The 132724-nt window shown below is 38.0% G+C and overlaps 1 protein-coding gene and 1 non-coding gene across 2 annotated transcripts; both read left to right on the top strand.

The window, feature by feature from the left end:
- The first annotated feature begins 12725 nt into the window (after positions 1-12725).
- Positions 12726-12853, top strand: LOC144454688 (U6atac minor spliceosomal RNA). Its single transcript, XR_013483198.1, has one exon. It is a non-coding gene; the product is annotated as a U6atac minor spliceosomal RNA (small nuclear RNA).
- A 17809-nt stretch (positions 12854-30662) lies between these two features.
- CFAP221 (cilia and flagella associated protein 221) lies at positions 30663-129839 on the top strand. Its single transcript, XM_020963130.2, is given in 25 exon segments — positions 30663-30788; positions 35361-35469; positions 35472-35543; positions 40760-40860; positions 49499-49585; positions 49769-49864; positions 52105-52205; positions 61094-61197; positions 71233-71392; positions 80454-80574; positions 80661-80772; positions 80962-81070; positions 82955-83042; positions 86420-86509; positions 90314-90412; positions 93342-93438; positions 94961-95094; positions 95827-95913; positions 96550-96657; positions 98427-98561; positions 106851-107009; positions 113883-113974; positions 120315-120407; positions 126542-126634; positions 129730-129839. Coding segments are annotated over 24 exon segments (2499 nt in total). The 5' UTR covers positions 30663-30788; positions 35361-35405; the 3' UTR covers positions 129827-129839.
- The last annotated feature ends 2885 nt before the right edge of the window (positions 129840-132724 follow it).

Below are 132724 nucleotides of genomic sequence, written 5' to 3'. Positions count from 1 at the left end.
GACTCTACAACTGAGCAGCCACTTCCAGCTATGTCTGTGTCTGTTCCTCCTCTTGTTATTTTTAGGCAAATCACCTCATTGTCTGTACCTCAGTTTCCTTATGTGTCCCTCACAGGGATAACTACTCCCTACCTACATCTCAGGGTAAAGAGAGAAAAAGGAAAAGAACAGAGAGGAGAGGAAAAAAGAGGAGAAAGAAGAGAGAGGAGAAGAGACAGGAATTCATTGAAACATGGAATGTCAGAGCAGGAAAGGATCACAGAAATTGGTTTATTCAACTCCTTCAATAAGGAAACTGATGCTGAATGACTTGCTCAAGTCTTCTAACTTCAAGTACCTGAAGAGATGGGGCGGGGATGGTGGTGGAGGTAGTATTGAAGGGGAAAAAGAGGAATAAGACCGGGATAAAGACCTTGGAAAGAGGAGAGAAACAAAGGAAAGGAAAAGTGGGAGAAGAAAAAGGGAAAGAAGACAGAAGAAAGAGGAAGATCTGAAGGAAGGGAGCAGAACCTAGCAGATTCAGTGAGGAATAAAAATGTGTCTGTGAAGCATACTTTAGGGGATAAATTGTCCAGACAGGAAATGAAAACCTAGGATATAGAGTCATATTTCCCAAGCCTAATCTGTACTGCAAACCCATGGTACAGCTTTCTTTTTCAAAGCAAACCAAAGAAAAATTACTTCAATAACCTCATTTCATTCATTCTCACAGTCTTAGGAAGTCCTGGGACACACAGGGAACCAACAAACATTGTATAGTTAATCAAACCAGAAATCAGAGCCCTGGATTATTCTGTCAACTATGAACAGTGTTGACTCTCTGGGCCTTTGTTTCTTCATTTAATTCAATTTAACAAGGATAGATTAAGTACCTACTGGGTGCATAGGACTTTGCCAATTGTTAAGGAAGATACAAAATCTAGATGAGACACCATTCCTGGCACAATCTAGTAAATGGGGGGGGGGTGAAGCTGAGCCGAACTGAATTGAATTAGCATGGAGTGTACAGGGTGGGGTTTGTAACTGGGAGTGAGTTGAGCATAAACCTTTCAGCCAAATGCTAAACAGATTTAAATTAACTTTATCTTCAGGTGCCAAATAAATCAAACAAAGGACTGTTAGCTTTATTAGCAAGAAGCTAATGTATTATTGATGAGCCATAAATAATGGAAAGAATGTGACTTTCTATTCTACAAAGGTATAAAGTGTGACGAGTTAATGAGCTCTTTATGGCCCGGGGGAGATTTGCCCCTCCAAAAATCCAGACTAGCATTCTCCAGGAAGCACAATTTTCCCCTTAAGTCTCTTGTTTTCCCTCTCATGTTTGCCTGAATTTTTTCAATATTCATGAGAAATAATTTTCCTAAAATCAAGTTTGTCATACAGCCAAAAGAGAAGAGCAAACAAAATGTCTAGGGTTTTAAGAGAAAAGGCAGGTTGCTAGTGAGATAAAGTGCATATAGTACTTTGCCAATTTAAAGCACTATATGAATGAAAATTACCTTCACGAGCTTGAAGCAAAAGTCAATCCCTTCATGCTTTATACCGGATTTCCCTCATGTTTCTGATCTAAATGACAATATACTCGTTCCTAATGCCAAAATATTTCCACATATTAGGAATGTTCTCCTACTTCTCTGTGAACGTTCTATATAGGGCAGCTAGGTGGTACAATGGATAGAGCACTGGACTAGGAAGACCTGTGTTCAAATCTGACCTCAGACACTAGCTGTGTGACCCTGGGCAAGTCACTTAACCTGTATTTGCCTCAGTTTCCTCAACTGTAAAATGAGCTGGAGAAGGAAATGGCAAACCACTCCAGCATCTTTGCCAAGAAAACCCCAGATGGGGTCATGAAGGGTTGGGCATTACTAAAAAGACAGCACAGCAACAAAACTGTATCGGGCACTGTGCTAAATGTCAGGGATACAAAGAATGCACAAGACACCCTGCTCATTGTCTAATGGTGATGGGCTGGTCACTGTATGAGCTTTTTTTGTTTAACTCCTTATCTTTGTTTCAAGGGAGAGTTCACCTGGAGAAGGGGAGGTATATTCAGAAATGAGTGATATAGTAAAAAAGACATCAGTTAACTTATTATTTTAAGAATGTAAATTTGTGGGGCAGTTAGGTGGTGCAGTGGATAGAGCACTGGCCCTGGATTCAGGAGGACCTGAGTTCAAATTCGACCTCAGACACATAACACTTACTAGCTGTGTGACCCTGGGTAAGTCACAATTCCATTGCCTAGCCAAAAAAAAAAAGAATGTAAATTCCTTGAGGGCAGGGTATGTATGTCTTTCATATCTGTGTCCACCATACCTAGCAAAGTGCTGTTGTACATAATAGGGGATTAATAAATTATTGTTGAATGAAGTAAATTAAGGAATACATGTTTGAAACATACAATCATAGAACCAAAGAATATCGGAATTGGAAGGGCCTCAGAGACCATCTTGTTCAATGTTCGCTAATTTCCAGCCCATCTATATTTCTACTAATCCACAAACTTTTTCTACCAAAGTTCTTAGTTCTTACAACCCACAAACTAAAAACTTAAAAATCTGACTCTTTTTCTTCTTCATCATTTGTCCTACTCTTCTTACCCCTGGATTCTTTTTTTCCTTCCTCCAGGTCCCAGCTCTCCAAGCCTTAAAGAGCTTTTGCTCCACTGGAATTGTAGAGGGAAGAGAAAATGTAGATATTTTACCAGTATGCAGTATATAGTTTCATTGGGAAACACTGACCCAGGACAACTCTCTATATGATGCATGAATCTTTTCTATAACATATCCAGCAAATCGTTATTTTCCTCTGCTTGGGGATATCCACTAGAATCTTATGACTGGAGGAGAGAGTGAGGCTGATGACTTTACACAGTCTTGCCTCACTTAAATCCAATTCATGAGCATGTCAAGATATCATCCTCATGATGTCATTGGTCCTCTTCCAGAATGAAGGATGAACAACAATAACAACTTTCCTCTGCTTGAATACCTCCAGTGAAAGGGAATTCATTACCTCCACAGGTAGCCCATTCCATTTTAGGACTCTAATGAACTCTAACTCCATTTTAGCTCTAATGTTTAAGCAGTTCTTTCTCATATTAAGCTAAAATCTGTAATTAATTCTATAACTTCTAAAAAAAATTCTACAATCCCTTTCAGTATCTCATTCCATTACAAACTAACAACCCGACTACAGGCATATCAAATATTAATCATAATTATTGAGAGGACTGTTATTCTTTAAGAATAATTTCAACTTTGTCTTTCTGAGAGTGCCTCCATTCCATTACAAGGCAGACTTTAAGGATACTGGTCTAGATTTCTCCAGAGGAGGTGTGAAATTAGGACAAATTACACTGTGTGACCCTCCCTAAACCAATTTTTGCTGGTAAAATAAAATAAGAATAAGATTAAAATCAATGGCAATTCTAAAGGGAAACAGTAGTCACCCAATCAACAAGCATTTATCCACAATCTAATATGTGCCAGGTACTCTGTTACTGGGTATACAGATATAACAAATGTAGCAATCCCTGTCCTCAAGAAGACAATATTCTAGGGGCAGCTACATGGCACAGTGGATAGAGCACCAGCTCTGGAGTTAGGAGGACCTGAGTTCATATCCAGCCTCAGACACATGATACTCACTAGCTGTGTGACCCTGGGCAATTCACTTAACCCCAATTGCCTTGGAAAAAAAAAACAAAAAAGAAGATGGCATTCTAATAGAAGGATAATAAGGATTACCTATATACAAATATAAGTGTATATAGAATAAATATAAAGAGAACAAATAAATACAAGGAACTTTGAGGGGGGCACTTATTTTTGAGGAGATCAGAAAAGTTTCAGTAGAAGATGATGCTTTAGCTGTGTCTAAAAATAAGAGGGATTCTGTTAAGTGGAGATGAGGAGGGAGGGAAATCCTGGTATGGAGACAGCCAATGTAAATGAGCACAGACAGGAAGGAGTGTCCTATAAGGAACAGCAATCTAGCCAATTTGGCTGGATCAGAGTGTGTACAATGAGGCTGGAAATGAAGGTTGGGGGGAAGTTATGAAGGGCTTTAAAAGCAAGGAGGCCATTGAAGTTGATCTGTATAAGGGCAATGACATGGTTAGATTTGTGATTAAGAAGAATCACTGTGGCCACAGTGAGTAAAATGGTCTGAAACATTCTTGCTGCATAATATTACGTTCACCTGTCTCTGGAGGTTCAGCTAGCTTTGCATAGGTTGAACTTCAAGGAAAGGCTCTGAAACCTTGAGGGCCAGAGACAAAAGTTTTATCCTTTTCTGGGAGACCAAGGCAACACCCAGTTGTACCTTTCAAACACTTTGGTTTACCTATTTGTTGACAGAATTCAGCTCGCCCTGGTACAATATCTTAGGGCAATGCAGGTGAGCTAGCTCACTGAACTCTTGGTGGTAGGCCAAAAAATAAAAAACCCTCAACGGTAATGTAGAAGAGACAGGTGCTATGAGAAGAATTTTTCCCATGTTCTAATGTAATGTTGAATGTTAGAAGCACCCCAGAAGTAGAATATGGGTAATAATCATTGAGTATGTGGTAGATATAGTTTACCTATTGTTGCCTGTGGTAGATATGTACAAAAATCAATACTAAAGCCTATTCTGCTTAGAGTCAATACCACGCTTCTTTTTTCATTTAATTGCCCCTAATTGGTTTTGTTTGTTTATTTGTTTTAGACTAGATATAGAAATAGAAGACATGTTCCCTGCCTTCAAGGAGTTTACAGTCTGTTTGAGAAGATGACAAGTTTCTCATAAATATCAGATAACAAATATGTGCCAGACAAGTGGATTAGATAGTACCATAGGAGCTTGGAAGAAAGATTATTAGGTGAAAGAGATTATTACTAATCAATAATATTTAGTTTGAATTAGTTTAGTGGATCAGTTAGTGACTTGGAATGGGACATAGGTCTTGCCTTGAAATGATGTTTGTGTCTCTGAATTGTCCACTTACATAATTCATACTTTCTGTTTATGGTCACCTCAACTGATGAGAGGCCCTCAAACCGTGGATCTAGCTCACTTTGATTAGATTTCCTTTCCCTGTCCCTCCCTGACATATTCTATAAGATGATTAGGGTATGGGATAGTCCAGTGGAAAAAGTACTGCCAATGGATAAGAGGATTGGAGTTCAAGTCCAGCCTCTGACACTTAATACTTGAATGATCTTGGCCAAAACATTGATAGCCTCCCTGGGTCTTAGTTTTCCCAACTGTGAAGTGAGAGGGTTTGAATAAATGACCTTTGAAGTAGTTTCTAGTTCTAAATCTATAATAAAAATATAAATAGCTAGCATTTACATGGCATTTTATTAATATTCCTTACAATAACTCTGTGAGATAGGTGCTATTATTATCCCTATTTTACAGATGATGAAAATTGAGGCAGAGTTTAAGTGACTTGATCACCTGGAATTTGAACTCAAAGCTTCTCGACTCCAGGTTCAATGCTCTATCCATTGGACAATCCATCTGCCTATAAGCTTCCTATTTTTTTTTTGCCTTTTTTTTCTTTTTGGTGAGGCAATTGGGGTTAAGTGACTTGCCCAGGGTCACACAGCTAGTAAGTATCAAGTGTCTGAGGCTGGATTTGAACTCAGGTGCTCCTGACTCCAAGGCCAGAGCTCTATCCACTTGTACCACCTAGCTAATCCTAAACTTCCTATTTCAAATCATGTTTCCGACTAGTGAGTGTTTAGATTGAGATTTTTGGGTTCTTCTTGCAAAGGTGAGAACTGCAAAGCTGATTCTATATACTCTATTTTACTTCGTGGCAAGTTAAATAAAGTCTGTATTGTGTACATGTGGGGATGGGGAGGAGTGTCAAGAATTGTGTCAAGAGAGCTGGAGGGTATTGCCCTCCTTATAATCAAAACCAAACCCATGATCTTCAGTTTCCTTATCTCTAAAATGAAGAGATTGAAACAGATGGACCATTAAGATATTTTCCAGTTCTAACTGGACCAATTACTCAATTAATTAATTAATTAATGATCCTTTCCACTTAATAATTATACTCAATTCAACAAGCATTTGTTAAACATCTCCTAGGTCCCAGGAACTTTTTTAGCCTCAAGAAATACAAAGACAAAAAAATGAAAACTGTTCCTGCCTTCAACTGGAGTATTTTGCACACAGATTAGAAAATAGAAAAATTTGTATGAAGTAAACAGTAATTTGGGGTGAGGAGAAGTGATAACAGCTAGGAAAATAAGGAAAGGCTAGGTGTAGGTGGCATTTAAGCTGATCCTTTAAGGGAGCTAGAGATTCCAAGATTCTTAAATGAAGAGGGAAAACATTCCAAGCATGGGGATCACAAAGGTTTGGAGTTAAGAAATGGACAGAAGACTTTTAAGGGAGTGTAATGTGAAATAAGTCTGAAAGATATTTTGGAGTTGTGTCTTCCACACCAGACTCATCCTTCTTGGCTTCTCTGTTTCTGCTCCTGTTGATTATACCTCTGTAATATCTCCTTTCTGTCACAATCTTTTTATTTCCAATGTCATTATCCTTACTTTAGACTCTTATTCCCTCTTCTCTGGCCTGTTCCAATAGCTTCCTAACTGATTTCCCTGTCCCTAGTCTCTCTATCTTACACACAGATGTCTGATTAATTTTCCTAATGGTCGGCTTAAATTGTATTACTCCATTACTTAAGAACCCTTAGGGCCCCCTCTGTTGTTTATTGAACAAAGGCCAAACTTCTTACCTAGTCTGACACTCAAAGATCATAGGATCATAGATCTAGAATGGGGAGGGACCTCAGAGGCATCTGGGCCAACCCCTTCATTTTACAGATGAGGAAACTGAGACCCATGGAGATTAAGTGACTTGCCTAAAATTACAGAGGTAGTAGCAAAGGTGAGATTTCAACCTAGGTCATCTGATTTCAGGTCTTTCCGCTAAACACACTAATCCTTGGTCCAACAAATTTGTCCTTACACCATGTTACTAGCCTTCCTCTCCAACCTTATGTCTTAGTCCAACTGAACTAGATGTTCATTCCTCAGACATGTCTTTTGCTTTACCTACCTTTATATACTGTTCCTTATGCCTACAATGCCACCACCCTATCTCCACTTATCAAAATCATACCCATCCCTCAAACTAAATAGCACCTCCTCCATGAAGCCTTCCATGATTCCCTTCCTTTAAGAAGTAATCTCTCCCTCCTCTTTCCTCTAGAGTATTTTATAGTCCTATTATAGTTATCTCTTATTTTAAGTTATGATTATTTATGTATTCCTGCTCTCCTTCTAAATGTTAAGGATTTAGGGGTAGGGATTTTTTTTATTTATTTCTTTTTGGTGAGGCAATTTGGTAGGGATGCTATTTTTGAGCAAGTGTGCAGCACTGTCAATCATCTCCTAGGTCAGAGGACTAATCTGAGCATACCTTGAGAGTATTTGGACACCTCCCTTGAGGTAGGTGTAGTTTTCCAATGGATCCCACAGGCATCTCAAGCTCAACATGTCCAAAAGACAAGTCATCATCTTTCCCTCCAAAGCTGCTCCTTCCAAAACTTCCTATTTATGCCAAGAGCATCTCAGTCCTACTGGTCTCTCAGGTTCAAAACTTCAGAATCATCCTCTTCCCACTTGGTTGCTAAATCTTACCTATTCTATCTCCTTATCGCTTATGTCTCTTCCCTTTCTCTAGTCCCATAATGGCTACAATCACTGCCTCATTGATCGCTCAGTTTCTTCTCTCTTCTTTACAATCCACTTACAATCCTTTACAATCCACAAGGAAGCCACAGGGATTTTCCTAAAGCACAAGCCAGACTGTCAGTCCTCTACTTAGTAAATTCTGTGGTTCCTCATCACCTTTAGATCAAATACAAACTCCTGTTTAGTATTTAAAGCCTTTCACAAGCTGGCTTGAACCTACCTTTCCAATCTTGTTTATTCATTACTTCCCATGCACACACACTTCAGTTTAGCCAGACTGGCCTTCTGGATGTTTCTCACAGGTGATGTCACATATCCATATCTGTACCTTCACACAGTCTTCCCCCCATACCTGGAATGCACTCCCTCCTCCCCTCCACCCCATCTCCAGTTCAGGAGTAATTTCTTTTGCAAGCAATGTATTCCCCTCCTTTCACAATGATGTGACTTTCTAAAGCCCTGTGCACCAAATGGCTACCTCCAAGGGAAATGAAAATGTCTACTTGGGTTTGCTCCCAGACTAGGGGGTTTTATTAGCTCATTTGAAAAAAAAACAAAAAAAAAAAAACTGATTTTGTATTCATTGCTAGCTTGTAGCAGTTCAATAGTGGTCTCTCCCTTGACCCTGATAGCTCTGCCTCACAAGGCCTAGCCATATCTGGACAAAATTTTCTTTTCTCTTAAGTAGGGAATTCTCTCCCTCTCATTCTCTCTATCTCTGTCTCTCCCTCCCTCTCTGTCTCTCCTTCCATCCCCCTCTCCTCTTTCTGTTCTCTCTCTCCTTTTCTCTCTCTCTCTCTCTCTCTCTCTCTCTCTCTCTCTCTCTCTCTCTCTCTCTCTCTCCCTCTCTCTCTCTCTCTCCCTCTCTCTCTCTCTCTCTCTCATTTAGATTCATGAGCCACTGGGTTTTTTTGTTAGCCAACATTTTATTATGACTCAAAAGCTTAGAAACCAAAGTGTGCATTTAGAACAAAGACCAGAGTTTCCAGAGGGAACCAGGAAATTTAAAGTGAGCAAATAGTCCACAGGGACATTCTACTTCTTCCCTGGAGAGAGGGAGGAAGCTAGGAAGGAATGTGTCACTAATCTATCTTCTGGACTAATCTCAGCTGTTCATGATAGTTAGACCAAAGCCATCTGCTGTCCGTGACTCTGTACTTAGGTCTCTTGCTTGAAAATGGTCTTTTCCTTCCTACCTGTTCTGCTTCCTGGTTCTTCTACCCAAAATCATTTTTCCAAAGATGAGGGAGGCTAAGTTTTGTAGTTTTGATAATACAAATCCAGTAATTCAGTCCTTTTCCCCAAAGTCTCTCATTCACCTTTGGATGTGGCTAAAGGCAGGTTACATTCCTATCTTCCCTAGAACCTAACAGAATGTTTTCTCCTTAGCAGACTTTTCATCAATGTTTGTTTAACTAAAATGAATATAACCAATTATAAATTAGTTTCAGTTAACCAATTCCTTTTTAAAGTGCTAATGCCCCACTCCTTGAAATATTAAGCCTCATTCATACCTTAGCGTGAATTTCTTTACTTTGAGAATCAAGCTTTCAAAGAATGCACATTTTGACTAGGACTAGGAAGAAGGAAAAAATTTAGAGTGGAAAACCACACTTAAATGAAGTGGGATACTTTGAAAAATCAGATAACAAAAAGGACAGTGAATATTTTAGGAATAAGCAAGAGAGTGCTATAGATATCAAGGCTGCAAAGACAAATTTTGCTGACTAAAATTTTGCCTAGAGTTCTGGTGGCAGCTGGTTTGTTATACCTAAGTTAAGATAACTAGACTAGCATGGAAAGCTTTAATATGTGAAAGTCAGTTTTCCCTAATTGAGGCCTATCATCCATTTGCTAGGAGAAAGAGGGGAAGAAAGAAAGAGTGAAAAGAGGAGGAAGAAGAGTAGAAGCTATGCTCATGACACTCCTTTACCAGTACAAAGACACAGAGATGAGAGGCAGAGTGAAAGTTAGACAGTGTAGCTGTCATGGGGTTCATGGAGAGGAGTAAAGTATAAGAAGTTTGGAAAGGTAGGAGAGGTGTAGGTTACAATGAGCTTAAATGCCAACCAGAGGAGTCTATACTTGATGCTGGAGGTAATTGGGAGCCACCAGTATTTATTGAGTAGAGAGGTTGATATGATCAGACTTATGCATTGGAAAAATCACTTTGGCATTTGGAATGGAGGATTCATTGGAGTAGGGAGAGACTTGAGGCAAGAAGCTCTATTAGAAGCATCTAGGAGAGAGGTAATCAGGTCCTCAAATGGGGTAGTGGCTATATGAATGCAGAGAAGTGGACAAATATAAGAGATCTCATGAAGGTAGAAACAATAAGATTTAGCACAGATTGGATGTACAGGATAGATAAGAGTGAGGAATTGAGGATGACACTGAGGTTGTTGGTGTGAATGACTGGGAGGTTGGTGGTAGCCTTGAGGAAGAGAGGTAGAAAAAGAGGTAGGAAGATATTAAAAAAGCACCAAATTTTATTTCAAAATTTTGTCTATTAAACAATTAATCAACAAGCATTTATTAAGTACCAACAAGCAGTTATTAAGTAAGCAATAACCATTTACTAAGTGCTCGTCTCCCCTCCCCAAACACTATGCTAGATGTTGGGAATATGAAGACAAAAATGAGTCAGTCTCTGCTTTCGTTATAGGAAGACCTTCTATAGAGGGAGAGTACTTGCACACATAAGTATACATAAAATAAGCATATACAACATGTACACAAAATAAATACAATGTAATTTTGTAGGGGAGGCATTAGCAGCTGGGAAATTCAGGAGAGGTCTTGAGTAGAAGATGGTTTTGGAGCTGAGCTTTGAAGGAAACCAAGGTTTCTGGGGGGTGGAGGGGAGGAGGGAGTGCATTCCAGGTATGGGGGGAAGACTGTGTGAAGGTACAGATATGGAGATGTGACGTCACCTGTGAGAAACATCCAGAAGGCCAGTCTGGCTAAACTGAAGTGTGTGTGCATGGGAAGTAATGAATAAACAAGGTTGGAAAGGTAGGTTCAAGCCAGCTTGTGAAAGGCTTTAAATACTAAACAGGAGTTTGTATTTGATCTAAAGGTAATGGGGAACCACAGAATTTACTAAGTAGAGGACTGACAGTCTGGCTTGTGCTTTAGGAAAATCCCTGTGGCTTCCTTGTGGATTGTAAAGGATTGTAAGTGGATTGTAAAGAAGAGAGAAGAAACTGAGCGATCAATGAGGCAGTGATTGTAGCCATTATGGGACTAGAGAAAGGGAAGAGACATAAGCGATAAGGAGATAGAATAGGTAAGATTTAGCAACCAAGTGGGAAGAGGATGATTCTGAAGTTTTGAACCTGAGAGACCAGTAGGACTGAGATGCTCTTGGCATAAATAGGAAGTTTTGGAAGGAGCAGCTTTGGAGGGAAAGATGATGACTTGTCTTTTGGACATGTTGAGCTTGAGATGCCTGTGGGATCCATTGGAAAATGTCTAATAGACAGGACTAAAGCTCAGGAAAGAGATAAGGATTGAAAAAGTAGAGTTGGGAGTCATCTGAATAGAGATGATCATAGGAGTAGATGAGTGGCTTACCTGCAGTGGCTTAGAGTGGTACTAAGACTTTTGGGACACCCTGTATATGGAGAAGAGAGCCCAGGACAGAGCATTGGAGTACATCCAGATTCACAAATGGTGTTCCAGCTAAGGTGACTAAGAAAGAGTGGTGTAAGCAAGCCTTTGCCCATCTCCCTTCCACTTGAGTCTAGGTCAGCTGTAATTTACCCCAAATACTAACCTTATTCTGCTCAAAATTCTACCAGTCAGATTCATTTGGCTTAACAAGCAAACATCCCCAGTAGAGTTAAAGGTTTGGGAGTAGGGGGGTGGGGGGTGGGGAGGAAGGTAGTAATTAGTCATTCGTAACAATAGACCTTTTATAGTCCTTTAATGTTGCGAAGCATTTTACACACATTACCTCATTTGATCCTCATCATAATTCTGTGAGGTGAATGCTATTAATATCTCCCTTTCATAGAAAGGGAAACTCAAAGAAGTTTAATCATTTGCCTAAGATCACACAGCTACTCAGTGTCTCATGCCAGATTCAAGCCTGGACTGCCTGATGCCGAGTTCCACACTGTCATGCTGATTCTCATTTATCAGGGAAGTCATTTGATGTAGCACCCCATTATCCCTCTCCCAATATGGTCAGTTTTCAACAGCCAAGACAGAGGAAACAATTAGCTCAAAGTAAAGGCATTTACTGAAATGATTTTGAAAGAAAGATAACAAAACATCTTCCCAGTTGGGGTGCACCTTCTCCCAAATATACACAACCTCAGTGGGAATAGATGCTATAGTCCTTTGCTCACCAACAAGGTCTGCCCAAGCAGGGGCAAAAGATAAGAAATGCATAGCTCTAGAGCTGCTCCTTGTACCCTAAGAGGTTAAGAGACATGGGTTGGCAAGGATTACTGATTCAAGAGTCCTAAGCAAATTTCATCCACTCTCTTGCTCCAGGCCCCTCATCTGTAAAGTGAAAAGATCAAATTGTAGTAGATATGCAGTCTCTAAGGTCCTTTGCAACTCTTGATCCTGTGAATCCCCGTGATTTCGTTACTTCAGTGAAAATCAGAGCAATTTCCTGTTCTACCCAATTGTTCTCTTTTTTTCTTCTGACTGACCCCAGAAAGGAGTGATTAGGTAAAAGTAATGCTAATTACAATCATTTAAGTCAACTGTACGATGTATTTTTGTATTGTAAAGCCTATGTTTTATTTTTTATTATTTTATTATATTATTATTTATTTATAGGCTTGAGATTTGGAAGGGACCTTATCGACCATCAAGATCCAAGGTTCTTAACCTTTTGGGGGTGTGGGAGAAAGGGGGAATCATGGACCCTGCTGGCAGTCTGGTAAAGCCTACAAAACCCTTCTCAGAACAATGTTCTTAAATGAATAATATAAAATTTGTTAGGACTACAAAGGAAACCAACCATACTGAGATTCATTAACAAGATATTTCTTGGTGTTATATGAAAGGAGAGAAGGTTAGCACTCCCCTTGATAAGTATGGAAAAAGTCCTAGTGGCCTTCACAACGTATATACGGTTAAGGCATTGCCACCTACACTGTGGCATCTAACCATGTTTTCTTTTTTAAACAAAAGATTAAAAAAATTGTTTTCACATGCAACTGGGAAATAAGATATACAGGAAACAGGGTATAGATATCTATTCTGCCTTACAGGAAAATTGAAGGGGAAGAGGATAAAAAAGCGGGGGAGAGATAGAAGGGAGGGAAGATTAGGGGTATTCAGAATGCATGCCATTTTGGGTGGAGGGAGGGGTGAGATGGGGAGAAATTTTGGAACTCAAAATCTTGTGGAAGTGAATGTTGAAATCTAAAAATAAATTTTAAAAAAAGTTAAGCAACATTTTAAAAAAGATATTTTAAATTGTAATATAGCAATACATATGCTTCTTTATATCCATCAAATCAAGTGGTATCAAATGAAAACAGAAATGGGATCAATAAGATAATACTTGTAAAGCACTTAGCATAGTGCCTGGCATATAATAAGGTGTATAGTCTATAGCTATTATTCTTAGATGCTGAATTTCAATTAAAGGTTGGTGAAAATAAAGATGTAGTCTTTTTCTATTGAAATTCACAAACCTCCTTGAAGTCTAAGAATCCCAATCTAGCCCAACATCCTCATTTTACAAATGAAGAAACAGAAACTTGCCCAAGGTCACGTTGCTACTAAATCTCTGAGCCAGAATTCCCACTACAGTTTTCTACTTCACTTTCCACTACCCGAGGCTGGCTCCTTATGCATATTATTATGTATGCACATTATGTGTGCCATTATATATTAACTATTTACTAGATGAACTATTTTAAATTTTATTACAATAATTACTCAGTCCTCTGTGTATGGAAGTCCCCCAGGGCTCTGATTCTGGGCCCACTTCTTTTCCTTCTCTGCATTTTCTTAGTGATCTCTTCAGAGGAAGGATAGAATAAGCATTTATTAAGCACCTACTATGTGCCTGGAACTGCAGTGCTAAGTGCTTTAAAAGTAGTATCAATTTGGATCTTCAGAACAGTCTGGGGTGTTAGTCCTATTATTATCCCCATTGTATAGTTAAGGAAACTGAGGCAAGCAGAGGTTAAGTGACTTGCCCAAGGTCACACAGCTAGTTAGTATCTGAGGCTGAATTTGAAATTGGATCTTCCCTGACTCCAGGACCAGTACTCTATCCACTGGGCCCCCTGCCTTGGGATCAACTATCATCTCTATATAGATGATTTCCAGTCATCCAGGTTTAAGACTTGTAGTCAACCTTGCCCTCTCCTTCTCTCACCCACAATATCCAATTAGTTTCAATGCCTTGTTTATTCTACTTCCGAAGTATCTCTTACATCTACTTCTCTCCATTTACCCTGACACTACCTTGGTTTAGGCCATCACCATTTCTTTCCTAGGGAAACTAAGTGGTGCAGTGGATAAGGTTCTGGGCCTAGAATCAGGAAGACTCATCTTCCTTAGCTCAAAGTTGGCCTCAGACACTTACCAACTGTGAGACTCTGGGCAAGTCACTTAACCCTATTTGCCTCCGTTTCCTCATCTATAAAATGAGCTGGAGAAGGAAATGGCAAACCACTCCAGTATCTTTGTCAAGAAAACCCCAAGTGAGGTCATTAAGAGTTGGACACAATTGAAAAACAATTTCTTGTTTGGACTATTACAATAGCCTCCTAATTGGTCTCCCTGCCTCCCCTCCCCAGACCAGTCCCAACACAGTTGGCATGGTTAGTCCTAAAGCCCAAGTCTGACTATGCTACTCCCTGGTTCAAAAATCTTCAGTTTCTCTCTCTTGCCTCTAGAATAAAGTATGAATTCCTATGACTTTTAAAAGCCCTTTACAATCTAGTTCAAGCTTACCTCGACAGGGTTACTGCACATGACTCTTCTCCATTCCTTCTATTTCAGTGACACTGACCTGGCTGTTCCTCTTACACAACGGACCATCTCCTATTTCTGGGCCTTTGTGCAAGTTGTCCCCAGGGCCAGGAATGTATTACCATCTCACCTCTGCCTTTTGAAACTCCCAACTTCCTTGAAGACTCAGCTCAGATTCTCCCTTGCGTGTGAAAACTACAGTCTGATTTGTTCATTGCTAGAGACATTCCACACAGGATCCCTACTATTCCCACCCCACTACCTGCCATGGAAATCACTTTGTATATATGGCCAGTTCTCATTTCAGGCAAGTAGACTGTTCGGCAGACCTCTATTCAAGCAATTTTTTGCATGAATTTGGGGAAGGGAAAGGAGAGGGAAAAAGGCAGAAACAGGGCCAACTGGGTGGGGAAGGAGGGAACATACATGTGGAAGCCACACATGGGTGTAGATGGGAAAGGACAAATAACACAAGAAGCCTGAGACAGACACACCCTACTAATGGAATTACAGAGGGAAGACAGACTGACCCAGAGGGGCCTGGGCTGGACATGAGGGCAGGTGGGCAGATGTGGGTCAAAAGCCTCTTCTCCCAGGGCTGGAGGTCTCAAGCCAAGCCCTGTATCAACACAGTTCTGCTTTTTCTTGGAGATGTTTTTAGTTTATTTTTTTGGTGGGGCGTGGGGGGTTGGACCTCAGTGCTGAGCTGAGCGGCAGAGCAGAGAGAGAGAGAGCACAGTACTGTAAAGTTAACATAGGTCTTTTTTTTCAAATATGGATTTCTTTCAGAATTAAGATAAAGTCTAATTTGCATAATGTAAATTTACTTTAAGCAAGAACTGTCTGTATTTTGTATTTATTTATTCATATTCATGCTGTTTTTCCCAATAGAATGAGGACAGAGACTATTCAATTTCTTTAAAAAATTCATATCTCTATGGCCTAACATAGTGCCTAGTACAGAGTAGAAGCTTAATAAGTATTTGTTGAATGACTCTATATTCAGTCCTCAGAGTATATTATGCAGAATTGTTATCCACTCACAAGTCAAACAAATTACAGAAAATATGGGACTCATAACTAGAAAGTTTTGAAAATGGTGTTCCATTCTTCAGGGGAGTGTTGTGAGCTGCTGGAAGCCAGAGGCAGGAGACTGGTTGTTTTGAGTGAATGAGATTGAAAGAGGGAAGAGGGGCAGCACCCACAGAAAAGGCAGGGTAGAGGGAAACAAATGAATATTTTCCAAAGGCTAGGCTTGCCTTCAGTTAGTAAGGTTCTGGTTAAAGAAGGATTTACTCAATTCCCCTTTATAAGTAAAATTAAGCTGAATACCAGAAGTTTTCATCTTGGATTTCTCAAACTTGACCCCTGAGAGTTTAGACAAAGATCTTTCTTCTAAATAAAACTTTCTGCCAAATAACTCTGCCAGCCAACAGTGGTGAGGGAGGGAAGATATTTTTTTTTCATTGAAACTGTTTTCCTCCTCTATTTATCCAAAAGTGTGTTGACTTGCAGCTTGACTTTCAAACAACAGCAATAGGTCAGTGGTGCACAGCTTAGTAGTAAGAAGAAATCTGCTCCTTAGGTGGAGAAAGATGTTTACTTCCTCTTCAGAAGCCACCTTATTCCTAGCTGCCCTCACAGTAATAACTTTTTAGGAATCCCAAATCCTAACCCTGCATCTGAGATACTGTTATTGATCTCTGCCTACAATGGCATGCAGGGGAAAGAGAACAGAATCTGGAGGCAGAAGACTTAGGTTTAAATTCCAGGTCTACCACTTATATGTGTAAGTATGGCAAGTCACAATATTTCTGGACCTCAGTTTCCTCATTTATAAATTCTTCACATAACTTTCAAAGTTGCCCTGATTTCCTATGATCGATCTCTCTCTCTCTCTCTCTCTCTCTCTCTCTCTCTCTCTCTCTCTCTCTCTCTCTCTCTCTCACTCTCACTCTTTCCTTCCCTCTGTTAGAGTTAGAAGGGCTTAAGTTTCCACAGGTAGAATAATGCAGAGATTTAAAGAACAACAGCTCCAAGAAGCAGTACACTGCAGGTGGGCTCAGGCTTAGCCAATAAAAAGTAAGCTGATGGTTCCATAAAGACCCCCAAATCAAGATAAGGGTCGAGCCAGCTCAGACCAGTTAGGGTCAACCTGAGGACACCTGAAAAATGTTACTGCACCTGCTTAATGAACTTCATTACTATTATCTGACACCCCCCGCATAAAATGAGAGCCTCATTAACAAGTCATGGGACGTATGACCAAGGGAGAGGGAACATACTTGAGCACATCAAGGGGAAACATGTAAGGAAAGGTGTAACCTGGGAAGGGATGGGCCAATCCAGGCCTGGAAGGTTTCGCACCGAATTCAACTGCATAAAAGCAGTTGCCCTTGCACTCAGGGCACTCCTGAAGAGGGGTGGAGCCCGCTTCTGGCCAGAAATGTCTAAATCCTCTGGACTTTCTCTGTAATAAATTTTCTTGATACTAAAGTTTTGGTGTCAAGCCTATTTCTAACACCTCCCTCTCTTCCTCCTTCCACCACCTCCCTCCCACTGCCTTCACTTCTCTATAATGTTAATTGACTAGTCTATGGTCATACAGCCATTATGTACAATATGGATCAGAAACTGGACTTTATCCTAGGTTTCAAGATGTGTTCTCTAAATACTATATATACCACGACATAATACAGTGTCTTGTCTTATACATAGCAAATGGTTTAATTAAAGTTTGTTGAATTGGATTCAATAACTGTTCCATCAATCACAATTGTACCAACTTAGGCAAGTCATATAAACTCTCTGGGCCTCAGTTTCCTTGTGAAAATAAGAGTGAAAAAAAACCCTATCAACTTTTATAGGACTGTGGTAAAGCAAGTCTTCCATAAACCTTAAAATTCATAGAAATGTGGATCATGATTATTAACTCATCTGTTTAATATATGTTAGTGAGAGTATTTAAATAGAGGATTTGGGATATTATCCAAAGGAATCCTAACCATGAGGATTTCAGGAATGGTGGGGGACAGTAAGAGAGAGGTTTCTCAAATCACACTATGCAGAAAGCTGTGATGTCTGCCATATGCATAGGGCTAGCCCTGGTTGGAGAGGGAAGAAGAATGAAAAGATGAGGTTGGTTGGTTGTCATCCTTTGTTCTTGAAGAGGACCAAAATGGCATCACTATGCTAGAGTCAAGTTACAGTGTGTCCAACTTGGCTGATCAGTCCAACGCTAGCTCCAAAGGCTCTACCGCATGTCAGGCACAAATAGCCCATATGAACATTTGGGGCAGATTCTCTAAATCTGTGCATCTCACGTTTCTTTTGAGCTTCTTCAATTCTGCTTTGCTCATAGAACACAGCACCTTCTTTGATGAGGGCACGCCATGCTGGGCGGTCCTGTGCCAGTATCTTTCCTAGTTCCCCTTAAAGCTAGTACCTTTCTTTCTCTTAGATTAACTCCATTTTATCCTGTACAGTATCTCCCATGTCACATAATCAATTCCAAAGCTCTTAAAAGAGACCTTAACAATGTCCTTGTATTACTTCTTCTGGATAAGCATATGAATGCTTGCCCTATGTGAGTTCTCCATAAAATAAGAGAGAGAACGTAGAATTCTTTTGTAGCCTGTTTTATCTCTCACTGTCATTGTATGTGGCAGTCATTCTCAATTCTTCATCTCTTTTTTGTGGTTCACAGCACAGCATTATTCTGTGCTGTGAAAAACCTTGGCACAGTTGTGGGAAACTCATATTTTGCATGCAATCACAAGTGTAAATCCTACACAATGCAGGTACACAAAGGGCAAACTTGAAGCATACCCTTGGAGAACCACTGGCATTTAGACTATTAAGTGTAATTAGAGAAGACTTGTTTGCTACAACTCAGCTGAAGGAAAAAAGATTTCCTCCCACTAGTCTCTTTAGAGCTCCAAAAGTATTGCTGCTCACCAGGGGTGTAGCAATTTACATTTCTATGGGGCTTTAGGGTTTGTGAACAAATGATATCAAATGAGATAATATAAATTACTAAAAGTGCTTCAGCACTTTGTCACTCTTAGGAGTTCAAAAGAGAATCCACTCCAAATGTTCACTGGACTATTTATTTGTGTCCCACCTGTGGTAGAGCATTCCAAGCTGAGCTCCTATTAGTCTGATCAGCCACAGTCATGTCATGTGATGTCATTTTGGTCAAGGAGAAAAACGAACCAACCAGCCACCTTAAGAGTCCTATACAAATGTCATCGTTGTAGTTGTTATATTACTTTCCTAAGTACTACCATGCCCCTAGTCAGGCTTCCAACCTAGGTGTCGTCCTAGACTCCTCACTCTCTTTCACACTTCATATACAATCAGTTGCCGATTGCTATGAATTCTGCTTTCTTATGTTTCCCCTTCTCTCCTGACTCTGCCATTACCCTGGTATAGGTTCTCATCACCTCATGGCTAGAATATTGCAATAACCTGCTGGTGGGTCTGCCTGCCTCAAGGCTTTCCCCACTCCAGTCCATCCTCCACTCAGATGTCAAAGTGATCTTCCTTTTTGTTTTTTGGCAACGGGGTTAAGTGACTTGCCCAGGGTCACACAGCTAGCAAGTGTTATGTGTCTGAGGTCACATTTGAACACAGGTCCTCCTGAATCCAGGGCCAGTGCTTTATCCACTGCACCACCTCTCTGCCCCCAAAGTGATCTTCCTAAAGCACAGATCTGACTATTGCACCTCTTTTCAATATACTCCAGCGGCTCCTGATTATTTCCAAGATCAAATTTTAAAAATCTGTTGGGCTTTTAAAGCCCATCACAACCTGTTCATCCACCTTTGCAGTTCTTTTATGCCTCACTCCATCCAAATACACTATGATTCAGTCTTTATTCTTCCTTAGACCAGACACTCCATCTCCTGACTCACAGCATTTTCGCTGACCGCATCTCGTGCCTAGAATTCTTTCCTCATTTCCATACCCTGAATTCTGTCATGTTTTTCAAATCTCAGCTAAAATCCCACCTTCTTCAAGAAGCCCTTCCTGGTTCCCCTTAAAGCTAGTACCTTTCTTTCTCTTAGATTAACTCCATTTTATCCTGTACATTTCTTTTTTGCATGCAGTTGTTTGTATATTATCTTCTCCATTAACCCGTGCTGTCCTTGAGATCAGGGACTATTTTTGCCTTTCTTTGTGTCCCTAGTACTCAGCACAATTCCTAGCACATAATAGGTACTTAATAAATGATTGTTGACTTGCCTTGGCTTACTTAATAGAGAATAATTGCCAAATGGTTATTGTCAACCTCCTAGAGTTTGGTCTAAGAAAGATAACCAAATTAGGTTGTGACCATCCATGTTTTATTTCTCTCAAAGCAGAATGTAACTGGAGTGTTGGAACAGAGCTCTTTTGGGGTTGAGGTGCACAATTTATATGCCCTTCAAAGAGCAGGTGTTCCCAAGAGGTGGCAATGAACTCTGATTGGTTAACACACTGGGAGGTGGGCTATATCAAAATAAGGGTCTTGGGGTACTTGACTTAGGTCACCTAAATCTTGGTCAAAGAGACATCGATTTCATATCACCTTTCTTGATAACAGGGAGAATTAATATTTTCCCAGACGTGCCACAGCAAACACAATGAACAAGAATACACCCATTAGCCCAAATTTAGAGTTTCTTTTACTGTCTGATTAGATCTTGGCCTGATAGAGAATAATAGGGCTTAACAGGCAATTATCCTTGCTGAAGACATACACGATTATATTTACACTTAAGAGTAAATGGTTGATATAAAATCCTTTGTTGAGAGAGTAAGCATAAAGGGAGGGTGCCAGGCAATAACACAAGTGAATGCAGAGGCCTGTTAGGCACTGGAGAGGGGTAGTAAGAGAAAGTTTAGAAAAGATGGGGCTTACTGTGCAGTGAGAAATATGACACACGAAACAATTACAGCATAAAATAATGAGCTCATGGGAACTGTAAGCAAGGGTCTAAGGTAGAAAAGAACTGAAGGGGTGTGAGGTGCAAGGATAGAAAGGTCTGAGAGCATTCAAATAAAGCTTTGTAAAAGAATTAATCATTGAGCTGGGCTTGAAAAGATAGGCCCACATTCTGTGGGTGGCTGGGAGAAGTAAGATTTCAGGAAGGGGAAACAGCATGAAGGTAAGGCATAGAGACAGAGATAGGAAAGTAAAGGGTATGTTTATGGGACATCAAGTAGTCTGGTTTACAGAGCATGTGGAGAAAAGAACTGTAATATTAGCATATCATAAAATGGGAAAAATACAATGGCACCAGACAACAGAGGACCTTAAATGCTAGATTGAGAACTTTGAACTTTACTCCATGAAGATTTTGTTGTTGAGTCTTATCTGACTCTTTATGACCCCATTTGGGGTTTTCTTGGCAGAGATATTGGAGTGGTTTGCCATTCTTTCTCCAGCTCATTTTACAGATAGGAAACTGAGGCAAACAGGGTTAAGTGACTTGCCCGGGGTCACATAACTGGTAAGTATCTGAGGCCAGATTTGAACTCAGGAAGATGAGCCTGACTCTAGGCCCAGCACCTTATCCACTGCATCACCTAGCTGCCCCCTCCATCAAGGATAGGGAGACATTTAAGAGTTTTGAGCAGAAATTTGAAAAATATTATCAGATTTATCTATTTAAAAAGATTTTGTATGAACTGTGTGAAAAATGATTTTGTAATCTTGTAATCAGTATCTTGGAGACTCAGAGCTTCCCCCCAGATCCCTCCTTCCAAAGTTCAGTTTCTTCTTTAGAAGGACATCACTGATAATGAGATTGCATGGAGTCTTATTCTGGTCAAACCCCAACCCAAGCCCTAATTGATTTAATCAAAGGTATGGAAGCTCCATTGTGTTCTGCTCAGGCTTGGATGGAGACAGATTCTTCTGCCTAGGTAGCCCAAGGCTGATAGTAGTCTGGTATGGTTGAGGGGTGGTCTCATAGAAGAGAGATTTCCTCTGCCCAGAGATAAAATAATGATGGGGTAATATCAGCCCCTGTTGAAAAGGCATATAAACTGGACACCCCAACTTCCAAATTGAGCCCAGTCCTAGATTGGCTTCCTTAGGGGAGTTTGGCCTTTCCTTGTAGCTTATAGCTTATAGCATACATGCGAACTGCCAGCTTGAGAGAAAATAAACGTGCAATCTAATTTCATTAGTCTTTTTTAGATCAAACTCTGCCAGGCTGACAATTGTAAAGAGCCTCTGCTAAGGTATTAGTGGGTAATGGCTTGTGGAGTTAACCCACCAACAGTTATTTGTCTAGCTCTGCAGTTTTCGGCTATCTTCCATGTATCTGAAAGAGTCCTAGAGGAGGTATCTGATGGCGTAAGTGACTTGGGGAACTGCAGTTAAAGTATCAAACTATGATTTTCACTTTGCTGGCCTCCAGGAGACCAGTGATGATCACTACTGGCTATGAACAGTGAGATAAAGGAACATGGTGGAATAAATTCTCCTTTCTCATGTGACTTCAAGATAGGGAACTACTGAAAATGATTCTTTACAAGCAAATGGAATACCATTGTGAAGACTTCTTAGTGTAATTAAGATTTGGGACAAGACTATCCTGGATCTGGTAGTGGGTCCAGGAGGTGGGATAGGGTTAGGTATAGATTTCTGTAAGATCATCTTTTTTTTTTCCTTTTCCTGGTGCCAGATATTTGTGGTTGGAATTTGTCTAGTTGTTAAAGCTCTGGCCTTTGACTTTACCCAGATGTGTTTTCTTTTTTGGCTCTCATTTGTCTACCAGTCCAGGGAAACCCAAAATTCTTCAAGTCCCCTTATCTCCCTTTGACAGGATTTTACTTAGATGTCTTCCTGTTCCCAACACTGTCTGTTCAATCCCTAAAACCTTCCAAAACAATTGTAAATTATCTTCCTAACTACACATTTCTTTTAATTGCTTCTTTGACATTATCTCAACAAACTAAGAAATATAGAGATGCATACTATATCCTTTGTCCTATGTTAGAGTCTGGCTTGTGAGATTGTGAGTCGAGTTAATGGACAGCTGTGAAGGAGGGGGAACTGAGTCTTCAGGGTTATATAAGCTGATTTCTACCTCTGTGGGCCGTCTCCCGTCATCAGAGCTTACTGATGGACTGATGGAGGGACACCCAAATCTCGAGACTTGAAATAATAATAATTATAGCTATAATAAATTAACTTTCTGTTTCTCCTTGTACACCTCTGTGTTTTGTTTTATTTTTAATTTGAGTGGCATCCCACACACAAGGATATGTCCTTGGATATGTCTTTGGATGTGTCATTTTTTGCAAGAACAGAGGCATCACCCAGAAGAAGATGGGGCTAGGGGAAAGGGTTTAAAAATTCAGTTTTATCAAGAGCTGCTGTACTCAGCTTCTTCCAGAGCTTAGTATTATATCTTTCTTTGGCTTACACGCCAGTTGAATGAATACTATTGGGCTATGTGAAGGAAGAAAAAGAGATTGGTATACAAGTTGGGAGAAGGAAGAAATAATAGGTCAGGCTTATAAATCACTGTTAGAAAGTTTCTGTACCCTTAGATAAGGAAAACACTAGGAGGTAACCACACACATTTTGGAAGACTTTGGGAGGCTTTCTGTCTGTGTATGCACACTGGAGGCCAGCTGGCTTAGGAAGCTTTGTGTGCTACTTGGTGGTTTGTATAAGTACCTACTTACTGTAAGCCACTCCCTAGGGCTAGCAAGAAACTTTCCTATGGGCCCCACTTGTCCCTATGCATTGGCAAAAGTGTTTCATTCACAAATATTGGTTTTTTGGTTATTTATTAACAAGATTTGTTTTGTTTTGTTTGGAAGAGGCAATTGTGGTATACAGAACGGAATAATAATGCTCTTGGAGTCATGAAGATCTGGTTTTAAATCCTATCTCTGACACTTATTAGCTGTGACTTGAACTTATGTGACTCAGAGTAAGTCCCTTGTTTCTCTCTCTCTCTCTCTCTCTCTCTCTCTCTCTCTCTCTCTCTCTCTCTCTCTCTCTCTCTCTCTTTCTCTCTGTTCCTCTCCCCTTCTCCCTCTTCAGTTCTGAATTCTCTTCCCTTCTCTTTCCCCCCAAGGAAAGAAAAACAAAGCCCATTGAAAATAGCATAGTCATATAAAGTAATTCCTATGTAACCTCAATCCTAAAGCCTATGGGCATGGGACTCTTTTTCCATTTGCAGAGATCAATGTCCATGCTTCTGTGAGGGATCGAGTTGATGAGGAAGGAGAGCTCTTCAGGGTCTTAAGTCCTTTTTCAGATAGTCTTTGAGTTCTCTTCAAGCTTAGAGTCCCTTTGGACACTTCTGGTTTATAGCTTTGAGAGGGAAGTTCAAGAAGCTAATCCCTCTTCAAGCTGCCTAAGGAAAAGACTCTAGGAACACATGAGACAAGCCTGCAGTCTCCACTATGTCCCTGTCTTTAAATTGCTACACTAGGGACCGAAGGAACTACCCTTTGGAACATCCAGGACATACCTTCTTGGTTGAACTGAGTTACCTCAATCCCAATGGATTCACTCTCTATAAGAGAGTCTGTTATATATTTTCCTACTTATACCTTCTCTGATTTCCGCTTTGATACTGATCTGGGTAAATTTTTGGATTTTCTTGGTTAAGAAAATGTTCATTGTGGAAATGATATTTGGGTGAAAAAAAGGAATCAGACCTTTGATATAGAGCTTGGAGCTCTCCTTTCCCCAATAATAAAACAGCAATCAAAAGTTAGCTTGAACCTGATTACATCCCCTGGACTAACAATCTTTAAGGGAGCAGATAGACATAATTCTAGCCTGCTACCCTCGCCTCTGAAGAGATCAGAGCCCTGACCTCTGGCCCCAGCTTTCTTCTTCTCCTCCTAGCAAGGATTAAAGTCTCCTAGGAGTGAGGGTAGAAAGGCTAGAAACATTTATTCTGCCTCTCTTTGAACCACACAGTGATACCCTATGGTATATATAAGGAACCAAGACTCACTACACATAGGGCTCACCATACCTGTATTAGACATCCCCCTCCCCCCCCAAAAAAAAAGGAGAAGAAAATATGTTTTAATCTTCAGTCTCAGTCCATCGCCTCTGTCTGGAGGTGGACAGCATGATTCATCAGGAGTCCTTCGGAACTGTGGTGGGTCATTGTGTTGATTAAGTTGACTAAGTCTTTCACTGTTGATTATCTTTACAATATTGCTGCTGTTGTATACATTGGTTTCCTGGTTCTGCTCATTTCACTCTGTTTCAGTTCATAAAGTCTTCCCAGGTTCTTCTGAAACCATCCTCTTCATCACTTCTTATAGCACAATAGTATTCCCTCACCTTTATATGACATGACTTGTTCAGCCATTCCCCAATTGATGGGGGTCCCCTCAGTTTCTAATTCTTTCTTACAAAAGAGATGCCATAAATATTTTTGCACTTATGCATCCTTTCCCTCTTTCTTTGATATTTTTGGGTTATAGACCTAGTAGCAGAATTGCTGGGTCAAAGGGTATGTACAGTTAAATAACATTTTGGGCATAGTTCCAGGTTTCTTGCTGATCCTGATGGGTCTGTAGTACTACATTCCTCAAATTTCAGGGGTTATACTGTTTATTAGACAGAAACAGAAGCTTTGCTTTCTACATGATTTAATGTGAACCCTGGATAGTCTTACTTTTCAAAGGCTGTTCGTAGTATAATAATAGTAATAATTCATATTTCTATAGTAACTCACAGTTTACAAGACTCTTTCCCTAAAACAACCTTGGAGAGCAGATAGCACTAAGGGCCAAGGAATCTGAGAGGTATAGTGAAATGGGAAGATAGAGAAGACACAGTATTAGGACTTGCCCTTAGGAAACTTACAATTTAGACAAAGAGTCAAAACTTTAACAGGTAAATGAGCTAAATGAGAAAGCAATAAAATTATTTAAGCAAATTTAAATATTGTACCAACCTATCAGCTCATTGTCATTAGGAGTAAGAAATATAGAATCAAGGGGTTAGTCAAGGAAAGCTTTCTTGAATGAGTTGAGTCATGCTTGCTCTTTAAGACCATAGATTGGCAGAGCTGAATGAAAAGGATGTTCTAGGACAGAAGTATCTCATACGACATTTAAGAGCATTAGATTGGCATTGGGAGTCAGAAAACATGATGTTTTCATAGTTTACAAAGAGTTTTACATGAATTATGGAAAGAGCACTGGAGTGGGACTGAAAACTGGGGTTTCAATTCTGACTTGCCATTTATTAGTGGAAAGTAGGCTAGGCTTGGAGTAAGATACCTAAGTTCAAATAGTGGCTCTGATCCATAGTGGTTGTATGACCAAGGACAGCTTACTTGATATCTCTTATGCTCCTTTTTCTCACTGATAAAAATAAGGGTAATAATACCTGATACAACTACTTCAAAGGCTTATTGTGAGGATCAAATGGGAAAATGTATGTAAATTATTTTGTAAGACTTAAAACAATATATAAACATGAGCTATTTCTCAAGCTATATAGTTTAGTAAAAATATTATATCATGTGATATAATAATACAAAGTTTTTGAAGGACTTTATATACTTTTTTTTTTGGCTAGGCAATGGGGTTAAGTGACTTGTCCAGAGTCACACAGCTAGTTAAGTGTCGAGTGTCTGAGGTCACATTTGAACTCAGGTCATCCTGAATCCAGGGCCACTGTGCCACCTAGCTGCCCCAACTTTATATACTTTTAGGAAAGATATTTGAAATGGGAATTAGTCATCTAAGTTCTAGTCCCTGTTCTGCCATTGACTGTGTGACTAAGGCAAAGCACCAGACTATGAAGGCCTTCGATTTCTGTTCTGTTAAACAAAGAGATTCCATAGATAATTTCTAACATCCTTTCCAAACTCTCAGCATTCATCTGTCTCCCAGAGTCTCATACAGTGAATTGCACATTGTTAAACTGAATGACTTAATTGAGACACATAACTCTATGAAGTAGGTAGTGAAAATGTTACTATTGTTATTATTATTATTATGGATTTAAAAAGTGAGACTCAGGTTGTCCTTTGCCTAAATCACAGAAGCAAGTAAATGCCAGAGTCAAGACTTGAAACCTGATCTTCTGACTCCAAATACAATATTGATCCCTTTTACTGTACCTACCACAAAAGGGGAGAACTACAATTTGAGAACTTCTCCTAATACAAAAAATAGCTCACAAGTATATGGTGCTTTAAGTTTTAGTTTTTCTTTCTTTTTTCCCCATTATTCTGAATTTGAAAAACACCAAAAGAATGAGACTTTCTATATGCAAGGAATAGATAAAGATTATGAAATCATGAATCTCCATTAAGTTCATTGGCCATGTCTGAAAATATATTTCTTATTCTAGACCTCTAGTATACTACCTCTTTTTTTTTTAAGGAAATAGGGGTTAAGTGACTTGCCCAGGGTCACATAGTTAAGAAGTGTCTGAGGTCACATTTGAACTCAGGTCCTCCTGACTACAGGGCTGGTGCTCTATCCACAGCAATTGGGAATTATTTCTAGAATTTAAAATAGCAAACTCGTTTTAATTTAGTCAAATAACTGCTTACATCTTTAAAAGACAGCCTAATAACCAAGCCAGTTAGTTGGTTTCAACTGTAATTTTCAAAATATATGATTATTTCACTGAATTCAACCTCTGTGTGTGTGTGTGTGTGTGTGTGTGTGTGTGTGTGTGTTTCCTCAACTGATTTGTGAGCATAGATAGTTAAGACTGTACTTTGATTCACTTTTGATTGGGACCAATTCTATTCTTTGATAATTTAAAACTTAGGAGGAAATACTAGCTAATATCATGAGATACAGCAGATGAAACTGCTGTAATGGTACACACTTGAAAAGCAGTCATTAGAATGCTTCTCAGTGTGTCAGCTGTGTGAAAATTTCTCATTAGTTTTTCCCAGTTTAGCTAAACTCAGATATTAATTAGGCTTTGCCTGTACAAAAAAAGGTTGAGCAAACCAGTGTGAGATATGGATAACCATTATGCAGAAGGCACTGTGTTGTGTGGGATCCAAAATCCAATCTGCAAGAAAATCCACTGAGGCAGAGCTCCAAGCCAATAGCACTTTATTAAAAGGTCCATTGCCCCCTTAAGTGAAGTGGACCTCGCATCTTCCTTACAATATAAGATGCCTCCTTTCCCCAGGCCCTTACTTTTATAGGGTTTGATACTCAAACATGCAAATGAGGCATGGCAAAATATAGAATCTCATTGCTTGGTAATCTTGACTTTGACTCTCCAGTAGGGCCAAAAATGATACAGCAGCATGTGTGGTCACAAGATGGGCAAGGCAAGGGTTATCTCTTGTGTCTAAGTGGTCATGAAATGGACAAGGCAATGGTCATCTCCCGTAAGAAGGTGTTCATGTTGGACAAGAGAAGGTGGTTCAGAGGTACAAAAACAATTTGGGGGACTTTCCACACTACACCACAGTCTCCCACCCATGCTAGGCTTAGACATGGGGTTTGAAGAAAACGGACAGAGATATCTTTGTCAGCATTGTTGTGGTTGTGCAAGTGAGTAATTTTTAAACTGGTAAACAAGTGGTGAATGTTGTATTAAAGTTTGAGGCCTACCATAAAGGCCTATTATAAGAACTGATCTTATCTAAATATCCCCTACTTATGTAAAATATCAAACTGATTAGTCCCAATCAGAATAGAGTAGGGGTCCAAATGAATCATTTCTCACATTTGGGGAGACTGCTATTTGGATGACTTTCTACTGTCATTACTTCAAGAATCAAAGTTTCTCCTTCCAAGTCTGTGCTTCTGGAATAATAGTCATTTTCCTTTATTCTCTTATGGTATTTTCAAAACGTACAAAAAGTTGTTTAATGTGCAAAAACTAATTTACTGCCATGTAAGGATATCTTAAAATACAAAGATTACGAATATAGTTAGTAAAAATATTGGTTCTATTAGAAATCATGTCTTAATAGCAGATGATGTTTCAGTTTCCAGTTTGGTCTCACTTTCATCCTCAGGTCTGATGAATCTCTTTCCTACAGTTCTAGTCACTGGGGGAGCAAGGTCTTTTTGTTTGGAAGCCTCAGTTTCTCATTGAAACTATATTAGCACCACAGCCCCATGGCTATAGAAAAGACAGAGCTGGAATCAGTTAGGCTGCATTTTGACACCATGGGAAGGGGGAAGGGAAGGCATGTAGCAAGGTAATTAAAGGAGAATAAAGAGTATTGCTTGTTACCAATTGACTGTAAATCTCCAGGGCACAAAAATAATATTGCTACATCTTTGGGGATTCCTGGAAGAATTCTCCAATGTGGATGTGTTCTTGTATGTCATTCTAAGAATTCTAACCCCATGGGAAAGCCAGGGGACCTTTGAATAGTATATGAATTTTCCCTTCTACTGGCCATGTGTGCAATGCTTATAACTTTCCTATTCAAGGCAATCTCTACTATTAGACCAGGCCAATATCGTCAGGATTTAGTATAGTATCTGGAGCTTATTGGTTAATTGATTTGTCTCAGGGCTCCATCTAAATAACATTCAAAATAGCTTCCCAAAAAGCTGCTGCAAGACCCTTCTTTATTACTTTCCACAGAAGGTCTCTAACCTTGATTCTTACTTGGGATAGGATGAGTGATTTTCTTTTACCTCTTCTCTCTACCATCCACATCTCCCTAGAATTTTCTAACCATGGGGATAAACAAGTACAATCGTACAATTTTTAAGAATAAATTTTCAAGGGCAGACTAGGGGAAAGGGTATTCAGAATGCACGTTGTCTTGGGGTTGGGAGAGGGATGAGATAGGGAGAAAATTTGAAACTCAAAGTCTTGGGGAAGTGAACGTTGAAAACTAAAAATAAATAAATCAATGAATCTTAAAAAAAGTGAAACTTTGAAAACAAAAAAAAAGTTTTTATTGATAACTTTTGTTTTTTAATCACTATCTCCCCAAAGTCCTTCCCCCAGCACCACCCTGAGAGTCATCCCATATAACACAGTATTAAGATTTTTTTAAAAAGTGGAAAAATCAGCACAATTGATTGACTTATCAGTTATGCTGATATATGCAATCATCAGAAAAAGTCTGAAAATATGTGCAATGTGTAATCATCTTGGACTTCCAACCTCCGCAAAGGGAAGGATTGAGCACTCTCAATCTATTCTCATGTCTTTGCTTTCGAATCATGCTTTTTCTTATTAATTTTGACTTTGATTTTTGTGGTTGCTCTTTACGTTTCCATCGTGATAGCCATTAGTCATTGTGTGTATTGTTTTCTTGGCTCTGCATACTTCACTCTGTATCATTTCATGTTAGATTTCCCATGGTTCTCTGCATTCATCACAGTCATCATTTCTTACAACACAATGATATTCCATAGGCATACGAATTTGTCTTGAAACTTCAAAAATCCTCAGAGGGAGTGCAATCAGCCACTGTTTTGCAAAGCTCCGGTATCCCTCGGGTGAGTGTGCAGGGTGGCTCAGCTATTAAAAAAAACAAAAGCAAAAACAAAAAACTAACCTGAATTTAGCCTATATTCGTTTGTCTTTCTGTATCTCTTGCTTTGTATTTGTAGAGGGACTCTTCTAGGGATGTGAAGTTTCTTTTTATTCTAGGGAAGAAAGGAGCAAGCCGGCCCCACTTTTTTTTTTTCCTGGAAAGGTCCGAGATTTCCAGTACTAGACCTTGTCTTCGCTCTTAACTTGCGGCTGGGCCCCTTCCCTTCTAGTAGCGGGATAATGGCAGGGTCCATCTTATTCTTGTCCTCTAACGGGTCATTTTCCCCAATCCTCCCACTTAACAGAAGGTTCCTCTCCATCTGGCCTTGGTGCGTCCTCTGAAACCAACACAAAAACATGACTTATTACAAAATCTCCATTTTTTCTTACGCCATGTCCCCCATCGCCACCCTATTTTCTTCCAACGCTCCTCCGCCACCCCCCACGTTTGGGAGTCACTTGGTTCGGTCCTTTCACCTGTAGTCACGGTAGAGCGTCCCGTTGTCATAGCAGCAGCGGTGGCGTGGCAGGGGCTGGAGAGTCCCGCTGGCCGGGCCACTCTAGGCTCCCGGCCGGGGGCGGCGCGGGGGAGGCGGGGCACGGCCCTGCGGGCCCCGGGGACGAGCCCCCTCTCGGGAGTTGAGGTGAGCGGGCACGGGGGCGAGACAGGGTGGAAGAGATCCAGGGGGAAATGGGGAGGGAGTAGATTGCATGGGACTATCCCGGACCGAGTATGGCGTTCCTGGGAGGCCTGCCTTCTAGCCCCAGCCTTTTTCCCCCCCCAACTATGTAGGGTAGGTTATTTCCTAAGTTATTTCCTCTCTCTCAGCTCTCTTTTGCTCCTCTGTAGAGTGAAGGGAGATTGGGCTCTTTCTGCAGCCTTAAAGTTCTGTAAGTTTTTGATGGAGTGGATGAAGGGATGAATATATAGACCTGTGATTTCCTTACTGTAGGAAACTCCTGATGAGGGACCCTGCCGATGCCTGTCTGCATCTTCTCTGCAAATTTATAGTCATGGAAAGATGGCCGAGGAGGTTTAAGGGGCTTGTCCAGCGTCCCACAATCAAATATGTCAAAGACAGGACTTGAACCCAAGTCTTCCAGCCTCCCACCCACTAAGCGACATTGCTTCTCACTAATAATAATAACTAGCATTTCTATATTAAGATTTGTATAGCATTTCACACATATCCCATTTGATCCTCGCAACAACTCTATGAGATGAGTGCTGTTATTGTTCCCATTTTTACATGTGAGGAAAGGGCAGGCTCGAAGAGGTTGTGACTTGCCCAAGATGATGAGAAGGAGTGGGGAGGAGATGAAATGCTGTTGTTGTTGCTGCTGCTGCTGTTGGGGAGAGATTGAGAATGAAGGAGTTTGGAAATTTGGAAAGGAAGTTTGAGAGAGATAGGGTGATGCTTGTGGGGGGGGGCAGTTAAGAAGAAATAAGATGAAGGAATGAGAGTACCTGTAGAAAGACCTCTTGTCAACCTTAGTGTCCTCATCTGCAAGATGAGTATTACTATCACAGATATTGAAGAAACCCAAGAGATCATCTTGTTTAACTTCCTTATTTAACTGGCTCCAAGGAACCAAGGACTTGTCCAAGATCATACTAGGTAGTAAATGGCAGTGCTGGAATTTGAATGTAGGTACTCTTGATTACAATTCCATCATTCTTTCCATTGCAAGCCAGCAGATTGCCTTTCCCTTTTACATCTGATATTCTTTAGGTGTATGAAGGAGGATTGAAGGGTCCTTTGGTGACTGGAGGAAACCTTATTTGAAGGGGATGAGGTGAAGGTGGCTTAGCTAAAAAAGATTTATTGAGTACCTACAATATTCACTATATTAGATACTTGGGTGGGTGTAGAGGGTGGGGATACAAAAACATATACTATACAGTTTCTATGCTCTTTACAATCTAAATGAGGCTGTAAGATCAGTATGTACATTGCCTGGAACATAGTAGGTGTTTAATAAATGCTTGCTGATGGACTGTTAAGTACAAAAACACCAATAAAAGGCAGTACCAGATTAAACCTCAACTCATTGGTAGAGTTTATAAGTTTTATAGGTCAGAGGAAAAACAAGTATTTATAGCATGCTTACTTTGTGCCAGGTACCAGGGATACAAATTTAAAAAAATAATAATTCCTGGAGTTTACATTCTACATTCCACTGGCTGTAATACAACATGTTCATAAATATGCAGGATATGTTGGGATTTTTTAACCAGAATGATGGGGATGAATGGCAATAAAAACTGTGTTTTGGGGCATGGGTGGTACTTCTTGAGTTAGGATTTTCAAATAAACAAACAAAAAAAAAGGCCTTGAAGGTAATGGCACTTTTACTGAGCTTTGAAGGGAGCTAAGAGTTCAAAGAGGCAGAAGTGAGAAGAGAGGACATTGTCCGTTGTGGAGACGGCTGGTACAGATCACAGAGACTAGAGAGTAAATGATTCATTGAATTGAGATGGCAATTAGACATAATTGGAAACCAGACTGGATATTGGGTTAGAAGTCAGGGCTAGACATAAAGATTTGATTGTGACCTGCAAAAAATTGATAATTGTCACAGTGAGAATCAATAAACTCTCTGAATGACAGATTACGTTAGAGAGAACAAAGACTGTGAGGATTGAACCATAGGGAACAGTTGATCTTAGGAAGTAGAAGAAAGAGGAGGAGCTAGCAAAAGGAGAAAGAACATTCAGAAATGAGAAGAGAACCAAGATGGTGTGGTGTCACAGAAGTCAAAAAAAGAATTTCTCAGAGATGGTCAAGGAGAAGACACTGAAAAATCAAGATTATGGAGCAAAGGGGGAGATGAAAAGAAAGAGTACAGGTGGCACTTCTCAGTAGGGTCTTGAGTTAATATTTTCAAGTCCTGAGGCTTCAATAATGTCTTCAAATTTCTAAGGAATTAGCATCTCAATAACTATCTCATACAGAAAGAACAAAAGGAAAAGAATTTCAGCAGGATGAATTTGCAAATTCATAGACTAATAGAGTTCAAAGAGCTCTCTGAGATCATTCGGTTCAGTCACTTCATTTTACAGATGAGATGAAGTGACTCACCAAAATGACACAATTAATTAGTGGCAAAACTGGTACTAGAACTCAGGTCTCCTAATTCTCTTCCCAGAGACTTTTTTTCATGACACAACTCTGCTGTGCTGTTTCCCCCTTTACCTGGAATACTTTCCTCTAGGTTTTTGATCTACAAAATTTCTATTCATCCTTTGAGGTTCATCTTAAGCTCCAGTTTCCCCAAAAACATCTCCCTGGAGCTCTGGAGCCCACAGGAATAGTTTTTTCTAACTTATTATTTATTGTCTATATCCATCATTTTATGATTATCCATACAGTTTAGTGTTTTTAATTATCATTTCATGTAAGGTATTGTTTTACCAACTTGACTATGGAATCTGAGAGCAGAGACTGTATTTTCTTCTGTTTTTCCCATCGTGTTAGCACAAGACTAGTACCTAGGAAGTATCGATAAATATACTTAGATAATTTAGGCATGGAAGAGTCTATTGAATAATTGAATGAAAGAATGGAAGGAAGTAAGGAAGGAAACAAGCATTTATTAAGTACATATTTATTAAGTATGGGGTATATGGGGTGTTCAGGGAGGACTAGCCCCTCTGGTGTGAGGGCTTGCTGAGCTCTTTTCAGAGCTGTTTATCCACCTTTGGTGTCTACCTTCACTCTATTCTCACCTGTGGCTCCAAGAAGCTATAGTATGTGCAGTGGCCACACCCTGGTAAAATTGTCTTGGCAGATGGGCTAAACCAGTTTGAGGGTAACCAACAGGCCTCCAAACTGTTAGTGAGTTAGGGGGATGTCTACCCCAAGCAATAGACTTTCCCCATCAGAAAGGGGTGGATGAAAATAATTTGTTCCAGTGGTCATGAAGCAGATGCTGTGGAGTGCCTAGAGCTTGGTTAGGCATTGAAGACACCAAGATCATCCATTGCATCCTGGGCCACTGCCAGTCTTCTTGACTTTTGTGCTGACGCTGGACATCAATGACTTTGGAAGAGAGAGTGAGGCCAATGACTTTATGCAACTCTGCCTCACTTAAATTCAATTCACTCCAAGTCAAGACATCGCCCCATGATGTCATTGGTCCTCTTCACAAATGAGGGACAAACACCTAGAACAAGTACTTACTTATGTTCCAGGCATTGTGATACAAATACAAACAAAAAAGATACATGCTGCCCTCAAGGAGCTTACATTTTAATGATGAATGGGAGATGCTTTATGAGATCTGAGGAAGCCAAGTGAATGTCCCTCCAGGTTTAATTTACATACTTGAAGAACTAATTAATAATGAAGAGGTAGCACAGTGAAATAAGAGAGCTGTGAAATATTTTCCAGATATCTTTAAAAATAGAAGATATCTTCAGCTCTCTGAGATGGTTTAGTTTTGCCTAATAGTAAGGACCTTGATGACCTTTCAAGGTGACATACTATTATATGTCTTCCCTTGCTATTGAAGCTGGGATTTTCATAAAAGAGAAGTCTAAGATAATATAAGTAAATTAAATCCATAGGAATCTAAAATCTGTGTGTGTGTGTGTGTGTGTGTGTGTGTGTGTGTGTGTGTGTGTGCCTCTAGTTTAATTTCTCCCTATTCAGGAAGGACGTTGGCTTATTTCAGAAGCAAATTTTAATTTAATTTGCTTTTTTTTCCATTTCTACTCACTGTCACTTAAAATTCCCATAAGAAATGAAATGTTCTGTATGTTAAAAGCAAGAAAGAGAAAGGGAAGAATTAAATAAGTTTCCTACAGAGACCTTCCTGCCCCCTCCCCAACATCATAAAGTTTGGCAAACCTAAGTTTGCCCGTTTGCAAATTCTAATCATTGTTCCTGGTCCTCCTCTCTGTAGCCAAACAGAACAGTTTAATTCCTTTTCCGAGTGGCATTTATCCAAATATTTAAAAATGGCTATTTGGTTACTCCTAAATGTTATCTTTTCCAAGCTAAACACCCCCATTCCTACAGCTGATTCTCATATAATATGGACTTAAGGCCTTTTTGCCATTCTCAAGCCTTCTTCTGGATACTCTTTCACTTATCAATATCCTTCTTAAATTGTGAATCACAAAACTGGACACAATTCTTTAGTTAATAATTGGGAGCTAAAATGCCTACATTTTCTCTTTCTTCTGTGTGTTTCCCATGTGTTCTCTTCAGGTGAACTACTGACCATTTATTTGAGACTGCATTTTTCATGATAAAATGGAAGTGGTAAAATCAACGGATATAGAATCTAACAAAGATAAAAGGACACATTCCGACATATCTCTGTTCTTTTGGACAGCCTAGTAGAAGAGCCAACAAAAAGAAAGGAAGTGCCTAATCACCTACTGGAATCAAGTAAGTGATCAGGATATAGATCTTGTTTAACACCAAAATTTTTTCCAGATGAGAAAGCAAGCCACAGATCTGTTAAGTACACTAATTTTTAAAATCTAGTTACAACTTTATGCTAACTTAATTATTTATGTTTATACCATTTTATAGATAGATAAAATCATAGTTTATTCAGATTAATAATATTGCCACCCTGTTTACTGGTAAGTTTACAGGGTCAACTACCATTAAAAACTTAGGTTGTCAAGGGTTCTAGTTATCTGGAAAATGAAGCCTTTGTCTAATATGAAAAAAATGCTTTAAATTATAGGAATGTAGGAGTAGTGGCTATACTAGGATCTACTTCTTCATTACTGAACTTTTTGAATTGACATTATTAAAAGATTGTGATAGCGGTTACTGCTGTCTTTGAAAGTCGTCCCCTGAATTCAGCAAAGAAAATTTTAAGCACAACCCATTATATAATGGTAGGATCAGAGAAAACAGCATATAACTCTAAGCAGTGAGTCTCAAACTTTTTGATCTCAAGACTTCTTTTTCTTTTTAAAAATTATTGAGCTCCAGAGAGCTTTTGCTTGAATGGGTTATATCTACTGATATTTACCATGTTAGAAAACAATATATAAATTTTAAAAATATTTATTAATTCATTTAAAAATATTACTTGTTAGCAAAAATAATATAACTTGTTAACAAAAGCAACATATTTTTTATGAATTATTTTCCAAAACAAAAAAAAAGTTTAGTGAGAAGAGTGGCATTATTTTACGTTTTTGAAAATCTCCTTAGTGTCAGGCTTCATGGGTGACGACTGGATTCTCATATCTGCTTCTGCATTCGATCTATTGAGATATGTTGATTTGGTTGAGGTATATGAAGAAAATCTGGTCTGACATAGACATGTAGTTGTAAAAGGGAGGAGTATTTCAATAAGCAAATAATGGCTAAGTATTATATGAAAACAATATATGAAAATAATTTTGGCCTCTCACATCCCCAGAAAGGGTATCAGGTACCCCTAAGGGTCTGCAGACCATACTTTGAAAACTGTTGTGCTAAAGTAATATCACTGACTTTTAAAAATTTCAAGCAAACTGTAACTTATTCATCCATATGAGTATTATTCCTTTCAAAGTAATCATCTTGGGAAGCTAAGCACGTTAAATAGATCTTGTTCATTATTGAAGTTGAATTTTTAAAAGTAATTCTAAAATCAGCCAGGGACACGTCTTTAAAAATAGCTTTAGTGATGATAAACTCTCATCCTTTGAGGATGGATTTGATTTTCCGAAATTGCCAAAAGTTATTGGGATCGAAGGTGATAAAGTGATGATCAAGCTAAGTAAAAAATGAGATTTGACTATAGAATAAAGAGAATGACTCTCTAGTGTGGTCAATCAGCAGTCTTTGAACACTCTTCCAGAAGAGGAGTTCACAAATAATTTCAGCAATGGCAATGCCATTGAAATACATATATAGCTTCACTAGTGAATCTAATATTTACATAGTGCTTTTATAATAGTTAATATTTACATAGTGCTTTAAGATTTGTGAAGTGTTTCACATATATTGTTTCATTTGATCCTCATAATAACCCTGTGAGGAAGGTACTACAATAATATTTTTCCCATTTTGCAGATGGGAAAATTGAGACTGAGAGGTTGAATGATTTGCCCAGGGTCACACAGGTAGCAAATGTCTGACATAGGATTTGAAAGATATCTAAATGTAAATGTTTGTAATTTAAAACAAAACATATCACCAAAGCTTAAAAAAGATGTATATACTTTGTATAAAAGTATAAATTTCCAACTGCTTAAAAATTAGTTATAACTTTATGCCTTGTCAATTCTTCTTTTAAGGGAGGATCAGTTGGTATGTCCATAAGTAAAGGAGATGCTGTGAGTCCATCATGGACTTGTTGCCTTGGTCCACTAGACAATCTCAGTGGAGTTACCTTTCTTCAAGTAGCTCTACCTTTAGATTAGGAAACATGCCTTACTCAAATATGAGAAGAATCAGTTGATGCATATTAAAGCTTTAGGAAATAAGCTTGAAAAAAATAAAGTGAGGTAACATTCTTACGTGTGAAGTAAGAGTACATATTTTTGATAGAAAGTAAATGGAAAAATTGATTCTGAGGAGTCAGGGTTATTGTGATGAGAGCATGTATGTCAAAGTACCTGGAAAACCAAATAAATGCTATATGCAAGTAATGTCTTGTTATTATCAGCCTTTCTAGACTGTTGGAATACTCTACACTCAGCCAAAATATCTTACTTTCTCTTACCCATACTTGGCATTCTATTTGCCACTCCATGACTTACATAGGCAATTTTTCATGCCTAGAATGCCCTCCCTTCTCCTAGTCACATCTTGGAACCCCTAGCCCCCATGTAGGGTTCAATTCATATCAGTTTCTTTAAGAGGCCAGTATTGATTATCCCCATTGTTTGTGGTCCATTTCCCCAATCCCTGAAGTCACTTTGTATTTTCTATATATAACATACACATGCATACATATATAACTAATTTATACAAATATATAAATCATATTTTATACATATATTATGTACATATATTCATATGTATTTATAAATGCCTAACATTCTTTTTCCTCCTTTTTTTGAGATTCCTTTAAGTATTTCAATATATTTAGGAGTCATGCAAGCTAGAACAAGTCTATCATTTGGGGGAAAAACAGGCCTAAAGAAAATCATATTTTCGTGAATCTAGAATATCTCTTTGGTACTAATATTATATGTCTTTAAAACACTGTACTGACTGCTATCATCTAATCCTCAACTGATGATATTGAAGAATAGGGTTTAAGACATTTTTTGTGAACTCATAGATTTTTTAAAACTGTGGCACAAAACTGAAATAACACATTCTGATAACTGAGAAGACTATATAGAACTTTAATTGGTTGGAGCTCATAATCCTTAGAGCTTCTAGAATATGACATTTGTCATATGGCAGTGCTATTCTAACCAAAGTCAAATCATTAAAGTGAGGTACAATTCAATTTTCTGGAAAGTCATGGAGTGGAGTGAAAGGTGTACTAGTCTTGGAGTCAGAAGTTGAGTTCTAGTCCTGGTGCTGACACTTAATAGTTATGTGGTTGGATATGTCCCTTCACTTTTCTGTGCCTCAATTTCCTCATCTATAAAATTAGTATAATCATAATTATATAGCCTACCTCAGGATTATTTTGAGGAAAGGATTTTGTGAGCTGTAAAGTGTCACATAAATGTGGGTTGTTTTTATTATTTGTTCACACTAATAAGAATTAAATGCTTAGTACTTTGAATAGAGTGCTTATTAAATATTAAGTGATCACAAAATGCTTGTCCTTTAAGAGATTTGGAGTTTTATCATAAAAATTTGTAGAAAACAAAAAAATGCTACGTTCTGACAAAATCTAGAATGCTATATTTAACATGACTAATTTTCTTTCGAAATTATTTATTTTCCCCAATAATAAAATCCGCAAAACAGCAACAAAATTAAAGAAATATCATTTTAAAAGTCTGGCACAGTAGAATCAAGTAGCTCTTGATTTGGAGTTAGATGACATAAAACATGTCCCATCTACACTTAGGTGTTTCACCTGTCTGGCTTTTAGCTTTCCTTATCTATAATATAAGCTATTACCCTCGATGAGCTTGAGGGTACCCGCCAAACATCAACTCTCTGATCCTGTGCTTATATACGAAACCTCATTCTTTTATTTATGCATTGATCAAAGAAATGAAGGCCTTGTACCTTCACTTTAACATGACAACACCAATATTATCCACTGAATATATTGTTTCACTTCTGTTGATTTTTATCTTCCTTTATGTAATTGAAATCAGTTCATATGTTATTTTTGTGATTCTGCCTTTTTTTTCCTGTTAGCATTGGTTTCATATAAATCTTTTCACATTTCTTTGTATTTTTTGTAATCTTTACTGTGCAATAATATTCCATAACATTCATATACCACAATTAGATGATGGATTTTTCTATTTAAAAAAGCTTTCTTTTTATTATGAATTTGTTATTATTAATCATCACAAACATGAACATTTCAATATACAAAGAACCAAAAAAAGAGGATTGTATATGTAACTGTGAACTTCTGTTATACATAGCTTGCTTTAAAATATGTATATTAAATTTAACAGAGGAATAACAAAATTGTTCTGTGCCCTTTTCTTTTTTTCCTTCTGTGTATTTTTAATGTTTTGTTGATATTTTTCCTTCTTTGTTGGCATGTCTCACAGTACCCATTAATTTGCTTTCTCTTCCTCATAATTAATAAGTATAGTCAAACAAAATACAGATGATGAATTTTCTAGAAGAATTTAACAAAAATGAAAAGGTCACACAGTTTATTTGAAGACAGAAGTAGCTATGTAGCATAGTGGCTTAAATACTAGACTCAGGAAGACCTGAGTTCAAATCCTGCCTCAGACACTTACTAGCTAAGTGACCACAGGAAAGTAACTTAGCCTCTGTAAGCCTCAGTTTTCTCATCTATAAAATGGGGATAATAATAGTACCTACCTCACAAAGTTGTTGTAAGGACCAAAGAAGATAATATAAAGTGTTTTGCAAATCTTAAAGTACTATATAAATGCTAACTGCCATTATTGTTGTCAATAATAATAATAATAATAATAATAATGACAATGCATATGATTAATCATGTTGAAAGATATGACTTGCGGGGCCTCAAAGAAGAATAAAATTTTAACTGGTATTTAAAATACCCCTTTTTTTAGGCAATAGGGGTTAAGTGACTTGCCGAGGGTCACACAGCTAGACAGTGTCAAATGTTTGGTTTCAGGCCAAATTTGAACTCAGTTCATGTTGACTGCAGGGCAGTGGGCTATCCACTAGGCCACTTAGCTACCCAGGCAAAATCTCCTAAATTTGAAGCACAGAAAAACTGGGTAGCTTTGAAAACAATGTGTAGTATTTGTTACATTGTTTCTTTAAAAAGGATAAACAGTCTGAAATGGAAATCTGTGGTTTTAAATTGAATACTCTTTATGTTGTTCTGTGTACATGGAAATATTCCTTTTTTTTTCTTGTTTTGCATTTAAGTTTAAAATGAATATTTTTTAAAAAAATATCCTAAATTTGAAGGAATCCATTTTAACATAATTGGTCTTAATTTAATATTTCTTTTATTTTTCATACTGTCTTTATCAACACTGTGTGGATAGAGATTTTTGCAAAGCTTGAACAAAATAAAATTGTAAAGGCAGAACCTGGAATAATACATTTTGGAAGCTATAAAATAGGAGAATATCACCAGCAGATTCTGGTAAGTATTTTTAAAATCAAATAAACTGTAGTAGGAACAATATGACTTTACTGAATTTAGATCAGACTTTCAACTAGAGAATTGCCAAGTAGAATATAAGCAGCTTTGGCTCAGATCTGAATGTAGGGACAAAGGTCTGCCTGTGTAGGACCAGAATGCGGTTGTGAGATTGAAAAATAAGAAAATTGCTCATAGTTCACTGGAAGCTTGGGTAGGCCTGAAAAACAAGGAAATGTTCATCTTCACCCTCTTCTGGTTTCCTTTTGTTTAATAATTATTGACCCACATTTTTGGATTGTCTGTGGGGTGATGGGCACAATTCCTAGATAGCTGGATTTTTTCATTGTTCTTCATTTCTTTGGGTAAATGTTTATTTCTTTTCTACTTATGGGCAAAGCATTATGGGGGAGTAGAGAATTATAGGTCCTGTTGTCAAGAAGTATTTATTCTAGTAAGAGAGATAATGAAGTACACATGTAGTGATGATACAAGATAATATGTATTAAAATGCCATAAAAGGAACAGACAGTGCTTTAGGAATTCAAAGGAAATTACTCTAGGCCAGGCTGATCAGGAAAGACTATGCAGAAGAAGTAATATTTGAGCTGCCCGAACCTTAAAGAATGGATAGGATTTTGATAGAGATGAGGAATGGGAAGGACATTCTAAGCAAGAAGAATAGCATGAACAATGACACAGAGACAGAACAGACAGCTGACAACTCCCGAGTGCAATTAGTACCTTTCCATTCCCCTTCCCAAGGCTGGTCAGATTACCTAATTTCAGAGGTCCATGGTGAGGCAGGACTAGATCATACATCTCAGTCCTTAACATCTCTTGCTACTGAGTATGTTTTTATGTATAAAGAAAAGGAGTGCCAGGGTAATTCCGTGTTTCACCTGGAGCCTCATTCAATTGATGAGCATTTATTAAGCATGTACTGTTTTATGTGCTAAGTGGTATGCTGAGCATGCCAAGACAAAAAATGAAATAATTAATGCTCTTAAAGAACTAAAATTATACCGGAGAAGAAAAATGTGGAAATATGTACATATGTTTATATACACAGATATGTGTGTATATAATGTATGTACATATGTTTGTATGTGATATGTATATATATATACACACATATGAAATTAAACGAGATAATTTTGTGGCAAAGGCATTAGCAGCAAGGAGGATCGGGTAAGGCTTCATGTAGAAGATGGCACTTTAGCTGAATTCTGAAAGAAACTAGGAATTCTAGGAAAGAAGCTAGAAAATGAGAGGTAGAGGTGAGGAAAGAATGCATTCTGGGCTTCAGATACAACCTGTCAAAGCCTTGGAAATGGGCAGTGGAATGGAGTGTGTGGGGAACAGTAAGACCAGGTTAGCTGTACCATACATAGAGTGTATGAAAAATACATGTCTGGAAGGGTAGATTGGAGCCAGGTTATCAAGAACTTTAAATTCCAGATGAGTTTAAAGACAATCCTAGAAGTGATAGGGAATTATTGGAATCTATTGAGTATGATAGTGGCATAGTCAAACCTGTGCTTTAAGAAAAGCACTTTGGCAGGTGTGTGTAGGATGAAGTGGAATTGTGAGAAACTTAGAGCAGGTAGACCAAATAGGAGGCTATTGCAATATTTAGTATGCAGGGTGCCAAATGAAAGATGATGATGATCTCAACTGGGTGGAGGACATGTGAGTAGAGAGAAGGAGAGTTAAGAGATGCAGCAGAGATGGAAATGATAAGATTTGGCAATTGAGCAGATTTATGGGGATGGAGAGAGGATAGGAGTGAAGAGTTAAGGATGACATCCAAGTTGCAACCAGAGTAACTGAGTAGGAGCAGGCAGACAGGTAGGAGGAGAACTAGGAGAGAGTAGTGTCACAAAAACTTAGAAGGAAGAGAGTATCAAGGAGAAGAAAGTGCTCAATCAACAATGTCAAGGGCTAATAGTCAAGAAGGATATGAGGATTGAGAAATGGCCATTAGACTGGGCAATTTAAAGGTCATTGGAAACTTTGGAGAGAGCAGTTTCAGTTGAATGATGAGGTCTGAAGCCAAACTGCAGAGTTAAAAAGAAAGTGAGAGGAAAGGAAGTGGAGGCATCCATTAAAGAAGGGTATCATACAGAATTTAGACACAAAAGGCTGGAAAGATATGGGACATTAGCTAGTGGGAATGGAGAAGGACTAGAGATAATCTGGACATGTTTGTAGGCAATAAGGGAAACAAAAAGTAGAAAGGGAAGGGACTGAAGATAAGTGAGAGGGGGGATAATAGGAGGGGGCAATCTACTGGAGGATGCAGGATGCAATGGGATCGTCCAGTACTTGCAGAGGGGCCAGCCTTGGCAAGAAGAGCCACCTCTTCACATGAGACAGGAGTGAAGAACATGGCAGTGGAAGGCACCTAAGTGATGTGAATTGAGGAAGAAGGGAGAAAAGAGAGCTGTCAGTAAATGGCCTCAAAATTTTCGGTGGAATGAGGCAAGGTTCTCAACTGAGAGGGTGGGTAGAGAGAGAGCCATGGGAGATTTGAGGAGGGGTGCAAAAACTTGGAAAAACCACTATGATGAGTAGGAAAATGAGTTGATTAGGGAGGTGTAAAAGGATTGTCTCACTGTAATGAGGGTCCAGTTAAGATTATGTAACATAAATTTTAGTGGATCCAATAAGTACAGTTTAGTGATTTTCTCTAGCTTCATTCAGCAGCATATGAATAGGAGTTAAGGCAGCAGATGGCGGGAGAAGTCTAAGGCTGAGTCTTGGTTGAGTAAAGAGCTGAAATGTTTCACTAAATGGTCATGATGGAGAGGTGAGCAGCATGTAACCAGTGCAAGGGTAATAGCCTGGGAAAGAACTGAGTTTTAGAGGGACTGCATGTTGTGAGGATGAACAAGATTTGGGGTTGCAAGGAAAGGAAGAGGTGGAATAACAAGATTGTGATCAAATAAGAGAATTTTAGAGTTCATCAAATTGGAAGTGGAACACTTATGGGTGATAACAAGATCAAGGATATGACCATCCCTGTGTGTAGCTGTGGTAGAATGGAGGTCAAGGGAATTAGTAAATTTAGGAGGTGGGAAGCTAGAGTGTTTGAGGAAGTATATATATATGTTGAAAATCCCTAGTATGAGGACAGGAGTTGGGGAAGAAAGACTATGAAGGTGCTGAACTCACTGAGGAAAGAATGAGAATGTTTTAGAGATCATTAGGTACCAGGTATCAGAATCTTGATTGTGTGGCAAATATATCTTTTTTAAAAATTAATTTATTTTGATTTATCAACAATCACTTCCATATGCTTTTCAGTTTAAAATTTTTCTCCCCCTCCCTCTCCACCACCCTCTCCAAGATGGCACACAATCTCATATAGGCTATACATCTACATTCCTATTAAAGATATTTTCACATTAGTGATATTGTGAGTAAGAATTAGAACCAATAGGAGGAACCACCAGAAAGAGGAAACAAAACTCAACAGAAAAGAAAAAATAGCAAATAGTATGCTTCGATCTGCATTCAAACTTCATATTTATTTCTTTGGATATGGATAGTATTTTCCATCCCGAGGCCTTTGGAGATGTCTTAGATCCTTGTATTGCTGGGAAGGGTTAAGTTTATCAATATTAGTCATCGCACAACATGGCTGTTATTGTGTACAACGTTCTCCTGGTTCTGCTCACTTCACTCAGCATCAGACCATACAAGTCTTCCCAGGTTTTTCTGAAGTCAGCCTGTTCATCATTTCTTATAGCACAATAGTATTCCATTACATTCATATACCACAACTTATTCGGCCATTCCCCAATTGATGGGCATCCTCTCAATTTCCAATTCTTTGGCAAATATATCTTGAATGAACCTTAAAGAACCACACAAGACCTGGAAACTGCCACTAAAAGTAAAAGTGAGTTTGAAATATGATTTTCTGGAAGGCAAGAGATAAAGCCTGATTGTAATATCTTTTTTTAAGATTTTGAAATCTTTAAATCTTGGCTTCGACATTCCTAGGTCTTTTCCACCTGGGATTTCTTTCAGGAAGTAATCAGTGGATTCTTTCTATTTTCACTTTGCCCTCTGTTTCTAATAGATCTGGGCAGTTTTCTTTTATAATTTCTTGAAGTATAGTATCTAAAATTTTTTTCACCTTGGCTTTCAGGATGTCTGATCATTCTTAAATTCTTTCTCCTCAATTTGTCTTTTACAGAAGTTGTTTTTGATGGTATTTTACTTACATTTTCTTCCATATTTTTTTCAGTCCTTTGACTTTGTTCTGTTCCTTCTTGTTTGTTGTATCATTGAATTCCATGTGGGTACCTGAGGGCAGAAAAAGCCTGGGAAGATGTTGACATGTAGAGGAGCCATAACCTCAGTTATGTCCCTGTCTCCAGCTTACTACACTAGAGATTTTGGGGAATTTCCTCTTGAGCTACACTCTGGACTTTTCCACCATGCCCCAGAAACCTCTTTGTCTTGACATCACTTTATTCCCAGGAATACCTTTCAGTCCTGCTGCTCCTCCCTCTGATTGGGTGACTCCTCCCAGAACTTCCATTTAAAGAGGGCACTCAGGCCAACCATCTCTTCATTTCTCATCAGATTGCAGTCTAGACTTCTCCGTCATGCCCTACACTTCCTCCCCCTTTCCTCCTTTTGACTACCTGCTGTGTGTTGTCTTCCCTCTTAGAATGTAATCTCCTTGAGGGCAGAGTCTGTCTTTTTTGCTTTTATTTGTATTCCCAGCACAGTGTCCAATACATTGGAATTGCTTCATAAATGTTTGTCGATTGACTGACTACATTCTAATTTTCAGAGAGTTCACTACTTGGGTAAGGCTCTCCATCTTCCTTTCTAAGCTGTTTGTTTTATTTTTTCCCCCTCAAGAATTCTAATTTCACTTTTAATCTCTTGCATCATTTTTTCTAACTACTGTTGGAGTCCTGGTGGCCATGCCACTCTTTTCTCTGAGATTTTACTTACATTTGTTATACTGCATTCACATCATGGACTTCTCTTAACCCATAGTATTTCTTCACTGTGTCTGGTATTTTCATCTCTCTGCTTATACTGTATCTGTAGCCTCAGGTTCCAGATTTGGATTTGTGCTAGGCCAAACTCCTTTCCTTCCTGCACTCATGATTGGTTGGACAGGGCCTACATTGTTCTATACCCTCTGTTGTGTGGATGCAACTGGTACTGTATGGAATTGGGTGGCTAGAACTAAGTTCCAGCCTGTGCTGGCATTTCTGCCTTCTAGTCTGTCTCCTAGTGGTCAGATGTGGGTTTTGGAAAGCACAGCATGGCATAGTGTAGCATAATGTAATGTAACATGACATGATGTAACATAATATAATAATGTAACATATAACTTAACATAGCATAAAAAAACTCAAATATTACAACTATCCATAAAATGATTGCCTTAAAGGGCTGCAAAGAGATTGAGTTTCTTGTCTCTGGAGGTCTTGAAGTAGAAGTTGAATGACCATCTGATCCCCTTATCATTAGTAATTTCTCCCTGCTCTTGTATCTTGCATGTGTGTTACATCCTTCCCGTAGATTGTAATCTCCTGGTACAATTTTTTCTTTGCCTTTGCATCACCAGCACCTATCTCAGTGCTTTGAAAGTATTCGTTGCTTAAGAAATACTTGAAGACTTAGCTTGGCCTCAAGATGTTGCAGGTTTGGGTGTGGCTTGTAATCTTATATCAGAGGTAGCATCCATGTTGAAACCATAGATCCATTGGTGAATTTGTAATAAGAAAGTGTGTATTTACTTTGGCTAGAATGATTGAAGAAAAGACAAACCAACAATGGTAAACATATAACTCTCCCCATAAACAATGTTGTTAGAAGAAGTAATATATTTTGTCCCAGCTATTAAGATGAAGGATGTTTTTATCAATCAAACAAGTGAAAGAACTTGTTCCAAATAAAAACAGATGGGGTTGATTATATAAAGATAAAAACATTTTTTACAATAAAAATATCTCTAAAACTAAGAGAAAAAAATAGATTCAGAAAAAAATACCAATAGTAATATGTAAGCTAAAACTCTAGCATCTAGAATCTATGAGAAACTGATACTTATCTATTAAGCTAATACTTGCTTCCAATGGAGAAATGGTCAAAAGTCATGAGCAGACAGTTTTTTAAGGAAGAAATATAAACAGTTAATAACCACACAGAAAGATACTCAAATTCCTAAATAATCAGAGAAACACAAATAAAGAGCAATCAAATATTTGTTAATTCCTTGATATGTTCCAGGCACTGGGGATACAAATACAAAGAATGAAACAATTCCTACTTAAAACAAGCTAGCATTCCAATGGGGAAGACAATAAGTAATATTAAATATATACACCATAAATATTAAACTAATAAATACATATTATATATGTATATACATATATCCATGCATACATAAACTGTTATTTACTTGTTTTCAGTTATGTCTGGCTTTTTATGATCCATTTGGGGTTTTCTTGGTAAAGATACTGTAGTGCTTTGCTATTTCTTTCTCCAGCTTATTTTATGGATGAAGAATTGAGGCCAATAGGGTTAAGTGACTTGCCCAGGGTCACACAGCTAGTAAGTGTCTTAGGCCAGATTTGAACTCAGGAAGATGAGCCTTCCTGACTCCAGGCCCTGTTCTCTATTCACTGGGCCACCTAGCTTAACTAATATTAAATGCAAGTAAGTTTGAGAAAGAAGATACTAGCATTTTGGGGCATCAAGAAAACCTTCATTCAGAAAATGGTGCTTAAACTGCATATTTCAGTAGCTGGAGATAAGGAGAGGCCAGTTTGGATCACTAAGTATGGGAAGGAGGGTAATGTCCAATGAGACTAGCAAAATAGGTTAGGACAAGGTTGTGAAAAGCTTTAAAGACTAAACAGGGGAGTTTATATTTTATCTGAGAGATGATAAGAAGCTGCAAGAGTTGATTGAGGACAGTCATATGATCAGATCTACACTTAAGGAAAATTGCTTTGATAGCAAATGTGTAGCATGGACTGGAATGGTGAGAAGCATAAGAGAGGGAGAGAGACCAATTAGGACACTGTTGCAATAATTTAAGCAAGAGGAGATGAGGGTCTGAACTAAAATGGTAGCTTTTTAAGTGCAGAGAAAGGGGTCAGATTAGAGAGATATTTGGGGAGCAGAAACAGCAAAGTTTGGCAACTGATTAGTATGTGACGTGACAGACTGTCTAGGTGACAGCCTAGAATATGAATGAATGAATGAAAAAGCATTTATTTAGTGCTAACTATGCTAAGCAGTATGCTAAATACTGGGGATATAAATAGATATAGCTAGTTCCTGCTCTCAAGGAACTCACACTTTAACTGGGGGCAATTAACACATAAGAGTTCAGCTGTAGGGAAGATAGAAAGCCCCCAAACTCCTAAGTGGTCAGTGATGGAGTGCATGGATGAGCCCAGAAGTCCTTAGATTACTTAAGTAGTTAAGATGATAGTGCCAGGGGATTGCAGAGCATAGAGGCAGAGCTGATGATAAGGCTTGGTGGCTCTCAGGAGGGGGGGAGCTGTTGACTTCCATCTCATTTAAATGCTTTAAGCTGTTAAGCAGACCACTGAAAAAGAGGGTTGGGTCCCCCACGTGGTGGTGATGCTTCTTCTCCAGCTGATCTTACCGGATGACTTCTGGAAGGGCCTGGGCCTGGGTGGAGAAGGGGAGAAAAAACTGGGGAAGAAGTGGGTGGTGGTGCCCTCGACAAAAATAAGAAATTGGAAGAACAAGGAGTCTCGAGGGGAAAACAGTGAGTTCGATTTTGGACATGTTGAGTTTAAGATGTCTCCAGCACCTCCAGTGTGAAAAGTCTTACAGACAACTGGTGATATATGAGACTTAAACTCAGGGAAGAGATAGAGAGAGACTGTGTTATATACACTGTATCCAGCACAATAACAAAAGTAACAAAAATCAAATGAAAAAGTGTTTGTGGAGTTGTGGGAAAGTAAACTTCAGTATTTTGTTGGTAAGACTACATACTGATACTGTAGGGCAATATACAAGTCACAAAACTGATTATACCTTTTGACTCAGAAATTCTGGTACTAGGTCACAACTTTCAGAATACTGTTTATGCCTTTATGGCAGGATTACAGGTGGCAGATTGTAGGTATTGACTGAAGTTTAGATTTGCAGAAATGAACAGCGTGTTAACAAGACAAGTTATTTGTTATAAGGCAGGATTCTACAGAGGAGAGGGTGATTGGGAAGTGACAAGTATGATTTTTTAAAGTACAATTAATCATTTAAAAATTTCTACTCCTACTATTATCTTTAAAATATTCTAAAATGATTTTTATCCCTAAAACTATCCTTCATGTTGTTCAGTCAGTTTAGTTATGTCTGACTCTTCGTGATCCCATTTGGGGTTTTCTTGGCAAAGATGCTGGAGTGGTTTGCTATTTTTGCTATTTCCTTCTCCAGAAATTATCCTAAAATTGTCTTAAAAGGACACAAATATTCCTGTCAGTGGCCAGTGGCATACAACACCAGCTAGCAAGAAGGTCCCTTGGCTCAGATGTTTAGACCAGAATGTTTGACAAATTAGTTAAAGGGTTCTTTGTATTTATTTATTTTAAATGCATCTTCTGTTTTCCCACAGAATCTGATCAATATTTCTGATGATGTCATAAATCTTCATATTTTACCCCCACAAACCAAATATTTTGAGATCAAGTACATTAAAAAAGTAAGTATTATTGACAACCTATTTCCTTCTGTTCCTTCTTATGTCCATTTTCAGTTTCTTTGTTGCATATCAACCTTATGTGGTTAAAAGAATAGTCTTTGCTTTTACTTTACTTTTTATTGCAAAGCAGTGGGGGTGATATTCAGCAACCATGGGCTTATGAGAACTTATTTAATCTTACAGCATCGTCTTGTTCCTGGCTTGTCCCTTAAAGTGACAGTTGAATTTTCTCCAGATGAATGGCGTTATTATTATGATTGTATCCGCATTCACTGTCAGGTAAGCTTCCAAAATTTCTTTAAGAACTGAGGTTGTAGGTGTAAATATAAGAAAACAGATGGCTGCTGTGGGGTTTTTGTTTTGTTTTGTTTTGGGGTGGTTTTTTGGTGCCAAAATGTTTTTATTACCCTGTCAGCATTTTGGGGAGTTGTAGAGGGATTGAGTAATTTAATGAATGAGGGCCTTAGCCTATGTGTGAGACAAACTGGTGCTTAACCCTTGCACTTGTAATAACCAAACAAAATTATTCAATCTTTCTGTGCTTTAGTTCTTCCAGTTTTCTTGTACCAAAAAGTCACTGTAACACTTCAGTTTTCAGCCCTACCAAAACAATTAATTGTTTAACATAAGTAAACTTTCACATTTTTGAATAGGTAACCCTTTAGGTGAGAGGCAATAGAGGCCTTGAAACAAGGAAGACTTCAATTCACATCTGATCTCTGACTCATATTGGTTGGGACACTGGAGAAGTCTCTTAACTGATCAGTGTTCTCTAGGTAACTCTAAGAGAAGATGCAGTCCTGCCTTCGTAGGGGAAATTTCTCTTTGGGAGCTCCCAGTACCAGTGAAATCACGAGGCCAGTTCCTGTCTCTAACTCTTTAGATAGCAAAATTTTTTTAAAAGAAGCTTTTTATTAACAATTTGGGGTACTTTTCTAAAACGTATTACACAGACATGTCTTTTAAAACAGTGTTTGCTTATATTTTCCTTAACTTTCCTTGATTCAGAGTTATTACTATGGTTATCATTTGTATTGTGTATAAGGGATGCTTTCAAGGGCTATCTGGAATTGTATTAGTATTTGCTCCTATTCTACATACTATCCTTTTTCTTTTTTCAGGGGAGGGGGCCATTGGGGTTAAGTGACTTGCCCAGGGTGACACAACTAATAAGTGTCTGAAGCCAGATTTTAACAATGGTCTTCCTGATTCCAGGGCTAGTGCTCTATCCACTGTACCACCTAGCTGCCCCTATGCTATCCTTTCAAAAATTCTTCCATTTGCAATAATAGGTATGCTAACTTATCCTCCTGTCTCTAGGCAGGACTATGCCCTAGGTACCTGCTTATCCTTTCTTAAAAGTCTTCAGAGAAATAGATTTCTGGAAAATCCTTCTGACATTTGCTGGCGATTGTATTCAACAGTTCATTCTTTTAGTAACTTCGATCATGCTAAAAATGAACCCTTAAAGTTAACTAGTTTCTAGTTTTATAGAAACTGAAAAGCATGTCATAATAACAAATTAGTTTAAGTTTTTAAAAAGGATAGCAAAAGCTCTTATAAACCAGAAAACTCCATTGAGAAAACATATTCTGAGCTCAAAAATAATAACCCTGAATTCAAACTGAAGTACTTAGCAGCAGCTCCCAATGTGTAGCTCCTGAGGCCCCTTTGGGGAGCGGGGAGGGAAAGACACAATGTCAAAACTATTTTCATGACATTATGAAGACATTTTCATTTTTAATATGGTAAATATTAATAGATGTAACTCACACAAAAGGGTTCTCAATAATTTTTAAGAGAGTGAAGAATTTCTGAGATCAAATAAGTTTGAGAGCCTTGGTATCTAGAAATTTTTTGACATTTATCTGATTTTAAGAAATTCCTCCCCAATATTCCTCAATGGACTCAACAATATTATTAAACTCCCTGTGGCTTAGTTTCCTATTTTTAAAAATAAAATGAGCAAAATAGTACTTGTACCACCTACCTTTAAGGTTTGTTGTGAGAATAAAATGAGATGCTTGTAAAATATTTTATGAACCTTAAAACACCATATGAGTGCAAAATACCATTTTAAGTAAGCATAAATATCCAAGAGACCTCTCTACTTAGATCTCTAAGTGCATGTGTGAGTTGAAGCTCACACCCCAGTCTCCCAACTCCGATAACTTGTCCTCTATCTAGCTGCTTGGCATTGTAGCCTCTGAGTTTTCCCTTCATTGGCAGCTGTTAAAAATTTTCTTTATCTTTCCTGAAATAAAAACAGCTAATGTATATTATTGTTTTTGTTGAGAGTATTCCTGGGTATTTGAGTGTTGAAAATTGTTTTGAAAGAAATGTGCTGAAGAATTCTTGAATTTTTATCTAAGGCTAAGAAATCTTAACATTTTCAACATTAAATATGCAAACTTCTTCAGGAACTTTTTTGGGAACTGATAAGAAAAATATAGCATATATAAATATTTTTAAAATTATTCTTATTTTCAGTGATTTGAATTTATTTTTATTGTTTTCAGGGAGATGAAACTTTACTTATTCCTCTCCATGCCTATCCGGTCCTAAACACTTTGGACTTTCCTTCATTTATAAGTCTACCAGATATTCCACTTGGAGAAAGGTGAGTTACAAAATTAAAAGTCCATCTGTTATAGGTTATGGGAATTCAAGGATCACTTACAGATCAAGAAACTTACATTTTTATTTCTCCAATTTATTTCTCCACTTACAATTATTATCCTCCACAAAACTAATTGTAATCTAAGATTCCCACTGCTGGAAAATTACTTAAAAATTGTGTGTTATTCAATGTATGATTTAAGAATGGAAACATTCAGACACAATAAAATATACTGGAAGCCTCTCCCCACCTGGCATATTCTAGGACTATATCCCTAGATAAGTATGGAGCCCATCCATGAGAAATTGCAGGACTTAGAGCAAAGTGTATGTGACATTTAATCCTTCTACTATCAGACTTTTTAATATAGGTGAAATTAGATAAAAAATAAATGTTAAACAGCACACTGAAAGAGGAAGGAAGTCACAAAAGGGCAGTTAAGAGATGTGTATGAAAATGGCAAAGAAGAGTCATCCCCTTTGTCTTGGTGAGTAGTTAATAGACTGGCTATATGTAAGTTGATAAGCCTTGGAATTTTTTTTTCCTTCCTCCAAACAACAGCTGCCTTAAGCTGCCTTTTTTCTCACTGATTGCCTCTCTGAGGAACTGTCCTTTTGCAACAATTTATGGATCCCTAAGTATAGATCCTGGGAAGTTTTCCATGATTTCCCATACCCTAGGAACAGCTTCCCCCTTCATCTGCTACATATGTTGTTGTGAGGCTCAAATGAGATTATGAATGTAACTGTTTGCAAATCTTAAAGCATTATATAAATGTCAGTTTAAGAAAAACATAACTTCCCCACACCTGCCTCTCTCATCTGTATGTCAAAATCCAATCCATCCTTCAAGTCCCACATCCAATACAGTCTTTTCCATGAGGTCTTCCTTAATCTTCACCTAAAAATGATTTGTCCTCCTATGAACTCTCAAGGCCTAAATATGTATTTTTATAATGTACTTAAGTTTTATTGTTTATTATAGCTATTTTTGTATTATCTCATCTACTAGATTATAAACTCTATAAAGGAATGTACCGTATGTTCTTTCCTTCCTTCCTCCTCCTTTTCCTTCTCTCCTTTCCTCCTTCCTTTCTTCTCTCTCTCCCTTCTTCCTTCCTTCCTTCCTTTTCTTCCTTTTTCCTTCCTTCTCTGCCTTTCTCCTTCCTTCCTTCTTTTCCTTCCTCTTTTCCTTCCTCCCTCCCTTCCATTTTCCTTTCCTTTCTCCCTTTTCTTCTTTCCTCCCTCTCCTCCTCCTTTCCTTCCTCCTTTCTTTCCTTCCTTCCTTCCACTCTTGGTTATTTGTTTTCTACCTAACCTTTTTTTAGATGTCCTTCACTAAAGGGTTTTTTGTGTGTAACATTCATTCTGTTGTAGTCAGCATGGAAATTTTAGTTAAACAGTTTATTTTAAACGTATAATTGTTTGTATAATAGAGATACTTTAAAAATATCTTTGCCACAAACGATAAAGTGTGATTTTTTTTTTGCCTTCTCCAAACACTCTGCCAGTAAGCAGAGCCTGTTCAAACTGTACCACTAAAAGTTACAGTTTCTTGCCTCTCTTACTTACCCAAGTAATTCTGTCCTGGATTAAAACCTAAATGAATGATAAGAACAGAGGCACATAAATAGTTGAAAGGACTCTTCCCACTAATATTCCCTTAATAATCCCTAAGCTGTCCTGGAAATTGGAAGAACTATCAGTTGGTAGTTTGCATTTCCAGCTTGACACCCAGTTTCCCTCAAAGGTATTTTTTTTAAGGTTTGTATTTAATTATAGTATTTGTTGGTAGTTTTTCAATAGTGGGAAATTTAATTCTATCAATTACAGCACTCTCTGAAATTCAAGAAATATACCCAAGAAGCTGATGGAATTATAACTCAGCTAATTTATAAAATGAGATAAATTAGAGTTAAGATTAATAATAAATTAGAAGTTGGAAGAGACTCCAAGGTAATCTAGTTCAACATTTACGTGAGTCATGGATCTCCTCTACAGTAGCTCTGAGAAGTAGTAATACTGACTCCACCAAAACATCTTCAGAGATGGAAAACTTACCCTATGCCAAGGCAGTTAGTTCCATTTTTGATAGTTCTAATTATTAAGAAGTTCCTCTTTATACTAAGGAAAAATATTTTCTGTAATATCTTCCCACTGGTCATGGATCCCAGTTGTGCCCTGGGGCCAAGCATAATATCTTATGAAGGAATCCACTTTCCAGCCTCTTTCATCACCTCTGAAACTGTACTTCCAAAAAGTGGTCTGGATTACTGAGCAGTTAATCATATTGGTGATGGCTGTGGGAGTACAATACTTTTAAATAACTTGTTGATTGTTCCTTGCAGACAAAATCGGTTGATGAAACCTGAATACACCACAGAATGTTAAGGGAATTCGCTGTATCTCAGATATTTGCACTGCTCTGCTAGTCCTAGCAGACTACAAGGAAATCATCACTGACATAAATCAAAGTTTTGTTTTCTAGCTTCAGAAAGAAAGGAAGAAAAGAATAGGATGTTTGTTACCAAGAATCTTGCCTTATGTTAAGTGATGGTACTGCCTTCCTCAAACTGTTCCTAAGTGATTTGGTTGTTTTCTTGGAAAATTATTAGGGAAGTCTGGATTTTTCCCTTATTCAACCATGAAGAAACTTATCTGTCTGACAAACCCTACAGTCTTCCAGGAGCGTCTTCCTCTAAGGCTAGGGTTGATAACGTTTTTATCCTCTGTCCTTTAATGGCTCAAATAAGATAATATTTGTAAAATGCTTAGCACAAGTCTCTGGAACTTAGTAAGTACTTAACAAATGCTTATTACCTCCTCCTACTCTTCCCTACCTATTTCATTAACTTCTTCTTTCCCTAGGGTCTTGATAGATTTTCCCCTTCCTAGTGTATACAGAACGCTAAGAGGGCCAGGAAGTTCTCTATAATGAATAGGAATCAAGCAGGCAAGCATTTCTGGTACAGTGAACAGAGCACCAGGCCTGGAATCAAGAAGACTCATCTTTCTGAATTCAAATCTGATCTCAGATGCTTACTTGCTGTATGATCCTGGGCAAGTCATTTAACTTTTTTTTTGCTTCAGTTTGTTTCCTCATCTGTAAAATGAACTGGACAAAATGGCATACAGCTCCAGTATCTTTGCCAAGAAAACCCCAGATGGGGTCACGAAGAATTGGACATGACTGGACCACAACCCACTATATGCCAAGCCCTTTGATAGAGGACAAAGACTGTTTGTCTTTGGCTTCAAAAAGCTTATGGTCTAACGCAGACAAAAACACATACATGTATAGGAATATACAATGCACACGCATATAAATCAGCTTCATACAGTGCTGGAGAGAAAGGCTCTTGGAACTAAAGAGATTGGAAAGGCCTGATTTAGAAGGATGTCCTTGTGCTGAGTCTTCAAGGAAGCCACAGATTTCAAGAGGCAGTAGTGAAGGGGAAGAGCATTCCAGGTATGGGAAGCAGCTAGTAGAAGGGCTCAGAGATGAGAGAAGTAGACTGGGAACTTATATTTTACATCTCAGAATTATAGCATTGATCACTCCATGTACTACATCTTGACTGAGCAAATCTAAGGACCACCAAAGCCTTGATCATCTTGAGTAGTTGGAGGATGTTGGCTCTGTCTTGCTCATCAGTGATGTAAATAATTGATCCAACATTCAATAAACTTTCCTTTTGGAAATAATGTTGGAGGAAACACACTCCAAAAGGGAAGGAGTCAAAGAAGTCTGTCTTATGGCAGCTTCTTTTATCTGCTACATATGAAAACCACATTCATGTCTTCTGCTTTACTGGCTTTTTAGGGCTTAGTTTCCCTGAGATAAGTAGACTTTTTATAGGGTTAAATGTAGAGGTGGGACACCTAGCCCAACCAGTCTAGTCAGTACCCAAGGATGAGTCATTCAGCTTCAGTTTCCTGGAAAGTGAGAGTCCAAATGACTTGAATCTCCTGCACTAGAAGAATGTGATAGTGAGATGGTGCTTTTAAAGCATTCTAAGGTCTTTGATGGGGGCAAGGCAAATCTAATTCCAATTCCACATGACGATTATTTGAATTCTTAAAAGTAGCCAACTTGTCTCTCATTGAGTCTTCTCTGATCCAAGCTAAATATGTTCAGTTCTTTCCATTTTTCCACATACAAGGCATGTGTATTCAAGATTTCTTCACCATCCAGTTCAGCCTCCTTCGGAGACTCCACTTAGCAATGTCTCTCCTACAACGTGGACCTCAGAAATGTTTCCAATTGTCTGATCAGTGCAGAGTACAGTGCAATGGTTGTTTCTTTATTCTTAGATACGATTCCTTTCTTAATACAGTCCAAAATCTCATTAGCCAGCTTTGTCGGCCATATCATTCCACTAAACCCTGAACAGTTTTAATGAAATATTTTCTTTGTTTTGTACTGGTGAAGTCAACTTTTTTATTTTTAACTGGAATATGGTTTCACATTTGTTCCTATTTCATCATATGAGATCAAACCTATTAGTCTAGCCTTTCATGACTCTTTTGGTTCCTATCTCTCTCTATAGTACCTGCTATGTGCCAGGTACTGTACTAACCACTTGTTATAAACATTATCTCATTTGATCCTCACAAAAACCTTGTGAGGCAGTGCTGTTATTATCCCCATTTTACAGTTAAAGAAACTGAGGCAAACAGAGGTTAAGTGCCTTGCCTAGGGTTACACAACTAGTGAGTGTCTGAGGCTGGATTGGAACTCAGGTCTTCCTGACTCCAAGCTCAGCACTCTATCTCCTGCACCACCCCACTGCTTAAAGATGCATCACTTGAACTCACTACCAGGTGTCCCAAGCTGGGGCTGAGGGATGGCTCTAGCAGGGGCTGAGGCTGCCCAAGAAGACTCAGAGCTCTCACTGGGGAGGAGGCATAGGCCTGGGCATAGAAAGAGAAAGCAACAAGAAGGGATTGTCAGGCCCAGATGGGTAGGCAAGAGTGGCTTCCTTACTATCACCTTGTTCCTCCTGGCCATAAACTCTTTTTTTTTTTTTTTTGGTGAGGCAATGAAGAGAAGTGACTTGTCCACGGTCACACAGCTAGTATGTGTCAAGTGTCCAAGGTCAGATTTGAACTCAGGTCTTCCTGAATCCAGGGCTGAATATAAACTCTGAATATCCAATTTCACTCCATCTTTTTTCCAGTCCAAAAATCATTTTCCTGGCAGAGAAAATAGAAGCGAAATTAGAGTTAAGTGGTTCTGCCTCCTCAGCATCATTCTTTACTTGCCCTTGCTCTCATCTTTCTTTGATATCTTTTAAAAATTTGAATTGGTTCCTGAAACATCAGTCTTTTACTGTTCCTCTCCCATGACACTATGTCTCCTGATTCCAGGCATTTTCGCTGACTGTCCCCCATGTCTGGAATCTCTCAATCCTCATCTCCACCATCTAGTTTCCCTGGCTTTCTTCACGTCTCAGCCAAAGTTCCCTCCTTAATCTTGGCACCTTCCCTCTGGGATCACCCCTGATTTTTCCCATATAGAGTTGGCTGTGCGTGGTTTATTCCACATTGTCTCCCTTATTAGACCAGGAGCTTCTTGAGCGTCAGGACTGTTTTTTGCCTCTCTTTGTATCCTTACTGCAGCACCTGGCATTTAGCAGGCACTTAATTAATCCTAGCTGGCTAAATGTTAGTTGATTGACCTTTCAGACAACTCCCTTTTTTCTTCCTCAGTGAACATGTTTTTTTTTCTTTTTTCTTAAGAGCTCCCCACTGATAGAAAGAATATTTTTTTCATTAGTTATGCCAGGTTGTTGAAACTAGATACAGAACTATCCCAGGAGGAGAGGAATCATGAAAAACAAAGTGCTGTTTATTCATTCCTAACATTTATTGATTTTGTGATACTTGTGTTTGACTCCAAAGCTTATCTAATAAAAGATAAGGTTTTCTTCCATCATGACTTGTACATTTTTTCCTCCAACTTCTGCAATATATTTGTTTCTGTATCCATTTGTGTTTGGTATTTATTGAGTGCCTGCCAAGGAACTGTGCTATGTATTGGGAATACAGAGAAAGTAACAAAAACAGTCCCTGCCCTCAGAAGCTTCTATTCTACTGGGGAAACAAGGTGTACATGGAAAAGTACAAAGTAATTTCAGGTTGAGAGGAAAATCTTAATTCCTGGGGGATTCAATCAAGTCCTGAGCTGAGCCTAAATGGGAGGTAGGGATTCCTATCAATTGCTGGAGGTAAAGAAGAAGACTACTACAGGCATGGAGACAACCAGTGCAAAGATAGGAAAGTAAGTGCAATTTATAATGCATTTTTGTATAATGCTCAGATCTGTAAGTGCTGTTACCGAGTCAAATGCACATGCATTTATATTTTGTTAACACAAAGACTCTAATACACACACACAAAGGTATGAGTGTTGAATTTGAGAGTCATATTTTAATGATTTGAGCTGGCACAAGATAGGTGCTCTTGAAAAATTATTAAGGGACTTTACTGAGGGGGGGAAAAAGCCAACCTATAGAGCATTAAACTTTAGTTATGGTTCAAATCCTGCTTCTGAAACTTTCTAACTTGATAGATAGTGATAACTTTGAGCCAGTTATGGCTCATCTGTAAAATGGGTATAATAAAGCCTGCAGTCCCTTACCTCATAGGGTTGTTGTGAGATTCACAAAGAATCTACATGAAGTGCTTTGTACATCTTGAAGTGCTACATAAGTATCAGTGTTATTGGTGATAAGAGTAATGCCTCATTTATTTATATTCTTATGCACTGATACCATTCACTCATTCAACAAACATCCATTAAGGGTCTGCTATGTACAAGACACAGTGTCACATACAGAGAAGTGAGACTTGGTCTTGCCCTCAACGAAATTAGCATCTAGATTAGATACATTAGACATGTATCCAGTTAACTCTGGTTCAAAATAGAAAAATAGATACTTTGGAAACATACTAACAGAATTTGGTGAGTTCTGAGAAGGCCAAGATCACTGACACCTGTGGAAATTAGAGAAGGCTTCATGATTGCCTTTGTTAGCAGTGATAGATGGCATTTGAACCAAGTCTTGAAGAATGAGTAGGCATGTTCACAGGAGGAAATTGTGGTGGAGAATATGGTACATGCACCAGGAACAGCGGACAAAGACATGGAGGTGGAAAAGCTTGGAATGTGCTCTAGAGGACTGTCTATTTCCCCTAGAGTACACAGTATATGGCAGGGGACAATATGGGATGAATTGGAAAATTAGATTAGAACCAGATTGGGGAGGGCATTGAAAGCCTGGCTAAGAAGTTTAGATTTTATTTCACAGTCAGTGAGAGGTTGAAGGTTTTTGTATTGAAATTATTGTTTATGTGTCACCTTCCTTGTTGTTTTTCTTGTTGTTCATTCATGTCTGATTCTTTATGATTCCTACTTGGGGTTTTCTTGGCAGAGATACTGGAGTGGTTTGCCATTTCCTTCTCTAGCTCATTTACAGATGAGGAAACTGAGGCAAAAAGGGTTAAGGGACTTGCCCAAGGTCACACAGCTAAGTAAGTGTTGGAGGCTGGATTTGAATTTAGGAAGATGAGTCTCACTCTATACACTGCAACACCTAGCTTCCTATCACCTTTCTTACTAGATTGTTACCTTGTTGAAGGTAGATTGCATGTCATTTATGTTTGAATCTTTGAAACCCCATCAAAACCTAGCAATGAGCTAGTGGTCACTTCTCACTAAATTCTCTTCTAATCTTTTAAAATGTATATACCAAGGTTTTGACATAACTTTTGTAGTGTGTACATACTACTTAATGTTCTGGGTTGTTTTTTTTAAACTTCTTTTTTCATACATTTCTTAATATAGACATTCTTGACATACTTGTCATTTTTAATAGCAACATGGGATTATATTGCATTAAAATTACATTGCATTTGTTTAACTATTCTCTTATCATTGGATATTGAGGTTGTTTTCTATTTTTTCCACTGGTTTAAATTGCACTGCTAGGAGCATTTTTATACACATTCAATACGTTTTCTTTTGGGTTATATCCTTGGGATATATTGCTAAGAATAGAAGTATTAGGCTAAGTGAATTCTTTCATATCTGTTTTTACATATTGTCTAATTACTTCCCCGAAAGAAAATCAATAATTTATAGTGCTATGAGCAGTGCTTTTCTACCTATTTCCCCGTATGACTGCAACAATAGGGCTTGTAATTTTTGTGTTGCCTTAATTGGTGCCTTAAAATTGTTTTAACTTATAGTTCTTTAATTACTTGCAAGATTGTGCAGTATTTCATATGATCTCTACTTCTTGATATATAAATTGTCTTTTCACAAGAGGTACACTTTAATGTAATATTTTAGGGGCTTCATTTTCTTTTATATTTGTTAACCACTTTTGAAATATTCCTGGGTCTCTTGATCATATTTAAAGATAAAAGGCGTAATATGATGGAAAAAGCACTGAATTTGGATTTGCTTATCAGAAAACTTGGATTTGAATTCAAACTGTTATCTGTATTACTTTGGGAAAGTCACTTCAGCTTTCTTGGGTTCAGTTTCCTCATTTGCAAAATGAAGAGACTGGACTGAATAATTTCTCAAGTTTCTTCCAAACTCTAAATCCTCCAATCCTCTGGTAGATAGTAGGTGCTTAACAAATGCTTCTTATTTGATTGATTTTCCCATATGAGTTAGAAGGAAGTTCTAAAAAGGACAAATGTATGAATTTAACCCTAAGCATTTGGCAAATCTGAGTTAAATTTTCTGAGAAGTAATGGCCATATTGTTCATATCATAAAGAAAATAACAAAGTATTTCATTGGGAATTAACAATTTTAGTTAAAAGCTTAACAATAGTTGGCTTTGGTTTTATCTTTTCTTCCTTTGTTTTTCAGTGAGGATTATGTTATTCCTCTACAATGCAGCTGCCCAATAGATTTTGAGTTTCATGTCATTGTGCTTCAGTCTGATGAAGCCTTTATTGTTCATCCAACATCAGGTATGAATGTAGAATTATGGGTGAATTGTGGCTATAAAATGAAAGATCCACATTATTTCAGAATGCCAAGGTCAGACCTAGGATTCAAAATATCACTCTAAAGTTGAAAAAAATAAAAAGGGTGAGAGGGTGGGGTAATCTCTATTTGGATGTAGCCCCATTTTAGTGATAATAAATATTAATGGAAATCTTGAGTAATCACCATCACTTCCTCCAAAAATAATAACTATTTTAATAAGTTATAATAATAATATCTGTGCAAACTTGTTCTGAGTTTATGCTGAAGTCATAAATTAATCATTCTAATTCCTATTCTGCCATATGGCATTTGGCCTCATTTTAGCTGAATTTTTCTGTTTCAGATAAAACAGGGCAGATTTTATGTCTAACCTCACAGAATCACAATGAGAATTTTAGTCTTCATCTCCTGTTCGTGTGCATATTTGTGTGAGATAGAGAAAACTTAAAAGAGGGACGTTGTGTGTTTTCTTAAAAATTATTGCTCATTTGTGTTTTTACATCACTTTCACTTCTAAATATATCCCTCTCCCTCCCCTCCCCATCAAAACAAAGAACCAAAAAAAGAAAGGTTTGAGAAAAACATTCAGCAAAACTGTCCAACACAATAATCAAATCTGATGATATATACAGTATTCCATACCCAAAGTTTTCCACCTTTGCAAAGAAGGAAGAGGGGAGCATTTCCTCATTTCCAGGACTAAGCTTTTGGTGGTTATATTTCCATAGCATCCAGTTTGAAGTGGGTTTTTTTCTTTCCATTTGCATCACTGTCATTCTTTACATTGTTTTCCTGCTTTGGCTTACTATACTCTGTTTTAGTTTATTAGTTTTCCTGTGCTTCTGTGAATGCATCATTTATAAAAGAAATGATTATATTTCTCTTATATTAATAACCAATTCATATTGGGGATCTAGGGTTTTTTCCCTTTCTGTTTCCTCATTCAAAGGCCAGTCCTTGTGAAGGACATTGCTGATAATTAAGATTGGGTTAATATTCTCCTTAATCTTGGGGAGACCCTGTCCAACTGGGAAATAAGTGGCTTGGGTGAAGGTGGATCCCTTCTGTCTAGATTGTCCACTGTGGAGGTGGTCTAGGTGTAGAGATGGTGTCTTTGTCTAAGAGTGACATAATCAAAGTTGCTGTCCCCTAGCCCTTCATTAGACTAAGCCCACCTCTCATTGTAATATTCATTTTCTCATTAATTGCTAACTAATCAAAATTAATTTCTGCCTGTTAGGAATACCTACTCTTCCAAGGTATATAAGCATTGATCAGCCTCCATGATTTGTCTTTGGTTTACAAGAGAAAGCCAAATGACCAGCATTTTAAAAAATTATCTGCTAGACATAATTAATAGAATTTATTATTAATTACCCAGAAATTGTCTCTTGAACTTTTCACTTGTCACATTTACCATTTTTTACAGCACAGTAATATTCCACTATATTAATATACCCCAGTTTGTTTAGCCATTCTCCAATCCAGGAACATCATCTTAGTTTATTTGAGGAGCCTTTTGTCTTAAGGATGCTCAAGCAGCTCTTGTCTAATGCACTTAAGAAAATTAGAAAACAAAACCTCATATTCTGAGTCACAATTATATCACAGCTTCTGCATAGACATTTGTGGTTGGCATAGTTAATTATCTTTCCCCAGTGGTCCATTAAATGCTCTAGCAGAGTAATATTTTTTTGGTTTTCTATTTGTTTACAATTTTCATTTCTCACTGCAAGCAAGTACTCTGTTCAACAAATGTGTATTGGAAGCAAACAGACGGTTTTAATTTATTTCAAACTCTGATATGTACATAGGTAATAGTCTAGTGATCTGATAGCTACCCTGAGAATTTGATCCAAGCTGTTTATTATTAGTGTATGACAGCAACCGGTCTTTGCTTTCTTTCCCACCATAAATACAGGGCAAGAAACTTTGTGATCTTCAGGTACTGTAGCCTTAGAAATGTAGAGAAATAGAAGCTTGAGGAAAATGAAACCAATTGACTTTGTCAATGCAGGTATAAAGAAAGCATTTCTAAGTATAAGGATAGTTTACCAGGTTTTACACTAGTTTTAGAATAGGATAGAGATGATCTGCAAACTGAACTTTGGCATTAACTCACAAACCTTGCTTAACATACAAAATATGACTATGGAGCAAAGTGATTGATGTTTTAATTTTTTTTGTTCCCTTTATTCCTTTTGTTTTTTACATCCAATGCATTTCTTTCCATTCCCCTACCTAGAGAGCCTTCTTTTGTAAGAAAGATTTTTTTTTCAAAAGTCATGTGATTAATTTAAAAAAAACCTAACACTAGAACTTAGAAATAAAAAGGAATGACACCTCCATCAAAGTGCAGGCTAGACACTTTTTCCAACAGTGTTACTTGCCATTGCTTGGAATGGCATTGGCACTCCTCACTGGAAATTGACTTCATACCTTTTAGAATATTCCTAGTGGCAGAAAATCTTTATTCCTGGGGGGTGGGGGCAGGATTTGATCTTTAGAAACAGTAAAAATTCATTTGGAGCCAAATCTTCTGAATAAAACATACAATTTAATTAAATAATAGCAATTATGAATAAAAATAAAAGGCAGAGACTGATTTTCTTATGCAGCTGCCATCTCTGGCGTTCTAGTGGTTTCTCTGGGTACTGTGAGAATACTCAGACTTTACACTATCTTATCTCTCCTAGGGAAGAGAAGAGGACAAATATTTGTTAAATACCCACTATATGCCAGACCCTGTGCTAAGAGCAAATATCTCATTTGATCCTCACAATAACCCTCAGAAGTAGTTTTACTGTTGAGGAAACAGGTAGACCTGTTAAGGTGACTTGCCCAGTCAGATAGCTAGGAAGTATCTGAGATTAAATTTAAACTTAGGTTCACTTTGCCACCTCATTGCCTTGTACTAAACTCAAGGGCGTAGTCCAGATGCACAATAGCTGTGACTCAGTCAGTCATCTTCAATGTGGTGTTAATGACTCCATAACTATCCAAGCCAAAGATTTTTCCCACATCAGAAGAGATTCATTCATTCATTTATTTATTCCCACCCTCATGGAGATTACATTCTATTGGAGTAAACAACATGTGAATATAAAGTTAAATACAAAATACAAATAAGGTAATTGCCGGGAAGAGGACAATAGCAGCTAGGGTCAGTGTAGAAGATCCTGGATCTGAGGCAGGAATTCTCAAAGGCAGAGTGTGGAAGGAGAACATTCCAGGTGAGAGGGGGACTGCCTGAGGAAGGGCACTGAGGTGGAAAGAACAGTAGGCTGGTCAGTTTGGCTGGAAGACGAAGAAGAGAAATACTGTGCCTGGAAAGGATTTCTGGAGCCAGACTGTGTCGGGCTTGGCTTTAGAAGCCAAATAGGAGTCTCTGTGTTTATTGATGTAATGTTAGTCTTTTCAATGTGTGATCAGTGAGAGTGGCCAGACACATCAAGGAGACATAATCAAAGTCCCAAATATGATTTTAACTGGTATGTCCACACCTTCTCCTGAGAAGATAACTTCAGGTTCAGAAAAAAGGCTCCATTCTTTAACCCTGTTGAATGATGAGACTATCCCTGGTGATCCCCTCCACTTCGGAAGATGTGACACTTTCTAGATAAGGAAAAAGCAGTTCCACATGGGATGTTACAGTGAAGAGTTTGGAAGAGCATGATGTCAGGGGATGGGGAAGAGGAACTAACAGGTGAGAAAGGGATGAAAGAAGAGCCAAAGCAAGGTACCAAAGACAAACTATCTACTGTGTAGGAAAAGAGATAGAAATCTCCCTTAACCTTTTCCATCACCCCCCTTGCCCCAAGACCCAAGACTTAGGACAGTTCTGTTACAGTTGAACTATACAACATTGTATGAGCTAGTCCGGGAGATTAAATACAATTTATAACATGGATTTTTATGAGAAAATATATCAAATTCCAAACAAATGACTGACAAAAAACCTTTGAAACCCAATCTGTTCATAAATTGAAGACTGTCTGTGCCAGCAAATATAGTATTGATCATGGTTGAGTTCCAATTGTGTGTACTACATTAAAAAAGATACGGTGCCTTCCTGAGGGCTGACAGTGTAAATGAGACAGACAACAGCAGTCCAGTTAAAAACACATACTATATGAAGCATTTCAGCTCAGCCTACAAAGTTTTTTGGCTGTTTTTGGGTTCTTGCTGTTATTACAGGATTGATGGCTTTTAAATTTAAGATATTCTTCCATTTAATTAAATCAAAGTAAGAAAGGAGCTTAAGGCAGTGGATTTCATCTTTGCCATAATGTTCTAATTGATTTTATTATGTACCTTTCATTGCTCTGTCTTATTTCCCTCAGTAAAAATCCTGCTTCTTTGTCTTATACTTTGAAATAGAGATCTTTAGAATCTGATTTTTTGCCTACTTAAAATTTTAAAATTTATGACAGATATTGATTTCTTAGTCTGGCCACTATAACATCAACTATACAGTTCTTTTAAGGTACTTACATACACATATTAAAGATATATTTATATTTGCTATATGTACATTTATGCATTTATGCATATACATATATATGTATATATGCATTTGTGTATATACATATATATAAACACATGCATACATATATATTTAAGCACTTTGATCTTCATGCTGTTTTAAATTTATAACACAAAAATGAAAGGAAAGAGAAACAAGAGGAACCTCATAATTTAGAGGTTCCTCTTTTCAATGCTATTCAGCCACCTTTTACAAAGTAAGAAGAGCTATGCTAAGTGCTACGGTTGTTAAGCAGTTTAGGTAAGACTTAACTCTGATTCCTGAATGTTTGCCAGTGTTACAATGGGTAGTCAGATTTCTGCAAAATTCCCTGAATTCCACTTTGATTACCTAGATGCTTTCTCTCCTCGTTAGACATTTCTCCTAGGACTTACCAAGAGAGCGCTAGTCTCTGTTGCTCATTTTGTAGCTTTTCATGCTTCTTTGAACTCTGTTGCCATTGCTTCCTGAAGTCAGTGTCCATTTTAATTCTTAAAATTCTGTTTCCAATGAGGTTGGATAGTATTTCTTCTGCTTGCTTTCCCAGCAGCCATTGCACTATTATGGCTCATGCCAACAGACCATCTACGCTGTAGAACTTTTTGCTGTAATCTTTTGATATTTTATGCAAACAGTAAATTGAAGATGTTTTATCTAAGTCAGTTGTCTCCAAACTTTCTTGATCATGCATTCCCATTTATATTTTTTAGCATATATCCTCAATATGTGTATGTTTACTTACATATAAATTATATAGGTATAATAATATACATTTTAAAATTACACAAAGTAGGAATTAAAAATAATGAGTTAGGATGAAGTAATATTTGATCCTTGAAGTAATAGGTAGTAACTAGAGTTTATTGAATAGGGAAGTGACATGGTCAAACCTACACTTTGGAAAAATGACTTTGGCAGACATGGAGGAAGGGTTGGGAGTAGGAGAGATTTGAAGGAGAGATATTACTTAAGAGATTATTGGCAATAAGCAGGTAAGAAATGAAGAGGCCCTGAAATAGAGTAGTGACTGTATGAGTAGAGAGAAGGGTACAGATGTCAGACGTGTTGTGGAAATGTAAATAACAAGATTTGACAACTCATTGAATTTGTGAGGTGAGGGAGATTGAGGAGCTGAAGATGAAAGGGAGACTGAACCTTGGAAAACTAGAAGGATGATATTGCCCTCAACAAAAATAAAGAATTTGAGAAGAGGGGTAAATTTGCAAGGAAAGATAATATAATAAGATTCCTGTTCATCCTTTGACACTCACTTTGCTCTAACCAATAGGTTCCCAGTGTGGGTGATACCACCCCCTGTGGAGTGCTGGACCGATATAGGGGAATGTTGTAGCCTCAGGAGCAATTGGGGGGCATTGAATAAAAATAAGGGGGCAGTAGAAGCATGAAAGATGAAAAATAGATTTTGAAAAACTTCATACATGTTTCATCTGTTATGTAAGAGAGTTGAAGTCATAGTGACTACATTATTTTCCAAATAAACACACAAAATGCAAGTTATAACCAATCAGTGGCCAAGTCAACTGACAGGTCTTAACAAGCAAGTGTTGGCAGATATACATTGTCTGGAAGCCCAGCATGCATTGGCAGGAGTATGTACATATAATAATGATACTATACAGTTACATGATGCAATATTGCATCATCAAAATTTTAATGCAGGAAAAAAATCCACAAATTTACAACAAATATTACATTTAAGATGTCATTTTTATAAAATATATATATATATGTATAGAAATGATGCAAATTTTTTAAAAACACCATTAAAGGGTTAAAGAAAGTAGATTTCCAGGGGGGTGCTAAGTAATTTTTATTTTGAAAAGGCCAAATAAGTTTGGGAACTCTGTTCTAACCAAAAGGAAAAGGGGGAGATGAGGCTCTTGTCACTGTCCCAAAGCTTGGAGTTCACCCTGTAAGGGGTACCCTCCGGAGCCACAAGATAATATCTGGAACAAATTTTCTAAATGGCACCTGCATAGCTGCAGATCTGGGTATTGAGATCATGATTAGGTCATAATTTCCCAGAGGGGTTGATGTGTAGGTCAGAAGAGGGGTAATTGGAATCTTGCACAGTGGACAGAGAGGACACAGTGAGGAAGTATTGGGGATACTGATAGGTATGGTTGTATTTTAGCAAGCCCTACAATTATCTATGATCACCTACCCCTTAGAATCAGGCCATAGTCCCCATTTTGGACCTTAACAAAAATTTACTGAGTGTTAAGGGTATAAAGACCTCAAAAGCAAGTGCAAAACAGCAGAAATATCAAAAACATCCTTTAATCATAACAAGGTATATAAAATTTTATAATAAAAAAGGGCTTTTGAAGAAGAGATTCACACTTAAATGCAAATTAAATAATATAATCCTAAAGGATTAATGGAACAAAGAACAAATTATAGAAGTAATAGATTACTTCATTAAAGAAAATGACAATAATTAGATATCATCCCCAAATATTTGGGATACAAGCAAAGCAATATTTTCCTTAGGGGAAAAAGTTCATATATCTGAACACATTAACAAAAGAAAGACCAGATCAGGAATTGGACATGTAACTTAAAAACTAGAAAAGCAACAAGTAAAACAAAAACAAACTAAGCTAAATACAAAAATAGACATTCTAAAAAATTAAAGGACAAAAAGAATTTAAAGCAAAAAAATTGAAAGGATGAATAAAACTAGGAGCTTTAAAAAAAACTAGTAAATTGACAAACTGTTAGCTAAGCTGATAACAAAAGAAAACCAAATTACCAAGTATTAAAAATGGGGGGAAAAAGAATCTACAACAAATGCAGAGGAAATTATTAGAAACATTTTGCCTAATTATATTTCAACAAAAAAATTTAATGAAATGGATGTATATTTCCAAAAGTAATACCCAGATTATCAGAACATAAAAAGAGAATTTAAAAACCCAGTCTCAGAAAAAGAAAATTGAAAAAGCCATAGATGAATTTTTCAAAAGGAAAACAGCAGGATCAGATGGATTTACAAAAGGTAATGCAGATAGAAATAGCAAGATTTGGTAAATAATTGTATGTGTGTGTGTGTGTATGTGTGTGTGTGTGTGTGTGTGTGTGTGTCTCAGAGAGAGAGAGAGAGGAGTTGAGGATAATGTTGAGATTATGAACCTGGGAGACCAGAAGGATGGTTAGTGCCACCCACACTTAATGTTACCTCTTGGTTATTTTGTATATATCTTGTATAAGCCATATTTATACATGCATATGCTCTCCTCACTCTCCCAATAGAATGTAAGCATCTTGAGGGCAGGGGGTTTTCATTTTTGCCTTTATATTCCCAGTATCTAGTATAATGCCTGACCCAGTAAACACCTAATAATTGCCTATTGATTGAATGATTGATCAATGGAGTAATGTTTCCTAAGTATCTGTTTGAAAGACTTATCGGGAGCAGCTAGGTGACGCAGTGGATAGAGCACCAGCCCTGAAGTCAGGAGGACCTGAGTTCAAATTCGGCCTCAGACCAAACACTTGATGCTCACTAGCTGTGTGACCCTGGGCAAGTCACTTAACCCCAATTGCCTAACAACAAACAAACAAAAAAAACCTTTTGGTGGCATTCACATGCTAAAATGGAAGATTTATGGGAATCAGAAATGTATTTTAATCTAGAAGCTAAGGCTTCATATGTATGTGTGTGTCTTTGCGTACATATGTTCAACTTTGACATGTATGGCACTAAATAAACCCAGTTTTATTTCTCAGCCTTAACTTTTTTTTTCCCTGAGTGGAATGCATCTGAAATGGTACTATTAACTTAAACTCAACTGGCTATTGGATCATAGGAATACTTTTATAAATATAGAAATATTACTGTCAGAATCTGGGCCTATTTTTGGCATCAAGGCTTTTATAAGAGTGAAAATGAAGAAGAAATCATCTATGTATTTTTTGTAAGCTCCCTTCTGTCAACATGATGATATAGACTGATCTGAACTGAACACAGCCACACTGCTGTCTTCCTAGTACATTACTCATAATGGTTGGAGCTTCCTGGTCAAAATGACCCTGGCCCCTTTTTATTTTACCATCCATAGCATCTTGTTAATATGGGGACACTTACCAATACATCCTTGTACTATGAATATTTATCTACATATTTGATTCCCCCTTCTAAGAGTTTATCAGCTACTGGAAGATCTTCTTATACCCTACAATAATAGCCTAGTGCCTTGCATGTTGTATATGCCAAGTAAGAATTGGTTGGATCCAGGTATAGTTGATATCATATTGCTTGCCTTCTCAAGAGGTGGGGAGGGGCAGGAAGAAGGAAGAGAATTGGAGTTGGGGAGGACTTTGGTACTCTACCCGGCAGCCCTTTCATCGGAGGAGAAAAGAGGCAGAGGGAGGCAGTGTGCAGGCTTTAGCTAGCAGGATGGTGGTGAGTTTAGAAGTAATGAGCGTATCCTGGAAGGGGCATCTTGTTCTGTAGAGTTGAAACCAGGCAGAGCAGCAGATGCTAAGTGGAGATAAGACACATAGACATAGAATGTTAATTTACAATACAAGGTAGCACATCACTATTATACCAACAGTAAGCACTATCATAGGTCAAGGAAGGGAGAATTCATTGTGGACAGTGCTAGTCCAAAGAAGACTTCATGGAGGAAGTGCTATGAAATGGGCCTTAAAGAAGGGGTAGAATTCAGATGAGTTGAGAGGAATGAAGGAGGATGTTCTCAGTAAGGGGAATGAAAAGATATGAGTATGATGAAAAGAATATGCAAGACCTGTCGGAAGTTAACCTGAATATAGATAGATAGATAGATAGATAGATAGATAGATAGATAGATAGATAGATAGATAGATAGATAGTATGTGTTTGTATATGTGTATATGTATATATGTGCATATGTGTGTGTATATGTATGTATGTATGTATGTATGTATGTATGTATGTAAAATGTAGCTCCTCTATTCCCTGAGCACTATCAGCTTACAGAGAACTTTTACTCCTGCAGCATCTCACATATTTTTCTTAAAAAATATAGTTGATTGATATATGACTTTGACGTGAACATTATTCTGCTCCCTGGAAGGGTAAACTCGGGCTTAACAAAATGATAAGCCAGTTTTTAATATTGAAATAAACTGCCTTTTCCTTATGTGTATGCCTTATGTGTATCATTAGTTTTTCCATGTTGTTTATTGCACTAATGTTAACATCTTGTAATTGGCTAAGGATTATAGTTCTGGAAATTCATCTTAAATTTATTAACACTAAGGCATATTATATGAGTGACATCACCAAAACATTTTAGCAAATGGTTCGGGTAGCAACTGATAAATAAGATCTGTGGAAAGATGAAAAGTCTGACTTTTTTTCCCCAAAGTCTGATGACAGAGATCCTTATAACTATATTATTTGTTTGGGCCTCTTTTATTAGAATTGGAAAAAAGAAAAAATATCACCTTATAAAGTACTGGCTTATTTTTTTTCTAGGAATAATTCCATCCAATGGGAAAGTGGATCTGACTGTTACATTTGCACCATTTAGATATGGAACTGCACGAATAAAATTGCAGCTATGGATTTCCGAGTTCAACTCTACGCCTTACGTATGTACATTCACTGGAACATCATCTCCTCAAATGGCTTTGAGGTATAAGTTCACTTGGTTGTTGTGGTGTTGATTATAGTTGTCATTTTTAAAATCCTTGGAATATTTTTTAAACCTGCAAATTCCTTCTATTTGTTTGTGTGTGTTTTTAATAGCATGGAGGGAATAGAATACTAACACTAAACTATTTGAAATGATGGGAGTCATAAAATCTTTTACAAATACAGCATTAACTTATTTCATAACTAGACTTTTCAGCACTTTCATTTTTAAGCAACCCCAAACCTGCCTTTTACACAAGGCAATGTATCTGGTTAATGTTGTCTGGTACTCTACCTAATGTCATTGATTGGCTAAATGAAGCAATGTGGCTGGGGTCAGTCAGTGTCCAGGCTGACATCTGGTGCCGAGAATTAGTGGAGGCACAGGTGAGCAAGGGTGTCTCTGCATAAAAACATCTCATAGGCCACAGAACCCTATGGTTCTAGCTTTTGATTTCTCCATCCTTTTCCAGCTGTTCCTCCTTGTCTCTAATTTCTGTATTTCCTTCCTTATTGTTTTTATTGTTTCCTGAATTTCTTGCATTGGGAAGTCCTACATTCAGTCACTGCTTCTCCTCCCCCCCCCTTTAGAATAAATTGGCCTTCCAGTGGTACATCTCTTATATGTGGAGCTTGCCAGGCCAGTTCAGGCTATACTGCCCTCACTAAGACTACTGGTCTATAGCAGCTCCATAGGAATGATGTTATGAAAGGGTGATTTGCTGAGTATTGTTTCTGGAGGGTTTCACAATGTTCAGACAAGCCACAGTCATAATGAGTTTATTATGAAATGACATTAGATAGAACTGTGCCCTTATGTTTCAGTCTGGGATTTCTTTAGACTTTTACAAATGATCGTGGAAATACTAATCTTGGAAGTACCTTAAAATAATTTAGAAAATGAAAAAAATTACTGGTTTTTAAAAAAATAATACTGGATGTCTGCCCAGCTCTCAAATCTATACAAATCATGAACCAAAATGTGCGGGGCATACAGAGAACAAATGAAACTTGTAAATCAAAATAGAAGTGGATAAAGAAAGATAGCTGGTGATTTTATATTCTTGTCATGATTTTCCCCTCAAAAATTTAGAGTCAAGAACCACTTTCAGCTTTGAACATTGCCTAAGACATTTAGACATTTAAAGATCCAAAGTCCCACAACTAAAAAGCAGCAGAGAAGGGTCTAATTCTTGATTTGGTGACTCCAAGTCCAGTACTTTGTCTCCTGTGCCATGATGCCATCTCTCTGTCATCCGTTATCAACATTCCATCCACCCAAAAGAGCAGTCTATTCTTTTTTTGATTCTCTGGTTTTCTGGTCTGTACAACCATGTGCAAGTTATGTAGGACAAAGCAAAATATTAAATTTGTTGGCTTGTGCAGTAAACTTTACAACTTTTTCATCTTAAAAAAAAACTTGTATATGCAGTATTTTTTTTTGCTACAATCACTTTGTTTTTACATGACTTGGCATTAAGTTCACAAGATTTTGGTATATATTCTTTAATTCTTTGTATTCTTGGATATTCCTCCCTGTTTTTGGGTCACTGTTCTCTCATTCTCCTGTCTGTCTTGTTATTTCTCCTGTCTGATTGTTATTTCTCAGTCTCTTTTGCTGATTCTTCATCCATGTCACACCCATTATTAATCAAGTCTCTATTCTGGCCCCTCATCTCTTTTCATTCTGCGTCACCACACTTGATGATCATGTCAATTTCCCTGGGTCGGTTATTATTCCTATGCAGACGTATATGTTCAGCGTTAGTCTCTCTTCTGAGCTACAGCCTTGCATCACCAACTGCAGGACTTGTCAAACTAGAAATCCCGAAGCAGATATTGTGTACATATCTAAAACTCACTATGTCCAAAACAGAACTTCCTTACCTTTCATCTCAAATTCTCCCATCTTTTGAATTTTCCTATTGCTGTTGAGAGTACCACCACCCTTCCGGTTACGTAGGTTTGCAACCTTGAAATCATCCTCAGCTACTCATTCTCACTCTCCTCACATATTAAATCCATTGCCAAATCGTTTCATTTTTAACTTCACGACTTCTCTCCTGTGTGTCCGTTTGCTTGCTCATTCACCCACCATCCTGGTTCAGGCCTTCATCACCTGTCTCCTGGACTATTGTAGTAGACTTCTAAATTACTCTGCTTCAAGTCTCCTCACTTCAACACATCCTCCACTCAGTTGTCAGTGACTTTCTAAGACATAAATGTAATCACATCATCTCTCTACTAAATAAATTCTAGTGGCTTCTTATCACCTCTTTCTTGTTATTGTTCAGTCATTTTTCACTCATGTCCTACTCTTTGTGACCTTATTTGGGGTTTTCTTGGTAAGGATACTGGAGTGGTTTACCATTTTTTTCTGCAGTTCATTTTACAGATGAAGAAACTGAGGCAAACAGGGGTAAGTGACTTGCCCAGGGTCACACAGATAGTAAGTATTTGAGGCCACCTGACTCCAGGCCCAGTACTCCATCCACCACATCACATATCTGCATGCTTATCACCTCTAGCATCAAATATAAACTCCTCTGGTTGATATTTAAAGGTTATCTTTGTAATCTAATTTCTCCCACCTTTCTAGTCTTCTTATTTTTTCCTTCCTTCTGCACATTTTAATATCTGGCCATGCTGGCCTACTTACTGTTCCTTAAACATAACACTCCAACTCCTGTCTTCATGCCATTCGTTAACTTTCCCTCATGCCTTGAATACTCTCCGTCCTCAGCTCCACTTCTACATTTTCCCGGCTTCCTTCGAGGCTCAGCTCAGATCCCATCTTTGGCAAGAGACCTTTTACCAGTTTCCCCAACAGTTACCTTCTGCCATGTAGTAGTAGATTACCATTACTATGCACCTAATTATTTATATATTTTCTCCATCCTTAGCATGTGAGCCCCTTGAGAGCAGAGACTACTTTTGCATTTCTTTATATCTTCAGCACTTAGCATATGTCTGGAACATAGTAAGTCCTTAGTAAACTCTTGCTGACTTAACTTGACTTTTTAATCACGTTGGATACTAAGTGTCCTTCTGATAAAAAAATCGATTTTTTCCCCCAAGTCTAACCTTGATTATAGTCCATAGGAGTTTTTTTTTGTTGTTGTTTGTTTGTTTTTTTGGTGAGGAAATTGGGGTTAAGTGACTTGCCCAGGGTCACATAGCCTAGTAAGTGTCAAGTGTCTGAGGTCACATTTGAACTCAGGTCCTCCTGACTCCAGGGCCAGTGCTCTATCCACTGTGCCACCTAGCCACCCCAGTCCATAGGTTTTTAATGGGATTTAAATCACGTAAGTTTATAAATTAGTTTGGATAAGTTTCTGAACCTTTCATGACATGTAGCCTGGTACAAAAGCATATTGCAGTATTCTATCTCCATTTGGAAACATTGTAATCTGGAACATTTCTGTTTCTTGGTATATCAATATATTGATTAGCGTTCATCACTCCGTCAGTTGAATTGGACTTTCAGGCACATCAGAAGCAAAAAATCCCCAAAACATTTTTGAGTAGATGTCTTACAACAGTGGTCTAGAAGTCAAATAGAAATGAGCCATACGAACTATGTCAAAAGATCCCTGTGGTCCTCATATTAACTTAGAAAGCCACAAATTAGCATTATGTATGTTTTATTGTATTTTATTTATATTGTTAAATATTTGCCAATTACATTTTAATCTGGTTCCAGCCATACTCGGGAGTGTTACTAGCCCCATTCCCGGGAAGCGTTTTTGACACCTCTGTCTTATAATCTGAGGAAGATGCCAAGATCTTGCAGGCTCACCTAGATTTCTTCTGACAACAGTTTTGGTATAACCTTGAATGAAAAAGTGAGTTTTGTCAGCAAAAAAATTATCTTTTTCCAACCTTTCAGTCTATATATTTTCTTGACCATGACAAGTATTTTTTTTCTTTATAGCAATGTCTGTCAGTCAGTCAATATATATATACACACATATATACAAATACACATACATACACAAACCAAAGGAAAGACAAACCTCAAAGAGCTTACTTTCTGGTGGGGGAAGATGATGAGTAAGAGGAAGCAGTAAAAGGATCAGGATACCTAGGCATGGTAGAGGATACGGTTGGCCTGGGTGACTTCCTTAAATGGAGGTTCTGACAGGAACAATCCCATCAAAGGGAGGGGTTGCAGAGGTGGAGAGTGCTTCCAGTGAGTGAATTCCAGGGCCAGAGTTAGAGAGGCCTAATGATGAAGAACTAGTGCATACTGGGGCTTCTCAATGGTAGCAGAAATCTGATGGGCAACCTAGAGAGTTTAGCGTTTTCCCCATTGGCTTGTTTGCTGTTCTAATTTCAGGAAGCTCATGCTGCATAATAGAGTAATCAGTAGCTACTCCTCCAGCAGCCAGGTCTCTCTGGTCTTTTCTTGTTTTCTTTTTGAGGATTAATCAATCTATTCTGAAGCAATAGCTTGTTGGTTCATGGCATAATATTTCATTTACTGCTGAACTTTCTTTTAAAGCCTAATTGAATCTTTTAAAATCTCTTTTCCAGAAATCTAGGCTTTCTTCTCTTCTATCATAAATGGCACTTAACCCCAAAAGTTCTCATCATTTCTACCCAAGCAACAAATTTCATTTATTTCAGAATAGCATTTTTCAAATTCAGAATAGCATTTTCCTGCTTTGGCTCCTCTGTCTTTTAAAGAATAAAATTATCATTAGGCCAAGCCAAAAACTTAAGCGTGCTGCTTTTGACAGAGATAGATGTTTGGATGCAAATATTTGGATGCTTAAAGCTCCTATTTGCTATAATATTATATCCCCACCCCAGACTTATAATCTGTTTCCTGAACTCCTCATCTATTTCCTCTTTTTATCCAGGTGACCTATAGTTCTGTATGTCTATATCATTGGCAGTCTTCAAACAGAGACTATATATATAATAGTGGAAATTTCTTTCTAGTTGGATTGGACTAGATGACTGTTGAGGTCCCTCCCAACTCTAAAATCAGTGATTGTATTGATCTTCATACAAATGTCTTCTATCATGCTTTCAACTTTGGTTCCTAGATTTCCTCATATGTATATTTCTTCTTGATATACTTCTACTCTGCTTCCTTTTTGAACCATATTCCAGTCCTAGGATTTTCATCTCACTAAGTCTTAATGACTTATGAGGTTGAGTTTACCTCCTTTAATTAGGGTTGTGCATTTGCGTATAGATATTTGAGGCCATGGATTTTACTGGTGGCTACTTTTCTTAGATTTTGTCTTCTGTGATTTTTTTAGGGCCTATTACTAATTGTCTCCATTTTTTCTAACTTTTGTATCCATCTTGATGGAAGTTTGTAGGTAATCTGTTGTTCCTCCCTTTTCTTTTCAGTTTAAAGCCCTTTTGATAAAATTTGCAAGATTCGGCAAATACGTTCCTACCAGCCCTTGTTGGTACACTCCATCCTTGGTTAGCAAGTGTCATTTCTATAATTTAAGCAACGGCTAAGAAATCTTAAGTCCTCTTTTCAGACATCATTTTCTGTGAACCAGTGTTAACAGAACCAGCTGTTCACTTCCAAAATGTGTCTTTCTCTTCTGGCATTTTACCTTTTCTTAACAGCATGATGAAAACACCATCTGTACTCCTAAAATCTCGTTTTTTGTTTTAATCTCCAGTTTCCTACTAAAGACTTAATAATCCTTAATAAAGCTTTCAAGATGGGAGCAACTAGATGGTACAGTGGATAGAGCATCGGCCCTGGATTCGGGAGGACCTGAGTTCAAATCTGGCCTCAGAATCGTAGCACTAGCTGTGTGACCCTGGGCAAGTCACTTAACCTCACTGCCAAAAAAAACCCCAAAAATAAATAAAGCTTTCAATATCATTTTAACTTCTAATATAAAATCCTGTTTGGCTTTTAAAGACCTTAATAACCTGACGCTTTCCTACACTTTACTTCTTAGAATTTACTCCCCTTCATGTACTTGACAAGCCAGTGACATTACTCTCCTTGGTATTCTTACACAAGATGCTCCATCACCCCACTCCGTGCCTTTCCATTGGCTGTCACCACCACCCCCACACCACCCCCCAATGCCTGTAATACCTTCCCACTTCATCTTCACTTTCTGGCTTCCTTCAAGTCTCAGCTAATGTCTCTTCTACAAGAAGCCTTCCCTGGTCCTCATTCTTGCTATTGCCTTTCCTCTGAAGTGGCCTTTAATTCATCCTGCATAGAGCTTATTTTTACATAGTTGTTTGCATGTAGTCTTCCTTCCATTAGATTTTGAATTCCTTGAGGGAAGAGACTGTTTTTGACATTTTTTTGGTATCCCCAGAATTTAGCCCAGTGCCTGACATATATGGCAAACACTCAGTAAGTGCTTGTTGACTTCACTCAACTTTTTGACAATATCATTTGTGCCCACATGGATCACTAGTTTGTAGTACCCATCAGGTCTGACAAGTCTTGAGAGAGTCTCTATAATATATTGAATACATAGCCAGGCAAGTCTGTAGATTTCTCTCATTATTATTAGGTCAACAAATCATTGCCTCTGTACCCCTCAGCAGTAAGTCACAGGTTACCCTACTTGTCTCTTTCCTTTGGCCTGCAACAAATGATTTCTTACTTTATATGACCTGCAGATCCAAAACATTCCTTGAAGGACAGGCTGCTTTTTCCTTCCTCACAGAGTCAAGGTCTCTCTCTTTGGGAAAAAAACAAAAAAATGACAAAACTAAAATGTTATGTATTAGACAGGCCTGTAGACCCTGCTACCTTTTTAGAAACTGTTCTTTGTTTTTATGTTTGAGCCTTTGTTCTATTTTTTTAAACAATCATTTCATCTTCTCTGATAATTCGTAGAAAGGTGTTCTTCAAACCCCCCATATATTCTTCTAGACGGGTGACAAGTCTTCATTTTGAGCATGGATAGCAGTTATTTGGATGAAGCTGACTTTATATAAACATTTTTCCAATTACCTAGTTATCCATGACTTTTCCCCATCCTCCTCTAGCTTATTCAGTCAGTTGTGAAGTCTTATCAGTTAGACGTAGCCAATGTCATTTGCACACCTTACTACCTTTGTCCTTTCTACCACTATAGCCACCACCCATTTTAGTCCCTCCTTAATTTTCATCTGCCCTGAACCACATTCTAGCCTCTCCCCTTTCTAATCTGTCTACCATGCCGCAGTCAATACAATGCTTGGAAGGCATAGATCTGATCACAGCTTCCACACAGAGTCTCAAATAAAATATGTAAGTCCTTAGTCTGGCATTCAAAGACCTCTATAATTTGACTCTTTCACCTTTCGGGACTTCTTTTATGTTACGCTTCTTCATTTGTTCTAAAGTCAAGCTGAACTAGACTACTCACTGTGTGAAAACGTGTCCTTCCCTTTCTTGCCTCGGCATTTTTGTGCATACTATTCCACTTGCTGAGAACAGGATTTATGTTTTTTTTTTCAATTGATAATTTTTTTTTAAAAATTGGCTACCAACAATGATTATGTAAGAAATAGTATAAAAAGCTATCAGGTTTACAAATGAACTGAAAATGAGGCGGGCTGATCATGTAGTGGGAATAAGCATATCTAGAGGCAACATGAAGATTCTAAAAGACCAAGAATAGGATCTCCAACTTATTTTGTAGGTCTTCTGTGGAAGATTTATGGGAAGATATGGCCAAGACTATCCATAGATAGGAAGTCATTGAGAAAGTTTGATCAAGTTGATAGAGGGAGAACCTACTTTAATGAAATGATGGAAATTTGATGAAATTAAGGCCCCAAGTAGTGATTAATTACAAGGGAAAAGGTAAAAATCTGCAAACATGAAAAAAATACAGAAATGTATAAAGTGCCAAATGGTTATTAAAAACAATAAGACACTAAGCCAGAAACTGCTGACTTTGAGCTTCCTAATTTAAAATAATCTCTGGCTCTAGCTCCCCACTGGAGAAAATGACTTCTATTGGAAAATTTAGTGGCAGCCCAGCCATGTCAGTGGGAAAGAAGACATTCATCTCTTTGTGGTTTAATGAGGAAAACATGATGACCTTGGAATCAGAACACCTGGACTCAAGTCCCACTTTTGCTACTTACTAGCTGTATGACCTTGGAAAAGTCACTTCCCCTCTATGGCTTAAGTTTCTTTATCTTTAAAATGAGAGTGCTGGATGAGATGACCTTTTAGGTCTTTTCTAGATTTAGTAACATGATTCTACACTTCTTGCTTTACTGCACTTCCTCCTTTCAAGAAGCTCTAGGATACAACAATATATAAATAAAGTTCTGGGATACCCTTGTTCAAAAGAAGAACTGATTGCTGCCACTCTATGCTGCCACCATGTTTCCCCTGCATCAGTGAAACACACCAGTGGCATACTGGTGCAGGATTTATACTTAGAACTCCATAATTTCCTCTCAAATATTTCAGTGAAACTCCATAGGATTTACTAGAAGAGTTTTGATCCTGTGAAAGTTATTTGCCTATTTTTGTACTAACATTTCTGAATAGACTTTATTCCCTCTGCATCCCAGAATAAACAGTCCCAAAGTTTCTTCAGATATGCCTGGTCTCAGACATGATGGTTTCTCCACAAGTATCCTTGGGTGTTTCGCAGTTACAGAGTATTGTTCTGCATTCATATGTATCTCTTGTGAAAGATTCCCTCTCAGAAATGTAGTAGGCAGTGTTTTACATTTATTGGTGAAATTTATGAATACAAGCTCTTAAGATAGAAGTGTAATTTCTTTAACTTTCAAAACATCAGTTTAGACATTTATTATGTAAACCATTTCCTACCAGATTGCATTGTTTTGTTTAGGTTTTTTTTTTCCTTTAAGGATATAGAAAGAAATAGACCTGGGTGTCTAATTTGATGTATATGGATAAAACGAAGAGTGCTGCTTGTAGTAAGTGGCAAATCAATTGAATTGTTTTCTTATTTTTTCTTCTTATTTTTTTTCAGTTTAGCTGTAGTAATTAGTATTGTACAAGGTCTGGAAAGTTGTCAGGAAGAAGCACTCTTGAATTGCTCTTACAGTAGCGTAATATCTATTGTTCTGACTCACAGGTTAGACGATTTTCAGAAATTAAATGACCTTTCCAAGAAAATTCAAGCTCCTCCTGAAAAGACATACATAGTTGTATCTAAGGGAAAACCACCTGAAAAGGCCAAACCTCCAAAAACTAAGGTAAAATAGCAAAGTACTCTTTTTAATTATCAAAAAGAGTAATATAAAAAAGTTAAATATTTTTTACTATTTACTTTGTCCTGTAGGAAATTGAATACAAAAACTTGAGATTTCCAGTAAATTTATCTAATCCTTTTGCTGTGGCAAGCGTTTTAAACCAAGAAGTAGGAAAATTGAAGGTTAAAGAATTAAGAGAAGGTAATGCAATAAATCTCACAGAATTTAATCTCTCTGAGAAAGGTGAAAGAATGACTGTTTATCCCACCCATGATGTATGCAAACAAACTTTTTTGTTAGCAATTTTGTTTTGCCTTGAACATGTGTTTCCCTTTTGCAAATAATTCTCATTTGATTACTGGCATAATAATTGTTTGATACCATCTGCAGTTTTGCACCGTGGGGATGAATTATTGATAACGAGACAAGTGAAAGAAGCTCTGTTTTTACAAAAAGTCAGATGGGATGCTGCTGAAGAAGCAGAAAACCATCTTAAGTGGTAAATGTTAATCATATGTTTTGGTCATGTGACAGACTGTTTTTAGGTGATGACATGTATATCTGAATCACAATAAGATGTAATGAGTTTTAGTATATTAATTCCCCAGCACAAATTTAATTATTCTCTCCCATATCTCTCCCCATTTTTTTTTTATTCTTTGACTTTAGAGTACTTGGTTCATTCAGAACAAATTAATGGCCAAATTGTATTTTGTAAGAAATACGAACAAAATGGTAGCATAACTTGATTGGGAGATGTAAGGCAGCTGCCCTGAGCATGGCCAGATAGGGGTCCAGAGTCACCGTGGCTGGAGTTACCTCACCAACCCTCTCTCTCCTTGAGGGTCATCCTCATTCATCCTCATTCATAATGCCCCAGAAACATGATGTCCCTGCACCTCGGTTGCCTGCTACCTGGCCTTAGAGTGCCTCTCACCCTATTCTAACATAGGGACATTCTGACATCAGGGTCTCTTTAGAAATAATATGATCTGAGGAGTCTCACAGGGTGGTGTGCAGTTCCTTTAATTTGATTGAGATGTTACTTCCAAGTTATACTTTGTGGGCAGTGGTAAAATTTGTATGAAAAGCCTAATTTCACTAGATTAGTACAAGTACGTCTGTGTATAGGTGGGTGGGTGAGTGTGTTATGGCTAGGTGGGGCAGTGGATAGAGCCCAGTTGGGCCTGGAGTCAGGAAGACTTGAGCTCAAATCCAGCCTCAGACACTTAACTAGCTATGTGACCCTGGGCAAGTCACTTAACCATTGTTTGTCTAATAATAGCACCTACTTCTCAGGGTTGTTATGAGGACCAAATGAGATAATAATTGTAAAGTGTTTAGCACAGAACCTGGCGCATAGTAAATGCTATATAAATGTTATTATTTTAATTTTAACTTTATTTTAATAATAAAAGCTATAATTATTAAGCTAAACTCTTTAATAGAATTAAATAGGCAGTCATTAGACAAGAAATGCCCCTCAAGTGGTTACCTAATGTATTCCTTTGTTTTCTAATATCCCAGACAGATAGCAATCAATTTTAGGAGTATGGATCATCTTGTTGAGAGGGGTAGGGAACTGGAGCCTCGAGGCCATGTATGGCACTCTATTTCCTCAAGTGTGGCCCTTTGACTGAATCCAAACTTCACAGAACAAATCACTTTAATAAAAGGATTTGTTCTGTAAAACTTGGACTCAGTCAAAAGACCACATCCAAGGACCTAAAAGGCTACATGTAGTCTTGAGGCCACAGGTTCCCCACCCCAATCTAGTTGAACCCCCAATCACATGGATGGGACAGCTGAGGTCCAAAGAGGTTAAGTTGCTTGCCCAGAGGTAATTCACCATAGCTAGTTATTGCCAAAGGCAGGGCTGGTCCCCTGGGCTCCTGATTCTAGAGCTAGTATTCTTCCTACTTGGACACTCTGCCTCTCTCTAATCAATTGCACTAGTAATATCCATCACAGTCAGGAAAAACCTTCATCCTGAACCAAAAATATCTGTTTCAGTTTAAGCTTTTGTCCCCTTGTTCTCTGCTCTGTTAATACTGCAGAATCCCTGGTGTCTTACACAGAAACCTGTCAGATAACAGAAGACAATTATTACAGAGACCATCAGCCACAGATGGCTCTCTTCTAGGCAAGATGAGCCCACAGTTTCTCTTAGTCTGTCTTACCTTTTAGCATATTCATTTTGATGACTGATGGAACCTCCCCAAGTTCTTTTTTTCTTGGGGAGTCTCTCTTGTATAATTTCTATATGCCTTTTTAGCGTGGAGGATTATAGATATGAAGTTTTACATTTAAAATGTGACTATGCTTCCATTAATGGCATTTAAGAACTTCCTTTTAAGGACAGAATTTTTCCCCCTCATTACAGGCAGGTACGCCTTGGTAAAGAACGCATCACTTATAGATATAAAATGGAACATGAAGAAGAAGTGAAAAAATTTTGGGACCAATACAAGGTCAGAATTTCTGGTAATTTTATATGAAAAATAGGCATTAAAGAGGATGAGTACATTTTGTCAGATATATGTGTTTTATTAAAAAGTTTATTTCTCAACTAGATTTGGGGTCCATATCATGTGATCCAATAGATTTTTGTCCTCCCTTTTTATTCAAATGTATTGATACATACTATATATTTGCCTGATTGTTAATTTCTCTCTCTAAATGAAGAAAGGATTCATTCATATTGGATTCACACGTGAGTTTAGTAAGTTTCAGTTTTTACATTCTATGTGTACTATTTTGAAAACAAAATTTCAAACATTCCCTACTATAATATCATAATTACTAATTCTTCTCAGATATAGTGTTAGCAACAGTTTTGCAGGCAATGGAACCCAGCTAATGCTGCACACTGGAGATGAGATAAAGGCTTCCACCCATATCTGGTATAGGGAAAGAGCACCTATTTCACCTAGCTTTGAAGTGCTTTAAGCTCCAATGTACCCTTGTCAGGCTGTGATGTTGTTCATTGTGTAGTGTGTGGGAAGCTGAGGGAGTGATGGACAAGTAAGCCTCCAAAAAGCCAGTCGAGGATTCAGCCTTCTTCAGAAATACAGTTAGCCCTTCCACGGAGTGGGGCCATCTCGTCATCCTGATCTATATCTTGCTACTGGACCCAGATGGCTCCAGAGGAGAAAGTGAGGCTGGTGACTTTGCACAGACCTCTCTCACTTAAATCCAATTCAACTGCAGGTAATGGCATAACCTTCCTGATATCATGATCCTCTTCAAGAATGAAGGACAAACAACAATATCCCTCCCACGTCACAAGAGTTAGGGGTGAAGAACCCCTGTGATCTGGAAAATCCATGTAAAATTTTTTGGTCCTCCCTTTGTACCAGAGAAGAAGTCTGAATTTTTTCTTTTTCTTTTATTTTTACATAACCTTATTGGAAATTTGGGTTGACATTATATAATACTATATATGTATTTTATGCATTTCTGAGTTTCTAAACTTTTCCTTTGTCATCTGCTGTCCCTCACGTGTCGTCTGCAGCTTCCACAAAAGTTCCAAAATATTGCCATGTAATTTCTTATGTCGACTTGCGATATATTGAAACCAAAATGGGGAAAGTCAAGACATAGAAGGGCTGACTGCATCCCTACAGGAAAGGCAGCCAAGAACTTGTGGCCTGTCTTTGTTTTTCTGTATGTCCTGTATGGTCTGTGATCAGGTCCTGCATTGCTCTGAACACAGGACAGGGTATAACTGAGAGGAATGTAAGTGGTGACAATGTGTCTTGCAGATTTGGCCCAAGAGCTGTATATCTGATCCTTTACAATTAAACTCTATCTCTCATCCCTAGGAAAGAAGTCCTAGGAGTCGATTTGTTATCAGGCATGTAGCTGAAGATAATGTAAAGGAAACAGCTTGCTCTGCTAAGTTTGTCTTGTATTGATGTTAAAACATCCAAGCTGTTGTCATCAAGATTTAGCCAATATACATATTATTGTATTTATATTGAATTCTAAAGTACCTAATCACGTGAAGAATTTCTTAATTAAAATAGGTGAACATCCTGTTCTTTTTATTCTAGTCCCCTTAAAGAAGAATCTCTTATCTCCAAAAAAAATTATTAAGCTGAGAAGTTAGAATTTTTTATTTCAAATCCAGAGTTTCCAAATGCTACCTTCTGAGGTCTGCCTTGCAACACAGGCCATGGTGATATAGCTTTCTAACTCTTCAGTGTGGTTGAAAAGGACAATTAGAACAACAGAATAAAGCCTGTCTCTAAATGACAAATTAAAGCTTTTCTCTCCTAATGAGGTTGTCCTTAAAGGAAGATTATTTTGGCACCTGATTGATGGAGAATGGGTGGGAAAGAAGAGAGGCTAGTGAGGGGGGAGACCACCTGTGGCCTTGAGGCCACATGTGGCCCTCTAGGTCCTCAAGTGCTGCCCTTTGACTGAATCTAAACTTCACAGAACAAATCCCCTTAATAAAAGGATTTGTTCTGTAAAACATGACCTGTCAAAATGCTGCACCCAAGGACCTAGAAGGCCACATTTGTGGCCACAGATTCCCCACCCCTGGCAGAGGCAGGTGAACCAAGAAGGAAGCTAATATAATAATCCAGGTGTGAAATGATGGCAGGTGGTTCTGCAAATGATGAGAAGGGGATGAATATTAGATATGTTGTGGATATAAATTTGCCAGACTTTGCAACTGATTAAATATGAGGAGTGAAGACAAGGGAAAAGTACAGGTACAAACCTGAGTGATTGGAGGGATGGTGGTGGCCTTAGAAGAAAGAGGGAAGTTATGGGGCAGCTAGGTGGAGAGAGCACTGGCCCTAGAGTCAGAAGGACCTGAGTTCAAATCTGCCCTCAGACAGTTGACACTTACTAGCTGTGTGACCTTGGACAAGTCACTTAACCCCATTGCCTAGCCAAAAAAAAAAAAAGAAATAGGGAAGTTAGGAAGAAAATTGGGGTAATGATGGATTTTGTTTTGAACATACTAAGTTGAAATGATTATCTGGCATATAGATGGATAGGAAAAAGAGCTCAACAGTGCAGAGGCAGGTATTTGGTGAGAAAAGAAAGGACAGAAGTGGGGAATCTGAGACCTCAAGGCCACATGTGGCCCTCTAGGTCCTTGAGTGCAGCCTTTGAGTCCAAGTTTTACAGAACAAATCCTTTTATTAAGGGGATTTGTTCTGTGAAGTTTAGATTCAGTCAAAGGGCCGCACTTGAGGACCTAGAGGGCCATTTGTGGCCTCGAGGCCCCAGGTTCCTCCCTTCCCCCCCACCCCAGACAAGAATAAGAGAAAGATAAAACTTACGCCTGAACTTGTAAGGGAGATGACTTCCTAGTTCAAACAGATATTATCAGTTCCAACTTCCAGAAAAGGACAGGAATAGTTCAGAGGTACAAAAAGTCAATATCCATGGTTTACATCAAGATGCCTCATTTAGTTGAATCAGTTCTAGTCAACTTTACTCATTGAAGGAATATCCATTTGGCTCCCTTTGACTCCCTATTGTCCCCAGAATGGGTGTTACAGGTTTCCTGAAATAGGTTCTTAGGTTTCCTGAAATTCTTGCTAGAACTTTCAAGTACCACAACAAGATTTTTCCTAGACAGCATCCTCTATTAAAAAGTAAGATACCATTTGAGATCCTATCAGTTTAATTATCCTGCATTTTAAATTCCTTTAGTAAGTGTTTCAAATTAGAGGAGCTATGTGGATCTGCCATCCCTTTTCTCTGTTCCCACTAGGTACTCCTTGAGGGAGTTTGATTTTCCCCTTCCTGTTTTTATTCATTTTAAGCAGAATCAACCTTTTATCTACTCTGTATGGAACTGTAATTTTACTTTTTTTTAAAGGTAGCCAGAGGAGACCCTGTTTTGGAACAGGAATTTCAACGCCTCAGTTCAGAAGTTATCCATACACGAATCTATAGAAAATTAGAAGAGGTATTTCTCTTTCACTTGTTTGACATGTTGTGGTTGGACATTTATGTGTTTATGTATAACGTGTAAATCTTTTACTAACTCCTTTTTTCTAGGAGGCATTTGGTTCAATATTGTGTTAATATCCTTTTGTTTTCATTCAATCAATTAACAAGCATTTACTAAGTAAATATATCTATCACGTACCAGGCACTGTGCTAAATGCTGGAGAGCCAATGGCAAAACTAAAATAAGCCTTACACTCAGGAGCTTGGTATATTCTATCAAAAGAGACAACATGTACATGCACACATGTATGTATGTGTGTGTGTATATATATACACACACATATACACACATATACATATATACATACACACATACATACACATACATACACACATATACACTTGTATTAGATACAAGGTGACTTGGAGGGGAAGGCAGTAGCAGATGTGGGGGAATCAGAAAAAGCTTCCTCTAGAAAGTGGTTCTTGAGCTGATCCTTGAAGGAAATTAGCTATTTTAAAAGACAGAGATGAGGAGACAATTTATTCCAGGCATAGAGGATAGCCAGTATAAAAGCAGAAAAAAAGGAGATTGAGTGTCATGCATAAAGAATGTTAGGAAACCCAACTTGGCTAGACCACAGTGTGTCTGGAGAGAATGAGGTTTAATATGGCAGGGGAGGTAGATTAGGGCCACACTGTGAAGGACTTTAAATGCCAACCAGAAGAGTTTATATTTGATTCTAGCACTCAGAGGGAACCACTAGAGTTTATTGAGTAAGGAAATGATAATGGCCAGATTTATGCTTCAGGGAAATTACTTTGGCAGCAGTGTAGAGGACAAATTGGAGGGAGGGCTATTTCAGCAGTCTGGCTAGCAGGAGGTGATAAGGAGGTGGCTGTCTAAGGGGAGGAAAGGAGATAGTGGCAAAAATCTGACAACTTGTGGGTGGATGCAGTGAGAGTGAACAGTTGAGGTTACAAAACCAGATAAATGGAAGAATGGTGGTGCCCGTAACAGAAAGAGAGGAAGAAAGGGGGAGGGGGTGAGTTTAGGGGAAAACATATTGAGTTCAATTAGACTGAACATCTGTGGGAGGCATTTAAAGGACATCCAGTTTGAAAATGTCTGGTGGGCAACTGAAGTTGTGGCACTCAGTAGAGAACCTAGAGCTGGAAATACCAATCTAGGATTAGCGTAGTGCTAATAGTTAAACTCATAATAGCCTTTTAGGTCTCCTCGGGAGAGATTAAATAGGAAATGGTAGGAAAAGAAAAGGAAAGGAAGGGAGAAGAGAAGATAGCCCAGAACAGAGCCTTGAAGTATACCCATCATTAAGGGGTGTCATGTGGGTGTCGGTGCAGCAAAGGAGGCTGAGGAAGACTGGTCAGATGAATAGGAGGAGAGCCAGGAAAGGAATGGTGTCATGCAAACAGAAAGAAGAGAATATCCAGGAAAATGGAGAATGGCCAGCAGTTTTAGGTGCTGCAGAAAGGTCAAGAAGAGTAAGGATTGAGAAAAGAATTTTATCTCATAAATCCTGATGTGCCCCTGTTCCCCTCTGACCTAACAATTTCACAGAGCAAGATTCTAATGAGAGATCATGGATGAGAAGGTATTTGAAAACTTAAAAATTCCATCTAAGCATGAAATGTTCTTCTCATCTACTGACTTTATGCATAGATGCATACATGTCAATTTCTAGCCTTGACCTTCTCCCCCACTTCCCAGTGTGATGTCACAAGTTCTCTACAAAACGCCCAGAAGTCCCTGATCACTTGACACCATGTTGAAAATGGAGTTCTTTATAGTCCTCAAGTTTTATTTCATCCTTAAGTAACCTCATGACTTATTGCACTCTTTAAATTATTTTGAGTTCCTTTTCTCCTTCATCCTCACATCTGGTCAACACAAAGCCCTGCTAGTTCCTTTTCCTCAAGGCCAGTCAGACTTACTCTTTCTTTTCTACTTCCAAAGCCTCCATTACAATCTTAGCCTTCCTTATCTCATACCCAGACTATGATAGTGTCTTACTGACCTTCTTGTCTCTAGATTTCACTGATACCGGAATACAGTTCTCATCATTTTCCTTACTCCATTTTCAAGCTTAGGAACCTCTAATGGCTTCCTACTAGATATAATATTAATCTCTTTCACCAATTCAGTTAAATTTAATTAGCATTTATTAAACATTTACTACGTACAAGACACCATGCTGAGCACCAGAGATGCAAAGACAAGAATCAAAAGTACTTCTTGCTCTGAAGGAGCTTACATTTAATCCAGGGGTTGAATGGATACAACACTTAAACAGATAAGTAAACATAATATAATTTGAGAAGGAAGAAATTACTAACAATCAAGGGATCATGAAAGATATCCCATAGGACATGGCACCTGAACTTAGTCTTGTAGGAAATAAAGGAATCTAAGAGGAGGAGGTAAGGTAGAAGTAAATTCCAGACATGGAGGAACAGCAAACAGGCCAGTTTACCTAGAATGGAGAGTGCATGGAGGGCATTGATGTGAAGTATCTGGAAAGATAGATTGGAGTTGGGCTTTGAATGGCTTTAAAAGTCAAGGTAAAGAGTGTATTTTATCCTAGAGACAATAGGGAGTCACTGAAGATTCTTAAGTAAGATAGTGACATGGTCAGATCTTTGGTATAGGAAGAATATTTTGTTTTTGGGGGGTTTTTAGGCAATTGAGGTTAAGTGACTTGCCCAGGGTCACACAGCTAGTAAGTGTCAAATGTTTGGTCCAAGACCAGATTTGAACTCAGGTTCTCCTGACTTCAGGGCTGGTGCTCTATCCACTGTGCCACCTTAGCTGCCCAGGAAGAATATTTTGGAGATTGTGTGGGGAGGTATTTTGGAAAAAGAAGAGGGGGAGCAGGAAGGCCACTTAGAAGACAGTCACAACTGTACATGCTAAAGGCGATGAGCACTTGAAATAGGATGAAAGACATGAATGGAGAAAAAGGAATGGATGTGAGCTAATGTTGAGCCAGAATCAGTAAAATGTAAACTGATTGGCTTTTAGTGGAGGTGGGGCATGAAAAGAATGGAAATAAGGAAAAGTCAAGGATGACTCATCATTAGGCCAAGCCAATCTTAATATCCATAACATGTCTTGCTTGTATCTGTACCATTCCTCATCTCAAGAACATCTCCTTTTTCTGTGAATCTATGTTTGTTACTTTTTATCAAAACCTAACTCAAAGCTTACCTGCTCCAAAAAGTCTTCTCTGACTAACCTCAACCCATTTGACTTATCTCACATCTCTTTGCACTTTTGTGTGAAATTTATTTTATAAAGAAAACATTTGGGAATCTTTTTTTTTGTGAGGCAATTGGGTTTAAGTGACTTGCCCTCATTTGGGAATTCTAATAGGAATATTAGGGTCCGTTCTCTGACCATCATAACTTTTGTGCTCACTTTCTGTCCTGCTGTAGCTATATTCCCCTCATTTTTGTGTTTGTAATTGTTTCTCAATTATATACATATATACATATGTACATATATATATATGTATACACACACACACGTATATATATGTATATATATATATTTACACACACATACATATACACACATATGTGTTGGTCCTCCCCAGTAAAATTATAAGGTCCTCAAGACCAGAGATTGTGTCTTCTTTCTTTTGTCTCCCCAGCCTGACTGATTTCCTCCCAATGCTAGACATACCATTGACTCTTAATCAATGGTCTTTGGATAAGATGGATTAATGAATGGATCAATTAATATTGATCTAGTTTACATCGTGAGAAATAATCATTTTCAAAATTTTTCTCCGTACAGAAAAGTCCAGAATTTTCTCCTAAATTTGATCTTCTTGTTAATAACCCTTGGCTGAAGAAATATATGAGACAAAAGAGATTCCAACAAGCAGCACGAAAGGTAAGGTTGCTAGCTAACATGCTGGAATAGGACTCTTTTAGTCATCAACACAGAGAAATTGTAGAATGGGTTTGAGATATTTGGTTTGGTTTATTTCTAAAGAAAACAATTCTGAACTGAAGTAGAAAGATGAGGCTATTCTCTCAGTCTACCTGTACAGATTTCCAATGGACTTGGCATTAGAGTGGGCCTTTCTGCCCCGCTCTAGCTATTTTCATGGTCAGATTAATTTTCTTGAAAAGCATCCTTTATCAAGTCACTCTTCCGCTCAAAAGCTTTTAATGGTTCCTCACTCCCTACAGCATAAAATTCAAATTACTCAGTTTTGTATTCAAGGCCCTCTACAATCTGGTCCCATACTTGTCTTCTTTGGTTCATCCTATTGTTCTCCCATTATTGCATTGCATCAAATCTCATTTGTAAGAGTCTCATTAAAGTTTTTTTTTGTAATTAATGTTTTAGACTACATTATGAGTGGCATGCAACAGTAATCAGGATGTCCAGAAGAAAAAAGGGTTTGAGATGCCTATAACACCTTGTTTGAGATGCCCAATAAGGAATTAGAAATGAGGGATTGTGGAACCCAAAATTTTAAAAACAAAAGTTTAAAAAAATGTTTTCACATGCAACTGGGAAATAAGATATACAGGAAATGGAGTATAGAAATCTATCCTGCCCTACAGGAAAATTGAAGGGGAAGGGGATAAGAGAAGGGGGGGAGAGATAGAAGGGAGGGCAGATTAGGGGTATTCAGAATGCATACCATCTTGGGGTGGGGGAGGGACAAGATGGGGAGAAAATTTGGAACTCAAAATCTTGTGGAAGTGAATGTTGAAAACTAAAAATAAATAATTTTTTAAAAAAATTTAAAAAAATAAAAATGAGGGATTGAGGATCAGAAGAGAGACTAGAACTAGATATATAGAGAGCTAGTAATCACATAAATATAGAGAATAATTGAACCTCATGGGGACTAATGAGGTCACCAAGTGAGACAATATAAAGAGAAAAGAGAAGAGAGCCCAGGTCAGAGCTTTAGGAGATACCCATAATTAGGGAGCATGCCAGAAAAGGAATGATCATCGGATGGGAGGAGAATCAAGAGAGGGCAGTGTCACAAATACCCAGAGAGAAGAAAGCATGAAGGAGGAGAAGGTGTCAACAGCCACAGAGAGGTCAAGAAAAATGAGGATTGAGAAAAGGCCATCAGATCTGGCAACTAAGAGATCACTGGTAACTCTAGAAGAGGTCATTTTCTCAGAGAGTTTAGAAGAGAATACAAGAAGAGGATGTAGAAGGTTGTAGATGACTTTTGTCAGAGAACTCTTTCTATAGACCCAGAAGGAGAAGCTAATTTCAATTTTCAACTGTAGTTACTCATTCTAAGTGCCTAATAACCTATTTCTTTTAACTAGCTTTGTTTATATTTCTAATTATCTTGCTTCATGTTTTTATTGTAAGCAATATAGTATAATAGCACTTCCTGTTATGTAAGAATTATACGTTCTAAATAAATAAAAACCAGTGGCATAGACCATCACTCAGTAACAGCATTCCTACACTTTGAAAATGGGAGAGCTTTTGGTGTTATTGGTCATGTGTACAAAAAGACTACTGTATATAAACATAAGTCCATTTAAAAGTATGTCTTCATTAAACTCTATGATCTGTGATATTGTCATGGAGTCTTCTTCCCATGGACATGGATCACAATCCCCTTATGATTTGGTAGGTGACCATTGAGAGTTGGTATAGTCAAAAAAATTGGAGAGCCTCAAGCCACCCTGGTGATGGCCCTCAATAAACATCACTGGGCTGTTTCTTATAGCAGTGGCATGAAATTCAAATAGAAATGGATCTCTGTGGCCCCATATTGACTGAGAAAACCACAAATTAACATTTTTTATGTTGCATTATATTCTTAAGAATTTCCCAATTACATTTTAATCTCATTTGGACTGCTCAGGAGTACATTGTGGGCTGCTTTCATGTTTGACACCTCTATCTTAGACAATAGATTTTGCTTGCATAGCATTAGAAAAATCAGCATCACCTCCATTTCACAATGAAACATGACTTAGGTGCTTAAAGTGGGGTGGGATAAAGTAGGATTCAATTTTGCCTCAATTTTTCTGTCTTCAAACAAAAAAAACCTTTAAGAATAAAGCACATATTTACAAAATCAGAATCTCAGAATTGAAAGGGGCCACAAAGATCTTCCCAACTAATACCTGTAAGGGATTCCTCTCTCCAATAAATGGACTTTACTTGATGACCTCTAGTAAGGAATAATTCCTACTTCACAAGGCAGTCCATTCCCCTTTTAGATAGCTCTAATTTTTAGGAACTTTTTCCTTGTATCAAGTCTAAATCTGACTCTCTACCTACAACTTCTCCATTTTGCCCCTAGTTCTTCCCTGTAGAACCAATTAGAGCAACTCTAAAGTCAGGTCTTTTTTCCACATGACAGTCCTTCAAATTCCTGAAGACATTTATTGAGTTTCACCTCCTTTCCCTTCAAAAGTCTAAACATTACCACTTTTTTAAACCAATCTTCACAAACTCAAGGCTCCTCAACTCTCCTAATTTTCTGGGCACTTTCCAGCTTGTTGTTATTTTTCCTAAAATATAGTGCCCACAACTAAAAATAGTACTTCAGATGTACTTGGACCTGGTCAGAGTACTATGGTACTATCACTTCCTGTAGTCTGGACACAATGCTTTTCTAAAAGCAGTTGCTTTAGCTTTTTCCCCCATTGTATCACACCATGGGCTCATCTCCAGACTTTTATGCATAACCATTTTAGTTCTTTTACTTTATAGGTTTTTAGTTGGAAAATGACTTAATTGTAACATATAAAGCCAATTGAATGCCAAGTTTGACATATGTAGATTATTAATTTGAAAACCTTTTTTTTTATAATTCTAGCTCCTGATTCGGGAAAGATTATATAAAGTATTAAATAATCTTCATAAAATAGACAAACAAATGATATTAAGAAAATTTGAAGAAGAAAAAAGAACAGGTTTGGCTAACACTATATTTGTGCTAGTATGGTAGGTCTCCATCACACCCTCTAGGAATGAAGGTCCTTTATGCTGACAACATCCGTATTAAAATATTTTAAATAATCATAAATCATGCAAAATCTAGCCATATTTAGTTACAGCTGGGCAATTTGGTGTAACAGAGAAAGCGGTGGACATGGAATCCAGAGATTTGAGTTTCAGTCTCTCCTTAGACAATTATTAGCTGTGTGACCCTGGGGAAGGGAATAAGCATTTATTAAGTGCCTCCTATGTGCCAGGCACTGTGCTGAGCACTTTACAGACATTATCTCATTTGATCCTTCCAACACCCACAACGTAGGTGCTGTTATGATCCTCATTTTATAGTTGAGGAGGACTGGTTAAGTGACTTGCTCAGGATTAGACAGCTAGTAAGTATCTGAGGCTGAATTTGAACTCGGGTCATCCTAGTGCCAGGTCCAGTACTCTATCCACTGCGTTGCCTTGATGCTTCATGATATAATACAGTAGTAACTACATCACGAGCTTGTGAGATCAAATAACATCTTAAAGCTTTATGTAGACATCAAGTAGCATAATCATCATTATTACTATTATTAACATAGTAATCCCTTTATCTGATGTCCTAAAAACCATGCCTCCTATATTATTTCTACTTTGATATTGAAGTTGCTAATCAAAGAAATGTGCCTTTGCTAACAAGGAATCACTGTGCCGATAAATAAATATAGATCTATATAAAAATATTTTGAAGCACGCCTTTAATGTATTCTCTATGCCCTGGCAAAGACAAAGTGTACATGGGTCAGCAGAGCGGCTATTGAGAGTAAAGTTTGCCATTTCAAAGGGGGGGGGGAGAATGTGTGTGTTTTGGATAGGGAGGAATATTTTTCTTGTATTTCTTCTCACAATAGCCTAGAGAGAATAGGAAGCAAAGGGGTGTGGTGGAAAGAGCACTGTCTCTAGAGTTGGGGAACCTATGTTAAATTCTTGCCTGTGTTGCTTGCGTGACCTCGAGCAGCTTACTGACCTCTCTGGCTCAATTTCCTCACCAGTAAAATGAGGTAGTTTGACTAGATGGCCTCTGAGTTCCTTTTAGTGCTAAGCCTGTGGTCTTATTGTGCCACATTGCAACCGAAGGAAGAATGGGATGTGAGAAATGTATATGAATGTATATATAGTATTTTTAAGAGACCTAATAGGAAGAGCACTGTGAACAGACCACATTTCTAGTCCCAAGTTTGTTGTTACTAATTCATCTCGTGACCATGAGTAAAAGTTACTTTACCTCAGTGAGCCTCAGTTTCCTCACCTGTCAAATAAGAAAGCTAGAGTAGATTATTGAAGTTCACATTAACAGGTAGCTGGAAAAGACCTTAGGGATCATTTGGCCCAACTTCATTTGACAGATAAGGAAACAGAACCTAAAAGGTGAAGGGTGTGATTTCCTGAAGGTCATGCTTCTCTAAGGCTGTTTTCTAACTCTAAGATTTTATGATTTGTTTTTCCCCATCACAGAGTTTGGATCAAAATCCATCTTTCCATTTGCTGTAAGTCTAGATGAACCTTCCTTCTATTTTCATTTGACAAGAGAGCAAGTATTGCCTTTTCAATTTCCTTCTCATTCTTCTGACCAGAAGTTCGATGAATTGGTAGGTTAAAAGTATATTTGCAGAAGTTTTTGGAGATATAAGTGCTACATAACTAAACTAATAGACTTATATTTCTCATCCTTTAATAATTGGAATGTGATTAACAAATCATTGCAAATTAACCCTTCAGTAGAGTCCTACATTATGCTTCATTGTGGCATTGAAGTGGCTGGGTTGTCTCTGACTCTCTTGGTTGAGCACAAGCAGGCCCGGCAAAGATGGCGGGACATTGACTTAGGGGCCCAAAGATGGTCTGTTTTCTGAGGACTAGCCTAAGCAAATTCAAAGGCTCCTCGCCAGGTTGGCTTCTTGCTATTGAATTATTTTGGTTATTGTTAACTCTTGAAGACAATCTGCTAAGGGAAATTGCACCTTGTATTATTGGCAGAGGAAATATACACAAACATCATTGAACTCGTAGATTATTGATATGTTGGAGTTCAGATTAAACTGCTCAATAAAAGCAACTAACTATAAATTATTAAATGCCCATCACATCTTTCACAATGATTAGCACTGGCCCAGGAATGCCTTGTTCAGGCTAGAGTTACTCCACCTCACCCTTAATATCCTCATCTGAAAAGTAAACATGATACAAAATACATACAAAAGAACCTTTGAAAATTGATTATCCTATGAAATTCATATTTAAAAGTATAATAGACAGGGGGAAATATTTCCATATTTACTTAGTGTTGATTAAATTACATTTATGTCATTAATTTTTTTAAGTTTCAGACTCCTGGCGGACTTGCACTGGTGCCCATTAAATCATCAGAGGTTCAAATCAAACAATCTCACCAGTATCTTAACTTGCAGGTTGGTCACATTTCATGAAATACCTTGTCAATGTGTTGTTTAAACTACTTAAGTAGTTTTGATTATGAAAAAAGGAACAAAATATTCTTGAATTAATCAAGAATTGTTTCATCTTTTTAGCCAGCAGATGGATTACACATAACACCTCCAATTTCTCTCTCTATCCTGCTGTTCTTTTATTATGACTAAAAACCAGTAGGGCATATTGGAGAGGTAGCTGGCCTTAGAATCAGGAAGACACAGATTCAGTTCTTCTTGCCTTGGGTACCTAGATTGTTATGTGACTATGGGCAAGTCACTTAACCTCTCCGTGGCCCACACAATTCTCTGAGACTATCAGTTGCAAATGACTTGCCAGTCCACATCAGTAGAGGAGTTTTCTCACACCAGGCAGCTCCCCACACCAATGAAACCACAGGTCCGGACTAATAAAAAAGGACATGATTGGACCATAAAATGATGGTCTCCACATGTGTTACACCAAACTGCCATTTATCATATTTCTCTTAAGCTGACCTTTGCTCGTAAGTATCATCAGCTCTTTGAGTAAAGATTAAGAATAATAAATTTACGTTGCAGAATATTCAAGTTCAACTACATCTTGCATTTCAGTATTTATTATTCTTTGTTTTTCAGGTTCCTCAAGTTTACAGTATCATGGGTTACAAACCATACTGTATCCAGCAGTGCTCATGGAGTTATAAATCTCAAAAACTTGCGCGACCTCTAAAACAGGGAATTATGGTAATATGTCAAAATCTTTAATAATCACTTTCAATTGGGAATTTCAATATGTAATTCTGGAACCAAATATAACTCATTTTTTTGCAAATAATTTGTTATAAATGTAACATCAAACAGCAATATAACTAAACTTGACTAGTAATGATTAACATTTTGACCAATTTGAGTTAGTTTGTTTGGGTTTTTTTGGAGGGGGCAATCGAGGTTAAGTGACTCATCCAGGGTCACACACCTGGTAAGCATCTGAGGTCAGATTTGAACTCAGGTCCTTCTGACTCCAGGCCATGTGGTGTATTCACTGTGCCACCTATCTGACCCCCATTTTAACTAATTTGTAAGGTATTATAACTTTTTGGCCACTCCATGTTGGTGTCTATCAAGATTTTTTGTTTGTCCATTAATTCTCATTCACTTTTCCCCCTTTATAGTCATAATTAGTGTTCTTCTGATACTTTTTTTCCTTTGCATTATTTCTTAAATATCTTTCCAGGCTTATTTATATTCTTATACTTGTAATTCTCAATTGCACTATAGCGTTCCTTTACATCAATCTACCACCATTTATTTAATCATTTCCTATTGTTGGACATTTAAGTTGCTTCTAGTTTGTGTGTGTGTGTGTATGTGTGAGAGATTACAAATAATGTTTCGGAAAAATCTTTGGATTTTTTTGTTTTTAAATAATATTTTCAAAGCATATTCTTAACAATGAAATTATTGGGCCTAAGGATTATGATTATTTTTGTTACTTTTATTGTACACTACCAGATTGCTTGCTATATAGATTCTAGGAGTTGACAATCCTACTGGAAATCTTTCTCCAAAATGCTGCCAGCATTGCATTTTGCTACTTTAGTTATTTTTGTGAATTTGATGGGGTGAGGTGGTCCCTCTGAACCCCCTTGAATATCAGTGAGGTTGAGCATTTTCACATTATTGTGAATAATTCATGTTTTCTTTTTTGAAAATTATCTGTTCCTGTCCTTTGATCATTTGTCTGTCACGGATTGGAAGTTACTTTTGTGAATTTTTAAATGTTAATTATATACTTTAGATAGCAAAATTTTTAATATGTCATGTGCCATAATGAGTTATGGTTCATCAGAAAAACGTCTGATGGCTGATCATGCAGCAACCCTCTTTGTCAAATTTATGGGAGGACATGGGTTAGTCACATGGGGTGGGCAAGCATGGATGGGTATGATCTATATCATTGGAGGGAAAAATCCATATTGATGAGATCATATATCCTCTAATATACTTTTTCTTTTAAAAAATTTTAATAAAATCAAGCACATATAAGAAAACAGCAAGGTAAAATGGATAGAGTGGTAGACTCAGAGTCAAGAAGAACTTGGCTTCAATCCCCCCTCCAGCACTTAGGAGAGGTATGACCGTGGACAAGTCACTTAAAGTCTTTAACCCTCAGGAAGTTGTCTAAGTTTTAGATGGGTTGCATTCTGCATCAGCGAAGGGAGTTTCCTCACTGGTGAAATCATGGGTCCTCAATGTTTTGACAAGCTTATCTATCTTGTCCCTAATAATTCTTTCTATCTGTTGAATGGAAAATAATACACCTTTTTGCAGTTGAGATAAATGCATTATTCCATTTTCCTTCCATCTTTTTTAGTGTGTTTATCTTACATCCAAGTTTACCTTTGAGCTGGAATTCATGGAAGTCTGTTTTAAGATGTTACCGAATCATGTTAATTAAATAATAAATCTTTTCCCCAATTTTCTTTAACACTTTTTTTTTGGTCGTTTTAAAGGAGGAGATAATACCTATGGCGCCACCACAGCAATTTGAAGACAACGCATTGTCCTATGGAAAGTTATCGCTGTTGAATCTGACGCCCCCTGGCACTTTGCTCAAGCCTCCATTCTATCATCCACTCTGTGTTTTTGTAAGCAGAAGCAGAAGAAACTTGGTCTCATTGTGCCTTGTTGCATTTTGATAATTTCTTTAGGAGAAAACAAAGGGAATTGGCATTTCTTAAGTGAATTAGCCATATCTGATCTTTGAAATTGAGTTCTAATGGTTGATTTTTAGAGGATTTCTTTCAGCTTTGCCACCATTAATAACTCTGGTGTTCTTTTGATTCAGACAGTACCTTAAGATGGATGCTCTGGCCTCCGATCACTCTGGCAGGAGTTGGTGAGATGCCGTCAGAGTTAGCAAAGTTAACCTTTCTCCCTTTATTTCTTGAAGATGACAGAGCTGGAAGAATGTTAGCACTGAAGGGATCATCAGGTTCACATGGTCTGACCCACTCTTTTTCAGATGAGGAATCTGAGGCCCCTCTGAATATGAGCCCAGGTTTTCTGTATCCCCATAATAACTATCTGTGGTTGGGTTCTTTCTCCTTTGCTTACTCTTTTTTTGTTTTGTTTTGTTTTGTTTTTAGCAGCTATTGCTGTAATCAAGTTGTAGTCCCTAGGTATGGGGAATAATGCCCCAAGCCTCAGGTCCTTCTTACTGTTATTTCTTCAGGAAATAACAGTCTTCAGCTGACCTTGGGCTCTCCACTCCTAAGCCCGGTTAGAGCTCCCAGCCACACTGTCCTACAGATGATCTTGCTCCCTTCGGTCCCTCTAGTGGCTGCAAACTACGGCGGTCCCCTGCGCCCTGGGAGTGAAACCAGGGACTCTGCTCTCCTGCCAGTGCCCACAGCCAACAGGCTCTTTGCCCCTCGCTACTGCACTCACCACGTGTGTGCTACCTCCCTCTCCCCACAGCCACAGCCTGGGACGCATCTGGTCAACACAGCTATGCTTGGTCCCTTGACAGTGGAAGGTCCTTCAGTTTTTTCATACTCAGCCATCAGACCCCCCACGCTGTCTTCTAGATGAAAGTTTCTAAGGCTGAGGCTGCCTCTCAACTCAGCTTCCCCCAGGCCTTGCTTGTTGACTCTGCAGAGTTGGCCTGGAGGTATTTGCGCTTCACTTAGACCTAACCTCTGCCCCGGAGACCAGGTCTTTCCTGTAGTCTTCTCAAATTGTCTTAGGAGCACAACTGCTTTACCCCACGTTTATGTCTGCTGCTCTGAGGCGATGTTCTGTCTCTTTTTTGTGGAGGAAATTTGGAAAGCTGAAAGTTTTCTGATCTACTCTGCCATCTTCCCAGAATCTTCTCTCCCTATTGCTTTCAATGATACCACCCAGTCACTTAGACTCCTCACTCTCTCATCACGCCCATATCCAGTCTGTATCTAAGCACTGCTATTCTACCTTCTCAACATCTCTCATGTATACTCTCTTCTGTCCTGTCACTGCCATCATCCTGGTTGAGGCCCTCATCTCCTCATGCCTGGACAATTACAATAGCCTGCTGGTTGGTCTCATGCCTCAATTGTCACCCCCCTTCAGTCCACTCAGTTGTCGAAGTAATCTTCCTGAAACATGAATCTGTCATCCCCTGCCATTCAGTAAATTCCAGGAACTCCCTATTACTGTAGGATCAGATATAAAACCCTCTGTTTGGCTTTGAAGCCCTTAATAGTCTGATTTCTTTGTACCTTTCCATTCTTCTTTACCCCTTAATTCCTTCCATGTACTCTATGATCCAGTGACACTGTCCTCCTTCCTATGGCTGGGCTCTTCCCTAGCTGACTCTCATCATTTGAATGTCCTCCTTCCTTATCTCTGCCTCCTTGTTTTCCGTGGGTTCCTTCAACTATCAAACTAAAATCCAGCCTTTTATAAAAACTCATTCCTGTTTCCCTTAATGCTAAATCCTTCCTTCTTAGGTTATCTCCAATTTAATATATATGTGTGTGTGTGTGTGTGTGTTTGTATATGTGTACACATATGTATATGTATATATACATATACACACATACATATATCATATGTATATAGTTGTTTGCATGTTGTCTCTCCAAATTAGACTGTGAGTTCCTTTAGAGTCGAGACTGTTTTTGCATTTCTTTGTATCAGCACTTAGGACTGTGCCTCGAACACAGTAGGCGCTTATTAACAGTTTATTAGCTTGACAGCATCAATATTACATGCATTACATAATACTGTGAGAAACCCAGCCTGTGTTGACATCACTGAGGAAATAACTACATGTCAGAGAACTGAAATCATGCAATTTGTGCAATTGTTCAGAGTCGACATCTGTCATTCCCAGCTGATGCTCACAGTGAGTCAGAGCTGTGGTCATGGCAGACTTAAGAGCTCCTCCCAGACTTTGTCTTTTTGCTATTGTTTTTTTTTTTGGGGGGGGGAAGGCCAGGGATGAGCAGTGGGGGACTTGGGTTTTTTAATCTTTATTTGAATAAATGAAAGACATCATTTAAGGGATGCTTTAACAGAAATGTTGATCTTGTAGCCAATAAAAAGTTGAAAGTCATAGTGATTTTTGGGGAGGAGGGATATTACAGCAAGCCCTATTCCGTAATGTTAAATATGAGATTCTAAATTGAACTAATTAATTCTGCTTCTGTTCCGCAGAGGAGGAATATATTGTTGGCAGCTACTGAAGCATAGCAGACAGTGTTTCAAAGGAATCAAAAGTAGAAGATAATTTGACAATAGATCAGGAAAAAAAACACAACCTTGTTTAAAAAAATTTATCATTAAACATTTTTCCAGAATAAATACAAATTACAGAAATTATGCACAGCCAACTTTTATCAAGCATTAATGTTTACTATATTTTGTTTAGCTCATATGTCATTTTAGGAGATTGTATAAACAATCTCCTGTTACAAAAAATAATGACAAACCTTAATGGATCTGAGGTGCTTTTACAAATGTAGCTAACAAAACCTCAAACTAAACAATATTTTAAATAGAAAAACATACTCATTTTAAAATAGTTTGGTTAACTAACTTTTCTGTGGCATATGTATATGTTTTTCTATAGGAGATATTTACAGAAATTCTTGCAACTTATATTAAACATAGTTAATAAAAAGAAGGTCAAGGAGACTTTTAGAATATTACATTAGGAACTTCAGTATTATAGAAATCATTACAAGGATCAGAAGATACTACTTAGTAATGAACAATTACCTTCTTTGAAATATTAAACAAAATATAGCATTTTCTGGAATAGCTTTTCAATATTCCAGTTGGCCCTCCCATCTCAGAAGTAAAGACTTCCCACTAATAAAAGTTTCAGTACAGTTTCCTTTAGTGGTTTATTGTGGTTAAGTTTTCCCCTAGTGTTACCACAGGATTATAAAGAGAGCTAAGTATATAGGATTTGTGTTTCAAGTCAGATCGAAAATTAAATCAAATGATCCACACATCTGCAGGTAAAAAAGACTTGTTTGTGGTCACTTGCTAAAATAAAAAGATGCAATTAGCTATTTTACAGTTATGTATTTTGAAACATCATGCTATAGCAATTATTTAAGCATGTTTCAGTCACATGACAATTGTATATATTAATATGTAAAATCCTTAAAAGATGTAAACAATTAGTTCAAGTTTTATGATGCTCTGAAATTCAGGCAACAACTTTATTTTTCTGGTGTCTTTTCATATTTCAAAGTGAATATGTCTATAATCCTGCATTCTAAATCATATACATTTTTAATTAGCAAAAATTTGCCTTCAACCCCACTGACCCAAGCACCCCCATTTCTCACTAAGAACAAAAGAAAAACAAAATCTGCATCATAAACATTATATAGTCAGGTAAAACAAGTTTCTATATTGGCTATGTCCAATAAAAATATGTCTCATTCTCACTCTGAGTCCTTCATCTCTCTATCAAGAAGTGGGTACCATTTTTCATCATTGGTCCTCTGGGATCATAGTTGGTTATTATTCCTCTGCAATCATGGATCAGAGTTTTTAATTCTTTCGAAGTTGTTTGCCTTCACCATGCTATTATCTTTTCATCAGTCATTCTCCCAATTCTGTCTGCTTCACTCTGCACTGATTCAAGTCAGTCTTCCCAGGTTTCCCTGAAACCATCCCCTTCATCATTTCTTATACCACAATAGTGTTCCATCACATTTCTATACTTGTTAAGCCATTCTCCAATTTATGGGCACCTCCTCAGATTATCATACTTTCCTGCCTCAAAAAGAGCTGTAACTATTTTCTTACATCCTTAGGGCTTGTTTTGCTTTGGGCTAATCCCTCCAGTAATTAACCCTTTCTTTAATTCCCCCTTCTCTCCTCCTCTTCTGAATCCAACGTGTGTGTGTGTGTGTGTGTGTGTGTGTGTGTGTGCGCGCGTGTTTATTCTTCCCTCCTTTGGCCAATTCAGATGAAAGTGAGGTTCAAGTGTCAGCTGTTCCTCCCTACTCTTTCCTCATTATTTGTATAGATGTCTACTTGTGCATCTTTCTTCTTTTCTCTAACTTTTTTCCCCTCCCCTCCCCCAGCATATTCCTCTTCCCCTCCCTTTCCATTCTTTTTTTTTTAAGATCATCAAGATATAACAAAACCACTCCAAGGCTTTCTGTCTAATTATACTCCCTCTGTGACCCTTAATGATAATAGAGTTCATAGGAGACAAATGTATTGTATCCCCATAATAGAACATAAGCGGCTTACCCTTGTTTAGTCTTTTATCATTATCCATTTGTGTACCTTTTTATAGTTCTTTTAACTCCTGTGTTTGAACTTCAAAGTTTCTACTTACCTCTGGTCTTTTCAGGAATCTAGAATACTTAGAAGTTCTCTGTTTCATTAAAGATCCATTTTCCCCCTCTAGGATTATACTTAGTTTTTCTGGGAAGTAATTGTTATGCCTATACCCTATGCTTTTTGGATTGTGGTAGTCCATGCTTTCCATTCCTTTGTAATGGTGGCCACTAAATTGTATGTGATCCTAACTTGGGTATCCTTAGGTCACTGGGATTGAAGGTAAATTTTTGCTGATTAATTCTTTCTTTCTCACTGCTTATCTGACCTAGAAGCTCTAGATTTTAGCTATTCTTGGGAATTTTCATTTTGCGGGTTCTTTCAAAAGGTGAACAATGGATTCTTTCGATTTTCACTTTGCCTACTGGTTCTAAGACAGCTGGATGGTTCTCAGATTTATTGAATTATAATATCTAGGCTCTAGTTTCGGTCATAGCATTCAAATTGTTTGCTGATTCTTCCCCCCCCCCTCCCTCCCCCCCCCCCGCCAAATATGTTTTCCAGATCAGTGGAGTTTTTTTTGTTTTTTGTTTTTGTTTTGTTTTGTTTTGTTTTTGCTATGAGATGCCATACATTTTCTTCTATTTTTTTCAGTCTCAACTTTATTTTAATATTTCTTGTTGTCTCATGGAGTAATTGCTTCTATCTGGTCCATTCTAATTTTTAGGGAGTTTGTTATTTGGGCAAGGTACAAGGTACAAGTTCGTTACTTGTACCTTTTGTGACAAGCTGTTAATTCCCTATGTGTTGTGTTATTCCACACTCTTAGAGACAGCTCAGGCTGAGGATCTGCAAGTTTTCAGTGTGCCCAGACTGGTCTGATTCAGGGCAACACAGGATCAGCCCAGACCTTCCCTACAGAAATATACAGAGCCTAGCCCTAATATCAAGTCCTAAGTCAGGAAGTGGGCTGGAAAAATTAATAATTTAAAAAAATCACTGACCCTTTGGTCTGAGCTCTGCCAGTTTCTGCCCTGGGTTTGGGCCTGAAAGATAGTAGACTGGTTCTGTACTCAGCCCCTGTCAGCCAGCTGGGACACTCTGCTGGTTCAGAGTAAGAGAAGTATAGGCTTCCCTTTGATCTGGGATACCTGCCCTAGTTATTCCTATGTAGGATTCAGATTGGGTGGGAGGCTGATATCCTGCTCTGCTGCTGAGGTCTGAGCCACACTTCTGCTGCTGCTTTCTTCTGAACTTGCTCCTCCCTTGGTATATCACTTAGGGCCTGAGAGGAGGGGCAGGATGGTGCAGATACAGGTCTCCTCATCAGTTCACCTTGAATGTGTATCCTGGAAGTGGTTAGAGGGTAACAAAGCTGCAAGCTTGCACCTGTCCCCATCATGGTGCTCCTGTCTGGGTTTGGTGGTGCCCATGTAGTGGTAAAATGAGAGGAATGGACCCATTGATCTTCTAGGTCCAAATCCATGGGTCTGTAATTCACCGTTAACCATTTCATACACTGGCTCCCTTATTTAATAAGTTGTGAATTTATTTAACAACTCAAAAAAAATCAGTGTGTCTCCTAAATTACCTTGCTAACAATCAGGTAATAAGTTTGTTTTGTTCATTATCTCACAGAATCTGCCCAAATGTTTTATTCATTCAGAATTAGTCAATAATTATAAATCTTTGGGTACATTTCAGTTAGCTTTTTTTCCCAGCTGAAGCAGTGGTGACAGCATCTGATTGAGGCAGAGGATGAAGGATTCATAGGTCTGGTGAAGTTTCTAGGCTTTATGAACAGTTAAATCCTTCAGCATGGTTGTCTAAGCAATCATTGCAACTTTTTTTTGAATAGTATTTTATTTTTTCCAATTACATGTAAAAGCAATTTTAAATATTTGTCTTTTAAATTTTTGAGTTCAAAATTATCTCCTTCTTTCCTTCCCCTCCTGCTTCCCTAAGGCAGTAAGCCATTTGATATAGATTATACATGTGTAGTCATGTAAAACATTTCCGTATTAGTCATGTTGTGAAAGAAAGCAAAACACAAACCAAAAAAAGCCACAGAAACGTGAAAAAACGGTATCCTTCAATCTTCATTCAGAGTCCAACAATTCTTTCTTTGGAAGTGGAGAGCATTTTTCATCATAAGGCTTTCAGAATTGTCTTGGATCATCATATTGCTGGGAATAGCAAAATCAGACTCATTGCAACTATTTTCAAAAGATGATACTTTGGCTTTAGGTTAGTATCAGAGTTTTCTTTTATGAAAAACAACACTGGTGAGTAAAAATACCCTACCTTTTCAATCACAGCCAATCCACCGTTTGGGTAAATATTCAGATGTCAAATGATTGCTTTATTCCTTAGTCAGCCCAGCTAGAAATTAGTAAAGAGCAGGACCTCTCTGCACACCAGATGCTACATCCAAGTGGAGCCTTCCTGGATAAAAACATTATCAAAATAAAGTTAAATATTGACATTTCCTGATATGTCAAATGCCATTCCCTGCCTTGTCTTCTCTTTAAAGTGGGTTTTAAGAGACTGTGTTGTTTTCAAAACCAGAAAGCTTATTTGCTCTTTAAAGCAGGTTTGTTTATTTAATAATTCCTCTAATTCATCAAACTTGGAAACATATATTTTAAGCCCTGGTTAACCTGTCATTTCAGTTGTAGACTAACATATGTTTTCAAGAGAATGATATAAATCTAAGTTAGATGTAATGATGTCCTCAAGTAAAAACAAGGAAGTTGATATTCATAAAGGATGGTAACATTTGAAATCCTAGGACCCTTCATCATTTTGGAAAAATCAAATCTTCCCAGAGTAAGATAGGAACTAGTAATGATCTTTTAAAATTTCACTGCAAGTCTTGTACTTTAAAATGATAGAATTTTAGAGCTGCTTTTAGTGTTGGTAAAGAATTGCAAATTGAGAGGACATAGATCAATTGGGGAATGACTTGAACAAGTTATGATATATAATTGTGATAACATACTATTGTGTTATTAGAAATGACGAGCAGGATGCTTTCAGAAAAACCTGGAAATATTTACATGAAGTGATGTGAAGTGAAATGAGCAGAACCAGGAGAACATTGTGTACAGTAACAGCAATATTGCATGATGATTAACTGTGAATGAATTAGCTATTCTCAGCAATACAATGATCCAAGATAATTCTGAAGGATTTAGGATGAAAAATGCTGTCTACCTCCAGAGAAAGAACTGATAGAGACTGAATATAGAACAAAGCATACTTTTTTAACTTTATTTTTCTTGGATTTGGTTTTTGGGGTTTTTTGGGTTTGGGTTTTTTTTGGGTGGGCATCTGTGTTTTCTTTCACAACATGACTAATATGGAAATGTTTGCATGACTGTACATGTATAACCTATAGTAAACTGCTTGCTTTCTCAATGAGGGAAGAAAGAAGAGGGGGGAAGGGAGAGAATTTGGAACTCAAAATTTTTTTAAATGTTAAAATTTGTTTTTACATGTAATTGGGGAAAAATAAAATATTAAATAAATATATATTTTTTAAAATTTGAGGGCTGGAAAAGGCCATAGAAAACTTTTACATCTTTATTTTTCAGGGCTTAAAATCAGTAAATAAAAAATAGTATCTAATTTTTCTTTTGTAGAATCCGAACCCAGGACTATTTGCTGTGAAGCACATGATGACTTATTCAGAAGTAACAACTGATTATCACCTGTGTCCACATCCAAAATATGTTTTCACCAAAGAATATCATAAAAGATCCAGTGTTCCCATTACACAAAAGAAATTTCTAAATCGAAAGGTAATGTCATTGTCACAAATTCATTGACAAAGATATCCCCAAGGTAGTATAAATTGGGAAGCTGGTCTCAGATGCTGCACAGATGGACGTACAGGGAGGTAAAGGGTTGTGCATATAAGGTGCAGAAGTTGGGTTGCAAGTAGTGATTATGCTAATAGTTTGTGTTAAGTAAGTTCCAAGGTTTTCGTATACATAAAATCAGTACATAATGATGTAGTGCTGGGGATGGTGGAGATGGATATGGATTAAAAGATTATCTTTGCTCCCTTCCACAAAGACCACTTTCAGCTTCACATTGCCATTCACTACCTCTTCCTTCCTTTTTCCTTTCAATGAGTCCTTTGGTATCTATTTTAACCAGATTTCACATTTATAAAAATGTAGGTTTGTGTATTAGCCAACTTCTGCAAATCTCCAACTCCAGGGTATTGTGGTGAACCTTGAAGGCTTTGCTAGAGGAGCACAAGCTCTTGCAGACTCTTATCATACTAGGAATGCTTGAAATATAGTCTTAGCACAGACTGAGTCAGATCTTCAGAAACCAACTTAGCTAAGTATAGAGAGTTCCCTTCTTGCCCAGGCTAATGCCTCTCCCTACACACGTGATCCCATTCCATCTCATCTTCTCTAGCAGACTGCCCCCTTTCTCATCCCCATGCTCTCCCAATTCTTCATTATTTTTCTGTCTAGTGGCTGCTTCTTGACTGCCTATAAATAGTCATTCCTCAGCATTCCCACATTGTGACATCAAGCATTTGTGTGTTTTTATAAGTAACCTCATTTGCACTTTTCACATTGATAACCATGTACATTCACAGCGATGCAATGGGGACAAAAATGAGAGGTAGGATGTGCAAGTTTATGTCTGCAAAAAGAGGAAAGTATTCATAAAAGTGTTTGGGAATCCCCCTCAGAAAATGCTGAAGTAACTACCTCTTAAGTGATCCATGAGGGAATTGAAAAAATGGAGAAGTGGCTAAGTTTGTGGGTAAATGATCATAGTGGTCACCCTATCCCTCACAGGTGGTCTGCCTCTCCTGCCACCCATTCAGAGCATTGCAGCAGGTACCGACTTCGAAGTCAAGATAACATAGGGAAAGATGGCAAGAAATGTTGGAAAATATGGTTCAAGATCAAGAAATGAAAGAGGCCAAAAGTTTATAGATTATATAGGAAATCTACACTATGTATTATGAATATTTTATTCAAGAAGAGAGTCGAGAGTTATGGCTATGGTGATAACCAAATAACGTCACCAAAAAAAAATGTAATGGATCTTATCTTGACTGGAAATGACTGGTTACCAATGTAAGAATCATTTCTGAGTCAGCTCGCTTATTCAGATCATTTACTTTTTAGAGTAAATTTCAAATCAGCCCAGATTAGAAGAATAAAAATGAGAAGAAGATAAGGAATGCAACTGAAACTGCTCTGCACTGATGCAGAAGTATTGATGCTACCAAGTGGAAGATAAGTTAAAGAAGCAGATGTATGATTTACAGTTTATGCTTTCTAATTTTGTTAACCATGTCCATAGATTTTTGTTAGATTCTCTATTATCTTACCTTAAATTCACTCCATTTAAGAACATGTACATCAGAAACCAAAGAGAAACAAGCCTGCCATGTGTTTAATATTGCTAAGAGATGGACTCTTCTGTTCTTTTATTCTTTTGTCTGGATATACGTCCTGTTCTCTGACTAGATATTCTTTGAATGGGAATATGATCTTAGTCGTTAGTCTTTGTATATTACAGAGACTTTCCCCCCATGCCTCATTTAGCCAGAGATTGTATAGAATAGATGATCTTAGTATGCTCCCTTTGACCAAGTTACCTACTCCTTTTCTCATGGTATATTTGTTTTTTTGAATGATTGATTTTGGCCATCATTTCAAAAGAATAAAATACTTATATGACCCAAGTCAAATCAACAAGTATGTATTAGACACTATGCCTTGCAAGCACGGCAGATATAAAGAAAGAGGAAAACAATCCCTGCCCTCTAGGAGTTCACAGTCCAATAGGAGGATAACTTGTAAGCAACCATGTACAGATAAGATATAAACAGGATAAAGCAGAGATAATCTCAGAGAAAAGACATGAGCATTAAGGGGGCTTGGGAAAGGCTTCTTGCAGAAAGTGAGACTTTAGCCAACACTTGAAGGGAAGTACATAGTTTTAATTGGTGGCAGCATGTAACAAATGGTGGATTATACATGGGAAAATGACATGATGGACAGGCACAATCATAAAAGGGATAGGTTGATTTTGTAGGTAGGGAAGGGAATAGCAGATAGACAGGATAAGTGGTACACTTTTTTGATAATCCACAAACTATTAAAAGAAAGAGAGGATACCTTGCAGTCTAGATTCTTTGTGAAAGATTTATGAATGGACATGGACAAGAATCACACAGTATGAAAAAGAATGATTGGCTTGTAATCTGGTGCAGGAGTGTTTGCATTAATGAGGTTGTGTGACACCAAATTCCAATCCAATGTGCAACAAAAGGACACTGAAGTGCTACAAGCATTTTCAATTTATTAGGGAGTCAGTGGATCCCTAATTAATTGGGTCCAAGATTTTCCTCATGATCAGGGACCCCTCCCCTTAGGGATTAGCTTCTTTTATACACTTGGGAGAGTACTGTAAGTAGAATGAGGCAGTACAATTTAATGATTGAGGTTAACACCAGAAGTGGGGGAAACTCTATGACTGGTTGAGGGGCATATCTGACAGCCATGACCACTTTGTCAACAGGCTTTTGAGTCATTAACTGCAGATTTTTCTCAGTAAAGGCATTGCCACCTGCTACCTCAGTAGAGATTTTCATAGAAAATCGAACATCTGGTGTTTTGGTCAGTGGTATCCTAGGAAATAAGGAAGTAGTAGTTGAAAGTAAAAGGCACAGTGGAGCAGTGACAGTTATTCACAGGAGTGAGAGGTGTTGATGGTACAATAAGCAAGCATCCAGGTTAAATGTATTGTGCTTTTCTATAAGAAACAGTTATATTATTTTATCCTATAATCTACAACAATACCATGATGTCAATATCACTAATACATAAAAGGCTATTTGGTCCTAACATATAAAACTCTCCATAACTAACTTAATCTTATTCTGCTTAATTCACTAAAACAATCACTGACACCATCAAACTACAATAAAATAAGTGAATGCTAATTAGATTTGACTAGGGGATATCAAAATTATCTTCACAGCTGCAGAAGGGTGCTCCACCAAGCATCAGTTTTGGACTCAGCATTATTCCAGATTTTACTACTTGTGTTTTCTTGGACAAGTCATCTCACTTCCTCTGGCCTCAATTTCTTTATCTGTAAAATAAGAACATTAGACTAGATGATCCCAAAGTCTTTTCTAGCTCTGAATCTGTGAATATTCTGCACCTCACATGTCAATTCACCTAAGTCATAACACTCACATTCATAGGATCATAAGATCATAAGACTGAGAGTTAGAAGAGACCTCAGAAATCATCTAGTTTTCTAATTTTATAGATGAGAAAACTGAGGGCAAGCAGTAAAATGCATTGCTCAAATTCACGGGTGGTAATTTGAACCTAGGTCTCCTGGCCCCAAACCAGAGCTCTTTCTGCTATATTATGTTGCACTATCCTTCTAACCTAGATTAATAAAAAATAGTTCTGACATCTTAACAATGGAACAGAATTTCATTTCTACATAGAAATTTGTAGTCAGATGCTTTTGATCATGCAAGCTACCTGTAAATCATCTTACCATTGTCTGATTGTGTGTGCTTGGGGAAAGATCATTGTACTGTATGGCTATGTGAAGACCCCTTTTTTCTGAAATCCGTCTTGCACAGGAAACGCCCAAATTTCTAGCAGAATCACATGTAGGTTCAGGTGGGTTTATAGAATCTTAGAACTGAAGAAACCTTACAGGCCATCGAGACCAATTTGCTAATTCAATGGTTTCCAAATCTTATTTATGAATCATTGCCCCCTCTTTTTAAAAATTATCATAACCCCCAATATCTTTTAATAAAGCAACCTATGCAAATAATTTTCTTAGATTATATCTATTCAAATAAAGTTAAGAATTTATTATAATTTTTTTGTCAAATCACAAGTCATAAGCATACAATAAAAACATATACAGATATTTATTAATAGCATCTAGGTGGACTTGTTTTTCATTACAGTTTCTCAAAACATTGTATCATTGATGATATTACCATTTGTGTTTCTTTTTCACTACTATTAGAGATACACACACACGTCTTTGAAAACAACAGAAAACTCCATTTCATACACGTTATTAATGGTGGTTTAATTTGTATCACTTTGATAAACCAGATAATTCTTTATTCACCAATAACCAAAACGTCTTAAGATTTTCAAACTCAAACACCTGTTCCAGTGTGCTATTGCAAGTCAAGTCTATTAATTTGTTCTTGTTCAGGCATTTTATGTCCAAATGTTTCCTCTTTGCCTATGGCAAATGGATTCCTTATCCATGCATATTTAGAAATATCAAGATTTTAAAATGAGTATTCCTTCTATACACTAGTCAAGCAGGAGGTTTTTTTTGTATTTAATTTGCGGGTATTCTTTGAACTGGGAAACTTGTCAAGCATATTTTGAAATTTTATTACCCATAACTCTTTCTTTTTCCATAAATGCAGTCATTTATCTGCCTCCAAGTATTTATTTAAGAATATTGCATTGATTTAATTAGAGTAGTTGTTTGTTTTTTTCAAAAATTTCCATCAAACAAATTTTAGGATGAAATTCTTTTTATAAAATTGAATTCTTTCTCTTAGGAGGCATGATTATAGAGAGGGAGGTGAGAAATGTGTTCACTAGGCTGGGAGAGACTAAAGACGAGAGAGAGGAAGTGACTTGGGGAACAGACTCAAAGGAAATGGGAGAAGTTGTGACAGAGGGCACAGCCTCTCAGCATAAAAACTATCCTCCACATCTTTACCCATTCTCTCCTCCTTTGCCTTAGTCTCAGAGAATAAAGTTCATAATCAATCTCAGTCTTCTTGTTAAGGTAGGAGGTGAGGTCTTACACAGAAAGAATGGGATGTCATATATGTGTATGTTGCGTGTGTATATAAACACACATTGTATATATAGATACATACAGATATACATACATATATGTGTGTATATATATATATGCATCTGTATATATGTGTATATATTTCACAGATACCAGGTTAGGAACTCCTGCTCTCCATTCTTCTCAATGTAGCAATAGTCGAGGGCACTCCAATCCCATACATACATGAGTATATTTTGATTTCCTTTTAATCCTATATATTTTATGTATTTAAAAATATAAAATGAGACAAGGTCCATGACACCAAGATTAGAAACCCCTGATGTAAATAAATCAAAGAGAAGATTTGAAACTGCCTCTAGAGAGCATGATGAGTCAATAGATAAGGCAAAGCTAGGTTGATAAAATAGGCAGCTAGATGGCATATGCACAGAGTGCTGGACCTGGAGTCAAAAAGACCTGAGTTCAAACCCCCACCACAGACACTTAGTTAGCTGTGTGGCCCTGTACAAATCACTTAATTTCTGTTGCCTCGGTTTCCTCATCTGCAAAATGGGAATAATAATAGCACCTGCCTCCCATGGTCGTTGTGAGGATAAAATGACACACTATTTGTAAAGTGCTTTGCAGAGCATTATATAAATGCTAGCTATTACTAGGGGACAAATAAAACAATTGCCTCACAGAAATAAGGGTCCTGTTGAAATTAGATGACATGAATTTGTAGTAAGATGTGATCAGCATGGTTTCATGAGTTTTTGCAGTAGGTTCTGTGTTACGCAAGCAGGAATGAAGAAGGCAAATGGTAAGGTGACCCAGAGCAGAAGCAGCAGAAGGCCCAGGGGCCTAGGGATTCAAGGGTGGAGACAGTTGCCCTGGTGAAGACTCAGAAGAGAGGAAAGGGTAGCCAAACAAAAGCTCCAAGAGATCTGAAGTTTTTGGAGAACTCTTCTTGTTCATATGGATTAAGATGAAATGTGTTCTATTTTTCCATGGCAAATGGGTGAAGTTTCTTTTTCTAATAGAAGAGAATCTTATCCACAAGTTGGGCTTCATTTTTCTGACATAACTATACATCTTCATCAGTCTTTCTGCTGGAAAGTCCACCCCTTGTCCCCTACCTGAGTCCCCTACCTTTAGGTAGTCTGCCCAGATAGCAACCAGCAAAGCTGGCAAAGCTCACTAAGTTTCCATGGCAACAATTCTATGGGAGGGGCAATTCAAGTTTACATTTATCATTCCAGAACCTTTTTGGACCACCAAAGAACTCTAGAAAAAACAGTTGACTTGTCCTAATAAGGCAATAGCCACTAGGTTGGAAGGATCTCGGACCCAGCAATGAACCAGTTTATTTTCTGGGCAATTTCATTTCATTTTAAATGTCAGTGTATCTTATTTTAACAAAAATATATTGATGGTAATCAAGTCTAGTTATTTATTAATTAAATTATTAACTAATTCTGTTCTTTAACCTGAGGAGACATTGGCTGTATAAGTAATAAAACATGAAAAATCCCTCTCTATACATCTTTTAGATTATAAATTTATCAAGGGTAGGAACTGTTTCATTTTTGTTTTTATATCACAGGTACCTAGGACAGAGCCTGACATAAGGAGGCATTTGAAAATATTGATTGATTGTGAAATGATTTAATGATTGTATTGTCTCTTTGGCTAAAAAGACTAAATGAAACTTATTTTAAGTCCATGACAGCTCACTTAAAGATAAAATAGATTTCCTTTGAATTAAGTGGGAAACTTCTGTTTTGCTCTGTGTTGTGAAATATTTCACGTTCATGTGCCGACGACTATCATTATAGGACATTATTCCTGGAGTAATGAACTGGAAGAAGTTCAGCCCACTGGTTCTTTTAGCTTTGCCTGACACTTCCACTATGGCATCAACTAGTTGGTAAGTAAAAGTTAATTTATTTTCTTCATGATACAGTTGTGCTTTGTCTTATACAATAATGTATTCAAATTTGTGTCTAAATCATACTTTCACCAATTTAATCTTATTTGAATGTTATCTAAAGGAATCTTACTATGTGACATTTTGTTAAGAAATAGAATTATACTTTAATTTGTCTTTTGTGGACATCCAGATTTTCATAAAGAACTTGTTTTAAAGTGACACTTACTGGTATTTTTCAGTTGTTTCACAAGTAAAAGTTAAATTGATCATTGGAAACTGCACAGTGACTATGAACAACCAAGTCACAAAATTTTAGCTAAAATAGTCATAATAGCTTCTTAAAACCCACTTATCTTGGATAATTTAGACCAGGGGTGCGTTACTTGTGGTTCATGAGCCACCAAGGGCCTATAGATAGATTTCACAGGGTCTTTGAACTTGGACAGAAAAAAAAAAATCTTTATTTTCACTAACCTCTCATTGGAATTTGATAATTCCTTCAGTTATTTAAAAGTATCATTCTAGGAAGCAATCCACAGTTTCCTCCAGACTGCCACAGGGGTCCATAACACAAAAAAGGTTAATAATCTACACAGATCACATCCACCAGAAACTTAGCAATTGTTCTCTTACTCTGTGAATATTCTGTCACATTTTCCCAGCATTAGAATCAATAGAATCATAACCAGTTTGGATTATTTTGAGTTCCAGTAGTCATAACACACATCCATAAAAATGAAAAACTTTTTTATAGGTCCAACCTAGAATGGATAAATTGGAAAATGCTCTACTTAAAAAAGAAGGATTTTAAGGCAACTGCATAAATTACTAAATGACTTACCTATTCAATATCCCTTCAAAGACCCAAAGAACTATCAAAATAGCTTAATTCCTTTCCTTTAGGCCAAATCTGTGCTAGGATACCAAACTAAGCTTTTCACCCTGTCACATTTGTACAAATAGCAAAATAAGTACCTAATTAACAGATATGACTGAAATCTATATTGTCATCTTCCTTAACTGCCACTGGTTATATCTTTGCCCCCAGATGATGTGGCTGATACCAAGTCTTAAAGGTTCTAGCTTCCATAGCATGGTGTCATAGAAAGAGCACCATATTGCTCAGATAAACTACCTAGAAAAGAACTCCCTATTTAACAAAAGCTACCAGGAGTGTTGGAAAGCCATTGGCAGAAAGTAGGCTTAGAACATAATCTAACACTATATGCCACAATAAGCTCCAAAGGATATGCCACCTAAATATTTTTTAAAAAATCACATCATAAAAAATTAGATAACAGAAGAAGGTGCCCTTCAAAACTCTAGGGAGCAAACACCAAACAGTCATAAAAGATAAAAATAAATAGGTTTAAATATGTAAAATTAAAAGGCTTTTGTAAGAACAAAATGCATGTAGCTAAAAAGAGAAGTGTTAAGTAGGAAAAAAATCATATCACGCTACTGCATTAAAAATCCATATCCAAAATATAGAGACAATTAGCCCAAAAAAAGAGTAATTTTTAATAGATAAATAGTATATAAGTATATAATAGTATATAACAAAAGTTTTTCTTTTTTTTTTTTTGGCTAGGCAATGGGGTTAAGTGACTTGCCCAAGGTCACACAGCTAGTAAGTTATGTGTCTGAGTCCAGATTTGAACCCAGCTCCTCTGGAATCCAGGGCCAGTGCTCTATCCACCGCACCACCTAGCTGCCCCCAAACAAAAGTTTTTCAAAAGCAAAACATGCAAACTATCAGCAGCCCTTTAAAAGAAATGCTCCAGATTACTACTGCTGAGAGAAATGCAAATTAAAAATTGAAGTTTCACTTCATGCCTATTAAATTGGCAAAGATGATGAAAGGTGTAGCAGTCAATGTCTTCCATGCTTACCTTACTCAGAAAATGTATCATTTAATTAAATTAAGTTATGGGGAATTTTAAATTCCTTTTGGGGGAAGCACAATGAATTCTTAGGAGACTTTTATTCTAGTCCTGTCTCTTCCAGCATTTGTGACCTTGAACAAGTCATATGAATCCTCTGGGCCTCGGTTTTCTCATCTATAAAACAAAAGGCTGGTTTGGATTATTTCTAAAGTCCCTTGAAGTTCTCAAATTTTATGCTTTTTTTCCCCCCAAATCTCAGTAGGAGTAAAGTACAACGAATCAGTTGCACAGTCTGGCTTTTTCGTGCTGTCTCTAATTCTAAGAAATTGGTAAAGTTGCCTACTTCAAGATAAACTGGATGTGATTGTAGTGTGCTTCTCTAGAAATTACCTACATTAAATCCAAGCCTATGAGTAATTTTTCATATTTGTAGCCCCTTAACTTAATGATGTAGGATTTTCCCCTGTGTCCTTTACCACAGCTAGTTATATTTGTTCATGGTTAGTCCATTAATTTTATGTAATGACAAGTGCAAAGCCAAGTAATTTCTGCAATCACAACATAGTTCACTTGCAACTACAGAGGGAAGAAAAATGTTCAATTCTAAAGAAATTAGCTACTTTTTACTTTAACATTTGAGTGTAATCTTATGTCCTGAAATCAATAGCCATTCTTAAATTGTCAATTAACATGAGCTTCACCCTTTTTTGATCTGTTGACACTCCATCAGAGGCACTAGGTCGCAGAATATAGATTTTGTCCTCTTGAAGCCTACTAAGTCTGATGTTCCTGTTTAGCCTGGAGAAGATCACAGGAGCATATATTTGTACTTGGAAGGGATAGATTAATTTCTAACCCAACCCCCTATTTTAAAAAATTTAATGGTTTTCAATTAACAAAAAATTGCCTTCTCTTTTTTGTTGTTGAAAAAGAAAAAAGAAAAACAAAACTTTTGTAACAAACATGAGTGGTTGTAAGCAACAAAAGTTCCAAGAAGTTATTGGTGAACCAGAAAACCTTTTTATTAATGGCCTTACTAGGCCAGGTGCCCCACATGTGGGCACACCTTACAGAGCGGAAAGCAAGACTTTTTATCCTTTTATCCTTAGGCCCGACTCGCAGACTAGCAGTTCCCTCCCCTATTTCCCCATTGGCTGGGTACTGCAGGGTTTACAGCCTATCAGAAGCACCTAATTTCCCCACGTGAGTCTGCCGCTGATTACATCTCCCACTCCCCACATTTCCATGTCAACAGCCTACTGCTGTCAGTACTCCAGCAGCTACTCATCACCCTGATGAGTGATATGCAAAAGCCACATTCCCAACCACATTTTCTATAGTGATCAAGCAAACAAATTCCCACATTGGCCACATCCAAGAAATATGTGTCTCATTCAGGACCCTGACCCTATCCCCTTTCCTCAATTATGGGTAGCACACTTCTTTATCATTTTCTCTGGAATCCTGATTGGTTATTGTTTTACCAGAGTTCTTAAGTCTTTGGAGGTTTCTTTGTTTTTACAATGTTAATGTTATTGATTGGGCAGTCAGGCCGGGAGTCAGAAAGACCTGAGTTCAAATGTGGTCTCAGACACTTACTAGCTGTGTGACCCTAGGGAAGTCACTTAATCCTGCTTGCCTCAGTTTTCTCATCTGTAAAATGATCTGGAGAAGGAAATGGTAAACCACTTCAGTAGTTTTGCCAAAAAAAACCAAACAAAACAAAACATGGGGTCACAAAGAGTTGGACACAGCTGAAATGCCCCAACAACAAAAAATATTATTGGATGAAGAGTTCTGCTGCTTCTGCTCCCTGTACTCTGCATCAGTTTGTAAAAGTATGCCCACATTTCTCTAAAACCATCCTTTTCAACATTTCTTATGGCACAGTTGTGTTCCATTATATTTAAATAGCGTAAGTTGTTCAGCCATTCCTCAATTGCTTAGTACCCCCCCTTGGTTTCCAGATCTATACCACTACAAAAAGAACTGCTTTTCCTCTTTCTTTGATTTCTTTGGTGATATAGACCTAGCAGTGGCACTTCCAGGTTAAAGGGTATATAAATATAAGGTAGATAGTAACTTTTGGGGCCTAATTCCAAATTTGTTTCTGGAATGGCTGGATCAATGCACAACTCCGTCAACACAGCATTTATGTGTCTGTTTTCCCATAGTCCAACCAACATTTGTCATTTTCCTTTTTAGTCAACTTTGCCAATCAGATGGGTATGAGATGTAACTTCAGAGTTGTTTTAATTTACATTTCTATAATTATTAGTAATTTGCAGCATTTTTTCCATATGTCTATAGTAGTTTGAATTCTACCTTTGAAAAGTGCTCGTTCATCTCCTTTAACCATTTATCAATTGTACAATCGTCCTTATTGTTAAAAGTTTTAATTAGTTCCTCACATATCTGGGAAATGATCTCTTTGTCAAAGAAACTTGCTAAAAATATGTGTCGCAATTATCTGGGATACAGGTAATTCTAGCTCTGTTGGTTTTATCTTTGGAAAAAATTTTAAATTTTATATAATCAAAACTATGCATTTTATCCTTTGCAATCCTTTCTATACCTTTCTTGGCAATGAATGCTTTCCATATCCATAGATCTGAAAGATAAGTTCTTTCTTACTCCTCTAATTCATTTATGATGTCACCCTTAATGTCCAAGTCATGTATCTGTTTGGAACTTAGCTTGATATACAATATGATATCCAACCCTGAATTTTCCAGATGAGGAAACTGAGGCACAGAGAGAGTAAATAACATGCTCAAGGCCACACAGGTAATAAGTGGCCAAGCCAGGAACTTGGATCCAGGTCCCCTGACTCCAAATTCATCACTCTTTTTACTCTTCCACTTGGCTTCTTCACGAGAAAATGCAGCAGTCATATGCCAACTGTCAGTATTAGAAAGACTTTCAAATGAAAGAGGAATGAGATTTATTTGGTTAGCCCCAGAGGGCAGAGTCAGGAGCAACAGGTTGAAGGTATAAAGAGGCAAATCTAGGCTTATAACTTTCTAACAGTTAAGGCAGTCCAAAAGTGGAAGAGAGGGGCAGCTAGGTGGTGCAGTGGATAGAGCACTGGCCCTGAAGTCAGGAGGACCTGAATTCAAATGCGGCCTCAGACCAAACATTTGACACTAGCTGTGTGACCCTGGGCAAGTCACTTAACCCCAATTGCCTTAAAAAAAAAGAAGTGGAAGAGGACACCTTGAGAGATGATGTATTCCCCTCCACTGGAGGCTGGCACTCCACTGAGTACATTTTTCTTGCACGTTTTAGACATGATAGGCACTGAGGGTCCCTTCCAACTCCAAAACTCTGTGATTCTCTTGAGTTTACCTGAAGTAAAATCACAGAGAGTTAAAGATGGAAGTGGTCTTAGAAAACACAGAGAGAGAGCTGGAAGGTGCATTAGCAATCAGGTTGTCCAGCCCTCCCTTTTTTTTTTTCTACTCAAGGAAACGGAAGCTTAGAAAAGGCAAATGACTCCCCCAAGGCTGCACTGCTAGCCTGGAGCAGATCCAAGCCTAGACCCTAGGGATCCTGATTTATAGACCTGTTTCCCTTTCCTTGATACCATACTCCCTCAGGAATTATTACTCCTTTTTTACCTTGTGAAGTAATTATGGGCTTCCAATGTTATTTCCATTTCTAGTTTTCTCTGTGTAATGATACTTATTGCAGAATCTAGACTTCTGACAAATGTAGATTTTTTTTTAGCACAAAAAAGAAAAGAAAAATGACCTCAAAGATACGCACATGGGTTTGTCTGCAGATGTGTGTGTTTTGGATGGCAGGACTCCCTCCAGCGTGTGGCCATGACAGAACCAGCCTGTGCACACAATCTGCCTCATCATGGCGGCTACGTGATGCAGTTGATATGGTAGACAGTAGATAAATGATTAGGAATAAGAATTCAGAACAATGTGCCGGACTTGGGAAACAAATTCTGCTGGAGTGTAGTAGAATCCAAGACCAGCTTCTCTACTTTCTAACTATGTAACCTTTCTGAGTTTTCCTCATCTGTGTCCTCATCTGTTAAATGGGAATGATAACACTTGTAGTGTGGTATCTCACAGGGTTTTCGTGAGGAAAGCATTGTGTAACAAGGATCAGCAATGGCACATACAAACCCAGGTAAGCAGTGATTCATTCAGCCATTTGGAGCTCAAAAGTTTCATGGTCTTGTGTTTCTGAGCTGTTGAAAGATTTCAAGGCTAGCAGTCTGATTTATCAGGCCCACTGTTCCCCAAAAAATTCTCCTGGGAAACCTCTGGTGATTTGGCCATTTTGGAGGGGGTAACTATTGCTAGAAACCTGTCTCTGTGGTGAAAAAATATTATGTTTCAGAAGATGATGTGATGGGCCAGAAACTGTCCATCAGATCACTTTCCTTTCCTTTTTTGGATCCTAACCCTATAACTTCTCATTATTTTCTCCAGCCAAGACCCCTACAGTACTGATATGCTTCCAAGTGAGGTGCCCAAAATTCTCAGTGAATCACAAGAAGAAGACAGGATGGAAATAATTGAGCAGTAGGTTTTGTTACAGTTTCTGATGTATTTGTTTTTGCTAAAAATGTTTGTAGTATCATGTGAAGTATTATGGGGTATACAAAAGAAGAGTAATTCTGGAGTCCTATCTTCTATGAAGTCACTTTCTAAATAAAGATATGAGGCTAGCATACAAGAAATGTCCGCAAACAATATAATGCACGGTGTAATTGTGCTAGGATGCAGCTAGGTGGCTCAAGTGGATTGAGAGCTAGGCCTGGAGTCAGGAAGACCTGAGTGAAATCCGGCTTCAGATACTAGCTAGCTACGTGACCCTGGGTAAGTCACTTAACCTCTGTTTGCCTTAATCCACTGGAGAAGGAAATGGCAAACTTCTCCAGTATCTCTGCCCAGAAAAACTCCATGGGCAATATGGTCCACAGGGTCACAAAGAATCAAACATGATTAAATGACTGAACAATAACAAAAACAATTGTGTTATAATATATGGTTCACATTAAATGTCCTTTGAGGTCCCATCCACTGTCGCTATGAATAATATAAACATCCAGGGCAGATTAGTGAGTATAAGGCCAATTAGGCAAGGCTTCACTGTGGAGGAGACAAGGTTTAAGCAGGGCCTTTAAACAAGTGGTATGAATTTAATAAGTTTTAGGAAATTTGACTATTCATGGCCAACATCCAGAAAAACTGTACACTTGACTCTCTGCCCCTTTTCTCTGAAACTCTGTTAAGAGTTAGTAGATAAGGGCCCCTCAATGGACAGTATTTACACACAAAACAGAGTATACTCTCATCCAAGAGTTTTCCCTTTTCAGAACCTCCAACACTTTTTATCAACAGCAAAGCCATCAGAGAATGGCACTGAATCTATTGGAACTTCATCTCATTTTAGGGAGAAGGATGAAATTGTTCTATTCGTGTGAGTTTTAGATTGGATGGTTTGTTCATTTTCGATCTATGGTGGAATTTTCCACCAAGCACTGATTAAAATAAAAAGTAATTTGGGAGATCTGCATGTTTGGCTAGCCGAAGAAGTACAAATTCCAGGGTGTATATGTGTGCTCAAATTTATATTTATTTCAAGGAAGAAAAGATAGAAAACTACAATCTGTAACAATTGAAGAACTGGGAAAGGTTGAAGAAAAGGTATACAAGCATGGGTCTCCTTCATGCAACCTTTAGAGATCATTAAGTGAATATAATCAGTTTCTATTGCAATCGGGGTTAAGTGACTTACCCAGGGTCACACAACTAGTAAGTATCTGAGGCCTGGATTTGAACTCAGCTCTTCCTGATTCCAGGGCCCGTACTTTATCCACTGTGCCATCTTCCTCCCCCATATTTTTAAAGAAGTTTCAAATCAGCTTCAGTGAAAGAAATAATACTAATTTGCTAATAACACTAATACTTATATTGACTATTAGATCTAAATATAAGACAGTTGGAAGAAAAATTTTGACTTCAGTCTGTATTTTAGGAATAGATGATTTCTTGGTGCAACTTAAAACAGGGTTAGCCTTAAGTGCTGTGATTTCAGGGATACTTGGAAAATCTAAGGATTCCTCCATCCCTTGAAAAATATATTCTCCACTTGCTTGCTGACGGCTAAAATGCCATCATTAGAGATTTATTCTTTTGGCTTAAAGCTTAATTCCCTGTTAAATCTACATACGGCGACTAGGTGGTGCAGTGGGTAGAGTGCTGGGTTTGGACTCAGAAAGACTCATGTTCATGAGTTCAAATCTGGCCTCAGAAACTTACTAGCTGTGTCACCCTGGGCAATCACTTAACCTTATTTGCCTCAATTTCCTCATCCGTAAGATGAGCTGGAGAAGGAATTGGTAAAGCAGTCTAAATCTCTGCCAAGAAAACCCCAAATGAGGAAGAATCTGCCAGGACTCAACAACAACAAATCTACATGGCAGTCATTTACACCTCAATGTGAATAAGTTTATTAAATAAGGGAGTTAGATTATCCCACTAACACTTTTCTGTTTCTAAAACTGTGACTGATTAGAAGGGGTGAGTGAGAAGCAAGTTGGCCTAGTGACTAGAAAGCTGGCCTTGGAATCAGGAGGTCCTGGGTTCTTGGCCTGTTGTTGACTTGCTGGCTGGTTAACCCCAGTGAAGTCACTTAAATTTCTCACTAATCCAGGCAATCCTCTTGAGACTGCTCTGCAGGCCAATCCAAAAAACATCGGATCCTTTAAGTTTTGATAGGAACACGGTAGAGACCAGGAAATCTTTGGGCACTTGAGAAAGGGTAGGAGAAGAAAAAGGGAAGGCTGGGATGCTAGAAACAAGCAACCTATTTCCTAATTTTGTTGAGTCCTGATTAGCAAAAGAAGTTCTTTATTATTCCTGTCCATTTCTATTTAATTTGAGTAAATTGCATATGTGAAGAATTGGGCCCCCCATCACTATTTAGGAAACATGCTTAGTCCCACACCTGTCTCTTATCTTATATTTACTTCTGGCACGAAACACAGATTGGCCTTACAAGTCATTGCATTACCTAGAAATTATTAACTGAAAATGTTCTGTACTATAACTATCTTTCAACTGAAGGCCAACTCTATATTCATTTGAAAAATGATTCCAACATGGGTCACTTCAGGATATGGTCTCTTTGTTGACAATATTCACATCACAAATAGGCTCCATATTGCAGCTGAACTGTGTCGCTTTTGAAAAATGTTAGATCCCAAGTATATCAAGGTGCACTCTGCCGCTGCTTGTCTCTTGGGGATCCTGGCTATTTAACCAGCCACCTTTTCCTAGGTAACATGCTTTCACAACACTATACTACACACTCAAAATCAATCATAACAGGAAAGAAATTCTGGTTTGTGGTCTCCCTGGCAAAAAAAAAAAGGGGGAGAGAGAGAGACAGGAGAATGAAGCTATGCTTAAAAAGATAGTTTCAAATTGTACCTATTGTGTACCCAGTAACAATAGTCCAGTAAAATATTACTCAGAGTAGTACTTTCTGAGTATTCAAAAAGTACTCAAAAATATTTCTGGATTTTCTTTTCTTCCATAGTCCTGCATTTTCTTCTCTAGACATCTTATCTTGCCAGGTACAAAGAATCTTTAAATACAAATTCGATACTGATATAATCAACAGTAAAATGCTAAGTATCCTTTAGGTTTAGATCACTCTGAATCCTTACCAGCAGAAGAAAGATGAAGAGCTAGAGAAGAAAAAGAAAATCAATAAATATTTTTTGAGTATTTACTGTGTTCAGGTAATATTCTAGGTATTGTAGCACCTAGCACTATTTGGTTCCAGCTACTGCTGACAGAGGCAGTGTGGTACAATGGAAAGAGCCCTGACTCTATAGTCAGTGAACCTGGCTTCAAATGCCACCTATGATGCTTCCTACCTGTGTGGCTCTGGACAAGCCACTTGAGCTCTGTCGATTTTTTAATCTATAGAATTAGAGGATTGGACCCTGGCTCTCCAAAGTCCCTTTCCATTTTATGATGTGAGTACCCGGGATGGTATATGGAGCCTCTGCCTCTTCAGCAGCCAAAGGGTACAGATTTGAGCCCCCTACTTCTGTAGGAGTTAGTATTGAGATAGTCCACCTTCAGTTGGCTGTCTGGCAGGGAAAGCTCATGAGCAAGTTCAGACGCAGGTGGTGTTGACCAGATTTCTACACTTCAATCACTGTGATAACTGTGCAATGATAGTGCACTCCAGCCTGACTAGTGGCCTCTTTGTAAAAGTCCTCATTTCCCATCCTTCTCTCCAGAGGCCTGCCACCCAGAGCCTCTCTGGCTGAACCAGGAGGGATTTTTTTCTTACAGCACACTGCTTTCCGGTTTGGTTTGGGATTTGGTGGTGGAGACGTTTTGTTCACATGTTTATTTTTTTAAAGGAAAAGAAAATAGATCTATGATTTGAGCTGGGACTTCGGCACTCTTCCGAGCTTATGGGGATGCTAACACCAGTGGCTTTCTCCCTTCTGTGGCTAAGCCCCCAGCTTACTGCTTCTGAGTAAAAAAAAAAGGCATCTTGTCTTTGGAAGGATAAATTCATCTTCTTTCTTCATCTTCATCTGTGTATTAAATAAGGGGAAAAACATCCTGGGTTTTGTTGGTCCACAAGTTTTATCATAGGTTAATAGCTTAAGAATTAAAATTAGGAAAAGAACAGAGTTGCCCCAGATGCCACCCAGCCGGCCTAAAAAGAGGAACAATGGGAACAGAAACTATTCTTTAGATAGTAAAAGGCAACAGCTCTCTGGATGGGGATGGGAAGGAAGCTATAGGGGCCTGGCCTGAAAGTGATTTGGGGTTTTGGTTTTTTTTAATGCCTGGCCCTGTGGTCTGTCACTTCTGCCTGCTTGCATTCACTTCACTCTTGGTTCATAGTGATTTCCTTAGGCCCTGACCCTCAGCAAACAGTCCTGTAGAGTTATCTGCCTTGATCCCCCTTCCGGTCCAGCATTCCCCTCCTCTCCAATAACCTATTCTTTTCAAGGTCAAGGGCCCATCCCTTAGAACTTGAGAAATGCTGGGTAAACCCTTTCTCTGCCAGGGAGGCAGGTCTCTTCCCCCAAGTTACATGCGCCTAGGATTGTCTGTTGTTTTAGGGGTGGTGTTTGCGTGTGTTTGTGTCTTCTGGAATTGTTACAGATTGTGCTGTATCATCGGTGGCTACTCAGGGGAGGGTTCCACGGAACAATAGAAATGGCTTGTGAAACGACTCCCTCAGCTTACATTTACCTTGTATAACAGTTTAGTGAGATGCTACTGGTTGCAGCACCAAATCTTGGGATGTTGACTGCCAGTGACATTTTGTGGTTATCACAGGAGGCTTAGAAAAACCTGGGCCCACACACTACACAACAAACCCTTCCAGCTATCTCGGCTTACAGACCCCTGTGCAGGGATCCAATACATATAGCTCACAGGGTTATGGGTCAGAAATTTTGGAGGCCCTCATGTGCACCACCATCAACACCCAATGCAAATACATTTTTTGATAGCACAGAAAATTATACTAATGGGGATATGCAGCTGTTGCTAACCATGAGAGCAGCATTTCCAGATGTTTAATGTTGCATCCCTCACAAATAGTACGTTCACTTAAAAAACTAAATTACATTATTTGTAGTTTTGTGATATTCCCAAGGCTCACATAAATTAAATTATAAAAAAAAAAAGGTAAGGGAAGAAACATATGTATATAACATCTACTGTGCTAAGCACTTCACAAATATCTCATATGAATAAATAATATCATATTAGAATAAATCATGTCCTTGATTCTGGGATGCTTCTTTGCACCAAGACCTGTTCCTAGAGAAAAGCTTTTAAAACTGCACATTTAACAGCATAGCAGACAACAGATGTAGAATATATCTCACTGTATCATTCAGTTATGATATTATTCTATTAGCATTCTAACCCCAGGACTAAGGCAGTGAGATACTATAAACGAGCTGCTGTAGTCATTTTATAGCTGACTTATTAAAAACCTAAACCTTATAGTTACCTGCGACTTTAAGTTCCATAGACAAAAATTAGTTCTGTCTCCCATTAAAATGTTGCTGTCCTTCAGAGGCCCAGCTCAAATCCCGTTTCCTCTATTAAACCTTTTACTGATCAGGATGTTCCTTGTACCCTCTCCTCTACGTACACTTAATGCTTAGAACCTATAATAGTCATTGAGGACCTGTCAATTACTGCCTTATATTGTGAGTTTGATTTTCATGTCCATACTTCATCTTCCCCAGCTCTATCTAGAACTGCCTGACAGCAGGAGCTGTGTTTTGTCATACTGGCTTGTAGGAGACATTCAGTAAATACTTGCTGATGGATTTTGTTAATTAGGCATCAGAAATGGGAAACTTGTTTAAAGTTGGAATAAATGCTGGAAATATCTCTGGGCATAACGCCGTTTCACTTGACAGCTTCTTTAAAATGTCACTCATTCTTTGGTTGTAATTAGCTACTTCTGCAATGAATTTCTTGGTGGATATGGTGATACATTAATTAGGTCCCCATTACAGGCCTAAAACCTTCTCTGTTGTCTCACAGAATAACTACACAGTGCCTGCATGACCAAATCTATCCATTTTATTTTCTTTTAGATGGAAGGAAAAAAACAAGGTACAAGTTAAATGTTATTTTTTTTTTAGGGAGCCTGGTGATCAGCCCGCCAATATATTGACCCCAGAAATGCTCAGAGCCGAATTTATGATGTTGGAAAGTAAAGACAAAAAAGATGATAAGTAAGTGTGTGTGTGTGTGTGTGTGTGTGTGTGTGTGTGTGTGCGCGCGCGCGCGCGTGCTTATAGAGTGTTAAGGAATCAGTAATCAACAAACATACATGGTAAGACAGTTCAGAACTATTAGGTATGATTTAGATACAGCATGAGATGGGCCCAGAATTGAATAGGATAAAAAGGTCAAGTTGACTGCATTTGGCAAATTGTAGAGTGCTTTCAGCACTGCACCTTGACACACAGGGAAAACCACCTTTTTTTTTTTTTAAACATGGATATCGTCCCAGTGACAATGCATTACTCCCAGTAGTGCCGAGGCCTAAGCTAGTAGTTATCTGGACCAGAAGTATCAAACGTGTGGCTAGCGTACAGCTGAATCTGACTAAAATGTAATTGGGAAATGTTTGACAAATAAAAATACAATAAAACATAGGTAATGTTAACAGTGGTTTTCTAAGCCAATCTGTGGCCTATAGAAATCCTTATGTGCTATATCCCATATGTAATAGCCCCTGTTTCTAGTTGAGTTTGACACCACTGAGCTGGATCAATGGAGGGAATGCCCCTATCAATAGCATCACCAGTCCATTAAGTATCTATACCAAGTTATACTCTCCAAAGTTAAGATATAGCCATGTCTCATTCTTCAAAACGTATGTGTGCCTAGAAATGGTGTGGGGAAACCAGGTGTTATTTACAGAATGAATCATGCTGCTCCATTTTCTTTTCATTTTGAAGATACTTCATTATTTGAAAATACTTTGATCATTATTATCATCAAGATAAGCTTTTATAAATTGAAGAATTCTTTTATAATCCAAAGAGTCACTCATAGTATATCTAGCTTATAGGTCTGGATTTTTATTTATTCTGTTTTCTCTTAAGGAAGCACTCAACTATAAAACCAGATAAAGATTCTTGCTAAGGGTTTTTAAGCCCACTAGTCCCACAGCAATTACAAACTCTTCACCTCAAATAGATGCTTATACATCTCATATTATCTTCCAACTTTAAACAGCAAGAAAAGGGAGCCTTAGATTTATGGACTTCTTCTGTGTCCCATATCTGCTAAAGTGCATATGTCCATGTATACAAAACATGTTACTGTAGCATTTAAAGATTTACAAATCACTTTCCTCACAAAAATCCTGTGACTTGGGTAGTGTGAGTATTATTATCTCCATTTTACAAATGAGGAAACTGAGGCCTAGAGACCTAAATGATTTGCTCAAGTTCATAGTAAGTGTTAGAGTCAGGATTCTTAGACCCAGGTTTCTTCTAAGCCCAGCATTCTTATCAGGACGCTATGCTATCTCACACAGCAAGTAATAAGACTTTATGTCATTTAGAGCTTGTAGAAGTCAGCTTTATTCCTTTTAGTAGCAAGAAGAATTTCTTAAGGACAAGAGAATGAAAAATAGTTACTTCCCTACTTATACTCTTATTTATATTTTAGTACTACACCATGTAACTCTTGACTATAGTTTTCAAACCTCATTGGACCTATTAGGAAAATAAATTATTTTATCCTTGTCACTTCCAAAAGCCCCAAAACAAATTCTTCCAGAGTAAACCAAGTTTGGCCTAAAAGAGACAGAGCTTCAGAGGCCTGTTCTACCCCATACAATCTGGAGTCTCTTCAGCAGTTACCCCTCTCCCTAGTAGTCCTTCTTGTTTCACGTCTATAAACCTGTTTTTACAACAGTTGTCTATTTATCTTGCTTGTCTATACCAACTGTGTAAAGAGCGTCACCTGTTAAAATGAAGACCATAAGGTCCCATCCAGCTTTAAATCTTGCTCCTGTGACTCAGACCTCTACTTTAGGCATGAAGGTTCCACATGCTAGCCTAGAACCAGGGCTAGAGCCATCTTGGCCTCAATGTACCCATTGTTAGTGTCTAAGAATGTGTTTTAACTCTTAGCTTCTTGCTTAATTACACCCAAGTCAATAATGAGTAACCAGGTACAGTATAGATTATAACTAGTCTGTCACTATCCAAACACCCATGGCTTTTCTGTAGGCATGTGGCAGTAGATTTCATATACACTTAGAATATGAAGATTTTGCATATCATTTGTTTCCTAAACATTATCCTTCATGTAACCTCAAGGCCATCTAGGCACATATCTCCTCCAAAAGACTGGACAGCTGGATAAATAATGCAGTTGTGTTCTAGGTTTTAGCAGAAGTTCAGAATACTCAGACAAGACCAACATTTTACTTTTTTTCAGATTTTTTTCCTTAACAATATAAAATTTTGTTCCTGAAACTGTTTACCTCAAGAACAGGGATGAGTCAGTTCTGGACCAATATGCATGTAGTTTTCGATCCCGTGCTGTTTGGATTACTTGAACTGGATCCAATCCCAGTGATCTGAGGCTGTCGCATGACCGTGCATGAGTCATTCATTCTCTCTAAGCCCCAGTTTATCCATCTATGAAATGGGAATAATATTTTTGCTGCCTGCCTCACAGGGAGGTCGGAGGAAAGCCCTTTGTAAATTCTGCCATAGAAGCACAAGCTGTCCATCATTATTATTATCTGCTGATTTGCACTGCCAGGGTCACCTTCTCCACTGACAGTTCCCTTATTCCAATGAAATCGTAGGTGTCGCTGCTGCAAAATAGATAAGAAGTAGGACTGAAATTGCATGGATGATGAAATCAACAGCACTGTTAGTCTTCTTTTCATGATGGGAGTAGGAGGTGGGGAAGATTGAGGGCAGGACATATGTCAATGGATCTGTGATCTCAGCCATGTAGACACCCAGCCATGCATTCTCCTCTTAGATGACTCTTGTTCATGACCTCCCATTAATCCTCCCTTGAGGATCTGCCCAATACCTAGAGGTCTTCCTTTAGGTCTTGTGATATAGCATGGTTAGCAGCACAACCCTCAGGCTGTCTACCTCTTATCCCTGAATCTCATCACACGATTGACATATCTCCTCTTCTCATCAGATATATCCTTCATAACAATGTCTTTAGCGTCATTTCTCCACGCCAAGTAATTATTTGATATATTTTACATAACAGCTTATTTATTGTCTCTCTCTGTGTGTATGTGCTTTTTTTGTTCGTTTGTTTTTTGCACGTGAAGAGACCATCCATCTCCTGAAAAGCTTGGAATAAAGGTATCTCAGAATGTCCAAAATATGCAGTCAAAATCAAACAATAGAAACTTACTTCTGGAATAAAAGTTTCCAATAGGTCAGTTGCTATCCTTCATTTTCGGTGATACAAATTAGCTTTTTGTGACAATTCACTTTGGGGTCTTTTTGCCAAGCAGAACAAGTTATGATTTTGATAATCTGGTAGCATAACACATTATTTTTAATTGATAGTATAATACATTATTGAATATACTTGTCTGTACAGAGTATGGTTCTTGGGTAGTGTGTCTTCTTTAAAATAAAATAAAAGAATGATATTAAGTTTTGAGATATCTTATCTAGAACAGCCAAAAAGACTATTTTTGAATTCATCTGATTTAGAAAATTTTCTGGTATGTATTTTCTTCTGTTTGCCCATCCTGAAAGCTATTCTCCTAGAATAGTTAGGCCCCAGGGCCTCCAATGTGGATATGTTGGGCAGTCCCTTTCATCTTTCAAATGACCAAATATCTTTAAATAGTGATTTTATTTACTATCACTGTACATAATTACTTTCTTTCCTCTTCAGAGGGACTTAGGTCTCCAAATAAACTCATTTTTGGGCTTGACTCAAGGACCAAAGATATTTAAAAGGTAAAAGCTTCCTCCAATCAACAAACTGATAAATATGTATTGATCACCTACTGTATGCAAGGCACTATTTTCGGTGCTTCAGGGGGATTCATAGATGCATATACACAGCTCATGCTTCCAAGAATCTCAAAGTCTACTAGGGAAGAGAACCCATTTTCAGGTGGAAAAAGAACACAAAGCATTATGTGATAACGTGATAAAAGATATGGTAAAGCCAATACATAATAGTGTTCTGAAAAATGAAAAGGCTTGTCTCTTGGCCTTGGGCCAAGTTGGGAGTATGGTGGTAGTAGGTCTTTAGCCTTAACCATAAAAGAGGGGTGGCACTGTATTTGTGAACTATAGGGAAAAGGGTATATGTACAGTTCCCAGAGCCTCCTAAGAGATAGACATATCCCACTTGCCTCTCCCTGAGGAGGAGGAGAAGAGGGAAAAAGTGATGAGATCAAAGAGGAGGGCAGCCAACAGGCACACAACTGGTTGGTTGTGTTGGAGGATACTTTGAGAAATAAAGGAAATTCCCATCAATAAAGGAAATCCCAGCACACTCTACTTATCGGAAAGGCTAATGGGAATCCTCAGGGACCCAGGCTTAGACAAGCCAAATATTTATCTGGACTGGAGGTGTTAGGGAGTCATGGGCCTGGGGAAGAGGAACAAGGAGAGGTCCAAGCATATATCACCATCATCTAAGTACTTGCTGCTTGGGTTGGCTCTTTATGGGGGAGGAGGTTCAGAGACCCATTCCCAACCTCTGACCTGTTATTATACATCTTTATGTTTTTTGAATTTGCTTCAAAGATGTGTGATTTCATGGAATGGGCTTTCTTCCATTAATGCAGAAAGAAAGTTCTTTGCAACATAGATGGTCTTCCAGAGCTGTTGTAACTGAAAGTTCATTATTCTGTGACTGAGCTGGTGATGAGTCTCACCAGACTTGGCCAGGCTTGTCTTTGGACAATAGACATGTTATACCCCATGCTCATAAGCTGTATTACCCTCTAAGATCCATACACAAAGCCTGTCCACCTTGGTTATATCTGCCAGCACTTTCACCTCTTTGACATACCATTAGAGAACCTATAGTCATTGCACCATGCCACAGTGAAACATCAGAATAGGATTTTTTAAAAAGGAAAGCGGGACTTTGGTGGATATATGTTCACATATATAATTTAAGTAAACTAGGGTATATAGTTTTCAGTGGCAGTGCCAGATCCTGGAAATGAATTCCATTTTTATCCAGCCAGATTTTCACCAGCAGTTCAAAATACTTCTTTGTGCTGTACTGAGGAAAAAGTTTCCCTAGGGATTGTTTCCACAGTGGCATGACTTCTTAAAAGCCAGTCTCTGCTCTCCCTGCCCTCCTTGCTCCTTAGCTCTGTGTGGCCTGATGGGCAAAAGATATCTACTAAACTACAGAATCTGGTTTTGAAATATGTTTCAGTAGGCCTCCTCAAGGGCTGACCAAGGATGAAAGATATCCCAGGTTGGGCATGGGTGTCTAAGTCCCCATCTCACTTTAGAGTTGTTGTCTATTGACTTTGCATGTATTTATCCCTACAAACACTTAGCTTTTTAATTTGAAACAAAAGCCATCATCTTCCACACAAAGAGTCAGTATCACAAAGAACAGGTCACAATAGCTATCATATAACTCCAAAGCCATGGGCCAGGTGGGGAATATGGTGATAGTAAGTCTTTAGCCTTACCCATAAAAGAGGAGCTGCCCTGTTATTTGTGAATTATAGGAAAAAGAGTATATGGACAGTTCTCAGAGCCTCCTAAGAGATGGACATACCCCTTTTGCCTCTCAAGCTAATCCATGTTTGAGATACTTTGCAATTCAGCATACGCTCAAAAGTACAGCTCACAGGTCACCACCAATATCTTTTCTTAGATCCACCAGAACGCAAATGAAAGCAAAAGACAAGTTAATCAAACAGCACTGAAATACAAGCAACAAGAATGATTCCCCCAAACAAACAAACCTACCATCACTGAGGACAAGAGGCACAGTCAAGGAACGTATGAGACCCAGCAACCTGAATGATGGGGACATCTTAAACCCAAGACACTGGAGAGCCACCGAGGTACTCTGGTGATATCATGCCAAGTGTCATTGTCGGACATCTCCACTGAGCTGCCGCCTTCGGCCACGTGATCCTTTTAATTTGTAATGTGGTTTCATCTCTCAGCAGAAGCTGTGGTTTTTGGATTATCTACTCTGAAAAACCCATAGCCTCAGAACTACTTCAGCCCTTTTGAAATTCAGACTCCAGACTGGTAGCTAGAAAAACTTTTTTGGCATTTAAGTCTTGTATTTTCAACTCCACTCTGTCTAAATCC

Source organism: Phascolarctos cinereus, unplaced genomic scaffold (assembly GCF_003287225.1).
Source record: "Phascolarctos cinereus isolate Bilbo 61053 unplaced genomic scaffold, phaCin_HiC Scaffold_726;HRSCAF=1367, whole genome shotgun sequence".
In the NCBI taxonomy this organism is placed as follows: Eukaryota; Metazoa; Chordata; class Mammalia; order Diprotodontia; family Phascolarctidae; genus Phascolarctos; species Phascolarctos cinereus.
This window is presented reverse-complemented; position numbering and strand designations above follow the sequence as displayed.